The 129,325-nt window shown below is 37.6% G+C and overlaps 1 protein-coding gene across 4 annotated transcripts; it reads left to right on the top strand.

The window, feature by feature from the left end:
* Nucleotides 1-13,407: 13,407 nt before the first annotated feature.
* LGSN (lengsin, lens protein with glutamine synthetase domain) lies at nucleotides 13,408-90,526 on the top strand. 4 transcript variants are annotated; one of them, XM_039380440.1, is made up of 9 exons: nucleotides 13,408-13,543; nucleotides 31,192-31,321; nucleotides 33,994-34,107; nucleotides 67,890-67,958; nucleotides 73,714-73,773; nucleotides 74,328-74,375; nucleotides 74,757-75,753; nucleotides 85,528-85,706; nucleotides 87,887-90,526. In XM_039380440.1, exons 4-9 carry the CDS (start codon nucleotides 67,929-67,931, stop codon nucleotides 89,084-89,086), a joined length of 2,514 nt encoding a protein of 837 aa, XP_039236374.1. In that variant the 5' UTR covers nucleotides 13,408-13,543; nucleotides 31,192-31,321; nucleotides 33,994-34,107; nucleotides 67,890-67,928; the 3' UTR covers nucleotides 89,087-90,526. The 4 variants fall into 4 exon arrangements, with proteins under 4 accessions (XP_039236374.1, XP_039236373.1, XP_039236375.1 ...); XM_039380439.1 differs by lacking the exon at nucleotides 13,408-13,543 and having other exon boundaries at nucleotides 31,028-31,321; XM_039380441.1 differs by lacking the exons at nucleotides 13,408-13,543; nucleotides 74,328-74,375 and having other exon boundaries at nucleotides 31,028-31,321.
* The last annotated feature ends 38,799 nt before the right edge of the window (nucleotides 90,527-129,325 follow it).

Raw genomic sequence — 129,325 nt, 5'->3', positions numbered from 1 at the left:
TAGTGCGGCCTTTAGATGTTATTTTGCCAATCATCTCAGCTATAGTGGTGATCGTGCGGCCGAATTGATGAGGGAGGAACATCCACTCCCATAAGCAAAAGTCCTTATTATCGATTGTAAATTGGCCCAGGAGGGCCAAAGGTTGTCGTTGCTCTCTTAGAATTATTAAGGAGGATGGCAGCCCCTCCATCCTCCTACATGTCTGTCTCTGTGAAATTTTCTTTTCCACGGTGGTAAGGGATTGAAGGGCTTCTGCTGTTAAAGTTCGGGGAGAGGACAGATCGGCGTCACCCTTCAGCAGCTCGAATAGGGGATGCAAGTCCCCGGTTGTGATCCCCAACACAGGCCTGATCCAATTGATGGCTCCCAGTAGTTTCTGGAGATCGTTTAAAGTATGGACTTTTTTGTTAATCTCAATCTGCTGCGGTCTTATAGTTCTGCTTGTAATTTGAAGTCCAAGATATCTCCAGGGTGCTTCCTTCTGTATTTTCTCAGGGGATATCTCCAATCCTTTCTGTTTTAGCGCCGAAATTGTACAATTTAGTGTTTCGTCCACTGCCAATTGAGTTTTTGCACAGATCAATACATCATCCATATAATGGAAGATGATTGACTGTGGATGTTTTTGCCTGATTGGTCTCAACACTTCTGCCACGAACATTTGGCAGAGTGTTGGGGAATTTTTCATCCCCTGAGGAAGCACGCGCCACTGGAACCTGCGGTGAGGTTCACAAGCGTTGACTGCCGGGACCGAAAATGCAAATTTTGCCGAATCAGCCGGATTCAAATATATGTGAAAAAAGCAGTCCTTAATATCAACGACCACTAGAGGCCATTCAGCAGGGAGCATAGATGGTGAAGGCATTCCCTGCTGGAGGGCCCCCATTGGCTCAAGGACTTCATTTACCTTGCGCAGGTCCTGGAGAAATCTCCAGGAACCTGAGGATTTTTGGATTATGAACACTGGAGTGTTCCAGGGACTGGTGGAAGACTCCAAGTGCCCCTTTTCAAGTTCCGAATCAACCAAATCGTTAAGAATTTGCAGCTTTTTTGTGGGTAGGGGCCACTGATCGACCCAGACTGGTGTATCAGTTTTCCAGCTCAGTCTGGGGAGCTGCTGTACTTCAGTGACCCCTCCTAAAAATTTTGTTCGGGAGACAGGGTGCCCAATGTGAGCTCCCACTGCTCCATGGCGTCCCGACCCCAAAGTGTAAATGGAAGATGTAATACGTACGGTTGGATGGTGGCCGGTCTGCCCTCTGGCCCGTACACAGTTACCACCTCTTTGCTCCTGACTGGGTGCTGAACCTCCCCAACACCGCTGACCCGCACATGTGTTGTTTGTGTGGGCCACCCGTGTGGCCAGTCTTTGGTGGCGATTATGCTGACATCGGCCCCGGTGTCGAGCAGGCCCTCCACCTTGACCCGCTGCGGCTTTCTAGGCTGAGAGAAATAAAGATAGCACGTTAGGAGAGGGCGAGACATTTTAACAGTTGTGGTCCAATAGACCTCCTCCTTGGATTCTTGTCTCCGCTCCTCGTCCTCCGAAAGCACGCAGAGCAGGTCTTCGGTGGAGACCATCTTCGCCACCGGGAAACCGTCCTCAAGCTGTACGGGTGGAAGATGTACAGTTAAACATACAGCGATGCTGGAATGGGTCAAGCCCGTCAGGAGGGTGGGAATTACCACTATGCCCTTGCCGACCGCGGAAAAGTGTGACGTGATTAAATAGGTCAAGTCAGGGTCAACCGGGGCTGATGGAACGACCCGAGCTAACTGCTCATATGAGCTCAGGTGTGTCGATGGGTGAACCACCTTTAATATAACCCAGTTCAGGGGTCGACACTGTTCCCGCACTGGGACAGGGTCGGGTGGAGGTAGCTGAATTACGGGGTAGCTGGGCGCTGGGTTTGGCGCAGGATGGGATGGGGGGCTACTTGTATCGTCGCGCCCCCCCGGGCGCTCAGCTCCCCGTTTCCCGGGTGTTCACATGAGCAGTCCCTCAGGTCCGGCATGGATGAGAAGGTTACCTTTTTCCTGAGGTTTGGTGACCCTTTGGGGGGAAGGGGCTCGCCGTTAATATTGGTCTTGGACCTACAACTTGAGGTCCAGTGGCGCCCCTTCCCGCACCTACGACACAGAGTTGAAGGTAAGTCAGGTTCAGATCGAAATTTGGGACAATGCTTTTTAAAATGCCCCTTCTCACCACAACCAAAACAGTGCTGTGGACCGGACATGGCAGCAGCCATTATCCGTGCTTTATGGGCACTGGAACCAACGTTTTTACACGCTTCTATCATCTCCAGTAGAGAGGGATCCTTTAACATTTTTAAAATTCGCTGGCAGTCTTCATTTGCCTTTTCTATCACTAATTTATTAAACAGAATGTCTTGGCTTTCCTTTTGATCGACTTGCCGCGCAATAGCCTCTTTGAGCCTTGTAATGAAATCAACAAACGGCTCTTTCACTCCCTGATTAATCAGTGTGAAAGATGGCGTCTGCACGTAAGCATCTGCCACCTTCCTCACAGCCTCTAAAGCCAATTCTTTTGTGACATTTAACAATTTAGGGTCCAATCTAGTTTGATCCCCTCTACTGGTATAATTCCCCTGCCCATAAAGCATGTCCACAGCCTGTCCATGGGGTATCCCCCTTCTTTCCATTTTTTCTGACACGTATGTAACAATTCTCTTTTTCCATTCGGCCTCAAACACTGAAGCTTGTACAGTAGTGAATAACCCCCCAATCACTTTTCGGATGTCAAATGGGATTAAGGTGTAAGCGAGAAAGAAGGATTCTAGGAGACCGATGGTGAAGGGGGCCCCCAGTCCATATTCCACGATGGCTTTTTTAATGTCTTTGAGCATTGGGTACGATACAGGCCGCCATTCGGGGGGCTTCCCTTCCTCGTAGTACACCGGGAAGGCCCTTAAGATTTCTACATCTTTCTCACGGGCGGCTTCCTCCCGGAAGGTTTCCCAAATGTCTGGCACCGAGGGTTGCCTCTCCGGTGAGTGTTGTACCCATTCATAGTCTATGCCTTTACGGCGGCAGGCGGGGTAGGCCTCGGTGTTAGTCGGCTTATGGGCGCGGCCATATTTGTTATGGGAGGAAGTGGCCTTTGCCCTAGCCCCGCCCACAACTTCCTGCTTCCTCCTGACAGGTGACACATCAGGGGAGGAGACGGGAGAGGCGGAAGTGGGCGTGTCGGTGGATGAATTGGGGGAGGGACTTCTCGCGCCACGTGTGGGAGGAGAATGGGGCGGCTCGATGGGTGGTGCTACGGGAGCCCGCCTCTTCTTCTCCCGCGCTGACTTCCCGCGCTCTTCGCCCTCCCCCTCCCTTCGTGGGCGGTCCCGGGGTCCCTCCTCCTCGACGCCATTCCGTGTTCGCCGCTTTTTCCCTCTTCGCGCCTTCCCGCCATTTTGGGACGAGCTGTCAGTGTCCTTGTCCCGCCCGCCATCTTGAGTGTCCCTGTCTGTGTCTTTGCCGGTGTCTGCTGTGTCGTGTGCGGTGTCTTGTGGTTTTTCTGAGGGGAGGCTGGCGTTCTTACTCATCATTTGGTGCTGTAGCACCATCAGAATTAGCCTCCACGCTATCAAGGCTTGTTTAGCCAGCCGGACGCCTTTTTCAGAGTCGCGCCATAAATTAAAACCCAAATCCTGCCATTTTTCTAGCGTGATGTCATCTGCTATGACTAGACCTTGAAGGTCTAGCCATCTAGCTAGGGCTTTGGCGGACTTTTTGTCTAGAGGATGGCCGTGCTCGATGACAAAGTCTTTAAGGCGCCGGTATACGTATTTTTGGGAGGTGGACAGTGTGAGCCCCATGATGTTAAATGGCTTAGCACACTCCCAGATGTAATTCCCCCCTTTTTTGTTTGTAAGTATTGGGGTGGTGGAGATGGGGTGAGGTGTATGGAATGCCCTTCTGCGGCTCACCTTCAGTGGTGTGCAGTCCGCGCGATTCTCCAGAATCCGCAACTGTCAGCTGCGCAGAGGGGAGCCGGCGGAGCAGTCTTCTCTCCTGAAGACTCTTGATCCCAAGTAGTAGCACGGGAGTTCTCCTAATATAGGAGACCTCAATCGAGCCCCACGTTGGGCGCCACTTGCCACGGCTCGTTGGGATATGGGGTGAGGATCGGGCACCGCTAAATAAGGGTTCGGAGCACGGTAGAGGTGAGGGGAGCAATGCCGATTTTATTAGCATAACAGCGACTTATATAATCTTAACTCAGGGGTGGAGCTTGGGTTAGGGAGGAGCATGGGACGGACAGCTCAGGCATTCAGGAGATTGGATAGCTGGGTGCGAGGGGGAGGAGATTGGGTGTATCCAGGGGAGCGGGCCAATGGTAGCTACCTCTGCACTGCACCAAACTTCAACCAATGGCAGGCAGAGGAGCGGGAAAACAGGGAAAAGGCGGGAAAACTGTGAGGGGATGGGGAAGACAACATGGAGGACAAAATTTTAAAACAACCAAGGGTACATTTCAACTGAGGGTACATACAACCATACATTATCAAACTGGGGAAAAACTGGGGTACAACTGTCTAATCCGGGAAATGTTACATCTAATATATTTGTGTCCAGTCCTGTATAATAAAGTCAAATCCAGCATAGTAAAGTCCAAGTCGGTGTTGTTGTCTTATTTAAGGATTGTATATTTTTCTCCACGCCTCATATTTCTTCCATTCTTCCGATCTGCCTCCAACAATCACTCTAAAAAACAAGTGTGACTGATGCAAAACTGATGAGTAGCAAGCAGCAATGATGCCAACATAGTTCTGAAGAGTAATCTAGATTATTTAATAACTTGTATTCACTCAAAAATGTGTACAGGCAATTGTGAAGTCATACAGCTAGAACCAGGAATACAAGCAAGATTTATAAGTTTTCAAGAATGCTTTTGTTACTTTAAAAAGAGTTTTTAAAGTACTGTTTAAAAAGAGATTTTAACAGGCAAGTAAGACAGTAGGAACTCCCAGGCCAGTGCTGTGGTTACAGTAAAAATGATCCTTATGTGATCCTTAGATATCTAATGTGAAATTGTGAGTAGAGGGATTTTTTTTTTTTAATAGCATCAGTACTAACTATTGAATTACCACGTGCAGCTCTGTTGACCACAGACCTTCGAAGTTACCTGATTTTCTGATACATAAGGAAACCCCGTCAAGGTGTAGGGAGCCTGTATGTGGCATTTTTCACATGCCTTATTACCTACTGCTTCATCTACACTTACTGCCCTACCTCTTAGCCCTTTTTTTCTCTCTCAGACTCAGTGCCATGGTATCTCTCAGATTCTGTGATCTTCTGGTGAACAGAATAGTGGAGTGGAAAGGACTACAGGACAGCATGAATTGTTTCTGTAAAATTTATGTTTGAGAGTGGTAGGTCCACAGCTGTGTCATAGAAGAGAGAGTGATGTACTGATGGGAATGCAAAGATGCAGGAAATGTTCAAAGACTGGAAACAGTGAGACATATAAAGGACTCTTCGTATTTAACTCAAAAAGTAGATGCAGTGATATCCCACACGGTGAAAATATAGGCCTCTAAAGGTTTTTTAATTTGAAGAGTAAGGTAGGTTGGTTCATAAATACGTGACAAATTCACTTGCTCTGACAAATACAAGTTACTGGCTTCGGTACAGGAATTGCTGGGTAAAATTTCATATGCTGTGACGTGTAGGAGGTCATATACTGTAAAATACAGATTTTCATATCTTGAGAATTTAGCCGGAAAAGAAGGCTTTTAGAAGATCCTTTATTTGAATTCTTTTAGTTAGTTCAAACTCCTTATAGTATTTTTGTCTCAATGGAGCTGTAAGATTTCTTAAATTGTGTCTTCCCTGGGAATTCTGTTTTTAATATTTCTAAAGTCCATTAATATTAACAGTTTAACTGAGTGCTTCTTTTTATTTTTCCACTGATGAGAATTTCATTGTGTTTATGAAAACCCTCTAAATTACTTAGTTTTTTATTCTTGTCAGTTTTCACTATGTCAGCTTCATTTCTGCATCTTGGTCTCATTTATTCTCCCCTCTAGCATATTTTCCTCTTTATTCTTTGATGGATGTCTTCAGTCAAAATCTGTTTTCAAGCTTCTTCCTTTTCTTCAATTCTTTAAAAAGTCTCACGATTGTTAAACATCATTTCATTTCTCTCTTATGTCCTAGTCTCACTCAATAGTGCAACCAGGAAGCTGGTTCTGTTTCCACGGCCTGGGTCTGCATAGTCACAGCACACATTCCAGCCCTCAGCTGCTGGTCTGTAGAGCCTGAGGAGCAGAGATTGATGGGACAGACCTGTGCTACAGGGGCACCTTTCTGCTATGGAAATTTCTGTGCTGATGTGCTGGAGACGCATTTGATGCATTTGTGAGTTTGAGTAGAATGAAGTGGTTGAAGAGGGATACAGAATTAAGCTTATTGTAGGAAATCTACAAGTTGTGCTCTAGCACATTATCAAAACTGAAAGAGTTTGCAGTGGTTCTTCATATTTGTTTGGTTTCCTTGGCCATGCATATTTATAAAAAAATACTCTGAATTCATTATGAGGATTTAGCACAGGCCTTTTCACCCATTAATATAAACAGGCTTTTCACATACAAGGTGTGGTGTGCTAAACGTTTCTGGTATAGCATCATGACCTTGGGCTAGATCTTGTCTATATTCTTTCATGATAATGAGAGATATTTTCCATTTTCAGCTCCAAAAGCGGCTTCTGGTTTTTGAAGAGGTCATTTTAGTTTCTTTCTGGAACCCTGATAGTACCATGGACTGATTAGAGGGAGTAGAGAACTACTACTGATAATTGACAAATACAGCCATTGTGAAGCCCTTTTTCAGTTGTTTATTGGGAAAACTCAGTGCATTCTCCATGTTGCTTTTGTCTGTTCAATAAAAGAATTGTCCATATAATGGACTTTACACCCAGTTGGTGTTAAAACTTCAAAGATATGCTGAAGAAGGATTTTTCATGACTGAAGAAGTGGTGATCTTTTACAGGCACATGCTGGAATTGTCACTTGGCAGGTTTAACATTCATAATTGACCCTTAGGCAACATATAATCCAAGTTGATGGTATTTAAATATTAAAGGAGTAATTATAAAAACCAATAGCTTTAGAAAATATTTGCACAATATTGTTCACAAGTAAGTTTTCTGTTGTTTGGCTCTTTTACAACATCTGCTAATTTATTCCTATTGAAATAAGTTAAGCCTATACATTAGGGAAGCTGGACCTTTCTGATTTCATTTAAGTTGGATTTTCTCTGAACACTTTTTGGAACAGTCCAATGCTCTGACATTCTGGATGTATCACAGTGTTTATCTGAGCAAGCTGTTTGAGCTGACAGCCTGGAAGTATTTTCTCAAGATGTGCTAGAGGCCATAGGGACAACAAACAGGGTCTTTGGTGCTGATGGTGTTTTCCATATTTGCTATGATTTTTTAGGAAGTTTTTGCATAAAGATCCTATACAGCTGCTGTTAAAATACTGCAATATTTTTTTGTGTTACTGTTTTTCAACAATGCTACCCATGAAGACTGATAAACTGGTACTCTTAATAGTAATATCAGACACTTTAATGGCAATTACAAGAACATACAGCAATTGCAAGGACTCATAGCTTTTCCTTTTTGAAAAGTTTTTTTGGATGAGTGTGAATTTTTTTTTTTCTAAAATGAAAACCACAGATTTTATTGCCTTGTACTATTAGTGCTGCAGCCGAAACTAGACAGTAATCTCTTTGCTCAGTCTGTTCAGATTACTGCAGCTATCACTCACTTACTGCCTGTTCAGCATCCTCTTCACACTGCTCCTGATTTTTTTCCCTCTGTTGCTAGGCAGGAATGTTCATTGATTTTTCTGTGGTTTTTTTGTTGCTGTTGTTGTTTTGTTTTGTGCAGCAAAATAACAATTTATTGAGATAGGAAAACTTTGCATGTCCACTTGTATAACTCACTATATTTTTTTGTCAGCTGATATGCTGTACTGTCACTAGACTCAAAGTTTATCTTGTCATTTACTAGTGGAATTCCATTATCGTTAAAAATCATCGCCTTTCATCTTATTTCTGAGATTTGAATTAAAAATTGAAAAACAGACACTAAAGTTGGTAATAGAAGCTCTACCGCAGTTCTATTCCATGCTCAAATATGACCTTAAATTATATTACAAAATTATTATGCAAGAAGGAAATTTAGAACATAACATAGAAAGTATAAATTATTATATTTTCCTGGAAGGCATATACCTGTTGTCCTTTTTTCGTTTCTTTGATTAGTGAACATTTCTCTTTTGTATAGTACAGTGACCTTTATTAATATAATAAATAATAAGCCCACACAACCCAGTTGGTTGAGGGTTCAAACAACCAAATCTGTTTATTGGAAGCAAACAGCACCTTTTATATGCACTTTAAAACAACACGTGAGTCTCTTAACCAATCACCATGTGGTACCCCAATGCCCATGTGTGCAGGAGTACATTTGGGACTTTGTCTCCCAGGATGCCCCTTCCAGCATCCCTAAAACATGCCCCCTACATAGTACTGTAATTGTCAGTGTGTTAGGAAAGAGATACCTGTATTCAATTTAACAGGAAAACCAAATCACTCGGAAGCCAAAATATGTGTGATCTCACAAACACAGGGAGTTTAACTAGGATTAGTCTAAATGGAGAAAATCACATATATTTAAAAATCAAGATGGAAGCTCTAAGCTAATACAAGGAAAAGATTAGTAATTCTGTACATGTCCTAAAGAAAATGTAGTGTCTTTTCTATTTGGACTTCAACAAGAAAGCATATGAGAACTGTTGGCCTCCATGACCTGATGCTGGTATTCTTTTGGATCCCTAATTTCTTTTGTCTTTTACTTGAGTAAACTGGTCCAGCAAAACAAAAATATGCTAAGTCTTTGTTATAAAAAAGGACTTTTGTTGGTCTTACAGCATAGACTGTATCAGGCTATCAATAAACGTACTTTTTGCAATATAAATGACATTCAAATGGTATTCTAGGTCTTCAGCTATTTTGCTTTCGGTCTGCCACATGAACTCTGCACCAGCCTTTGTTATGTGTGTAATTAAGTTGCCTTTTCCCTGACTATTACTTTGGTCAGCAGTCAGAATGTTGTCCAAAATAATACGTACTAAATTAATGGTATGGCTCTGTATCCCACTGAGAATGTGACTGAATACATTACCATATGCTTGCTCAAATTTCTTTATGCAGAACAGTCTCCTTTGTACCGCTAGAGCTGTGCACCTTTTTAAATTCTTCAAATTAATATTACTGAACCTACCATCAACCCCAAAACCAGAGGGTGTAATATTCCTGCACTTCAAATACGTGTATTGCTCTCAGCACTACCAACTGTAGGCATATACATTTCAGCAATAATCTTGTTCTCTGAAACTATTACTTCAACATATTTCTGATACTGCATAGGTAACTTTTTTTAATAATGAGAGTTAGCATCTCCTCACCAAGAAGCATGGGACAGATTTGTTTCTACGTCTGTTTAGATGCAAAATTCTGGAGCCTCTGCAACTGTTGCCTCTCTGTGTCTAAATGTTCCCATTATAGAATTGCACAATTCCTGCCTGAAACACTACTGTGTACTTGGGGATAGAGTAGCAATTCCAGCAGTTTCCATGGCTGTCCAGTTTGTCGTGAAAATATTATGGTAGTAATTTCTTCGATTTTCAGCATCTTCTCACATTCCAGTATTGTCCAAAAGGCATGAAACATCACATGGGTGTCTCCATCATAACATAAACACTTAGAATTGGGGCAGCATGTTTAATGTGTCTGTGATGCAAGTGAAGTTATAGGGGCCAGAAGTACCCCAGGTGTATGTGGTAGCAAGCTAAAATAACTACTGCCCTTAGAGTCATAAAGGAAAAGTAATCTCACTGCTTTCTTCCTAGAGACACACCACTCAGAAGGGCAGTATGTAAACTGGGAAATACCACCAGAGCCACTGGAGTAAGCAAGTGCACCCGTGTATATTCAGTATGTACTTGGTTTATGGAATTGTAGATAATTGGTGATAGTTTGGTTTAAGGTTTGCCTGAGTAGATATGAAAATACTGTCTTGTGACACACCCACAGTAGATAATTGTGCATAGTGAAACTCATGTCCTTGAAGCTAAACCTTTGGAAGGGAGGGAAAAGGAGGAGAAAGATATGGAGCTAAGTACTTAGTCTTACTAAATATGTCACAACAAGTATTTCAGTCTAACAATATTTGCAATGACAGAAAAAAGTAAAGTAGCTCTCCAAGATGTCCGTAGAGCCACTATTTCCTGCACACTGTCTGTCAGATACAGAAAGATTTCAGTATAGCAAAAGAAACTTGATGCAAAGACCTCCTATTTATTAGAAGAAAATTCTTAGGATACAGACAAGATAATTGAAAAACTGATAATAATTTTTTTCTGCAGGAATTTAGGATTACTGAGGAAGCTTAGAAGCAGACTCTCATATTTTCTCTACATTAAGTATAATTTTTAAAGAAACCAGATTCCAAAATTTACTGATGTCTTTTTTGTAGCTTGTAATTTTATTAGAAATCCCAGTATTTAAATAAGCTCCATTGTAGAAAACCTAATAAAATTCTGAGGTACATTTCAAGATCTAATTTAATCATTTGCAAGCAAGTAAGAAACAGTCTGGAGACATTTTCAAATGTCTCGGCAATGAACTCTGCAGACACCGTTCCTAAGGATTAAGACTACAAACTTTAGAGACAACCTCTGGAAACAAGCACAATATGCTACTCAGTGGATGCTCTGCTGTCTTTAATGTTAGGCTCATAAGACAGCTCTGATCCATACATTTTCTGAAGCCTCTAATCTTGTTAGTGAGTTAGTAAGCCTGGACTTAAACAGAAGCTTTCATAACCAAGCATTGCTTGTACAAGATAAAGGCTACTAACCTCTCTCCAATTTGAATAAAATACATTGTAAGGTAATGCAGGAATCCTTACTTTTTTTCAAGGGTACCATTGTGAATACAACTGGCCATAAATACTTTTCCACTGCTCATATTTTGGGACTTTTTACTATACTATTTTCCAATTTTTAACTATCCTTATTTAGGGAAGAAAAAATGCTATTTTAGTCTTCTTTCAGAAAATAGCCTAAGGTCTTTAGTTAGATTTTACTCTGTTTTATTCAGGCACATTCTCACATATGAAATCAATTTCGGAAACAAATAAATATGACTTCATCTGTGATCAAAGAGCTGAACAAAAGGTAAATTTTGCCTTTGGAAGTTGCCCTCTAGTTTAAAAGATTACTTTTCAAAAGCATCTAGATTATCTCAGAGCATAAGTCAAGGCAATAGTCACTTGGGGATAACCAGCTTTAGACAGTTCCATCATGAGGGAATTCACACCCTTAATTAGATGTTACAGATTCCTGTTCAAAACATGAGAAAGACTAGGAGACTAAAAACAGAATCAGTAGGAGTCAGCACGGCTCACATAGCAGACAAAAACCGTAGAGGAATAAAACTTAAATTAACTCAGACAAGTCTTGGGGAATTAAGCTGACTTTCTTTAGTCAGGATGCAATCAAAAGGAAGGAAGAAAATACGCAAACATGGGGATTATTGAACATAACCATTACATTAATATTTTTTAAAAAGAGAAACATTGTAAAAACATGCTATGGTTTCTAAGAAAAAATCACTAAAATACTGAATAATTACAAAAAAGGAAGAGGTATCATAGCCTGCAGGTGAAGAAAATTGTTAGCCAAGTAAATAACTCCTCCAGTCAATTCATAAATACATTTCAGCATGTGCAACATCATCAGGATAATACTGCTTGAAACAAATTAATGTCTTAAATTATCTCCTTATCCATCATAGTCATGAAAAGAAAAAAGAATGTTTCTAAAGTAACGGATCTGAGTGCGGACTCTCCACTGGTTTTCCCGGAGGAGCTCGACCGCGCTGTCCCCCTTTGGCAGGAGGAGAGAGAGATCAAGCTTCCCCGGGTGTTCCGTGGCGAAAAGACCTTTAATCTTAAACTCGCGCAGTTTATATGGGTTCGGGGGGAGGGCAAGAAAGAGGGCTGTGATTGGGTTGGGGTACTGGGGGAAGGGAGTGGCTTGAGAGCCCACTGACCAATGGGAGATACAGGAGGACCGCATTCCAGTAACCGAGACAGGGATTTGGGGAGAGGTGGGCGCAACAGGAGTCCACAATCAGGGAGGGGAGACAACGTGGTTCTGAGTGGGGGGGCCGCGTGGACCGGGGGAAGTACATAACTCAGGGAAAACCTGTACAATGAAAACGCAAGTAGTTGTTTTTCTGCTTCGCTCGGTCCCGGGAAGGTGCCGCTGTAATGGGCCCGTTTCTAAAGCTGTTCTTTCCACGTCTCGTAATCCTGCCATTCACCCACACTAAAGATTCCTACTTACAATTTTCTTGTTCACACACTGCTTCACTCAAATCCATCAATTCTCCAGAAACTAAATCAGCATGCATTCTTCATTATTACAATTATGAGTCATCTTAACTGCTTTTGTGTACTGTTTTCTCTACTTGCAGCACAAGTTATTTATTTTTAAGATTTTCACTTCCCTTGTTTGACAACCCTTCCTTCTGCTTTTTCTCTGCTGGCATTATAGGGACCAAGAATATAGTTTTCTTCATCTTATTTGCCACAAGACTGCATATTTATTTTTTATTTATTCCTGTGATCTCAATCCTGCATCTTGTGCATGAAGCTACCTCAGTCTTCTTTTAGAACATTCTTTGAGGATTGCAGTTTTCAACCTCAGAAGCAAAGTTGAAAATTTATTACTCTATTTTCCCCTGCTGAATGTTCAGGAATGCAGTTTTACTTTTAGTCTTGGGGATCAGTTGGCTTTCCTCTCCCTTATACTCTATATTTCCCTTATTTTGTCTTTATCAAGTTCCCCTGACCTGAGCTGTCAGTTCCTTATGTTTTGTTTTCTGCCATGTTATTGTATGGCAAAAAATGGTGTAAAATGTTGTCTTCAAAATAACTGTCATTACTTTAAGAGACTGAATTACAAGGAAACTCATTAATCTAAAGTTGCATTATTGTTATAGGTTAGAAATCTGAGGGGGGAATTTTTCTTCCCCCTGCCCCCACTGTAGGAAAGACAGAGTTTGAATGGAAAGGGGGGGCGATTAGCTTTACAAAAGAACCTAGCTGGCCGAACCGCATTCCTAACGGATGGTCCATCAGAGGCTGGGGGGAGAGGGGAGGAGTTTTGGGGGAGGGGTTTGCTGGCTCTTCTCAGAAGGGAGAGGGCAGTTTTTTGCTGAGCTCTCGCTCTGGGATGGAGACGGGGGTCTTGCGTGCATGCTTTTGGAGAGAAGGCTGGAGGCCGGTCTTTCTGGCTTCTCGCCCTGGTCAGCCCTGACTGCTGGCCTCGACTTGCAGGCAGGCTGTCTTTGTCTCCAGCCCGGACCTGCTGCGTTTTTATCAGAGAGTTTTTGTGCTTACTGGGAGAAGAAAGGAGGAGCCTTGGGACACCGTCATCTGAGGACAACAGTGAGTTCCGTGGGGGTGGACTGTTTTCCTTTCCCCCTTCTTCCATTGGGGGAAGGGTCCCCATTCTCTTTTCAGCTTCTCCCGCGATCCGAGACCACCCCCCCAGATCCCCCTCCCCACGTGGTGACCTCCAGTGATCCAACAGCGCCCCTGCAGACCAACACCGAGCACTGCAGGCTCTGCACCTCCAGCGACCCAACAGCGCCCCCTGCCAACCGTGATTGGAACTGCGCTAAGGGACAGAGAAGTATTCAGACCTTTTTCTTTTATTTGAAGGGGACTTTTGGGTACAGGACTATTGTCTAGGGGTTTTTTTGTGTTCTGTTACTCTTTTTGCCAACATATATCTTTTAATAAAGGGTTGTTATTTCTTCTGTTTTTCCACACTTCCTCGATTAAAGCCCCTTAATTTTGAATTTACAATTGCTGACAGAGAGAAGTTTGGTCTATCTCATAACTCATCCTCTTTAGCAAACATTCCAAGCTCTTCAAACTGACACAGTTATATAAGATATAATGTAAAACAGGAAACAAAATGATAAACACAGAATGCCCCAATCAAAGGTGAATTTATGAATTGGTATTCACACAAAATCTGACTTTAACTCAAGCTAAATCAGAATCATTTCCATTCAAGTGGAAAAAGAGACACCTAACTAACATGGTTATTTAGTTCTAACATGGCTTCACACCATGTAGAAACCTACTGTAATAGGATACATCACACTTAGCTTTTGCCACCATGAGTTAGGTGTCCAATGTGAGATAGCGGTCTAGGCTTCCTTTATAATTCAGAAAGAGAGAGAGAGAGAAAGAGAGAGAAAGTCCTTCCAGAGGGTGATAAATCCAGTTTTGAAATAAGTGTTAAAGATGGGATAAATGGCTTTTCAGCCGTATTTCTTATGACTGCAGAGAAAGAATGAACAGTTAGAGTAAGCACCTGTATTTCAAACTGGTCACGTGAGGCAACATGAACCTTACCAATCTAGAGTGACACAGACTCTCCTTACCAGTGGCTCTAGTATATCACTCATCTGAAAAAATTACCCCATCAGTATCTAAAACCATGCTAGGTGTCCAGCTTAGGTCTGAACAGTATCTATTCCCGTACTCTGCCTGATGTTTTAAGTTGTCCTACATACCAAGTAGACCTTAATCCCCTGGGTTGTGAAAACCAACAGAATTGCAGCAAAATCAAATATTACTATTGATCAGTATATTCAGCCAGTTGAAATAAAGCATCTACTATTCCACAAGACATGATTTTCTACCTTTCTTCTGCAAGATTTCAATACATTCTCTTAATTCTTCACCCTGAAGTTGAACAGTGATACTGTATTTAGGATGTCAAGTTAAAATCACAGGTGAAGTACTTGCAAGCCCTAAGAACATATGTTCATATGTCAAATTATGCGGTGGAATCTAAATTTCTTGTATTTTAAATGAACTTTCAATCTTCACGTTGTGGGAGAAATTTCTGTTTTTTCTAAGGTTAAACCCAGTCTGATCCGTTCTGAAGGACAGAAAATCACAAAAAACTGATCCTAGCTAAGAAGCTCAGGAAGTCACTTAGCCCGTTTTCCTGTCCCAAAGAGTTACAAATCAGTACATGCCACTCCTCACAGTTGCTTTTCTAATCTGCCCTGTGCTCCAATATTTGGGATGCTACAATCTCTTAGAGATCTGGTGTAGTTCTTTGTTATCCTTACCTTGAGAACTCTTATAAACCATAAAGAACAGAATCCATCATAATTTCATTTTTACAGCATTAAATGTGTGTTTGAAAATAAGGGCCTCACATGGTTTTCAAATACAACCATGTCACAGTGTTGACCAAATACTGCAGGGTCAGGGCACTTGTTGGGACTGCAAGACCTTAAATTTAATTTTATTTAGAATTAAGACCTTCTGTCTTCTGGGATTTGAGTCTGCATCTCTCAAAAGATTCTCTTAATCCTCAGATTGTACCACATCTTCAGGATATAATGAGTGACTATTGCCTCTCTAATAAAATATAAAAACCTTAGCTGAAACACATGTACTGTACCTATTAAAGTGTCTACCTTCTTATTTTTTGGTCTCTGACTCATTGATTATTTGTGTTTTATATTCATAATGAAACAGTATCATTGGTGGTCCAGTGTGGTCCAGGATAGAACAGTGATTAAAGAAACAGGATTTTAAGTTAGTTCTATTTGTTTGTGGATAAGGATTTAAACAGAGGTCTCAAACATTCCAGGAAAGTGCATTAACAACTAGTAATTTATTTTGTATTGCAGGATTTGAAAGAACAAGGAGGTCTAATATATTATGCTGGATTCCATAAAATATGTTTCAAATACAAGACTGAACACTAAAAGACTGGAAATAAGATTAATGTCAATTTAGAAGGGAGAAATCCCTAGACTGTAGAGTTAATGAAGCTCTGTGCTGTGAATATACTTGACCTGAGCTATGGACATAACTTTAGTTAGTGTGATACAAAAAGAGAAATTTGGATTCTGGTGGAGGCAATCAGCTAAACCGAATCCTTCTCTTCCACTGTTTATCTAAAATGTTCAATAGCTCAGTCTTTAAACACGCCTTTAAAAATATGGTTTCAACCATACATGGTGTTGAAATAAAAGATTTCAGGTATGATTTTGAACAACAAGTTTATATTTGTCATGCCTTTTGACATTAAATACAGACCTTAGGAAACACCATTTCCCACACATTTTGATGCCTGTTATAGATTATGTTTGTTGATTAGTAATGTCTGACATCTCCCTGTAATTTGGGAGGGAAGTCCAATAAGCCAAAATAAAGTTTGCTTTATTTAAGTAAACAGTTTTGCTGCTCACTAGACAAAATATGCGGTAATTTCTATTCTCTGTATTAATCCTTTTCTAAATTTGAAATATAATTTTTAAAAAGTTTAAATTGAGGATTAATAGTTAAATAATTTCTTTTAATGACTTTTTGTCAAAGTTTTCTGCTGAAGTAACAGTGTAAGGAAGACTTTGCTAATGCTCTGCTTCCTGCTGGTAGCAGTTAGCCATCTGTTTAAAAAGAGACATACTGCATTAAGTGACTTGGTTTTCAGTAAATATTCCACTAACTTACAAAGGCTAAAACTGATCTTTTAAAATATATTTACCAATATAGTTAAATATTTTAAATATGAGTTCAATAAGTGTTTAGACAACACTCTCGGGCACATGGTGTGACTCTTGGTATTTTTTTCCCCAGTTTGCATTTAATTTTAAATGTACTACTTTTTATTCCAGGTCTGTTTTCATTTTTGCATTTACTGTTTTGAGGTCTGGGATGTCTGCTTCAGCCCTGTGTTCTCCTGTGTATTTTGTGATGACTTTGCATTGCTAATAATGGGGCTATTTATGAAAGTAAGCCAGATATTGTAGATAGGAAAAAAAAAAAACAATAGCAATAATTTTCTTTCAGTCCTAGGTATGGATGACATGGTCCCCCCAAACCAAATCTTTTTAATTTGGGTTTTCTCACTCAGAATAAGCACAGTGGAAGGAACCTAATACTTCACAGCACTTCAGACATCTTTGGGCATTTTATGGAGCAACTAATGGACCATCTGCGTAAATAATTGCTGGAGTTCTATAGGTGTATGTTTCTTCTGAAATTAAGCAAATCCAGTTGCTTCAGTCTTTTGCTCCAGAGAATGTATTTTGCCTCTTACCCTGGCTCCTTTCTTGAAGCCCAGTAGCCAATTCAAGCACCCATCCATGTCTGTAGGAGTAGAAATTCTACTTTATATTTAGCATCTGCAGTACTGTTGTTTATGCATCTCATTATGACTTATTTTTTCACCATGGTAAGACAACCACTACTTCACTTTGGCTTGTAAACCACAGTGACTGGCAGGTTCTGTTTTGAAGAAATTTTGCAAAGTCCTCTAGAAGTTGTACTTTTGGTAAACCCTAAACAGACTAATACTTTGCAATTCTCTTCTTTTTTAAATTCTTTTATTGCATTGATCTATTCTCCAGTTTGTTCTAATTCTGCCATTTAATCTTCTTGTGTACCCTCCAAAGCCTAATATTCAGTACAATTGTAATAAATTGCTCTTTTATTTGATAATCTAATTTACTGATTCACATTATTGAGTAGTACCAGGTATAAAGAAAATTTCCGTGGTTCTGTACTCAATCATCCCTCCTTTTGGACAATGAACTATTAATTTTAATTTTTTAAAAAGATACTTAATAGTTAAAATGTTTTCCCAAGTGCTTTTGCACCCATCTTCCTTTAGTTTCATCAAGATATTTTTATTTGATTGCTTGTAATAAAGTCTCATGCAAGTATCAAAAACTTTTTGTAAATTAATACATATGATCTTTTCCACTTCTTTCCACAAAGCCTATTGCCTGGTTTAGAAGGAGACGAAATTGGTTTAATGCCAGGTATTCCTTACAAAACTTTTAGGCTATCCTTTAAAGACCTTCAAATGATCTGCTTGTTTATTGCAGTACTTTTCTGAGAATTGCAGTTGGCTGACTGGTTTGTAAGTTCCTAATTCCCTCTATACCTCCTTTTAAAAGGTGTTAGAATTCTTTCTGGAACCTTATTTACCACCTACAATTAGCATGAGAATTAGAAAACAGAAAACTTGGATTTGAGACTTAAGACAAATTTTAAACCTAAGACATTCCCTCCCTTAGCAGTGTGTCAACCTCAAGACAGTTATGCAGAAACCATTTTATTGCATCTTGAAGGAAAGGAATAAATCCAGATCCAGCCTCCTCTCAAGAAAGAATTCATGACTCTGGACCACAGGGAGACGGGAATGCCTGTCTGGCATGTTGTCTGGCATGATATGTAACATTTCTGGAGAGGATGGCTTTCAGACATGTCACTATCCTAGGATTTTTTATTGCCTGGGCGGCAGGGTATCACATTTCTGTGTTGTCATTCTAAGTCACTTACATTCTGCTATGTGCTATATATGTCATATGGATGCCAAATCCTCGGTTTGGAAAGATACTTCTGGGGCCAACTGTTTGAATATTTCTGTTTGTTCTCTTGTCAGATATTCTTGGAATAGAGGATGCAATGTGATTTTAGGCTAAGGGTTTCCAGCTGAAAATACAAGAGGCAGGGAGGGCACAAGAGCAAACTATTGGAAAAACAGGTGCTATTCAGTCTTGGGAGCAGAACCGATAGACACTATGTTGAGCTTTCTGAGGGAAGAACTGTCTGACTATAGGCTTACTGGATTTTTGCAGGGTTAATAGCTTCTTTGTAAAACATAAATGTCAAGGAGTACATGTGTAGGGCAATTCCCTTGCAAGGAGAAACTTATGTCTTCAGAAGCTCCCAACACTCCCAATATACTGTTTGGCAGAAGTTCAGCAATTTTCTATTGGGATTTTTAAGATTATTGCTCCCTGTACAAATTGCTCTTTGTCCCACAGATCTTGTCCAGACAAAGTCTAGTTTGATAGTGCCTTTCCTCAGGCAGGCCAGATGACATGGGCTGTGGGCCAGCCCCTGTAGCTGGTTGGTCCTCTTTGTACTACTGCTGCCACTGGGGGCATTGGGTACCTCCTAATTGTTATAGTGACATTAGATACTCCTTTGCCCTCGTCCCACCAAACTTTCACTTCCCACCTTTGTGCCAGGCAGAATTGTTGCCTGAAGAAATATGAAGGAGTGATAGTGCAGAAAAAAAATAAGAAAAATTATTTTTAATCTCAACTGCTCTTTTGATCAACCTACCATTACTGGATGCCAATTTAATGTTGTTTTATGAATCATTTGCACAAAATCCTGAAGAAGAGGAGAAGTGCATGGTTCATTTATAAAGCACACAGGACACTGAAGTGCTTTGACTCTGGTCATTGCAGCAGTACAAACAGTAATTAGACCCCAGCAAAAAGGCAGATTGTTTCCCCCTACTGGTTCCTTTCAACTTGTTTGCAACCTGTTTTTGCACAGAGCACCACATCTATTTATAAACTGCAAGTGGGAGCTGAGAATAGGAAGAGCTTTGTGTTCATGGGATGACAGTGTCAGGAGAGCAATACTATAGCTAAATTGGGATGGCTTTTACAGAGTCCTGTTTTTATGATTGTAATACTACTGGTATTCTGGGGACTGAAATCTCACAGATATGGGCTCAGCTTCATGTAATTTATCTCTTCTTATATATAAAAATAAAAAAAGTTAAAAAGCTGCTGCTTTTTTTTTTTTTTTTGAGTAAAGCAAAGATGAGTAAAGCTTTTTGGCCTCTAATTTTAGCTATATTAAATTAATCAGGCCAGAAAATACAGTTAGGAGTGTGGGTAAGACAGGTAGATGCATTAAGGGAAAAAAACATGTCTTCCAAAAACCATGCAATGGTAGAAAATTCAGAATAGTTCTAGCAAGTCTGCCTGTACCTGCAAATGAGCATCTTGGACATTATTTTTCTGTTCCTCCTTTGTTTTGTTCTAGACTAAAAGAAGACACTGCACAAGGGAGTGGTGAACCTAAAATTTCCAGTCTGTCTTGCTCTTTTTAAAGGGAGATATCATTTCAAAACTTTGGATACACTGGGATAAAATACTGTAGAAATACCAGCTAGAAGCAGATTGACCTAGCATGAGTTTGAGCTCCTACCAAACTATTAGATCCTATTACTAGAACAGGCAACTGCAATCCAGTGCACCACCTGCATTTGCTAAATAGATGTTACAGAACCATATACTAAAAGACATACTTTTAAGTTTTCTAAAGAAATAGTTTGAATCTGTCAAAACTCTTATTCAAATTTGGCAAGATACTTGCTTCTCCTTTCAACATAGCATCAAAATAACAGTACAACATGTCTGATTCTCTTCTTAAGATTATGGAAAAGGAGTTTGCAGTTTTGATTTGCAATCTTCTTGAACTGGAATTAAAAGCAGTGCATTATGCTCAGTTCATGGTGAAAATACATTTTAAACCTACTATTCGTACTCATTCAACACAATTGTCTTCAGAGGCAATGATGAGTGAGTCAGCACCAGAGTAATTACTGGTTTTAACTCTTCATGATTATGACTAGGAAAGCGTAGCTCAGAAAAGGATAGCTTCTCAATTTCTACAAAATGCCGTTTAAGAATAATGTAACTTATACAGCACTTGTAAAATATAAATCAAGTACAGACAACTCCCAGTTAATAATTACCCATTGCCTTTTGTCACTGTCTAGTGAGTTGGAGATCTGAGATGAGAAAGGCAAAGGGAGATACTCAATTTAGCTGTCCAGATTGTCAACAAAAATAATTAGAAAAGAAATGTAGAACAAAGACAAAGGAAAAGTGAGTAAATTTCCTTTTTGATATATGTGAGGATTAAGTAAACTTGTACTCATAAAATTACAAAACAAAAATCAATGGTGTTACTATCTGATAATTGCAAGTAAGTTATACAAATTTACAAATGTTGATATTCACAGAGAGCTGGTTTTGTTCCAGTAAGTATTTAAAGAAATATTTTTATTTGTTAATATTTTTAATATTTCATTAATAGTGGAAAGTGCTAGATTAATTAGAAAGTTAGCAAAGTTTCATATCGAGATTTTTTTAAGTCAGTGTGGTTGTACGAGAAGAAACAACTGTTTGTGTGTGTAAAAATGCCTTGTTGAAACTGACTATCTTTCTTCTTTGATAAAAGGAAATTAAGCCCCTTATTTAACATTCTGAAGCTACAAATACAAAAAGTATTTTTAAAAGCTGAGCAATTTTTTTGCATGTAGCTCTTTACGTGCTTAAATGCTAATTAATGTAGGTCAGCAATCTGTAACAAAGACTTCCTAAACCTTTGTTAGTGGCTGGAAAAGCCTAGAATTTGCCTATAGCTGCTCTTTTAACGCTATGTCCATAATCAAATGCAAGTCTTACTACTGGCCTTCAGGGGCACTGAAGTGAAGTGCTGACAGCTTATGAACTTCTTGCCCAAGTTAGCTTAAGCATTGCTTTCATGTACCAGTGCTTGTACATGTGTTGTATTTCTCTTCCTTACTCCTAAGTAAGGTCTCTATGCTTCTGGACAAGGCTGAATCATTTGTATTTTGAGAGAGAAGAAAATATTGACATATTTTAAGACCAGCATAATTTTAATAAATTGTTGAGTAACTGAAAGAGTAGACTACCAATGTTATGTCTCTGAACTAATTTTGAAGACGCAAAGGAGACTTTGTGCAGTGAAGGTTTTCTCTTGTGGTCAGAGCTTACTGAGAGAGGACCTTGGTATTTCAGTTAGTAAGATGTAAATAGAAAATGATTATAAAAAAAAGAGAAGAATGGGGCAGGAACCTCTTAGGAAATCTGTTTCTGAAGTTTGCATTAGAACCAGATCCTACAAGTATTTGTTAGTCCATGACCTGAGTTGGTCCATCTTTACAATAATTTTCACTTTACCTTACTGTTAGTTCTGTCCTACATTTAGTTACCTTCTCATTAATTAAAATCATAAGATGGCAGTTATTTGGAGTTGCAAACATTATTACTTGATGGAGTCACAATCATTATCTGATTCAGATATCAAATAGAAAAACGTACAGGAGGAACGGGTTTTGGGTAATATTCTGGCAAAATGAAACAGTTTGTATCTCAGTAGGAAGGTTTGTATAGACAGATTAGAAATAAGATCAAGTCAGGTCTGCAACAGCACATCTAGCCGGTTGGTCTTTACAGGGAATTTACAGAGAATGATGCTGATGTCATGGTTCCGCTATTTTTAAATATATTTTTAGAGCTCCTTTTATCTTTTGGAAGTTCTGATGAAGCACTTAGAAGAAGACAAGATAGAACACGTTTTTTATGATGCTGGTAATGTTGGATTCAAACTCTCTTCTAACTGTAATACAGATTGGTCTCTATGTATTTTGCAGGAAAGCTTACAACACTGCCATTATTGATATTACATGGGAACCACAATGCAGCACACAGTTAAATGAATTTTAACATCTCTTAAGTTTAGGCTGTAATGTTTAAAAGGTGTTCTTTTATTGTGATGTTGTATTCTGTCTCTAGCAGCTTGCTATGTCTAATTAATGCTTACGCATGTATTTGAATGCTGTCATAACACTCATAATTTATATGACCTTCATTATGGATAAATTTGCGACAGGAAAACAAATCTGTTGAAAAAACCCCATCATTTTTGTCTTGGAAAAGTTCCAGTAAATAAAACAAGTTCAGGCTGTATCTTGTTCATACTGCATTGCTTAGAATAATTTTTTTTGTGCATGGGACTCTGTTTCTATCTGGCATTTGGAAACATTTCTAACATGCAGGATTCATCAGAAGTTTTATGTTCTCTTTATGTTTGTGATCTGTAAAGTTACTAAAATATAATGATATTCCAGGCTTAACTTTGATATATTGCACAAAAAGTTGCAGTTATTTTTTGTATCATTTTCTCCTGCATGTTTTTAGTTTGTCTCTAATTTAACGCTGAGATAAAGGACTTTTGCTTTGTAAAATTGATTTGCTATGATGAACTTCTCCTGCTGCTGTTTTAATCTTTGTTGATCTGGATTTATAGTGACCTCTCTTAGAGAAATTATTTTGTATAACCTGTTTTTGTTTTTTTTTTATTAGGATTTAAATGATTGTTTCAGCTATATCCCTGAGGGTTTTTTTCGTGCGTAGTTTTCATCCTCAGGATTATTTCTGGTTTACATTAGTTGTGTTGCTGTTTTCTTGCTGACCTACTTGGCTGTAACATTGTCCAGACAGTCTTTTTGGCTATGCTCTTTTTAATAGGCTGTTTCTAGAAATCTGCTTGCTTGAACAGCATACAAATAAAACAACAGTTCAGGTCATCTATGCAGAATTTGCCACAGCATCTGTTATTTTGGTGTCTTTCTATGTTGGCTTTAGCTATGATATTGAAGTGAATGTATGGTTTTCTTTTCTATAAACTCTAAGCTATTGAATACTACAATTTCCAGTTTATTCAAATTCTAATTAAAACATCAAGGTGTGACTTTCCTTGGACATTATTTATGTACATATGGCACTTTATTACGAAGTAAATTTATTCCTTTATTAATTGAGAGCCCCCCCGTCAAAGTAAGACATTGACAAAACAAAGTTGAAAATATATTCCTGATAAACCCATTAGTATCCTAGATTTAACCTCAAGGACATTTTTATATGGCCATTTTTAGCTGGCAACATGAAGTGATGCTAAAACAAACTGGGCAGAAAAATGTCCCTTAGAGGTGAAACAGGGCAAGAAATGATAAATTGTTGTCTGTTCTGCTGTTCATTTTTGTGATTTCGTAACCTGTAGGCAAAAATCTGGGAGTGAATCCTTTCTCCATCAGTGTATTGATAATTTATTTTCCCTTGTGGTCAGCAACTGAAAGATTAAGAGCCTTGTGCTCAGGTAGCACAACTACACAGCAGTGAGCAAGTTGCAAAACAGTGAGGGACATTGTCTCTTCAGTGATTCTTCAGCTCACTCAAGGGTTGCAAACATGCAAGGCAGGTCATACAGTGAGAAAAGACTGTAAATGCAAACTACTGTCAGTAGTGATTAATAACGATTACAAGGAGAGACGATTGTGGTAGTCAGAAATAAGTCCTTTTCAGTCTGTAGAATTTGCCATTAACTACAGACTTAAAGTACTTCTGCAGCAAATTCACTGCTTTAAAGACTGCAGACATATGCACAAACATAAAAATGTAAGGTTGAGGAACCAAGCACTAAAAAGTTTGTAAGTGCCAGAATGAACATATGACATAGAAGCACATATATAACATATGTATAATTCATTACAGCTGACAGTGCACACTATTGAAAGTCTTTTCTGAATCATTGCCTTTCTCACAGACTTTACTATGAAACATATCACTTGTATCTGGAATCACCACAAAAATTCATTGATTTATTACTCTATGCCATGTGAAACAATAGAATATTTTATCCCTATCTGATTTGTAGGAAGCTGAAGTATGGAGAGGTTAAGGTCAAAGGGATCCATTAATTTCATATATCTAACTGAGAAGACTGAGGCCTCATTTTTCAAATAAGGTAGTATTTTTAGTAAGCTGTATGTCTAGAGCAGAGATTCCTCTGACAACAGTTACAGTCTGAAAGCTTAATACTTCAGAAAACAGATTATGTGGTTGCAGTTTTCACTTTTTGTCCCAGGCAGAGCAGCTAGGACAGCCAGGAAAGGGAAAAAAGTTCCTAAACTCATCTATAAGCTCAGTCATTCACTTTATGGAAATGGTGCAGAAACAGGTTACTCATCACTATAAGTCCTGTAAAGCTTTAATGTGTTAAGTGAGTACAGAATTTCTAAGGATTTTGATTGTCTTTCATGGGCCTCTCAGGGTAGGTGTAAGTGGCACTTTAAAGCTTTAAAATGTGGCCATATAAAATGGTATTTCACAGGGACAATGGCAGGTTCATCCTTAAAACATCTATATCTTGCTCAAGTTCAAAACTGTGGCCCAAAGTAAGAAGTGGAAGACCGGGGAAGAGTGAGAGGGATATAAAATATTGCTGAAAAAAGATCTCATATTTTTTTTTAATATGTAGAAAACAACGTAGTTTTCCTTATTCTATTTTCATAAATAACCAAAGTGTTATTGCTAATGTTTTCTAAAAGTTTCCAGGCTCAGCTAGATTTCCAGTATGGAAACTGCCATCTTAAACAACTGTTGTTGGGAATATTTAAAATAATTGATCCAACTTTTACTGGAAAGAATTGGCTATGGTTATCTCAGCCACCTGCCCTTCCAGTAATTCTAAGGGCCTCATTTTGCTCTAAATTACACCAGTACAAGACCAAAATATTTTAATTTTTTTGCAAAAGAAGTAACATCAGTGTAAAAGTGATATAAAATAATAAAAATAATATCATATAAGAAAAAATTTATGTAATTTACTTAGATAAGAAACACATGGTGCCTAATATAAATGTAATGAATGCTGAACAGCTAAAAATGAGGTAATAAAGTATAGCTTTTTTTGCCTCATTAAGTATTTAACAAATATTTCTAAGTCCTGTTGCTTTTCCAGACACACTCTGGCAGTTTTTCTAGGAGAAAGCCTAGTTTGTTTTCCAACTTGTTTTCAGTTATCTGCATCCTCACAAACAGAAGTCTCAGATAAGCAATTTAATTTACATCAAGTCTTTTTTATTTTCCAAAATGAAATCAAGACCTCAGCTAAAGCACATGGAGAAGTGCCTATATATCTTCTAGAATGAAATCCTATGCCAAAGGATATATAGGTGTTCAGCCTGATTAGGCTCAAAAAGATTAGTAACACTAATAAGTTAGTTACACTGTTGCAGGACAGGACTTACTTTTCTACATAATTACAAGAACTACTTTCATTAAAATAGAAAGATGTTGAAATATCCAGGTTTGCCATGGGTGGAATATTTCTCAGATGTGTCCATTTTCATGAATCTTCAGCAGATTTTAATATTATGATGAATCTCTGGCAGGGTTCTCTAATTACTACTAGTAATCATACTTGATTTCTTGAAATTTAAAGAGTTGTTTCAACCTGCCTATCCTTCCACATGTGTGTATGTTTATGTATAGTGTACATATAACCACATGTTTTGATACATATTGTGAACTGTATAACGTTTTTTTGTGAACTACATAAACTAAGGTAGTGAAATACTGTATGATTTTTTGTCATCAATTTCTAAAAATGTATGAATGTGTTAAATTTTTAAAAAGTTCTTCCTTGTATCTTCAGAGTGCTTTATTTCTTAAATATGACTACAAAGAGTGAAGAAATAGTGTAAGTTAATTTGATCTTTTTTACAGAAGAAAAGAAAAAGCAGAGCTAAGAGATAAGGTTGTGAAGACATGACTGGGGAAAGAGGACAGGAAGAAGAAAGGGAGAGTAATGAGAAATTTTAGTCCTATAAGGCATTGAGTAAAAATAAAGATCTAGGCTAGATTACAAGAAGAAAAAAATGAGAGGAAGTTAATATCATCTGTCCTGAACTCGTGATGTCAGTCAGAGATAGGAAATACCACCTTCAGAAATGTGAGTACTGTTGATCCAATGACTTGTCAATCACAGGAGGATTTCAGTACACTGATTCCAAACCTTTATTTACACCACTATAGGAGTTACTGAGTGAAGTTTAGAGAAATAGGAGGCTTGCTTAGGAATTTCAGGAGGGAGTTAAATGAGATAAAAAATAGAATGAGCAAAATGGAAAAGATAAACTAGGTAGAGTAAAATAAGAGAACAAAAGGAAGCAAAAGAGAATCTTGCTGTAAAGTCTTTCCTATTTTAACACAGACTGTCGTGTTTGCTATTTTCCTGGAACAAATCTTTGTCCAAAGTGATCAGTTTATGCCCATCGATAACAAGTGCTGGATACTCTAATGCTTCTTTAGATAATGAAAAGTGATTGTGATACCTGGGAGTCAGGCTCTGTGAGTAGCTGTATGCGAATATTTCGTGATATGACTTGCTTGACCTACCTTACTCCTAGTTTGGAGCATTAGAGTGAGAAACAGACAAACATTTTCAAGCTTGAATGCTCACTTAACTCCTAAAACTAAAATTAAACCTGAAATAAATAATCAGGGGCAGTCCATGTTGTTGGAGCCAACACTTCTGAGCAACTTCTTTCAAACAAGGCGCTTCTTTCACTGTGTGCATGGTTTCTGAGAATTTACGCTTGAAAATATTGGCTTCATTCCTCAGAATATTTCTGTGCCATCTGTAAGTTTTCCACCCCTATTTTTCATTGTTCATCTGTTTAAACCTAGCATTTTCTCATAGGTCCTGAACACAGTGTGTTACCCTAGGAAGCTACATGAACAACTATTTATCTGTTGGTCTCAGAGCCTTGAAATTTTTCAGGCATGCATTTTCCCCAAAATCCCTGCAAGGTGGGGAGATAACAGTTCTCTCCATTATCTGAGTCACTAATGTCTAAGACCAAAAGGTGCTTAATGCAAAAGTCTTCACTCAGGTAGTGCCAACTTCTTCAACTTTGCAGAGACATAATCCTGCAATTCATGTACTGTGCGAACTTCTGCCACTGCCCTACTTCTGCCACCTTACACTGGATGTCACTGCATTTCTTGGGGACCTACACTAAAAACTAAAATCTCCCACAGGATTGCCAAACGAGACATCTTGTCAGTTGTCTTTTCTTAGGGGACCAATTTAGAAGATGCTCTCATACCATTTCCAATTAATGATATGAAGACTTTTACAATCTGTGTGGTAGTGGATATATTTGTTCTTTCCAAAAAAGCAATGTTGCCTTTTTTTTTTTTTTTTTCACTCATGGGAGGCAAAAAAACGTATATTCAGATTTTCATTCTAATATATAAGAATCTGGAGCACTCTTCCACTTTTATGTGAGAACACCTTAATCAACAAAATATGGGTTAGGGTAAGGAGAGAAAAATACTAACTGAAACAGTTTCAGTTTTATGAAGTAATTATTTATTTGTACAGAGAGAAAAGACAACATAGCGGTTTTAAACTTGGATATAAAAGAGTCAGGCTTAGGTTTCAGGTTTAGTATATCTTATATTTGAAAATATGAGTGTATCTTATAACTTTGAAAAGTAAGCCTTTGAGCTTGGCAAAATGGAGCAAGACACTAAAATCAATTTACGGAGGATAATATCTACAATTTAAAAAAAAAATCACATATTTAAAAAATCAGGGACTGGAGCATCTTCTTACGAGGACAAGCTGAAGGAGTTGAGCCTGTTCAGCTTCAAGAAAAGATGACTGAAAGGGGACCTCATCAGTGTCTATGAATATCTGAAGGGAAGGTGTCAAGAGGATGGAGCCAGGCTCTTCTCAGTGGTGCCAAGCAATAGGACAAGAGGACATGGGCAGAAACTGCTGCACAGGAAGTTCCAGCTGAATATGAGGAACAACTTCTTCTCTGTGCAGGTGACTGAGCACTGGGACAGATTGGCCAGAGAGGTTGTGGAGACTCACTGGAGATATTCAAGAGCCACCTGGACAGAACCTTGTGCGATTTGCTCTGGGATGATCCTGCTTGAGTAGGGAGGATGGACCAGATGATTCACTGTGGTCCCTTCTAACCTTATCCATTCTGTGATTCTGTGATTTTGACTTCATTCAAAAATCAACTGGTGATTAAGATGAGTAAAATAGATTTTAAAAGCAACATTTTACAAATTACAAGACTTGTTAAAATTTGTTTGCATACTGAATTCTATGACATTCTGGACTATATGATGAACACTGCACAAAGAAACACAGAAATGAAAGTTAAGGTACCGCACAAGTCTAAACAGTCAGCAAAAAATAGCTAATGAAGCCCCAAAGTCTTGATTTCTACTTGTACTCCTGCAACTGTATAGTCATAATGAGCTTACAAGCAAGAATAGCATGAAAAAAGGAGAGATTTAATCTCATTCTTTGGAAACTGAGAGTATTTAGTTCAGCAATGAAACTATCATCAGCCAAATGCAGAGAAAATTTACTTTATCATTAGATATGAATATTGCTATGTGACTAAACAAGAGATTTCAGATATCGTTGTCAGGACTTTCAAGAACAAGAGTTTACTCTCACTATAAAAAGTAAAATGCAATCTGATCTGTTTCAATGGAAATATCTAAACATTTTTCCATGCCCCATTATCTCTGAAAAATGGAAAATTTATGTGAGCTAAACAGTAAATAATTGCTCCAGGTGTACTGAATTTCACATTACATAATCTGTCCATTGTTAAACTTTCAGGAAGAATTAACCCAGAATGCATTAACTGTCTTGCACTAAGTATAAATAACACCAAACAACTAGAGCAGTTATGAATATGCCAATTTTTAGCAGTTCTACTACATGAAATGAAACATGAATTCAAGAAATATGTAATTTAAGCATGAATTAAGAATATTTAATGCTGTTATTCGAACAAAGTCAGAAAAAATACAAATTGGTCACATTAAACATGTCTATAATGAAAAATAGAGGGGCTTAAATAAAAAAAATTGCAGAAATATGATTTAGAAGCACATACAAAGAAAGACAGCATCTAGAGCAAGATGTATGAAGGACAGTGATACTGGGCTAGACATTAAAACCCTTCAATTTAGTTTTTTTTAATATGTAGATGCATACAGACATGCCTATGGCCGCATTATAGTTGATGGAAGTCTAATCAACACGGTTGGAGTCAAAAAAATTCAGTTCAGAATTTAGTTCACCTTAGAGCAGACATTAAAGCTATGATCTTATTAGCAAATATAACAGCTTCACAGCTTAGATACCTATAACACTTAAATTTAGGTGTTTAATGTCATAGTGCAGTCACATCCTTTTTCTCCTCAGCTTTGTGGGAAATTTATGGAGAAAAACTTACTGTGAGAACTTAGAGAAAATTATTTTAAAAACCCTGATTTCAGTCAACCCTAGATTTTCACTCTCTCATACCCACTTACAAGCACTGAGATGTGTTTGTCTGAGTGGTCTGACTAGGATCATCTGTGCGGTATGACAATGGAAAAGGATATGGTTGTTGATTCCTCCCTATGTCTCTTGCCTTCCTACTCACTGGTGATAATAAATGGGTTTTTGGACTGCTGTTCAATACCATTTGGAAATCAAACGTTATTTCAGAGTGATTCTTCTGTTTCAGAATTTAATTTCTCTTTTCATGAATCTTAGACAATGGGTTACCCATTGTATATATTTCCTTGTTTGAGGTACTTTTAAGATTAAAGTCTGCTTTCCTATTAGGATAAGAGGAACGGGAGTGATATATACAACATGGTGTTATCTTTATTGCCATCCTTTTGTTATCAGACCACAGGTCCTCTGATCTTGACAAAACCACATTCCTCGGTGTTTGCCAGTTTAGTTGCTGTCAGTTTTGTCTTTTGCCATCAACACAAGCCATTCTTTTAGCTCTTACTTTATTGTTTCTTATGGAATCATAGAATAGTTTGGGTTGGAAGAGACCTTTAAAGGCCATATAGTCCAACCCTCCTGCAATGAGCAGGGACACATTTAACTAGATCAGGTTTCTCAGAGCCCTGTCTAGTCTGCCCTTGGACACTTCCAGGGATGGGGAAGTGTTCAGAGGCAGACTGAATGGGGCTCTGAGCTCTGCGTTACCCACCTTTCTGAGCAATGCGGTTTGATAATCAACACACAGTTTGTTAGTCAGTGAAAAAGCTCAGAAGTTGTTGTTTTAAAATAGATATGAAAGCAAAAGCTCTTTCTCATATTATACTTTTCAGTAAGTCGTGACAAAAATTAATCTTGCATTCTATTAGCACATGACAGTCTTTATTTTCTGTCTGGTGAAATTTAAATATGAATTTATAAAACTTGCTGGTTTGAGAACATAGGGTTTGTTTGATTTTAGGCGTAGTTATGAAGTCTAATGATAAAGCAGTTATGCTATATTGTGCAGAGCCAGATTATCTGGTAGAGCAGATTAGGACCTATTCAACATGTACTTGCAAGGTCAGGTCATGAATGGTGACTACCTGCATTGGAAAAATCAATTATTATGATTTTGTGCTAGTTTACCTTGTGTACTTCATGTGATCTTTGTTGTCTTGTGTCTAGGTCTATACCAGTCAAAACCAACACATTAATCTTCCCTTTACTTTCCACAAATCTGCCATATCCAGCGCTTCTCTGTATCCTTTTTGCTTTAGAGCTCAGCTACTGCCCCAGGAGACAGCAGCACTGGAAGCTGAGTCTGCCAGATGTAGCCACTGCTTCTATTTGACTTCCCACCTGGGCTGGAGTGAGAACATAAACACTGCACTGGAAGGACTTTTGCAGGTGAGTACTGATGTGTCCCCAGCCTCTGAATCACTGCTGAGCTCAGTGGGACACTTACAGCATGGAAATTGTGCAGTCCAGACTGTCTGGTTGGGACCTGTTAACTTCCTCACCATCTCTGTTGGTTCCATCCTCATTCCACTCAATTTCTGAGTTTTTAAAGAGAAATATGGATGTTAGAAGACAGTTATGCTGTAATGACTGTGAATAGATGCAGAAGTTTAAAATGGGGACAGTGACATTTCCATGTATCACGTGCTAAGGAGAAATGAGTGACTGCTAGCAGTTCTTTACTTGAGCCTAGGTCCTGGAGAATTGGTTTTATTTCCTGCTGTGCTCTGCTGTGAGCTGAGAAGAGTCTTTCTCCTTGATATTCTGTAGTACTTAAGACCATGGTCAACCCTAGCACAGCAAGGGAGGCAAATGGTCTGTTTCAGGCAAGGATATGAAAACACCTATTTGCTTAATCCAAGAGTGGATTAATATGTCTAGTAGTGTATCAAAACATGGTTCTGCAGGGACAGACAAGCAGCCAGGCAAGAAATATTATCATGTGTGTGTCACTGGAAAAGCAAAGTTTTGCAAAATGTGCGTACCATTTGTAATATGTTTTTGTCTGCTTGATATCCTTTTGCAAGGAGGGGGTTATTTTTCCCTGGAGATTAACTGATTCTGCTTGGGGAGAGAAATTTACAGAGGTGCTTGAAAAAGCTTGGTGCCTCCACATGAAGGAAAGACTGCATTCAGTTTGTGAAATCAGTCCTTGCGTGGCTGTAATGTGAAAGGGGCATAGATATATGGGATATATATGAGCTTTGCACAAACAGGCCACAGCTTCAGAGATGAAATGGAGCCGGGGGTAGGATTCTGGTCTGGACTTCCTTGCTACAACTTCAGAACTATATTTCTAGAAACAGAATGGGATTTAAGTCCAACCTATAAGATGCCCCTCTTTGCAGAACACCCAGAGCCTGGTTGTGTGCCCATAAAATGGATAACAGTTAGGATGCAACTCCTCTTGGAGGAAGAACAACAGTACTTCCCAGCTGAGCTAGCTGTAGAGTTCCCTATGGACACTGAAGCTAATTTTCCTTGGTCCCTGCTGTAGCAAATAGCCTTACACATTAGGGGATTCTTGTGCACCCTTCAGAAAAGCCATTAACAGATCCAGAAAGGATGAAACCATCTTCACATAGTCTGAAAGATTTCATAGGGTTTTCTGCAGACCTTTAAAATGCACTTTCTTTCCTGAAGTCCCTCAGGTATCCATAGTGATCCTTCAGAGAAGGAGTGAGGCAAACAGCTAAAGTCAAACATTCGTTTAATCCTCCTCTGCACTCAGGGTATCAGACTTAAGAGCACTGGGTTACTATTCTGAATATATCTTTAATATCTCACAGGGGATGCAGATAAAAGGCATCAGCAGACGTGTAAACTTCCATTAGACCAACACTGTATCTCAGAGCTTATGCTATTCAGTTATCAGGGAACAGCTGCAATTTCCCTAATCCAGTTGTGCATCAGCTAAGAACTTGTTTAGAGGAAGGTGTTCTGAATGAGGTACCAGCATCTGAAAGACACCAACGTGCAGCTATATCTTACTGTATTTACTATCTTCTCAGAATGTATTATTACATTTGTCAGAATGCATTTATTAGCAGTTTATCAGAATGTATTGTGTAGACCTGCCTTGTCAGTGAAGTATTTCATGTCTCATAAGTTCTAACAAGATGTGTTGCCAACAGGTTGTGATTGCAAACAACTCAGTGTTAATAACCTAACAGGAAAAAAATGGGAGGAAAGGTGGTTGCCTTACTTCTTTGCTTAGGGGCTCGGAAACAAGGTTGAAAAGAGTTTGAATCAGCAATTATCACGTGGCAGAGACAATAAAGCGTAACCAAAGAATAATCAGAAATACTTCTATTGTATTTACAGGATTAAATGGTTTATTTTTGTGCCTCTGAAGGTATAGAAGACACAGCAGGATAGAAATACAAAACTGGAGAACAAGTTTGTTTCAGACCAATGGGGAAGGTTCAAGGCAGCAGCATGATGGAATGTGATGTGTTCATACCCTTAGACAGAGAATGAGAAATAGAATATAAACATATTATTTCATATTTTATAGATGTATCTGCATTGCAAAAATTTGCAGAACAGAATTGACCCTTTTTGCAGATGTGCTTCAGTTCTAAGTCACAAATAAAAGTAAAACCAGAAAAATAAGTGCATTAAGAAAATATGATCAAAATGTTTAGAGGTATGCTGGTCTTGCAATTTTGTGCAAAGTCAGCAGTTATCTCCTGAAGGGCAGAAATGGATAGCTGGAGTGAAAACCTCTTACTAGATTTCAGCTAAATCTGTTCTTTTCTGTTCGAGTACAGTATTGTTTGGTGGCATTTGAGTGAATCTACACCTCAGAAATCCATCAATGTGCAAACACTACAAATGATGAGCTTAGCACTGAAAGAGCAAATGAAAACACTATTTTCTCTCATTTATTTGTTTGTTTTTGTTGTGAGAAAACTGTAATTGAAAAAGAATTAATTTATAATCTGTCTGACTGTGTAGCAGGCATATTAAATTTAAATATCATTAGGTTAGAATTTGCCCTGCTGAATTGGTAAATACAGTAATTTATAGACAATTAGCTGTTTGCTGATATCTTTTAGATGCTGATCACCATGAAGTATAATCCCTGTGCTATGTCTGTGCAAGCAATTCCTGCCATCCTCCCACTGCTGCCTATTCTTCTCGACCTCAGATTTCATAGCCTCATTTCAGCAGTAAGTAAAGATTTGACATTGTTGGCAAATTTACAGCTGTCTGGTGCCTGTATTAAAATGATGCTGTATGGTAATCTGACTAAACCAAACTGGCAGAAAGCATAATCATATCTCAGACCATCTACAATTTTAGCAGCTATCTAAGATTGTCTCTTCCTCATATATTTAGCAACTAAAACTTATTAAACTACGAGTAAGCAGCCTTGTTTGTTCTGTTTTCATGGAACCTCGTAGTTATGGATTTGTCAGTATTCTAACCATTTAAGCTTGATCTATGTCTTTTTATGTCAGGGATCTAAAGTCCCATGCATGTCTGTATCTGGTTTATCATCCGTGGTATCTGATCCTGTAGTGATTGTTTCTGTAGAGCACAATACACCTCAGAGTCCACATGTCCTGCATTCTGCCTGGCTTCTAAGGAACACTGTTTAACACTGATGAAAACCAAGTTTATTCCACAAAATAATTATTAGTGTTTAAATTCCTCGTAGTAGTCAAGGAAGAAGAACCTGAGTCGTATTGTGTTTTCTGAACTAATTATGAGTTTTCAATAAATCCTCCTCTATGTTAAGGAGGCATTGTATAAACTGAAGCATTAGTAATAAAGATATGAAAGAATCTCTGCTTCTGTTTTTTTTTTACTTTTGCTGCCTACACCATCACTTTCCCTTGGCTATTCAACAGCACAATGCCTCCTTTTCTATTAGGAAAACACGTGTTAAATGAATAGGCAAAACTCCAGTTCAGCTTCACCACTGAAAGTAATGAAGTTGCGTAACGTGGGCTCCGTTGATACTCTCTACACTAATACCTGTCTTGTCACTTGCTATGTTCTAAATTGGAGCTCTTCCATGGATTCTGAAAGTAGAAATTTTCATTCCCTAGACTACTTAAAATTAGACAAAGGCCCTGGTCCTGAAAACTCTTAGGAGCAGGGAGTAATCTTGAATAGTATCAATAGTGTTTGGAAAATTACTCTACAATTACATTACGAAGGGTTTACAGAAGCACATCATAAGATCTTGCACACAATAATTCGTTGTCAGTGCAAGCATTGTGATGTATCCCAAACAATGTGCCTTTCTAATGAAGAGGGCTGAACTAAGGGGCTTTTCATTTGGAGTTTCATTTGTGAGTATGGTTTTAGGATGCAATCATCTAATCTCTGAGAATCAGACTGACCCCATCATACAAATCAGCCTTCAAATAACAAAAGCTTCTACTCATTGCCGCATCAAACCAGTAATTTCATCACTAGCTTGCAACCACTATTCAACTACTAATAAAAAGTCCAACCATGACTTTTGTTTTAAAATATGCTCATTTAGAATAGGAGTAAAGTTCATACTTCCAAAAAGACTCCAAAAAACCAAAACCAAAAAACAGTTGAATTCTTGTGTCAAAGTGTAAGAACAACTTGGATGGATCTGTCTAGCTCGCTGATCTGTCTCTGACACTGGCTACTAGTAGATATTTTGGGAAAGACAAGCACAGAATTATTTTTTCCCATGGTTATAACATTATAAATTTTAGCAATCTGAGGCTTTAGGACTTTCAGAATGGAGATCTTGCATTTATTCTTCCATTAATTTTGTCTAATTGCTTTTTGAGCCCATTTATACTTTTGGCATCTACAATGTCCTACAGCAGAGTGCTACAGTTTTATTATGTGTCACATGAAAAGATACTTGCTTTTGTTTGTTCTAAACCAGCTGCCTTGTAATTTCACTGTGTTGCACCTTGTCCTTGTGTTATGGGAAACAGTGTTCACCCTCTCTATGGTTTTCATAGTTTCTGTATACTTCTCTCCAATTTCCCCGTAATTTTTTTTCCATACTGAAGAATCTTAGTTTATTTAATTCCAAATCTCCAATTATACCTATTTTCTGATTTTACTGTGTCTCTTTGGGGTAGAATCACAGTACCTTATTTCCATTTCATTCTTTACTGTTTTCATAATAGTTCTTGCTAATCTATTTTCTGCTTTGATCACTTCTTAACATTGAAAATATTTTTTCAGAGAACTTTCCGTAAGACCTACCTTCCTCATGGTCATTTGAAATTTAGTATTTAAAAGTTTGTAAGTTTGGTTTGTTCTCCTTCATAATGATAGATATGAATTTGCTTTCATGAATGACAAATTTAATTTGCCCCTCTATCATTCAGATATTCTATATCATAAGACCATTCTGCAACTTGTCCTTATCATTTCCAGTGCCGACTCTTGTAATTCATCTTGTACCATTTGGAGATTTTTTCCTCACTATTTACCTCTTAATCAGATAATTTAAGAATATGTTTAGTATCATATGTCTAAATGCAGATATCTGAGGGATTCTGCTGGTGCCTTCCGTCTGTGAGAAAAATCTACCATTTGTTTCTAGTATTACTTGATTGTTCTTTGATAGTTGCTAATCCATGAGAGGAATTTCCTTCTTCCTCTCTCGACACCGAACTCTTTTAAAAGAGCCTTTGTGACAAAATCTTTTCAAAAGCTTCTTGAAAATCGAAATTCATTGAGGAGATTAAATAATAATTCCTTAAGATAATTATCATTCATGATAATAGAAATAATTTATAGTTCTAGATCAGGGAGTAGAATTCAGCTATGCTTACACTGCTGAAAAGTCCAGACTTGACACCTACCAGTCTCTAATCTATCATGAGGAAAAGCTCAAGGAAGTACCAGAAAGCTGTTTTTTGAGTAACTCCAAGCAATGTTTTCAGTTGGTCACCTTTCTGTGGTTCAGTGGGCTAAGCAAGCATGTAGGTGATTGACATAGGACGATGAAAAATGGGAGCTATGTTTTGTAAAGTCATGATTCAGATGGCTAGTGTCTAGAGATTGATAGTAACTACCAATTTAGAGGACTTGCATATCACTGTAACCAGAGATAAATCTCAGTATGAATTTCACTGCAAATCTTCAATAATATGTCTTGATTATGAAGACAGAAACAGTTTCCTAGAATTTAATAGCTTCATGGAAGATTCAATAGCCCTATAATGGTCTCAGCAAACTTATGGGAAGCTGGGCTGAATGAGATTCTGATGAATCTCTTCCCATTTTCTTGGACATCAAAATTACAGTTTTTATATTTTATATTCTTGTCTCCACAAGATGTTGTGTTTACCCAACAGAGATATTTCTTCTCCTGCAGACCTCTTTTGGTTTCTTTTATTTCTCTTTAACGTTATAGGCTAGACATACTAGTATATATTGATAACAGTGATCCATTTGGGATAACAGAGAGCAGAGATGTCACAAAATGTGAATGTATATGGTCTTAACTGCAGGAAACAGTTACCAATTTTATATTGGCTTCACTGTGTGAAGTCAAGGAAAATCTAAATTTAATCAGAGATGCAGATGCAATTTTGCCAAAACTTCCAGTATTTTTCTTTGCCATTTTACTGGCTGATAGCCATTCCTAATTGGAAATAAGACAGAATTTAATCTCTGAGCAGAAGACAAAATTTGCTATGACCCATCTTTGTTGTGGAAACTGAATTATCTTTGTCTAGGAAAAGATGCCAGAATATTGCACATGATGTCTGTCAAATATCAGCTGGTTATGAGAAGAAATTTTTATGCTTGGGTGAAAAATACCAAACTCAAGGAAGGTTTAGATGGGGAATGGGAATTGGAGATTGATCCATAAGAAATTATGTCTTAGAAGTACAAAGCAGTTTTAAGTATCCATAACTGGCATTTTCTTAAAGTCTGCTAAAATATACACAAATATATATAATATAGGTACATAAATAAAAAAGGAGAATTTCAAGGGGCTGAAATTCAATATGATTTATAGAAGATAATATGTGGTAAAGCCGTACTGCTTCTTAAGCTACCATTCAACACAAAAGAAACATTAACAAGTCTAGATATTTATTCTTCATTGACTCTATTGAACCTCTGGAGCCTCACTATGGTGGTGTTTCACCTCTTGGACTTCAGTTATTCACCTAAACTTGGACATATACGATTCAAAGGCACTACACAAGATAGAAATTCATTACAGGAATAGAGTGGAATTGTTGGCTTCAACACTGAATTTCTAGATTAGCAAAATAAAATAAATATTCATGAGGCACATTCGTTAGCTTTTTCCTCAGATAAGGACTTGCTGACAGAGTAATATCCTTGTTAAATAAGGTCTCTGACAAAATGTAGTCTGTTCCTGTTGCTAGAGTAATACTAATTTATCCAAACATATTTAACGTTCCTATATTTTGCAAATAATGCCAAAAAATAATATGTAAGCTAAACTGCTATCTTTGATGCTGCATCCAGTATTTTTCTAGGCACTGTGTTTGGCAACCAGAAAATTACCACTTGGAAATCCTACCAGTTTGTTATTCAACCAGTATTTGGAGCAATTCCCAATTTTGCCTTATTCCCTTAACAACCCTGGCCAATAAGCACAGAATCCTACTTTTTCTATCAGTATAGATGAGAATGTGTAGAGGTTGCAGTCATGAGATATTGTTTCAGCTGTCTGGTTGGAAGACATGAAGAGTATAGTGAAAGTGAAAGACTAAATTATATACTCTCAGTAAAACTTTAATCATAATTCAATCTAAAATTTATTAAACTTTCAGAATTCACAAGTTTTTTGATTTAGCAATCTGTAGTCCTTTGCATATGTGTGAAGAGCAATACAAAAAGAGGAAAAATATAGATTCCGTGTTATTAAACACTGCATGTACATCTGGCTCTTCCTGAAATGAGAGTAAAGAAAGAAGAAGAAGGAAAAAGTAAGTAAGATGATAAAGAAACACTAGGAAGTGACATGATTTGCTGAAAGCTTCCTGGTATGTCAGGCACAGATTCTTGAGCTCATATGTAGAATCCCACATTTAGAAAACCAGCTGAACCTCCTATTAGAAGCAATTATTGTTCTACCTTGCAGCTGTGCCTTGTATTATTATTTGCATGAGCATTATGAAGAAGAGCTATTTATTTGAGAAAAGCTAGACCAAGGTATAATTAACTCAGTTTCATTTCTTGACTTTAAATGCAGTTTCTGAAAGGGTTAGCTGATATAAAAGAACTCAGCCACAATTGAAATAAGCCATGTTCATTTAGGAAAGGCTTAAGTCACTAGCCATGCACCACAGCTTGTTTGCTTCTCATTTACCACAGGCTGCCTTGCACAATTTTTGGAGAGGCAGCAAATAGGTGTGTATATTGCATTCAGAACCAAATAGGGAAAAAATGTATGCTTGATTCATACCAGGAAACAACTTTGGAGACCTGTAAGTAATCACATATATTTTTCCCTCAGAAAAGCATATACAATTCCAGAAGTTTATACAGTGGAATGTTTTCTAACCCAATTACATGCTCAAACAGCTCAGCAGTTCAGTCTGCAATAATTTGAATCTAAAACTGAGTCACTTTTGTCCTTGTACTTGTTATTGGTGTTCTGGAGAATATAAACTGACTTTAGGGATACCTGGTTTCTGCAATGTCATCTGGCATCCATGATTGTGCTAGCCTGGACTCTGTAGTACTACTCCTTTGACCTACTTATATTCATTTCTGGGACTGGTATTCAGTCCCAAGATTTAAACTGTGCTTTATCTTCCTCCTTCCAAAAGTAAATATAATAGAACCTAAGGTATTAAGGGTCAAAAAAACCTTGCTTTTGCCTGGGATTTTTCCCCTGCTGTGAGAGGCAGTGCAGTAAGCTCCCTGCCCTTCAGTTGGGTACAGCTACTATGGATGGATCAGACCAACTAAACATGTGGATGATGTGGGGCATAAGGCAAACACATACGGGAGCACAAAAACATAAAGTAGAGGTCCCAACAAAAATAGTCAGAATGGCTTTATTTCAGATTTCATGGTAATAAGTGGTATTTATTATTATTACCTTTCCAGTTATTGTAGGGCTGATGCTATACTATGTCTAAAAGATGTGCAAATCGCAGAAAAGCATAATTCCTACCTGTTCTGCTGCAGCCTGCTTTCAGCCCAGTGGGGATAAGCAACAAGTCATTCTGCTCACGCTCTTTTTGGAAATAAAGCATTTGGACTTCAGCTGAGGGAAAATCTGGTGTTTTATTTTATACTTGTACAGCACCTGCAAAGTAAAGCTTAACTGACACACCTATAAGAAATAAATAGTAATGGTTTAATACATGGCAAGATAAGAAATTATGCCCAGTGTTGATCCATATATCTGGTACTAAGACTAATAGTCCTTTAGAAGATTTTCAAGATAGATAAAAGAAATATAACATCGGTTAAAACTTTCTGCTGTCAGACCTGTAAGAAATGTTTTTGATACCACTGATACTGGTATAACCCTTGGACTGAAATGTTTTTTTCATGTAGGAAAGCTATAACAAAGAAAGACTTGTAATAAATATTGCTGCTCCTTCATGGTGAGATGTGTCAGGACCGTGAGAGCACCAGCTGACCTTAATGGCTCTGACCACCCTCAGCTGGGACCCCCACCCTTTGCCCCAGGGCTTCTTGTCCTTCATTTCTCTGCTGAAGCCTGAGCTGTGGTGTTGGCGTGCCTGTGTCTTGGATGGACCTTAGACCTCTGCTGCAGGTGGCTGGTCTTCTGGGTGGATCCCTCAGATGTGTGTCTGAGCCTGTCTCCTTCACTCCCAACTGAGTACTCTGGATGGACCCTGAACCTGGTACATCTCTTGCTGTGTCTGTGTCTGTTGGGGAACCCTGCTACCAGCTCCCATGGGGCTGTGTCCTACTGATGGGATGCTACCTACATTGGGATCACCCTTGGCTCCCAGTTCACCTTTCTGTGTTGGCTGCCTCTCAATAAACCTGAGCATAAGTTTTGTCTCTGTTTGTAGTTAGAACTGGTAATTTCAAGGGCAAATATTTGCCAGAATTGCAAAATAAAACTGCAGCCTTGAAGACATGATAGTTTTCTGGTAGTTAAAAAAAGAAGCATATTTTATTCACAGAAAGCTTAAGTGCTACTTTTTATTGACTAATTGTTTACTTTGCATAACCTAATACTGTCATGTTGAAACATTAGATGAAAAAAGGAGATATTTCTATCTGAAAGGAAACAGTAATAAAATGTGTCAAGTAGTGTTTCCTGCGGAGTTCAGTATGGGCTGTCCAGGGATGTGGTTATGGCAGAAGCATTTATGAACAATTCAGTATTCAGGTCTGGACAATGAGGAAAGCTGCTCTAAAGTAGTTTCTTTGACCACTAGAACGAGTGGTGTTTCTTTAGCACATTGTTTTGCTTTTTGCAATCTGTTTCTGCATCTAATGCTGGCTGCTTTGTTCTGCCATAAATCCTGGAATGCACTGTGCATAATGTTGTCATCTATGTGTGTACAGGTGACTTAGAAAATGATACCCCAACTTTGCACCATTTAGTTCCTGGAAAGGAAGCTCATTGTATCATGTACTGTCATATGAATATGACCACGTGTGCTCCTATTTGCTTTAATAAAACAAGAAAAAATATTTAGAAAGCTTACAGGAAAGGGAGATGATTGTTTAGCAAAAAACCTGGTTTTTTTTACTGACCTCAGAAAGGTACTCAAAACACATTCCAATACAAATCTTTTGTCTGCAGAAGACAGACTCTTTGGATGAGGAACATAAACTACATTAAAGGAATCGATCAGGCTATGGGAAGACATCCCTTCTGAATCTACCTGTCTCAGCTGAAGCCATTAATGGCCTTAAACGTGACTTGGCTGCCAGAATGCTTGTGCTCTCAATTTCTAACTTATTTTCAGGCAAGATTGACAAGATAGTTACAGAGGTGAACCGGCCCAAACACCTTTGCCTGAAATCAATTGGGGATTGCTCACAGGTTTCACCAGTGGCCTCCTACAGACAGGCGACCAACCTGGGACTGCCAATATTTTCACTCATCTAACAAAAGTTTACCACTGCCTAATTTTTTTAGATTTGTAATGTTACCTTTTCATTTTTGTGTACTTTGTGACCTAAGCTACAAGATGTTTGTTTCAGTTACAGTACAAATATAGTGGAAATCAAATGTACTTTCCCTGTTTTAGCTTTTCAGTGTTAGTAGGCACTAACAAATTAGGTGGTGATGAGTAATCTCTGCTTTCAGATTCTCAGAACTGAGAACAGTTCTGAATTTACAGCTTAACAGATGTGTCAAGCAGAAAATAAGCTACATCAAAGTGGAATATTAAACAATAATTATCTTGCAATTTGATTTAAATAAATTTCAACTGCCAATTGCTCATCCTCCAGATTTCTCAATGTCACATCTGCGTTAAAATATATGAGGCTGTCTCCTAATTTAGGATGGCTAGATTGAGAGAACAGGCATTTTTTGATCTCTTTTTTCCTTATGTTTATATGAATATTTAATATGTATAAATACATATCAGATGCTTTTATGTACAAAAGTGGACTATTTGCTTGTCTCTGTGTGTCACTCATGTTTATAAAGAATAAAATGTCAGGACAGATATCAAATCTTCTATACATTTCACTGAAATACCAGTGAAAATTTAATCTGATTTATCACCTGCTGGAGGGTAGGAAGGCTCTACAGAGGGATCTGCATAGGCTGCATCGATGAACTGAGGCCAACAGTATGAGGTTCATTAAGGCCAAGTGCTGGGTCCTGCACTTTTGGTCACAACAACCCCAGGCAGTGCTACAGGCTGGGGGCAGAGTGGCCAAAAAACTGCCCAGCAGAAAAGGACCTGGGTGTGCTGGTCAGCAGCAGCTGAACACAAGCCAGCAGTGTGTGTGGGTGGCCAAGGCCAATGGCATCCTGGGCTGTATCAGAAATAGTGTGACCAGCAGGAGCAGGGAAGTGACCGTCCCTCTGTACTCAGCACTGGTGAGGCTACACCTCAAATCCTGTCTTGTTTTGGGCCCCTCACTTCAAGGAAGACATTGAGGTGCTGGGGTGTGTCCAGAGAAAGGCAATGCAGCTGGTGAAGGACTTGGAGCACAAATCTTCTGAGGAGCCTCTGAGGAAGCTGGGGTTGTTTAGCCTGGAGAAAAGAAAGCTCAGGGGAGACCTTATCACTCCCTACAACTACCTGAAAGGAGGTTGTAGCCGTTTGGGGGTCACCCTCTTCTCCCAGGCAACTAGCGACAGGACAAGAGGAAATGGCTTCAAGGTATGCCAGGAGAAGTTCAAGTAGGACATCAGGAAGAATGTCTTTGCTGAGGGTGTTTAGTCATTGGAATGAGAGGTGGGCACCATTCCTGGGTGTGTTCAAGAGATGACTGGACATGGCAATTAGGACTATGGCTTAGCTGATGTGGTGGTGTTTGATCAAAGTTTGTATTAATGATCTTGGAGGTCTTTGATTCTATGATTTTAAGATTCTATGATCTCTTAAAAATTCTTCAGTTAAGTTAGATTAACACTTTATGTTGACAGAAACTATCATACAACAATTTAGTGTGCAGTCTTACAGATATCAAAGATGGCATGTGCTACCATGAGTAGATAACATTTGTGATGATGCAGTAGTATTATTTTTAGTGACTATAGAAGTTCAAAATTAATTACACAGAGAAAAAGAATTTCAGAAAGTTAGCTAAATGCAGTGAATTCACATAAGGGTCTATTTGGACTTATTTATTGGGTTTGTTTGGTATTTCACATAGAAAGAAAAGTTCTTTTTAGAGCTAAGTAAGTCAGATGGCACATCCTACAAGATGCCATTCACATTCCTGCCAGTCAGCAACCTACACAAATTAAGCCTCAAAAAATTAGCTACAAAACTCCAATCAATTAACAAAGAAGACCAATTTTTTTCCCTATTATCTGATTTAGAATTGATTGATGTTCTAGAATATTTTGCAATGGTCAGAAAAGACCACTCTTGATTCGTTGCCACATCTTACTATTTCTAAATATCTTAGGTGGGAGGTTTTTACTTTGCCACTGTAGCAGGCCTGTCACTGAGGAGCGAAGTTCTGGCAATTTTCCATTGTGTTTGTCGTGTGAGCCAGAGATGCTTTTGACCTCTGAAGGAAAGGCAGAGGTTTCCTAAGATTCAAAAAAGTATTTTCAGGAAGGTGGACGCTGGTTGTTCATGGCTGAAACTCTGACATAGAGGGACTCAATGTAGGCAGGTACATCTCCTGGCAGTTTCCCAGCCCTGAGTTCCCTTTGAAGGAATACCTGCCTTTGTTCAACAGCCTGGGAATTAATGTACTTGCCCAAGAAATGCAAGACCTTGGCCATCACCCTTGTTCTGGGAGATGCTGAAACCGCATCTTCCTTGTTTCAGAGTCTGGGGAAGCATCAGGCTGCTCCATAATCGACAGTGCGGATGAAGCTGGGCCACTGTGCCAAAAAGACTGCAAAGTCTTGGAACCAGGAAGAGAAAAACTAATGTGAAATGAGGAAATATGTATTCCCAATACTGTTTGTACTTTTAATCCCATGTCTCTTAAATGGGTATTGCAGAGCTCAGATCAGGAACCAGGATAACACTGTCTCAAAAAGGTTGTAGACAGATGTGCCCTCTTGTTTGCCCTCTCTGGCTAGTGCACACTGTAAGGCATCAAATGTGGGTAAACTTGGTATAGATAAGGCCTAAGGGTCCTGTTCAAGTCCAGCAGCAACAAAATTGCTTTCAGGTGAGGGAATCTCAGCAGCATGAGAGGTCGCTTCTAGTCTAGTCACATTCAGCCTCCAAATCCAGACTGTAGGTAGGTGGGATCTGTTTGGCCACTATGACTCTAGTCTGCTTGAATTTGTCCATGAAATGTTGCATTTCACAAGCTATGTGTAATAGTGTTGGACTTCATTGAAGCCCATGGGGAAAATGTTGTGAAAACAGATGTTAATAGTTTATTACAGATAGGGGCCTATTAAATTGAAGGATATTAAGTGGTGAAATAAATTATTAAGAAAAACAGACAATTGCAGACATTGTCTTGGGGAGAAATCTGTTTTATGCTCAGCCACAAGCTCAGCAACGGTGAAATACGATCCATTTAATGCAGTTCGAAATGTAAAAGCACTCATACTTGTTCACATTGTATGAATAGTACGCTCCAACATTGTGTTCAAAAATAAATATTGCAGAGCTGTACAAGAAACACATACACAACCTTTTATCCTCTGGGAAAATTCACCACCCCTTTGTTTAAAGAACTGATTTTATCACCTCAGAAAATTCTTCTAAAGCTAGTCACAGTTGTATTAATGTTGTGTTTGTCCTCATTAGCAAGCTAAGAGGTGCCCCTCCTTAGCATTCAGAACCAACTCCAACACTTCAGTAAATAGATAATAATGAAGAGAAAATGGGAGATAGATAGTTTATATATGAAGAGATTAATAGCAGTCACTGGGGAATCTGAACCAAGAATCAGTCTTTAAAAACTTTCCAGGTGATAATGACATAAAGAAGTCAAAGCCAGATTTAAATAAAAATTTTGTAGATTCCTATGAGCATCTCCAGGTCCTACGGTGCAGGAACCCTCGCATTTTAAATCCAGTTCTGCATCTTTTACAGTGCAGACACAGTCTAATTTAACAACCTTCAGGTTAATGCAGTCAAACCCCTCTTGGAATCAATATTTTAAATTATTTCTTTTTGGTTTGGGCCTTTTTGTTTGTTTGTTTGTTTGTCAAACAGAAATGAGGTTTATACAACTGCATGTGCTGAGGTAATTCCGCATGTATGGTGATTTTCTGAATCCTCCCTAATAACTGGAAAGTTCTGTCTGATTTGTACTACGTTTAGCAAAATGGTAGAGATTTCAAAAATAATTAAGCTCCAAGATTTCTGCAAATAAATGAACAGTTAGATGAGAGGAAGTCTGTTAATTAAAGCCTACACTAGAAATGTATAGTCTATTAGAATGTGCATGAAAAAGAAGCCTGGAGCCTAGAATGAAAAACTTCATTTAGGCAACACAGTTTGTGAAAAGCAGTTGCATGTGTCCATGTCTGGCCAAAGTCAATCAAGTACAAGGACAGATTTATAAGGAAACTAAGCTTTATCAGCTTTAATGTTCAGAATATAATTGTTTTACTTAATAAATAATTTATTCCTTCATTTTTTTAGTCTGAGGTACTTCTGCCTTTGGCTGGGTTTGTGAGCAGAAATGTAGCAGTACTGTGAGAAAGGCCAAGGGATTTCTGAGCCAGTCTAAAGCAGAAAGTCTGGGCAGTCATGTGTAAATAAATTTGTGATGAGATTTACAGGCTAGCTACTAAATCAAATGGGTTTTGATAATATGCATCCATTATAGTGTGTCTTGTTCCAGTCTTTCATTGGGTTGTTTTCAGATGGCTGTCACTTTAGCATAAGATTTATTGATTCTAATTATCTAGTCTAAGACTTTTCTCTTTCTATGATTCATCATTTACAGTGAAAGCCCCCATGGCTGGGGCTTCAACCACTTTGTTCCTTCTTTACATCTCTGATTGAGGAAAAACCTTTTCCTGATTCCTAAATCAGAATCTCTGCTAACTGTGCAACTATGTGTGAAGGTGCAAGGACACTGTATAGATGTGCATATACGTTTAGGCTTCATGAAACAAAATCTATTAAATTATTGAGTTATTTCCAAATTCTTTAGTCCAAGGAAGTCAACATCACTGAAGCCCAGCCATAAGATTGATCAAAGTGTAGTTTATGATTGTGCCAGTATTGCAAATGTATGACTGAGTGAAACAATTTTTTTTCTCCATTCTCGGTTTTTCTGAAATGCACAGTAAATCAAATTTAATGTTTCTAGCAAGCAAATGGTATCCTCAGTAGCTACCTTTTAAGCTTAAGAATATTTGCAGTGAGATTTCCTAAAGGGCTTCGTGGAAAAAAAGGCTCCTTGTTTGAAGGCAAATTCAGCTTTTGGTTAAGACTGATCAAAATAGTTTATACAGATTTTCATAAGCGTTTTGCTCACACTGTGTATTATTTGGCTTAGCGATCACAGCTGAAAGGCATGATTTTAATAAAGAATTTGAATAAGCAGATTAAAGTAAGTCACAGGGCCTGCCTCATTCCAATGGTAAACAAAGTAAACTACTTTAATTAAGGCAAGATAGGTAATATATACAGCTTGTGTATTATCATTACTTCATTTACTTATTTCTTTATATTCATATTTAAAGTAGCCAGCATATCACAGATGATAAGAAAGATTACTTTTTAATTACCAGCTGAGCTTCTTGATATGTTTCTACAGTTTCTTCTGATGAAGTAAGTAGAGCTGTTGCTGTAAACTCTAATTCTAATCAACATCCCTCAAACACCCAAGAATCAATAATTTGTTTACAAGACCCTACAGGGAATGACTGAGCTAATCACTTTGATTATACCATTTGTGCGAGGGCAAATCCATGGTCCTGTGAATGCCTATACTAACTACAAATTGATTTTATTGACTCAACTATTTAGTGTTAGGTGAAAAAAGTGGTAGGAAAGAGACTGGTAATACCAGTATCTCAGGTGATGTGTGCAGTGAGACGTGTAAGTGTAGGGTGTAATGGGTTCCCAGGCTTGGAATTAGGAGGAAATTTTGCTCAGGGCATAGTGGCCATGGGCTGTCAATGATTTTGGAGGTTTTCTGGCTTTGTTAAAATCATGCATGTGTATTTACACAGTCACATTCCTGCAAGAGCTGAATGAAAGGTGCTGGTTACCTTGGTTTCTCTTTGACCCTCCTGCTGTAGCCTCCAGGATGCTGTTTTCTCTGAGCTGCCTTTGCTAATTGGAAATCTCCAACACATGAAAGATGACATGTGGGAGAGCAATAGTTGTGGGCATATAATTACTGGCAACTTTGGTATTAATCAGCAAGCAATTATACATACCAACTGAACACCAATGTCACCTTTCTGGGGAAGGGACAGTCAATCTCACTGGGCACTTTATATGTAAAGGAACTCTACTGCTTTTTTTTGCAGCATTTAAAACTCTGTGGTATTTCCCTAATGAAGGGCTTTAAAACATGTGACCCTTGGCCAAAGGTCTGGTTGTGTCACTAATGCTGCAGCTTGAAATATTTGAAAATGAGCAACCACACCCCATCTCTGGAAGTGCTTAAGGCCAGGTTGGATGGGTCTTTGAGTAACCTGGTCCAGTGGAAGGTTCTCATGGCAGGAGTCATGGAATTAGATGATCCTTAAGGTCTCTTCTAATCCAAAATATTCTGTGATTCTATGATTCTATCACCTAGAGTTCTCCAAGTCTTGAGGTGGAGCAAACAGGTCCCAGTAAAGTAAGGTCTATTAAATTGCATCTCGTCATTACAACAACATTTATGCAGAGACAGTGTTGTATTGTAACACATTAATTTTTATTTATTTTTTTAAAGTGTTTTTCCAGATGAATGACTAATCTCAGAAACCCAAGGGCTGCCGAGGATGCAGGTATCCATGGTTACTTTCGTTGCCTAGCGACACCTCCTTACGCTGCTGAGTGCTCCTGCTCCTGCCTGCCGATCTACGCAGTGCAGCCCCATACAGATGCCAGCTACCTTGACATAGGAGAAGTTGTTTTGCGGTTATCCTGCAGATCAGATTAGAATTAGAGTTGATGTTTTTATAAGAAAAAAAGAAAGAGGGAGGGGGCCAAACTCTGGTCTCTCGCACAGCAACATAAACCCAGTTGTGGTTTCAGGCGGGATCTGAGTCAGTGTGTTGATGTAAATCCTCAGTTGTGCTGTAAGACACAACTTTGCACAGAAGTTCATTTGGGGCAAGATTTAAGGGTGTCAATTTGTTTCTCTCTCAGACACAGACCAAGTACTAACAAACTAGGGTTTGGTTCCTTTACTGGATGAAATGAAGCATTGCTTCATTTAAGAAAAAAGTAATACTCATTTATGTCATTTCAGAAACAGAAGAGGCATTTATTTGATAAATAAGATTTAAAAATACAATTATAAATAGGCTAAGAGTCAGACTCTCCTTATTATGTCAATTTAGGCTGAGTTAATTGCAAATTAAGAACAATAAATTTTACTGAATTGGTTATGAAGGGGTTCTCAAATGCTGCTGCTTTATGCATGCCGTGACTCACCAGCATCCAGTCCTGGTATACTGAGATCTGTGGTTGATGTCACAGCCTTGGGCTCTGCTTTTCAGAGCATATTCTCAGAATGATGACTTGCAAGTACTTTTCACATGAGCACTCAGGATGGTATTTGTGGTCTAGCTAGATTGCTTACAGGAACAAGAGAACAAATTTTTTATGTAAGTCAGACACTTCTGGTGCAATCTTGTCTGTAAATAGGGATGCCCTTGTCTTCCTCCTCAGCCTTCCCCCTTGCAGCACTCAACTGCCTTGCTGTAGAAACAGACAAAAGAAGATAATTTCTGTGCTTACAGTCCTGAGTCGGCCCGTCCAAGCAGTGTTCTGCTGAGCAAGAGTTCCTTCAGGAGGTTGCTTTCTGAGGTATTGATCTGTTTCCTGCCTTGGGTACCTACAAGGATGCAGTCCTAATGTGCTTTTGCAGTAAATCCTTGAAAGCACTATTGTTCTCTGGTTAATTCTTGCTCATGACTTCCCTGTGGTTAGTGCCACAGAAGGTGTCTCTTACACTATATCTTCCAAAGCAATAAACTCAGTCATCTACAGTGCTAGATCATTAACTTTTTCCCAGGTTTAGGCTGGATAAGCTCAGACTCCTCCCAGCAGTTCTTGGACACTACTTGGGAGTTAGTACAGATGCTGTTCCTTCTAGGTGGTTTGAAAGCAATCTACCATGCTTTGGAGAGAAAGAGTGATCACTAGTGCTGACATTCTGGACATTCTGGTCAATTCTAGGACATTCTGGTCTAGCCAGTTTCAGTATCAGAGAAGTTCTGGGAATGTTTAATCTTCTGTAAAGTAGTGTAGTACTTTAACTGGTTTATTCTAGCAAGTTGTTTACTTGGCACCTCTAGAGCAGGTTCAGCCTGATCACTTTTTGCAGAGATACAGATAAGTACAGGACTCTCATTTGCTACATTTACTGAGATCCGCGCAGAAAAACAGAAACTGGCAGAAACTGCATTTAGGGTGCAGATGGTGGTGGTTAGGATGCAGGTGTTTTTCAAACAGCGTCTATCATGGCAAACAAGAAAGTTTCAGTGTGTTTTCCCATTTTTTATGGAGATTCTAGGCTAGAAAGGACCACCTAGATTCACTGAATGGTGTTCATCTGTGTTTATCTGTTAATTCTTGTGTTGTAACTGGATTGTTAGCAGTAGGGGCTCGTAAAGCAAATAGAAAATAGGGTTATGATTCAAGACTTCAAATGAGCTCTACAGTTCAGTGAGTAAGGCTATAGCAATGGCCTTAGCAAAGCAAGGGACCCTTGTTACCAAGTATGATGCTAGTGTCCTTGTAGAGTTAGAAAAGAAGGGACTTCTTGCTCACTTGGAATGTTGTCCAGAATCTTCATAATAAGTACATTTCTCCTTTCTTTCTATCCCTTTTTTCAGTGTATTGCAATTTTCATTGGTTTTCTTCTTCTCCTTATTCTCCATTGTAATTGTGTGTCAGGACTACTCTCAAATGACACCCTTCCTCTCTTTTTATCTGTATATCCTATCTCCCATGCTTAGAATTAAAGTTGTATTTTTTTCCTTACTACATGCTCTCCCTTGTAAAAGACTTCCTGGTTGAATATAATTTGTTTTTCAGTGTTAATTTAGGCTAATAGTTCCTCTTGCCTCATTTGCAGACCACATAGTGATGCAACTTCCCCTTGTTTTGTTCCAGAAAGTATTGCCACAGTACTTAAATAAAATGATGTAGGACTCTGTTTACAAAAGAGTGCTTCTGTGGTATCTTACTGCTTTCACAGGAAGCTTAACAGCTTGCAGAACAGTAAGTGGCAAATGTTTAATGCAACATTGTGCCAACTTGAGGACAAACTGTTCCTCTCAGGAATGTTTTAAGGCTTAAATGAGAGGAAAATCCCCATTGCAGAATGTGAATTCTTGGAGGCAGTGGGGAGCGACTGCCACTTCTTTGCCTTGCCAGCAGCTCCAATTCTCAAGAACCTTCCAACGCTTTTTTAGATCAGTTGAGTGTATGCTCAGCAGCAAGGAGTGATAAAGCTGTGACTGGCTTTTCCAGAGAAGCAAGAATTCCTCTTTCATGGAAGAGGCAGTAAGTCTTCCAACCTGCTTCAGACAGAAAACATTGACTTCTGCCCACAGGTGCTGGGAAGGTACTGAGGAGGGAGACATGAGGCCATGGCAAAGCTATTAATGTGAGTAAGCAAAGACTAGTAGCGTTGCTGCAAAAACTGTGAGACAGATCAATTCAGAACTTAAACAGTGATGAGTCAGACTGAAATACTTGGCACTTCAGCCATGGATATGAATCACCCATTAAGAAGGTAAGTGGATATTACTGAACTAATGATTAGTTTGACTAAAGAGTGAAAAGAGTTGCATTTCACAGAATCAATAAGGTTGAAAAGACCTCCAAGTTCATCAAGTCCAACCTTTGAACAAACATCGCCACGTCAACTACAAAATGGCACTAAGTACCACGTCCAGTCATTCCTTGAACACCTCCAAGGATGGTGACTCCACCACCTCCCTGGGCAGCCCATTCCATTGTTTAACAACCCTTTCTGTTTTTTTCTGAATTTCTGAAGAAATTCCTCCTGATGTCCAACCTGAGCCTCTCCTGGTGGAGCTTGAGACTAGGTTATTTTGTCCTGCTGCTAGTTTCCTGGAGGAAGAGGCCAATCCCCACCTGGCTACAGCCTCCTTTCAGGTAGCTGTAGAGAGTGACAAGGTCTCCCCCAAACAATCCCAGCTCCCTCAGACATACCCCATCAGACTTGTGCCCCAGACCCTTCTCCAGCTTCATTACCCTTCTCTGGACACGCTCCAGAACATCACTCTCCTTCCTGAATTGAGGGGCCCAAAACTGAACAGATGTTCACTGTTCAAGTGTGGCCTCGTCAGAGCCAAGTACAGGGGAAGAATCACTTCCCTAGTCCTGCTGGCCACATTATTGCTGATACAGGCCAGGATAGCTTTGGCCTTCTTGGCCACTTGGGCACCCTGCTGGTTCATATTCAGCCAGCTCTTGGCCAGAATCACAGGATATTCTGAGCTTGTCCAGGTCTCTCTGCAGAGCCCTCCTGCCTTCCAGTAGAGCAAGACTCCCCCACAACTTGGGGTCATCTGCAAGTTGACCTCATCCCTTCAATCCCCTCATCCAGATCATCAATAAAGATATTAAATAGAACTGGTCCCAACACTGATCCCTGGGGGACACCACCAGTGACCGGCTGCCAACTGGATGCAGCACCGTTCACCACCACTCTCTGGGCCCGGCCCTCCAGCCAGTTCTTAACCCAGCACAGGGTGCCCCTGTCCAAGCTGTGGGCTGCCAGCTTTTTCAGGAGTATGCTGTGGGAGACGGTGTTAAAGGCTTTGCTGAAGTCCAGATAGACCACATCCACAGCCTTCCCCTCATCCACCAGGCAGGTCACCTGGTCATAAAAGGAGATTAGGTTGGTCAGACAGGACCTGCCCTTCCTAAAGCCGTGCTGACTGGGTCTGATCCCTTGTCCATCCTGTAGCTGTTGTGTGATTGCACTTAGGATGATCTGCTCCATAACTTTGCCAGGCACTGAGGTCGGGCTGACGGGTCTGTAGTTTCCTGGGTCCTCCTTGCAGCCCTTTTTGTGGATGGGTGTGACATTCACCAACTTCCAATCATCTGGGACCTCCCCAGTGAGGCAGGACTGTTGGTAGATGATGGAGAGCGGCTTGGCGAACTCTTCCGCCAACTCCCTCATCCTGCTAGGATGGATCCTATCTGGTCCCATAGACTTGTAAGGATCCCAGTGGCTCAGCAGGTCGTTAACTGTTCGCCCTGGATTACAGCGGGGCTATTCAGCTTCCTGTCTCTCTCTACTCCGGAGACCAGTTGTCCTGAGGACAACCTGTCTTACTGTTGAAAACTGAGGCAAAGAAGGTGTTAAGTACCTCGGCCTTTTCCTCGTCTTTCATGACTACGTCCCCCCCCATGTCCAACAAAGAATGGAGATTTTCCTTGCCCTTCCTTTTGCTATTGATGTATTTGTAGAAGCACTTCTTGTTATCCCTGGCAGAAGTGGCTAGATTGAGTTCAAATTATGCCTTTGTCTCTCTAATTTTCTTTCTACATGACCTAACTATATTCCTAAACTCTTCATGAGTAGCCAGTCCTTTTTTCCATAGTTGGTAAGCTCTCTTTTTCCCCCCTAATTTCCTTCAAAATCTCCCTGTTTAGCCAGGCTGGATGTCTCCCCCACCAGCTCGCCTTTCCACTCACTGGGACAGCCTGCTCCTGTGCATTCAAGACATGCTTCTTGAAGCATGTCCATCCTCCTGGGCCCCTTTGTTTTGAAGGGCTGTTTCCCAATGTACCTTCTGAACCAGTCTTCTGAGTAGGCTGAAATCTACCCTGCAGAAGTCCAGGGGAGAGGTTTTATTGATGGCCCTCTTTGCATTCTTGAGTATGGAAAACTCTATTATTTCATGGTCACTGTATCCCAGATGTCCTCCGACCACCACATCTGTAAGCGGATCCAGGACTTCCCAATGGATGGTGTGCTGAAAGCTGAAGGCACAGAAAATGTGTTGTATGCTTTCTAATTTATATCCAGGCTTTAGGGTTAAGGCAGGACTTGGGTCTTTAAAGCTGACTGGGTGCTCAATTGATGCTGTGAATTCACTGTAGGAAAGGTACACGAATCTGCAACTCATGGCTCTCAGGTCCCAACAATGCCTGAAGACTTCACAAAGTCTGCATGAATTTCAGCCCTGGATGTCTCAGTCCTCCACGTCAGAAATATGGTCTAATAAGGAGAGAAAAGAGGAATAGAATTAAAAACTCATCGGATGAAATCTATGTTCTGATAAAGAACTGCCATTCTTCATTCTAGTAAAGGATGTCTCCAGTAGTCATGGGAAATGGAGTCTATCCAGGAAGCTTCGTAGGAGACAAGGGGGAATAACAGCTTCTAGATCACAAGGCTCCTGAAGACATCATTAGGGTTCATTATGAAGCAAAGAACAACTTTATGTTCACTATAAAGGCAATATCATGTTTAAGTGTTTTTCATTAAAAGATAATTTTTTCATGGAACACAGATTTTGCAGAAATTGTGTTTGCCATGAAAAGCTATTTTAACAAAATTCCTTCTTCATATGTATGCATAGGGTTCAGCTATGTCTCATAAAGGGGGTAGAAGCACTCCCTGGGAGGACCCACAGCACAAGTTGGGGTGCTGCAGGTGTCCAGAGGGACCATGTTCTGGACCAGGTGCCCAGGTTACCTTCAGGTGGAGGCTGGTGGGAGCTGAGGTATTCCCAGGTTTCAACTGGATAAAGATTTAGATAGGGTGCTTTCAGACCTGCCCACTGGAAACTATCCCACAGCTTAAACAACCAGAAAACACAATTTGGTGACTTGCCTACGACCTTCAAACTTGGTAGGCAAATTACCTTTACAAAACACCAGCAGCAGGAGACTTTCTAGAGAAGGTGCATTGATCAGAGATAGGCCAAGAAGATTTAATTTACATGACAATAAAAACATTCAGAAGCAGACACTTCAGTGCTCCAAAATTTTTACATTCCCATAGGACTAAATATGGGTTTGGATTTGGTTTTTTGGTTGTTTTTGTTTTTGTTTTTTTTTCTATGAAAAAGAACTGGTTTTCTGCAGTAATTTTATCCTCTATCTTCAGAACTGACAGGCAGAATTGTTAGGCAGGTGAATTTCAGAAGGCCAGTACAAAAAGAAGTTGTAGCTTTTTAGAAAAAGGATTTTAGTTTTTCAAGCCCATAGAAGCATTTTGGGGAAAGAAGAACTGACTGGAAGATCCTTTTGATATCTCTGAAACTAGACTTGTGGATGTGGAGTTTGGTAAGCTTTTGAGGAATTGTTTGAAAAGTCTGAAAGATATTTTAAATCATGTGGAAATTCTTCAAATGGAAATCCTACCTTAGTAAAGAAAAAGGAAAGACCATGAATGATGAAATATTTGCTTTATATGTAAGGGGATGTACTGATAAATGTAAAGAAAATATTATTTTGTAACATATGATCCATATGTCCTGTGGATTTCAAGCATCTATAATTGGGTTTTTTTTAAGGTGATTAAGTTATGCCTGTGCTGAGAGATAGTAAACATCATACTGAGGACATATGATATGGCCCTACTTCCTCTTATATCCTTAACAGCAGTTAGTCTGTATTAATAAAAAGAAAAGACTGTACTTGAAAATTAAATACTGGGTTCAAGACCTTGATTATGAGAAAATGAAGATTAAAGGGGTGGTAGCTTTGATTACAATATTATGCCTCTGTAAATTAATATTAAGTGTCTGAAGCTTCATTAGGCACAAAAATGTCAAAGATAGAGGCATTTTCATTATGTTATTTTGCTTACTAAAAACCAACAATATGATTTATTCTCATAGAAAATTAATTTCTAAAAATGCTTCTTTCTTTATGGCAGTTTTGCAATGGCTGCACTGACTTGTGCAACAAAATGAAAACAAGTTAGTAAAATATTTTTTTCCTTTGGTTTCTTCTACGAGCAGTATCCCTATTTCTGCACCCTAAATTCACTTACACAGGACATTAAACTCCAAAGCAGGACTGTAGGAAACTACAATAGTCCAAAAGCAGCAAAGGTCAGTAAGTTTTTGTGGTGTGCTGGTTTTTCCTCAGTTTTATTAGAAACAGTTGTGTGAAGTTCAACTGCTAACACTCATTTATCTCCCATATAAAATTATCATAAACATGAGTGTGACAATAGTATTTTTCATGACAGTCTACTGCAGCATCACATATATCTCTATGATGTTCATGGAGAAACAAGTCATTTGTTCTGTAGTATTATGGTAGATAGTAACTAGTTAGTAGTAAATAACAGATTGCCCTTCAAATATAAAAATCATTAAATTAATGCAAAAACCTGGCAGAATTATGAATAATTCTCAAAGAATAAAAATCCCATTTTCGTGCATATGTTTATTTTCATAAAAATAAAAATGAGAGCCATAATAAAACCAAAATAATCCTCTTAACTACACCATAAAAAAAGAATGTTTTTCTCAAGAAATTTTTCCACAAAGCAACAGAGATTGTCTGAAAGAGTCATTTCAGTGCACAGTAGCAGATTTGATTTAGATGAGCAAAACAACTATTAATTGCCATTTTTTGAACAGCTTAGTTAGAGGTGCCTCTTGTGTGCTGTGGGTTCCCTATCCCATAAACTAATACAGCACTGAGATAGTATAGATAACAAGCCACTTCTGGTAAAACTTCTGATTTTAGTGGAGCAAAAGGCATTTCAGTAGCATGAAGGGGGTTTGGAAAGGAAGTCTCCCATAGGAATCTACAGTATTGCTTTTTAAATTTTGCTGTTGCAGCTATTTATTAGCTCCAGGCACAGGATGTCTGGTGCAAGCCATAACAAAGTCTCAGAGCTGTACAGTGAAAAATCCTTTCTCCTAAATATTCATAAAAGAATTTCATAAAAAAGGCCATCAGCCAAAAGTTTATATCATAATAAAACTTTATAAGTCTAAAATATTTCCCATGTTCCATGGCAGCATCGACCATTTTGACTGATTAAAGATGTTCACAGGTTAATGACCTCTAAGAAAGCTTTGTTTTTTCATCACAATCCTCAAGTATTTTGTTTCTTTTACGTTTTTGCTTTAGGCTTAGTTATGAGACTGAAAAGAGAAGCCAAAATGAAGAACATCCTCCTGAATGCAGCCAACCACACACTGTAGACAAACCCAGAAACACAGGCTGAAGGTATGGACAGACCAGAATAGAAGTAGCCATGACAGCTGAGCTACACGGTTCAATAAAGTGCAAAACTGAGATCTGGATTGTATTAGTTATCTGTAGATTAAACCAGAATGAATTAACTTCCTCAGGACAATGCAAAAAAGCTTTCAGGTATGATCAGTGACACGTTGGAAAAGATGCTTTTGAATAGGTATTAAACATAAACAGCAAATATCAAAGTTTCTTGCATTGCCAAGAGAAAAAAGAAAGATGTGTTTTCAGTAGTTGGAGCCATTGACTGGTAGGGACAGAAACACAGTGTTCTTCAGGGAGGTCATCCTGCCTCTAAAAGTTCATTATAACTATAAAGAAAGGAGCTGATACAGGCTAAGTAAGCAAAATTAGAAACAGTTTCTTCTCTTAGAATTCATATGCAAGTTAAAGTACACTGAAAAGAGATTTTTGTTTCATTTGTTCTCTGCTGTTCTCCCATTTCCTAATACCATTTGCAAATAAAGCAGGCTACCACTTGGAAGCAGAATTAGTAGGAGGATTGATTTTCTTCCCTTGAAGAAAGTATTGGCTTTTCAGTGAAAAACTGAATGCTGCAGGTGTGACCTTGACCTCATCAATTTTCAACCTCAAACTTCTGTGTTTAAAACTCTGGGGGTTTTATGTGGAATGCTACTCTCGTGCCTTGTGGGAGCTGAAGCCGAGCTGCTCTTATCTCATTTTTTTTCATGATTTTCAGTAATAATGCAACATCCCACATAAAAAAATATCGCATGTTAGTGTTTAGTAGAAAAAAATTTCGTCTGGAAACAAATCAATCAAGCACTGAAACTTTTCACATGGCATTGCATATTGTTGTTCCAGCCTGTGATGCACAAAAAGCAGAGTGCCTCTGCCAGCCACCTGCAACGCTGTGGTAAAAGACACTCAAAATAGGAACTCAAAAAAGACACTCAAAACCAGATAACTTTGATGTTATCTCCTTATATAAAATCACATATTAAAAAAAATCTATGCCAAAAATATAGTTTAAAATGAAAGATCAGGCTGCACAGAAGTTGGGGATCACCACAAACAGTAGTTGCCTCAGACTTTAATTTAACTACCATGGCAATTAATTTTCTACATAAATGTTAGAGGCAAAAAAAAAAGGGAAGAATAGGATATGATTACATAATTAAAGACTGTACTGAAATGCAGTTGTGCAAGGAACAGAGTAAAGGTCACCAGGAAATAGTTTATCTGATATTTCCTAACTTCCAGTGTCAGACCTCAGTTCTTCAGCCTGCATTTCCTAATGGAAAGTCACATACCAGCTGCAGTCCCATAGTTGTATGTCTGAAATAGTAAATGACAGCAAAAGAATTTGCAACTTAAGTAATATTATTTTCAAACATTAGTTTTGAAGTTAGTTCTTTATCTGTTGTTTTGAAAAGGTGACTGAAACCTTTTGTTATGTAACAGCTTAGGAACCTCCATCATCAGATTTGAACCTGCATTTGTTTTTCACATCACTGATGTCAAAGCTTAATGTAGGTGACCTTTGGACAATAAGGGTCTGTTATTTTTTGTGGCAATATTAGTCCATGTGCTAGTTCTTAGATGCCCTTATGAAGGAGAAAGAATAACTAACATTGATTCCTCTATGGAATGAATTTGTGCTCTATGTGGGACTTCTTGGCTGAAGATGGGTAGCTGTGGCCTCCTTTCAAAGCAGGGGTGAAGAGATCTCGTGCATTTTAGCAGGTGTTTTTAATTTCAACTCCTCACTCAGAGCAGGGAGGTCCTTGAACCCACTGTGTGGTTGGGCTAGGAAGTGTGGGGTTGCTCAAGTGCTGAAGGCAGGCTGTTCACTGGGTGAAGTGTGACTTTCTTCTTGATCTGCAGGCATGTAAAATGCCCAGGCCTGTAGGATATGGCTCAGCTTTCTTTCACCACAATTCAGTGATGACTTCTCCATTACAATATTTGTGTATTAGTTATTTTAGTGTTGCCAAATATTGAAGATTTAGTGGAAAAATGGTGCCATAAGAACCTCTAAGATGAGATGAAATGCTGTCTTGTAAGAGTTGTGGAATCATAACTGCAGCTGCATCTCATTGTTGAAACAATCACAGAGAGGTTACTGCAATAACTAAAAAAGTTATAAGAAAAAGGATACCTTGGAAACTACAGTTATTTATCCTAAATTCTTTTAAAGATGCTCTGGTGCAGTTGTGCAAATGGCTACTCAACTCTCCATATGGACAATGAGTCATTCTAATGTCAAATGCCCAAAACCTGCAGGAAATTGCAGGTTTGTTGTTGCTGAATCATAGTGGCATGTACATCTTAGCTTCAGCTGGCATACAGGAAGGACTGATATGCATCTCTAACTCCTCAAATCTTTTCTTGTCTCTCAGGGGTTGGGAGGACTGTGTTCTACTTTGGAGATGTTCTAGGTGTCTAGAGAATAATGATAGGAATACCCTCAGATGATGTTTATTTCTTGGTTGCTTCTTGAGCTCCTAATTGAAATGGAATGCTAGGTGGAGAATAAATGTATATTGTATAGAATGAGTGATTAATGACATTTTAAACTCTTTTGCTATTTCTATTAAAAGATCATTTTCCCTGCTGCAATAATGGAATGAGAAGTTGTAGGGTAAGAACTCTGTGTGTCTGTTACATATGGTGCAAGCAGCACCATTTATTATCCACCACTGAACACACCAGGGAAAACAGCCTCTGTTCCGATTATACAATACTGATTTTAATTGTTTATACATTTTTGAAGCACCAAGTTTAAGCCAAACTGTTTTGTATCTTTCCTGTGCCCCTGGCTGAATTCCATAATATTTCAGCCAAATAATTCAGCTCCTTCAGTAAATGAACCTAGGAACAAAGTGCCACTTTGCTCACATTAATACTTTGAGGTCTATTCTGTAAAATTCCCCAGCACAAGCCTGCAGGTGTTTTAAGTTTGTTAGAGGTATAGCTCTCATGTAAAAAATAAGGCTTCCTTTATGCCTGTGAAAATTGTCCCAATTTTAATAATTATGCCAACTGCAATTCATACAGATTCAGGACAGTTGTGAGAAAGCTGTGGCTTTAGACTTTTTAGATATCTTCTACAGAAACTACAGATCATTGCAAACTTCATTGTTACTTTAAGCTGTTGCTTTACTTTTAGCTGGCCATGTGTATTATGTGTACTTTTCTCATAGAGTAAATATGCTTCTGTCACTGACTTTGGGGGAACTCAGAAAATTTTTCCATGTCCCAGAACACTTCTAACCCTATATTTGCTTTCTCTACCTAGAAGGGGAAGCAACATAGAATAGTACTTGGCTGACAAAAGAAAGAATTGCGGAGCACTTCTATCCATGCAGTTTGCCTTAGTCTTCGCTGAAAGGCGGGTCAGGTTCCTCTTTGCTCTTTTTGTAATGACTTTTGCCTTGGGCTCCTACATCTAGAGTTCTTATGCTTGACTAGATCAACGCAAAAAAACCCTTTTCTTCTGAATTACACCGAATCAGTAGCAAAGAAGTGGGGATTTGGTACCTCTTCATCTAAGCAGGTAGGGAGTCTTTCCTCATACCCTTTCTGCATTATATTTGGAAGGCTGATCAGGTACTTGTTGAAGGTGTGTCTACAAAAAGTATTCATTCATCATTAAAAATAGCTACAGGGTAGCTACTGTGAGTGGAAGTTTGGACCTCTGGACTGGATATGGGAAAGAAGAGCTTGCCTATGACACTATAACTAATCAGCTTGGGGAAGAGAGAAACATGTTAGGTGTGAACTGACCTGATAAGGCAGTGAGGAAGGTCAGTCAGAAATTAAATCTCCACAATGCCTTTATTTACCAGTCTATGTCAATGTTGTTCAGCTTATTAAAAAAAAGCTTACAGGGATTGAAAGTGTGCTAACTGATGACCTCCGGACTATGGCACAGAGCGGTGAGTCCCTCACTGCTCTTATCAGAGTTGCAGGAAATGATCTGGCAACTGAATTCTTTCAAAGGGTCATGGCAGAGATCAAAGGAGCCACACATTTGATAGCCTCCTATGTGCTTCAATCCATTGATCTGTTGTGCACATGGAAGTTTCCATACCGTTGTCAGAACATCTGTCATGGTTTAAATTATCCTCATGGATTAAAGAAATAGTAATGACAATATATAAATCTATCTGTATAGCCTTGACCCAGTGGTCTTTCAGTGGTTAGGGTAGAAACACTAATTATGTATATTAGAAGGCATCAGAGGCAGCACACTTAGCTTCACTTTGTCCAGTTCCTTTCCTCCTATAGATAATGAGTATTTAATTAAGTGGCTCAACCTCGAGGATGTTTGCTTGAAGCACTGTGACAAATGATAAATGACATTTGTGAAATCCACTGTTATTACCTGGCTCAAGTAAATGTGCAAAATTACAGCAAGAAGAAATATTCGCTATATTCTGTACTGCAATATGTGCTGCTGTACATATTAACTACTTTTAACTGATATGATTGTCTTTTTATAGCCAAGCCTTTTTTTCACAGTTGCAGATATAGTCCCAGTAACATACACTACAGAACAAGCCTCTAATTCTTTCCTTTACCTTCTAGGTATGGACAGTACTATTACCTGCATAAGTATTTAAGATATACACAAGTGTGTAGGGGTAAATCTGTTTTCCAAGACTACTATGGTTTGCTCTATTGAAAACATACCCAGACTACTTGTAACTTTTATAAATACCATGCATTAGACAGCTATGTGTTTTCATTCTCCAATTGACTGAAAATCTCAATATATCTGTTCTATAAAGGCTCTTACAGACAGTAGGAAGGAACTCAGAAAGGCACTTTGAGAGTGACCTGATAACCCTTGCTGTCTAAAAGTATTTTGAGCAAGATTTTGCTACACATCTTTGAAAACACTGTAACCAATGTAGTTTCCTTGAGAGCAATAGAAAAAGCATATTCAGTTCCTTTGCAATGTTTTCTAACTTTTGTTGCTGTTATTTGAGACAAGTTTTTAGTTTGTTTTTTGTTTTTTTTTTCCTAATAACTAGATCAGTCATCCTTAATTCAACTCTGAAGCAGCAATAAGAGCAAGAAAACAGTGTGCACGTCCTGTAATCAGTCCAGTCTTGCTTGGTACTGAAATACTATGCTGTGTTTAATACTACATGCGCAGCTATTGCATAATGTCATCCAAAAACACAGTTAGGGCTAGGTATTTAGGGCCTTCCGTACTTTAACATACTTTTTACCTAAACCACCTACCCTGAGTCATAACTTTGAATTGTCATAGATTTTTTATATTGATGTAAACAGAGTGGAAGGATATTTATCATTACTGGGTCTAATCTTAAGTTTATGAAAAGCTCTCTATCACCAACCAGCACCATTTGTAATAGGATTCAGAGGCTTTTTTTATCTGGTGTCTGAAATTGCATGTTTGGTTCAGAGAAGATTTAAAAAACCTCAACTTTTTTATCTAACTCCCATTTGAGTCACAGGCTGTTTGGGTCTCATGTCTCTGTGAGCATTGGCAAAGGGTATGAGTTCACACTGAGGTGAAATTTGGTATTGGAGGATCACCAGAAATAAGAGCTGTAAGACATCATGATGAAAATTTCAAATAGCATGTACTTGTCTTTACAAATTTGACCTAACTACACAGGCCATGACAAAGAGGATACTGAAACTGATTTAGTGAGCTCCTAGTGTTTTAAACTAGAGATGGAGCTGTGAAAAAGAAATGCACATCCTTTTTGGGGTCCTGAAATATTTAGATAGTTCCCATTCATCTATTCCTATCTGTTTGACTGTATGTAATTTTCCAAATCTAGTAAAACTAAACACTGAGCTCTCAAGATTAGCTCTTCCAAGAGTTCTCATCAAGACCAGAAGTACTAGTGTCATGAGTCTTGTAAGAATTTCTTTCTAAGGAGATTTTCAACGGTGATGGCAAATTAACCACATGGAAACAGGACTACAGCCAGCTGGAACACCATTACAAAGGACTGAAGTACATCAGAGTGAAAACATTTAGCAGAAATGTGCTTAAGATATATGAAGGGTTTTTTTTTCCCTTCAGAGACAGGGAATCTTCTTACGTATTTCCATTGGGTTTTGGGCACCACCTAGAGACACTGAACATCCATGCCTAAGTCCATACCTGACATGTAGATGATTTGAGAAGAGGCTGATCTGAATTGATGTTGGTTGCTCTCACCACTCACCTCCCACGCCCCTTCATTCTGTTTCTAAAAGTGTTAAAAAAGTTCTAACTTCATTTTAACACAAGAACCACACTGTGAAATAGTGATAAATGCTGCAAAATGGAATTGGCAACCTCAGTCTGTTTTTTTGAGAAATTCCTCCATTAATAAGAGAAGAATGAAAGGGTCATGGCAAACTATCATAACTCAGCTAAATAAACTGAATTATAAGTGGGTTTTAGCTATTATTTTTCTGGGAACAGAACTTGTTTAGAGATGGAGAGTGCATTGCAGGTTTCATAATAAGCCTATTACAGAGCAAGGTTTACTAGTAAATCCCTTGGCATTTCTACTTTCCTGCTAGCTACTCCTTGCAGTTTTCTTCAGCAATGGAGATATCTTTTACACTGAAACTGAGTATGCTCTCTTGTCTAAATAATGTAGGATATTCCTATTAGTTGCAGATCAAGCACTTACTTTTATCAAGGTATTTCATACTCGTTCTCAGAGTGAATCTTTTGCAGCTTTTTTACCTAAGCAATAAATCTGTGAGGATGGTGCCACCTAAAGTAACTAGAGAAAATGGCAACTATTTTCTGTTTGACGTTGTTAAATTACCAACTGGTACTGAAATGAAAGCTTAGGAATTTAGTACTCTTTGATCCCTTCTGTTTCCTCTGGCACTGGCTAGCTTTCAAGGTTTCCTTGAAAATATGGCAGAAATATGTATTTTGAATGAAAGCAGAGATTCTTAAGTTGTCTTTTCCAGGCACACTGGGGCTCCAAGAAAATGCAAAAGCTTTTATGACAGTTGTCATAATATTCTTGAGTGCTGTTCATAATATGTCTTTATGCTGTTCCCTATGGGAATTCAGGAAAACATGACAATTTCTTCATACTATTGATTCTCTATAATTTAATCAGAACTGTATTCTGATTCCAGTGATCCCTAGGAAAACCAAATGGATTTTTGAGGTTAATTTTGGTTAAACTCATATAATTAGGCTTACATTTTTACAGCTGTGATCAGTTTGCCTCTGTGTTCTTATGATGGGTTTACATTTCTTGCTAGTAGTTAAGAAAGCATTTGAAGACAATTTCAGTCAAAGTAAAACTGATAGGATGACTTTTTGCTTTTCCTTTACTTCTGACAGGCCAGAGCTTATGGGGACTAAAAGAGAAAGGCCCTTGATGCACCTCTTTCACATAAGTGTTTAAGATAGTGAAATGTTGGGCTTGGGATATAGTTACTAATGTCATCCCAATAATTTTGGTGAAATCCTGTAGCTGTTGTTGGGTTCCCCTGGGTGTGAAGGAGATCATGATGTAAACCCCTTGGATTGAAAGAGTATCATCCAAAGGGAAGGGACCCCACCACATCTATTCTATGCTAATAGAATCCAAAACCTAACTGGCAGAAAAACTAGATAGAAAAAAACCTCTACATAAAATATATGATTTTTATCAAGGCAGAGATTAAACCTGTTGCTCCATCTAGAAGAATCTCTCTAGTGATATAGATTTAAGCTTTTATTTCTTCTCTTTAACTGACACAATAATTTTTTAGTCAGTTTACATCAAGCAGAACAATTTTAACAAGGAAGATTAAGCAGTTTTTTCACCTATTCATTTAGCAACAGCTAAATGTTAGATTTAGAATAGAATGATTCTAAATAGAATAGATAGGATAGGATGGGATGGGATGGGATAGGATAGGATAGTTCTAGCTGGAAGGGATGTACGGTCCAACTAGTCCAACTGCCTGACCCCTTCAGGACTGACTAAGAGTTAAAGCATATTGTTAAGGGCATTGCCCACATGCCTCTCAAACGCTTTCAGGCTTGGGGCATTGGCACCTCTCTAGGAAGCCTGTCCAGTGTTTGATCCGCTCTCTGTAAAGAAACGTTTCCTACTTTTGAGTTTGAACCTCTCCTAATGCAGCTTTGAATCATTAAGGGAGTCAGTATAGAGGGCAGAATTATATATTTAAATCCATTCAGGCACAAGTAGATTTTAAACCATATATCTACTGTACCCTAGATAAGTATACTTTATTGAATGAAAGAAGAGTAAAAGAACAAGACGAATAATCTGCCAAAGGAAAAGGAATAAACACATATGAATACAAGTAAAACAGAGTGTTCTCTGCATGCAGATAACATGACGAATTTACTTTCAGAGTGGACAGATTTACTGAGGAGATAAAAATAAAGGATACTAGAGTTATGGTGCAGTAGCACAAATACATCAAAAGGTCTAGGTAATTAGGCTAATAAAGCTTGGGTCAAATTTTAATCCTCAGAAGTACTAAAGTTTAAAGTAAGCATAAACACCCAGTACAGAATTGCTTTTCAGCTGCAGAATGCTGAAAATTGTTCCAAAGATAAAGATAATATCCTCAAGACTTGTTTTTGGATTCCAGATGTTACCTGAAAAAGATACCTTTAGGTGTTAGTACAGAATTTTATAGGTTTATGATGGTGTGGGGGAGACTTAGTGAACATCTTTTTTTGGGCATGTAATTGCCAGTCTTGGAACTGGGGAACTCAAAAGTCTTTGTTCTCAAAAGCTCTTGAGATAGGTCTGGGCAAAACCCATTTTGTATATCCGTACAGTACTGTACGGTGTGGATGTTAGTTGTCACCAGCCAGCTGGCACCAGTTTGGAAATCTCCACATGTTATAAGAATACTATAAGACTTTAAAAGGCCTCTAATTTTGAAGGTTTCTGAATGTGGAAGAAACATTTTTTGATTTCACAGCTAAAGGTAACTAGTTAGGAAAAAAAAATTCCTAGTGGGTACCCTGAAGCCTGATTCTTTCCTGCTTAAAATGATGTTAATTCAGAGTATATAGAAATTTCCCCCTTGGAAGAACCAGATTGAATGGGAGGAGAGTACAAGCAGTGAAAAAACACACCCTAACACCAGTAGCTGGAATCAGAAGTAGTTCTAAGCCATGATAATGGTGAAGTTGTGTGCCTGAAGGTTGCCCTCAGCTCACCAGCCAGGCGCTTCCCTAAGCTGGCGGTTGTTTGCCACAGTAGCTGTCCTCAGACAAGCTGTCTCTGTTGTAGCTGATGAAGAACCACTAATGGGATAACGAGCAGTTTTCACTTTCTCATTACCACTTATTCATCATAGTGCATACAAAGTATCTGTAGTTTAAGAATTAAGTAATCGCTTTGTGATGTTTGTTCTGTGTGGTATTTTTGAAGTGTCTATATTTTTAGATCAGTGTTTGATAAATCGTGGTTGGAGCCCAGCATATTTAAATTAAATAATTATGCACACTCTAAAATAAGGGGATCATTTCGTGTAAATCTCTGTTTCTTCTCTGGAAAACACTGTTCTGGGCTGTTTTTCTGAGGCTCCCTTTCCTGTGATGCCACAAAGAACATATTGCTATGAAAATATTAGTCTACATGATACACACTTGAGGAACTGTGTTTACCAATAGTGATGTTAAATCCAGCTTTTTAGCCAGCATAAACTGGAAAAAACCCCATTTTTTAGCACATTTATGCTAATGTTAGGATTGAAAGGAACTGTGCAATTGTGCTAACTGTTGTATGATGACAGTCTGAGGCCAACATTTTTGGAAAAAGTATTCTGAAAGCAAAATGCTGACTTCCATCCCACCTATCTTGCAGGAGCTTGGTCTTATTGAGTGATGGGTGTTGATTTTTTTAATGTCTGGTTGGCAAAATATCAAGTCTTATGAGGTAGCCTGTTTCTTGAATGCTAATAAACTTTCAGTTGTTACCTGCTCTTCTCTGTGACAAGTGGAGCAGTTCAGAATGGGGTAGTTACAGAAATTGCACAGATAGAGTCACAAATGTCAGATTTACGGCCTTTCAGTATCTCCAGGAAAAGGAAGGATTTTCAGAATCACAGTTTGGGGCTGGAGCAATTATATTTATGCATTTGACTGTTGATACCTAAGATTTTTGTGAATTATAGTTCCTAATGCATAGTCATTATTTTTATTTTGATATTTTAACAAACTTTTTTGTTTATTTTTATTTTTAAATTTTATTGTTTTGAAATTATTAAAAAATGCCAAAACCAAGTTTTCACATAGATAAAAGCCAATCTGAATTTCATATTTACTTGAATTTATTGAATGATGGGTTGTCAAGAAGGGTTGCTGTAAGGACACACAATATGGCCATCCTGTAATGTTATGTCAGGTAAAGGAACTTGAATGAATGAAATGATAGTTAAACACAGTTGTTTGAATTCATATTAAACCTGATAAATAAAAAAACTTAAGAAAGACAAGCTTCACTATCTAATCTTTGAAATATTTTTAGAGATCTAATTCAAAAAAGACCCCTCCCCTGTTATAATACAACCAGATGCACCAATATTAATTAGCAATATGCAAGCATCTAGAATAACAGGCTGGTGCTGCATGCTGTTCTTGCAGTGTGCTGTGCCTTTCAAATCCCTGTTCATGTGCCTCAAAAACATACTGCTGTTATAATGCCCAGTATAGGTTTTACCTCTAAGGAGCCTAACAATAGCTTCTATTCCAGAACAGAAATGGCTTGTTACAGGACAAAAGCCTTTTGTGAGGAGAAGAGTTGAGCAAAACAGTTTTATACTCAGTTGTCTTTGTTTCCAGGCAGGCAGGCAGCTAATAATGTGTGTTTGTCAGTGTACTACTTTAACTCTGTTCCAGAAAGCAGTGCTCTTGATCATGACGTGTTGGGGTTGCTCTTCATAGCTCGTTATCTGCATGGCCTTCTGGGAAAAGAACTTTACAGCAATTCTGTTTGAACTAACCTTTATTGTATCTGTGCCTATAAATATGGGATGTCTTTCTACTATATTTTTACTAGGCCATTTCTAATGGTGACCTGAACTAGAATGAAGTGGACATGAACAAAAAGGAAGACCTTACTCAGCAGGTAAGAGACTGATCATGAATGATTTCCGACCAGATATACTGATATAAAATACTTCTGCCATGCATCTCAAGATTCCAAGTGAGTGCATACTTAATTGTGAATTATGCGGGAGGTTCTTCATGCATGTATGTTGAGCATGGTTTAATTCTGAAGGAAATGCAGGTCAAAGAAAGGCTTCTTGTTTAAGCTGAAAAAAACCCATTTTCTTTAGGAAGCAACTCTAACACATTTTTAGTTCCTGTTGATTTAATTTCTAACTTTATCAAGAGTAACAGAAATAGATGTCCAAAATCTGATCCTATTAATATGACTGGGAAAACAGATTGGCTTTGACTTCATTAATGTAAATGAAAGCACTACAATTTGTGGACCAGGATCTGACATGAATTAGAAAGTGACACTCCTGAGTTAGGCTACTTAAGTGGAGATTCTCAGTTTCTATGACTTTATTTTAAAACAGATTCTAGTCCTGAATTTGTACTTCTGTGGTCCCAAATCACTGTGAAGGCAGGATAAGCTTATGCATTTTAAGGCTCTGCCTTACTTGAGGGGTTTTTTTTTAAACACAGTGCAGGTGGCGTAGTCCAAGGGAAAGTAATCGCATATAATCTTGTCACAAGGACAACTCTGCTGCTTTGAGGCAGCAAGAGAATCAATGACCTTGAGAAGCTCGTCTGAAAATGGCACATGTAGTGTGAAGGCTTTGAATGGGTGTAGTGGATAAAGGCAAATGTTGGATTTGCAAATAAGTAGCACAATATTGTGAACTAATCTCACTCCATCCATTTTCACATGAAGGATGTTAATACTCTTGACTCTATTTAAAAGTTTTAAAGAAGGAAGGAGACTTTTCTTCTGCTCCTCACCTTGCCACACATCTCCCTTGACCTATGGAAAATTTGTGCTTCAGCTTCTCCAACTGCAAAAATAATCAGATGTATCTAACATTTATGCAACTTTCAGGTCCTTCACTTGGAGGTTTTCATAGCAGTAAATCACTCTCAAAGAGCCACTTCATCCAACAAGGTCACTGAGGAAGAAATTAGTCACAGCAATATCTTGACAACGTGCTGTGATCCTCATGTTTCTAGCTTACAAGCCACCAGTGTCTGTTTATCATCACATGCATTCTTTTAGCATTGTGCCCAGGAGCCAAAATCCCTCTCTGTGCCTGGAGATACTCCTTGTGTAAATATCTGTGTTGTCCTTGGTACAACTCCATGGCCAAATTCTCTCCTGGTTTAAATCTTTGTGGCTCCGGTGACTCCAGTGGAGCTGCATTAATTCTCACAAGTACATAATTTGTTTCTGCATCCTTTGCTCCTTTGCTCCGTGGTTGCTGGGGGAGCAGCTGAGCAATGCTTTCCACATGCCAGGGGAAGGGGCAGGGAAAGCACTTGGACATGGGGCTACTTGCTTTATGGGTTCTGTTGTGTGAGGTCTTAAACAGCATCTCCTGCTGACTTGGCTTCAAGTTTTTGAAATTCATTACTACATATAAAGTTTAAATAAATTTGATGTACCAACCTGGGGGAGCTGTGAAGGGTAATCCAGTAACAGCCAGAGTGGGACAGAAAAGGTTCTTCAGCATTTAGAGTTTCACAGCATTTGCAATACTTTGGAAAACTGTGACTTTTGAATTAGAACTGGAAAAAAGTTCAAACAATGTGAATAATATCATGTCAGCAGTACTTGAACAATAGTTTTAGATTTTTTTTAGACTGGAAACATTTAATTTCAGTTTTTCAACAGTGTTTTATATGATAGAAAAAATCAAACCAAAGTGAAACAGTTAACTTTTCATAAACAAAAATTTAGCCAACCAAACCTTATATATTTCGACTTTTTTTTTTTTTTTTTTTTTTTTTTTTTTTTTTTAAGTTTCCCATGCTTTCTTACTTCTCAGTTATACCAAATTTTGACATTTTGATGTTCTTTGCAAAATGTTCTTGAAAAATCTATAGCACCAGCTCAGGATGATCATCACAATTTGACCTCTTATTGATCAGTTAAAATAATGGCTAAAATCAGTTAATGATCTGAAACAAAAAACAAGAATGTGACTGAAACCCCAGTGCATTTTATTGAATGCTTGCTTCACTTCATTGGGTAGCCAGTAGCAGGAACATTGGGTTATTTTGTTGATTAGATATACTAAAGCTCCTGATAGAGTTGCACCTTGTCTCTCACCTTTTCCTGTGATAGAAATCCTCCTGCAACTATTTGTCTACAATTACTCAGAGCATCTTTTAAACTAACTCCCTTTCTCTCTTTTTTCCCCTTTCAAAAGCTTTACTGTGGGTTTCTTTTTCTCATTTCCCTGTCTCTTTTTATCAGTATGTTTTTGAGATAGGTTTGTAAACCACAATAGTGTTTGCAGTGTTGCCTGAAGTCATGACACAAACAAAAAGTAGGAAAATAGATGGTCTCATCTACAGCCTCTGAATTTGCTTCATAGAGCACCATAGATACATTTTCAGTCACCTGTAAAATCTCTTTAAGGCAAAAGTTCAAGAATTGCCCTGGATTTTCACCTCTGCTTTACACTCCAAAAATCTTAGCATTTGTTACTCCTCCCAAAGGCAACACTTTACATTTCCAATACTCTCGACTTGTGGATTGGCAGGTTTACAGACGAACTGCCTTTTGGCAGTACCGTATTTCATGGTATAGTTAATGCTCCACTCCAGAGCTGTGCAAAGCCTAAAAGTGAGCACAAACTAATTAAGAAAAATTGCTTTAGATTTTTGTTTTCTGTGTTACCACAAGGTATAAAATATCCCTCAAATGTAGAATCCTGATCACATGTCAGAAGTGGCACGTAATTAAGTAGAACAAGCAATTCCATCTGCACAGTGCAGAAATATTTGCTTGCTGCTATTGTCCTCTATTCTCTCTTCTTCCTACCTGCATGGTGCCTTAATATGTTGCTGTAATGCGTAAGTGTAGCCCTTATGCTCTGTTGATAGTCAGAGATGTCCAGACTCTTGTGTATTCAAGTGACACAGCAGGTACACAGTGAAGACTAGCAAAGCTGTTATTTGTGTGAGTTGAGATTATCCATAAAGGGAAATGTAGTCTGATCCACCACCACTTTTCCTGACTCTTGCAGGACTTGAGCCGGTCCAATCCTGCCAGGTGCAAATTCCAGTGCAGAGGGGATCGACGTGCCAACACAAGTAGAGGCACTGGGACAAGTAGTCCTAACAGAAATCAGACCTTGGGGGAGTAACAAACCCTATCAACGGCAAATAACGTCAGATAAAACTTTAGAAAGAAAAATCTAAATCTCAGATTTGTTACATAATGTGGCCCAAACTGTTTATATTTTGGACCTAATTCTTCTGGCAGGAATATTTGAGTCACTGCCCAAATGTTCACTTGCTAAGACAGAGAAGCAAATTGCAAAACTTAAGACCTCTGACTTAAGGTGCCAGTAAATATCTGAAAATAAGCACACAAAAATTGAATACTGATGAAACAAATGTGGGTAAAATAACTTTCAAGTAGCCTGGGTATCTCCTGGTACTGTTGCCAAAGAGTAACAAAAATGTAGGAACATTCAGGCAGGAAATTGAAAGTAGTCAGAACTTTTGTCATATTAAAGCCATGACTGTTTTGCTTTCCTTTCAGTTTAGCAGGACCCAGGGTTCAATGAAATTAAGTAATGATTTGTATCCAGCTCTCTTGCATTGTATCTCTCTCAAGGTGCTATTTCACTTAACCACCCCTGTCTTCTGTATAAAAAAAAACTTTTCAAGAAATAAAAAATTAAATAGATAATTCATAAGTCCTGTTCCTGGGTGGTCTCCCCTCTGTGCCCAAGTAGTAAGCCTTTTCTGATGGTAGACACCGCGTAACCTACTAGACAAGTAAGGCTGTGTCATAGCTTGTGCATATGACTGTCTTTAATATGAAGAGATGCTGTATTGATACCTTGCAACAAACTGAAAAAAACAGGCCTGTTTATTTCACTGCAGAAAACATGGAGAATGATTTCTAAATGAAAGTCCATAAATGTCTGAGTTTGTTTAGAAACAAAGAGTCATTTTCCTGCACAAAGTTACAGTGTGCCTTGTGCAGAGGACCTAAAGTAATGCATGGGTTGTTCTCTGTATAATTGCAAGAGTTTTGTTTACTTGAAGGTAAAAATCATCACTGTTTTTGTTTAAGAGCAATGGGCACAGTATATCTTTGGGTCTATAATCAAAATGAAGTACCATAGTTTGTCTCTTCATGGAAAAGAAACTCTTTGCAAACTACTACAGATACATCAGTTATTAGAGATCTGTTTTGAATGAACTAACAAACTTACCAGTGATCAGTCCTTATCCTGCTCATCTCTATTCGGAAGGAATTTATTTTGGTAAGGATTATAATGTGGGAATGCTACCTTGTGTTCACTAAATCCTTTAGAATGGCTAATTATGTGAATAGACAGGTTTCTGACATTTTGCTTTAGATACATGATCTTTTATCTAACTTCAGTACACAGGTGTGAAAAAAAAGGATGTGCTTAACTTTCCTTCAGTCATTTTACTGAGCATTTTTCAAAGATATACCATAGGGACAACAGACAAAAACTTCATCTAACTTTAACATTTTTGGTGGTTATCAGGACAGAGAGCAGAAATACATTATAAAGCAGAAATGCATATAGTGTTATGGTTATCTTATTAGTTTCAAGTTATTCAAAGAAAACAAAAGAATTCTGAAAACTTCGTAAGTTGTAAATCAATATATATTAGTGATGGCAGCCTCTACCACAAAAGATATTTAAATAAATATTTTTCATAAATTAATTGCAAGATAAAATATTTTTATGACTATAGCTTTTATAGTTGGAACTCTTATCTAAGTTATCTCAAAAAAAGTATATAACTAGAAATTTAATATGATGAGTATTTTAAGATTATTTGTGTTTTTCCATTTAGCAGAGACTGATCCTCCATTCCTACTTTTTCTTCCTGAGCTTCATTCCCTTTCTTGTATTACTAAGAGAGGTATTAAAATTCTTCATTATAATTCAGAATAATAATCAGGTTTTGTCTGGTTTGCTGTTCAGAAGAGTTCTTTTATTATATTTCTATTCCATAATGATGCAGAGCTGTAGGAATTAGATCTATTCTGCATGAGTGAATGTGTAGGGGTATCGGCAAACACCCAGAATAATTTTATGGGTTGTCATGGGGTTTGTTATGGAAATAAACAAAAGCTCTTGGATAAAGAAATGGGTTCATCAAAAACTGAGTGCTAAAACTGGGGTAAACATGGATTTCTGTTGTGAATGTGTCAATAGCTGTTTTTGATTGCAAGTGGGCATCATGAGCACATCACATGCCAAGATATGTGCATGGGAGTTACAGGCACAGAGTGGCTCATCTTCCCTACAGAGCTGGTGGCCAACTGCCTTCACAGCAATGTCCCGGCAAGCTCCCAGAGAAGGTGCACTTACAGTGTGTCATGGAAAACTGGGGCAAGGGGAGAGAGGAAGGAAATATTTCTGTGAGTTCTGTGTTAGGAGAGAAGCCTTTTTGAATAGATAATGGTGGAAAATAGCATAATGGGAAAATAGTGAAAATAGGGAGAAATAATGTAGAGAAAGGGAATTGTTAATTACCTCAGTGGGGGCCATGTAACTGTTTCCTTCCATATGCACATTAGCTGCTGCTGCCGTTTCTTCTACGTGCTTTTGTCTGCCAACAGGAATCTCTTTTGCTTTACCCAGACTGGCATTCACTTTGCTTTTGTGCAGATCCCTTCTTCTGGAAATTCAGAAATTGGAGAGAGTACAGATTATTCCTTTGTGGAAAAGGTAAAGAATAATCTCATTCAGAGGATATCCCTTGATTTCCTTACAGGTGTTAATTCCAGCCCATTCCAAGCAAACCAAGGACTGTTAATATGTCTTAAATGCATGCTTGAGTAGATGCATAGACAATGAGTCTACAGTTGAGTAGATTCATAAACAATATAACACTTTGTGATTGGCTATGGAGTGATTTATATTTTGGTTAAACTGTGTTAGGGAGTCTTCTTTTAAGATATGAGGTGGAGAATTCAATCTCTACTTTGACAGTGTGTGAAATAATTAGGCACCCACAATATTAAAATGTGTGGTATTTTTTTTAGTTCGAATGTGTCTGGGTTTGATTTTTTTGGTTTTGATTTTTTGACCCATTTTAAAATCTGCTCTCACCACTACAATAGAAACTATATCTATCTCATATATAAAGGTAAACTTCATCTTCAGGTTCTTTCCTGTTTATACATCCAAATATAAGATTTTCTTCTTGGCCACTGCTCTGCAAGTTCAGTTATTTGTCCAAATTAGATTCTGAAATTAATTTAAACGCCATTTATTTTCAGGTTTCAATCTTCACAATTATAAGGATCGCCTGTATTCTGTGTTTCAGGGTAATACATTTCCTTTATAAATACAAACACTTTTAATATGAACAGGAATATACTTAAATGTAATTACTAAAATACATTTTTTTCACATTTAAAGGTCATATGTTTGGCAAATGATGTCACACAGTGTACTATGTCTTATAACACAATCTACTAAATCTGCCTAAAAACTATATTATGAAAGCATTGTCACTGATTTTTTTCTAAAATGTAAGAAAAAGAATTCTGTGAGAACTTTTAAGAATCAAAATAAGTGCCTACAGAGACCTGCACCAGCAAGTACTAATGGAAGTGCTACAAGGTTAATGCAGCTGGTGGTAGTGCTCCATTGCCATGTTTCATTCATGCATATTATTTGGTTGTATATTTTATTGCTGGTTACAGAACACATCTGAAAGTGACAGTGATGAAGTTGATGGCAACAATATATGTGGTTTCAGAAAGAAAAAGGGAATCAAAGGTCCTACAAAGTATGTTCCTCCTTTAGAAAATGAGAAGATGGAGCTGTCTCGCACCTCAAAAATCCCAGATCCTTGTCTCCTTAAAGGAACCACTGGTTGCTCAGAACCACCATCAGACCAGTCTCTCCAAAACCCCACTACCTTTCCTCCAGTACAAAAGGACAGAGGGGGTGATGACGGTTCCAATTCTGGCAGTGCTGTGAAAGAAGACACATCTGGAGAAACACAAGAAACCCAAGAAAATGCTGACACTGGGAAAAAAATAGTGGGAAAAATGCAGGAGGAAATAGATACAGCAGCTCAGATGAAGCAGCCCATGGGCATACAGCCTGCAAGGAGTGCGGGGAAAGGTGGCTGCACAGAGGCAGTGCAGAGGGAAAAGGGCAGTGAGCAGGTGGGGGCTAAGCCAGAAGAACAGGGTGGTATGGAAGAAAAAGTTGTAAAGTTTCATGTGACAAAGATGGGCTCCCTGGGTGGTGCTGTATCCACACAAGGGAACAATATTGCTGAGTCCTTCACAGGGGCACCCGGCATTTCTAAACAAAGTCTACAAGAGTTGAAAAACCTGCTGAGTGAAGGTCCTCTGCCTTCTCATGGACCTTATTTCTGTGGCAAGGCAGGTGGCACTTTTGCTCAGAAAAATTTGAAACCCTGGGAGAAAGCAGCTGACAAGCAGGGCCAACCCTTTGAGACTTTTAGTCCCCATTTTGGAGAGGACAAGCAAAAGTATTACAGCTTCCACAAGCAGGGAGTGGGGCAGCAGAGCAAAAGTCTCCTGATCCTCAGCTCTGCCGGCTCTGATCAGCAGCAACCAGTGGGAAGCAACGTGGATCAACTTATTCTGGGACTACCGGCAGCTGCTACACCTGCAGAAAACTCAACACCTGAGATTCAGTTTGACTCCTCCACAGGCAACGCTGGTAAGGATATTTAAACATCACCTACTCTCCTGCTAAAGAAAATGCTCCTGTTGTTTTGTGGTGTTTTGTTAATCTGCAAACTTGAGTCAGAGCTAGTGCATGAGAGAACTGACACCTGTGGTTTCTGTGTGATCAGGATGGATTGGAAGTTGTGCTCTACATCTGTGATGCTTTTTTTTTTTTTTAAAGCAAAGTATTTATAAAGCCCAGCTGCCTGCCAAAAACTGCCATGCAGAAGTGGTCGTGTAGTTTTTTCATTAAAACTGAAATATTTCCTCATTTAAACTGAGTGCAGGCAGAATTTCCAAAAGTCTGCTAGACACTGCAAAACTCTGATGACATCTGGGCTTCTTAAAATTTCTTTTTTTGTTAACATTTCCAGCAGAAGAAATTGCTCCCTTATAGGGATGATGTTTTCAATTATTTGTCCTGTTAGAGAACCGGAGTGCAAAATCATCTCATATAAATTATAAGGGAAGAAAAGCAAATGAGGCAGAGAACTCCCCCTTATTTTCATGCGGTTCAATAAGTTCATTTTGGAAGTGTTTATAGAGACAATTGCTACTAATAAGCTGTGATTCTTTGAAAGTGTAAAAGCTATACTTCTGGGCTAGCTGGATCAGCAAACTGAAAGCTATTATTAGCTGTGATGATGTAATGGGCTTGAGCAGTTTGTTGTTCTGTTTCCAGGAAGCTCACAAAAACCAGTTTGCTAGTTGAATAGATATCAGATGAATACATTTCCATAAGCATCAATCTTAAGGTCATACTATCATCTTTCCAGAACGGATATCTTACCTTCTGACTTATCTCACTAATACAAGAAATACTAATCTCTTCATTGATAAAATGCTTCATCCATCATTAACTACATAATAAAAGATAATAGTAGAAATTAAATGTTTACAATGATATTAATTTATTCTGATTTTTCTCAAGTCCCCTGTCAGATGGGTAGAAACATTGCTGTACATACTCTGAAAAAAACAATTTGAACATACCAATTGTTCTTGCTACAGCAGAATTTCTCAGTAGACATTCTGTGTTACCCAGTTTGAACAAGTCTAAATAAGATACACGTGAACAATATTAGTTGTAACTCAGGTCACTGCATGAGAAATATAAAGCTTTGAAAAAATATTTCACACTTGAACCACTCTCTATTCATATCTGTTAGAATAAAGAGGTTAGAGGATTATTGTTCAGCCTACACTTGATGCTATTCCCTTTCCGCACTACATTGGTTTTCACATTGCTGAAAGGTTAGCAAAATGCATTGTCACATTTAGATTATGACTGTTTTCTCATTGTCTGCAAAACCAGCAAATATATTTCAATACATAGGAATTCTTTGTCATAGCATCATTTACAAGATACAGGGAGCTGATGAGATTAATTGTAGATTCCACTGGGAGATTTCAACCCAGCTTTAGCCACTTAACATGAAGTAGCTAATCCAGATTTATCACCTAGTCAGTAAAGTACGTCTTCAAAGATGTACTAGAAGTTGATGAGAAATATACCTCTGGAGGTGGGGGTATCTTTCCACTCAGGGAAAGAAGTCCTGTGATGATTAATTAAAATTGTTTGTCTAACTCTGAGATGCCTAAAGCTACCTGGGGTTAATCCTACTCTGTATCACTGGTGGCAGCAATGACTGTAGGGAACTACAGATGAGAACTAAATATGAAGGGAAATGGGAGAAAACTATTTTTCTCATCAAAAGCACTCTAAAAATAAAAAAGTTGTGAATTCTCATGAGGCTTGGGTTCCATTTGACTTTGACCAACAAGTTGTAGGGCTCACTGTGCCTTTTCCACTCATAAATGGAATGCACAGAAATAGTTTCTTACTTAATAAGAAATGTATGTGTTCAAAATTTAATTTTCATTGAATAGATTCAGTAACTTAATTGAAGAGAAGAAAGTTTTAGATAAAATTTTGCACTCTTTAATCAGCATAAACAGTATTTCATTGCTGCCAGTGATAATTTATTAAGATTGATAAGATCAAGTCCTAAATATTTTATTTTTATAACTAAAACATTACGTTAAATATTTCAGTTAACAAAGTGCCTGAAGTCTTGAATCTAAAGATATCTTAACACTGAGTAGATCTGAAATACAACCTCTTACAATTTTCAAGTTTTCAAATATTTGAACTTGCTCAAATCAGAACACTTAATCCAAAATGTTTGGAAAAATTACAAGAGATTGTATTTGAGATCCACTCAGTGTTGAGATATGGCCAAAACAGGAATATACTATGGTTGTAAAAGTACACAGCTAAGGACAATCTCTAGAGATCAGCAGCAGAGAGGTTGAAACCTAGCTGAGTGTCAATGATTGAGAGTACTTCAGAGAACTGATATACAGCCATGCTAGTTACAGAGTTAAAGTCTCTCTAAAATAATAAATCCTTACATTTTTCCTAAAATTCTAATCAAAAGATGTGGAAATATTGCTGCATGTGCATTTTGTTCATTTCTTGTCAGCTCTTTTGTAAAATAAGTGCATGGATGTGGGAAAAATATTAGAAAAGAGGCAGATGGGTCAGCTATTTGGGTCAGTATGAAAAGTGTTACTTGGGCAGTGTCAGAGAAATTGGAACTGAAGCTAAAGATAAAATTCTTTTAATCTAAAGCTGTTTTCCATGGAAACATAGAAGCTAACACATGTAGCTAATTAGGTGAATATACTAACGGCCCTAACATGGACTTAGGAATTTTATTTACCTAAGTGTCTATATCTGATAATGATATGCACTTCTGCAAATTGGTACATAGTAATTAATGACCAGGTGCTTCTTAAGCTGTTCTGTGTTTGCATTCTTGGGAGACAAAGAGGAAGGATTCCAAACAGTATAGAATAATATGAAATTTCATTAATATAATATTATATAACACTTCATAGTAACTACATGCACATGGACATGAATGTATGCATGTGCTATATGTATACCATATATAGCACATAAGGTAACTGTATATTGACCTCTCTGAACTCAGATCCTATTGCATGCTGCTCTGCATGCTACTAAATTAGAATATTAATACCGTGGTAGCCAGAGAGGAGGCAAAAGGAAATAACTCTATTCAAGCAATGTGAAGCATCCAAGGATCACGATACACCATACTCTTGGTGTGTCATTCCCCTCTGTCACAGTGATATATGGGTTTCCACAGCCAGGGACTGCAGATGGTTTTGGCAACCACATGCACTGGGTATGGTCAGAGTGACCTACAGAGCCTGGTGTCATCACACAGGCTGAGGAGAAAATATGACCAACATGGGATCAGAAACTGTTTGAGAGAGAGGGAAATTTCTGAAGAAAGAAGATATGTCTTAGCTATGGCTGCAGGCACCAGTACCTACCTAGTGACTGTTGAAATTTCAAGTGAACAGTAAAAGAAGGTTTGAATGCTTCAAGAATCACATGAAGTGTTATGTGGTTGCTGACACCAAACACTAAGTTTCTTTGCTAACTTGTCTTTTTAAAGAAAAGCATATCAAGAAGACACAGGCTGTATTTCATACTTAAGAGTGGATTTCATTAGTCCTACAAGCTCTTAGAGCAGCTCTTTTTCTTTAAAGCAAACTAAAACTCTTAAGTCCTTTATCTTCCATATCAACAGCTGAAATCCTCGTGTTCTCTGACTCCGTATGGTTTTCCATTTGTCCTCTTAACGCATACAAAGCAAAAATGCTCAAATAGGACTTCTATCCAAAGTTTCTGATCTATTTTGTCTCCTTTCAGGTGAGATTCAACTCATCTATCTCTGGTACCTGGAGTAAGCTCATCATCCCATGATTCTTTGTGAGAAAAGTTTATTCAGACAGTAATTCTTCCCACCCTTTGGAGATGCTTACTTTCTTTATAGTAATAGTGAAAGGTTACAAAAACAGTTAGATTAGACCTAATGTAAGTGAAATGCATTTTCTGCTTGATTTCTCTGCCAGCTGCCTCTCCTTTTACAACATATTCAAAAAGAGTTTAGTTCTTACTTTCAATACTGTGCAAAATATCTCCCCTAAATAACCTTACTCCACATTCAGCAAATTTTTCTCTTTCTTTCTGGAAGTGTTTAAAGCCAAGTGAGATGGGTCTTTGAGTATCCTGCTCTAGTGGAATGTGTTCCTGCCCATGGAAGGGAAATTGGAACTAAATGATCTTTAAGGTTCCTTTCAACCCAAACTATTCTGTGTTTCTATATTTCTCACTTGATTTGTTTAAACGAGGTCAACTATTCTTAGGCCAAAGGGGGTTTCCTAGTTTGCATTATTTTATACCTCAGTTCATGCAATTTTGCTCAATCATTCCTTCCTCAAATCCAAAATTTCTGTTTGAGTTTGAAGACAGATATGCCAGTGTAGATTAGTCATATTCAGGATTATTAGTTATGTAGTTCCATTGGGTATTACTTTAATTTTCTTTCGCCTGCACATTTTGCTTTCAACTAATCCTGCCTAAGTAAAATATTTTCTAACTTTTCTATAAAACTATGATGATTTCCTTATTCAGTAGAGAAGAGCCGTTTCTACAAAAGACCCTGGAATGTAAAAAAATGTAGGTTATTTATTTTATCTTTCATCTATTGAGAACTAAAAACTTACTTTGCATTTGATTCTTGACAATGTATCCCCTCTGAGAAGCTCATTTTGTTGTCATTCAGACTGGAAAGAATAATTCATGGATGATTGAAGCTGTATGTTGGTCTCTAAATTAGCTATAAAACTCAGGAAAACCGTAAGCTTCTCCATGGTCAAATGAGTAAAAACTCTGCTTTGCAGTTAAGTTTAAAAAAGAAAGCAGACTCATGAGACAAAGAAACAGATGGAAAAAACATTGAAAGTATCACTTAAAAGAGATCGGGAAAACATTTTTAGTGTCTCCCATGCTTTGGGAATTTCTGGTATGCTTATGTATTTATTTCCTTGTTAAGGGTCTTTTAGGGGAGTAAAATACAAGGTAGGAAACAATTTTTTATGTACTTTACTACAGAAATCAAATCAGTAAATATTTTCAGTGAAACTTTTTTTAGGTGAAAAAGAAATATAAATTGCATGTTTTCAGCTGAGAATGCTTCTGGTCACTGTTCACATCAATAGTGCATTCAAATGCAACCCAGTACTCGTGTCTACTTGCCATGTCAAAAAACAGATGGGAATAGAAAAGTAGCAGTAAGAAAGATACCTATTATAGGAAAAGCTGTCATATAAGGTTTGAGATATAGAAGTAGTTAATGTTTGAAGGCAAATGTGAGAACAGTAAGTAACATGCTGTACAAACCAAGAAAGCAGGCTATTCTTAAAAATACAAACCAGAGTTCTATAAGGAAGGGCAGATGTATTTAAATTAGTTCTGACAGGAATTTCCATAGAATTTAGAAGAGTGTAGATATGTGATTACCCTGTGGGACTCATTGCTAGTGAGTATCATGCACTATATCATGAATGAATATCATCATGTCTATTTTTATAAAGGGGTTCGATACAGATCATCAGAGCACCCTGTGTTAGATTTCTGAGAATGGAGAAGAAATTAAAACAAATTTAGGTATTAAACCTACTACTTCTAACCACAAGACCATTTTTTTAGTAAGGAACTGCAAACCTCATTTTCTTTAGACAGATTATTTTGCAAAGAATACTGTGCCTTTCCTGTTAACTGGTGCCTTTAGCTGGTGCCAAAGTCAGCTCTAGAATGATGAAACCCTGCCTTGACTGGCATAGCAATTTCAACACTTGCAAATGTTTCTGTTTCCCTGCCTCTCTGAGACAGTAACAGGTGCCACAAAGTGCCACAGAGCACAGGGAGGACACTCTGACACTGTGTAGGACTCTGGCGTGCCCAAGCTGTGTCATGGGGCAGGAGAAGGCTGAAAAGCAGCTGCGTGGCTGCAGCAGAGTTGTATCAGGAGGAAGCAGATCTGGCACAACTGGTGCTGCTAGAGAGGCAGCAAGAGGAAGAGACTGGGGGAGAACTGACAGAAACGTCTCCTTCACCAACACATGATTTGTATCTGGAGTCTACTTGCTGGTATCTGCTGTTATTGCCTTATGTTCCTTTGGTGGTCTTGTTTCTCAGTGAAGAGTTTACAGTATCACTACATTTGTTAGGACGGCCTGTGCCTGTGGTTGTCCAGTCCCCTGGCAACGTGCATCATGTTCTTTTTATTTCATTTTCAATTTGACACAGTCACCTCTTCTAGAGCTGAGAAATTGTTTGGTTTTGTTGTGGTGTGATTTAATAAGGGACCATGGGAAAGGATTCCTTTGTACAAAGAGAAAATAAGGGATTGATCTGGGATGCGCACTTTCTTCTATTGTGGCATTTTTATGTTGCTGAGAAGGGAATGCTATGTCAACTATTTGCCCTACTCTCATGTCAGCTGCTGTCAGCACTCTGAGTGATTTTAACATTAATAATATAAGAATGGCACCATTCCTCTGCTAGAAATAATAATAATAATAACTTTTATATTTTTAGATTTTTTGATAATATTTTTAGTTTTGTGTTATTAATATGTTTTAAATAAGTGAAGATATGTTGTTTGCATTTGTAGATATTTTGTACTAATTACAGTAGAAGCAGGAATAATACTAATTATTTCTCAGTGGTAACCTAAATGGAAATGCAGATAGAACCATAGACAAACAAACATCAAGTTTTTTTCTGTGTCCTGATGATTTGGTGTAGATATCTAAGGATCTGCTTAAAGAAAGATGGTCTGTCTGGATTTTTATTTGATTTTTAAAATGAAAATTTGAACAAAAATCTGAGCATCTTGTTGAATTAAATGTTTCCGTAAGTAGATTTTCTGAAATTAAAAGGAAAGTGCCATTATTTCTAGAGGATCAGAAAGCTAGGGAAACAGTTCTACTTATGAAGAAAATTCTCACTCATAACAATATAAGACTTCAAGACTGTGATTCTAAATCAACTAGGCCTGCCAAATACTTGCTTATTAGCTACCTTATCTACCAGTAACTACTGGATAATAATTATATGAACTAGATAAAGACGGAGTACTCAGTTCCCTACTATACCTTTCCAAACTTTAATAATAATTGGCTTCATGGATGTAGTTTGACAGCGATTTATTTAGTGGCTACCAAAAAATTTTGGGTCCTGTGCTGGAGAAAAGTAAATAGTCAGTAATTATTCACTAATTATTACTTAAGAAACAAATCTCCTTTCATATTTCCAAAATCAATCAGAGATATTAAGTCATGATGACATTTTTAGCTATCTTACAATTTACAGAAACTTATTATTTCAATGGGAAAGGTAATCTGCAAATAATATAAAAGATGAACTCTAAAAAGTATGTGAAACCTGCATGACTGTTTCCATTGATTCTAAAAGATTTTGGATAAAGGCTCTTGTAAATGAATAAGCATCTCTCTTTTGACTAGTGGGGGGTCTAGATTTGTGTACAGACTTATTTTAGACTAATACTAGACCAATATATACAATTTAGACTCATCATTTAAAAAGATACATCTGTAATCATAATGAGTCCAACTGAAGAAGACAAATTCTTGCTTCTTCAGTTAATAATTTTTGCTTTCTTCACATTCTTTAAAAACATTACTTTATAGGAATTTTCTGTTAATTTCTGTTAGTTCATATAATGTAATTATGTATTTATGTATTTATGTATTTAGTCAAATAACTTTATTCTGAGGAAAACATATATATATAAAATTTGGAAAATCACCTACAATTGGTAGATGTTTAAATTAAGTACATTTGTAGCTTTATTTTTTAAATAAATGTATGCATCATTAATATGAACTCACATCACATTTATGTTTTTCTTGAATACTGATTTATATAATTTATATGTCTTAGGAATATTGATTTAAATAATTAATTGGATCAAAATTTAAGTTGCTGCTTTTCATGATTTCTGTGTTTTTACTTGAAAAATATTTGTTCAGTAGATGGAAATTTAACAGGCAACATTTAAAGATATTTTAGGATATACTTCCAAAATTTACATCAAAAATTGACTGATTTCAAGTGTTGCCAGCCAAACTTTATTTTGAATAATACAAAGACATAAAAATCTCAGTGTGACAGGTGGTAGGCAGAAAATGTCTGCCATCTTTGCAGAGGAAATTAAACATATATAGAATAAGGGATTGAGCACTGCTTTTCCAAAGGCAAGAGCCTCAGATTTCTGTCTCTGAAGTTCTAGAAAACTCCTCTTGATATAAACTCTAGAAAGATTTTCAGAATCTTTAAAAATTCTGTTAATCTATTAAACAGCCACAGTTTATTAGCTGTTAAAAAACTTCGAGATAATGATCATGTTCATAAAGAGGTCAAATCTAGTAAATCTTTCCAAAGTGAAAGATGTCACAAAGAGAAATGGATGTGACAAAATTCTTTCCTTGCTTTTACCTATTCAATTTTTACTCTGTTTTCCTATTTACTTAAAAATTTGTTCTGTGCTTTCACCTACCATTTGTCAGGGAGCACTCTTCTTACTTAACCTCTTCTTACTTTACTGACCTGAAGTATCCTCCTTGCCATCTGAAGCTGGAGGATGCTCCAGTAATATTCAAAGTCTGAGAAGTCTATGACTGTGGATGAGCTTACCGCCTTCTCGGGGAATAATCTGACAGCCTTGTTTTGGGCCAGCTAGGGAGCCTTCTTACAACCTCACAGCTGTCAGTCCCACTTGCCCCAAAGGAGAGGTCAAAAAGATGTGATTGTGCCTGCTGGCCAGTGCTAAAGGAGATTTTCTCTAGTTCAGGTAATTTTCTACTGGAGAGATTAGGATTGCTCCCACCAACCTTCAGAGTGCCTCAGCATGAAGCTTTAAACTTCTGCTTGAAGGGTGGTGATGAATGACTGCTGATGGTGATCTTCCACTGTGGATTTGAAAGATCTGCAAAAATTCTTCTGATCAAATCCTCAGGAAGAATGGAGGACTTTTCTCCCAGAAATGTAGAAAGAAATATTTTTTTTACATTTTTTTATGTCTTATGTAAAATTTTACACTTGGTCTGTTTAGTTTATTGTATCGAGTGAAAATTAATACCTTATGGAGTTTAACTTGAGTAATAACAATACACAGATACTCAAAAGAGAAGCAGACTGAGAAATAGAGAGGTTGGTGAAAGGAAGTTACAGTACCCAGTTCTCTGTTCCGTTATGGAAGTTATACTCAGACTTTCATGTCAAGAAGTTTATATGGTCGTACAGCTGCTGTAATGCAGTTAAGAAGACAACTCCATACTAGAAAATTCATAAATGCATAAACTTCCCTTAAAAATTGCTGCCTGCGGTGAAGGAGACTACGGTCCTCCTCAGGAGGTCTCGAGAAGGGTTTAGTAGAAGACAGGTGCCCTTTTTACCATGCTTTTGTAACCATACAGTTTACAAAGTCATTGAAGAAACATAGCATCTGTATTCTGTCAGTTTTCAGTAGGAAATAGGTATCCAGTTGCTATTTGTGCTCCTAAAAACACTCAACAAACCAATTGAGGTATCCCTCAGAAATTCCTGGCTTTACCACATGTTCTCTTCTCAACTTGAAAAAAAATTCAAATTACAGGCGATTCCAAAAAATAAGGGATTTTATACAGGTTGTCCGGGAAAAATATATGTGTTTATTTACAAAACTGTTTCATCATCCATAGTTTTTTCTAGTTTTTGATTTTACACTCCATGCCACAGTTTCCCACTATTTTTAGGAGAACAGCCTGTATTCCAGTGTTCATTATTTTGTTTGATGTGAACATTCCTCTTCACTTATAGCATTCAACAGAGACCCTGATGTAAACGGCCTTGGAAGTTCAACTCTCCTTCACCTGTTCTCTCATATTGAATTTATTAAGCAGCAGATGGCCAGGGACAACGTGCAGTTTGTCAGATTTGAATCAATAGACCTCCACGGTGTGTCAAGATCAAAGAATGTTCCTTCTCGATTTTTTCATGTAAGTTTTTTGGTTTCTTGCTGTACATTTTTGTGTTTTCATGCCCTCATGCTTTAATTATATTTTTTCCATAGTGCAGGCAGCAGTCAAACTTAGAACAAATTATCTGTTCCCTCCACTTGCTCATGTTCCCAAAGGATCTAGACTTCTTTCATCATTACGATAATCTATTCCTCTGTTCCACCAAATAGTAATCTAATTAAATAAGGCTGGTAATTTCAGTTCTTTGGAGTTCTAATAATCTCTTCCCTCAGAATTATCGTCTCAGGTTCAATGCATTATAAAAGGTTTGGTTTACTGAACATCAGTACATTGCAAAAAGAAAGAAGTAAACACTGAAACAAAGAAAATGACTGAATGAAAATCATTCTCATGTATGAGAAATTTTATAGCTGTCATGAACATAGGAAAATAGCACTGAGTTACATGATGACTTAGCAGCAATATTTGCCATAGTAATGATTCAGGAAATAAGAATCAAATTAGGAAGCAATCCTCACCATGTGTATCCTTGATCGATCAGGCTTTTCAGTATATTGCTTCTGTGGTACTTCATGTGCATAACTGCATTGTAATTTCATTCACATATCACTATGAATATTTTAAACTTTACCGAGTGATTGTAAAAAAAATATGAACAAGAAGAGATGAAGAACACTCTTGTTTCAAGTTCCTTCTGAAGCCTAAGCTGCGTTTTCATTATTTCCCTTTTAGATATTACCAAACTGCAATTGTGTCATCTACATATCATTTGCTCTCTCTGATGCAATTTGGATTTTATCAAAATAAACTTTTTCTCAGCCATTTTAGTTCTTGTGAAGGGTTGTACATTAATTGCTGCTTCTCTTTCAGTTGCTATGTCAAAATGCAAATGTCTAGATCAGCTTGTTCAAAGACAGCTTTTGTGTTGACCTTACTTATGGTCTGAACGAATTGGAGTGTGACTATGTAAATTTTTTTACACTAAAAAAGTGTGTATGTGTACACAAATGCACACATATGCATATGTAAAGAGCAATTTTTGGGGTATCAGGGAGGTGTTTGGAGGAGGGAGAGGTGCTACTACAGAGTAATCAGCTTCAACACATTTTCACTGCCAAATGGACAACTTAGACATCTTGGAGCAGAATTCACCAGAGTGTGCAGTTTTGGTTATGGGTGTCCCACAGGGAGAATTGGTACTGTTGACTGCCACCTACTTAAGAGATGACAGACTTCATTCAATCATTCAGTAATACTAAAAGAAGCTACCGTATGCAGTTAGAACTATTTCAACAATTTTCCATCTGGATAGGCAAAATGTGATTTTTTTCATTTCTGAGCTTGCCCCTTTCTACGTTTATTCTCATCTGCTCACTCAAATGGCAATCCTTTCGCTTAGAAGAATAAAGGTAGGATGTAAACATGAGCCAAATTTCGCTTGATAGAACTTGACATAACTTTTTCATCAGATAAATATTTGAATGTAAGGTAAGTTGTAAAGGTGTGTGTTTGAAAATAGACAAACCTTTGTTGGGGTTCTATCTGCATTTCATTTGCATCAGTTGAAGCTTTCTGTTCAAATGGAGAAGAAAATATCATTATGAGTTTTTCTCACTTGGAAGTGCTTTCTTTGCATTTTATCCCAAACTTTTAAAGTCCAGAAAGTAAGATTTTGCTGTTAAATGTTGCAGCTGGAAAATGCTGAGGTACGTGTTATGGCATTTAAAGAGAAGTTATGGTGTGAATTCATATCGCTATGAATCTTGTGTAGTGACTTGGGTCTACGTGAAGAAAATGCTCAGAGGATGTAGAAGCGAAATAGACTAACTATAGATAGAAGTTTGACTTGCAAAATTTGCACCTAAGTGGTGAAGCCCATAATTACGTAAAGACTATGCAAGATAGGTGTTTAAATTTAGTTTAACTAAAACTAATGTTTTAGTACTTTATGGAAATTTTAAAAATTATCATTAGGGTAATTGATGCCAGAGTTTTCGTACCAATCTTGCAGAAACTTGTTCTGCTTTATAATGATGTAGTAACTGGCTCTTACCTTCCACTTTAGTCATCGCTGCATTTTAGTGTTCTTTTAAGAAAAATACTGTTGTTCTTGCTGAGAGTCTGAGTTTTACATATTTTACATATATAAAAATACCACTGAGCTCTTTTGGTAATATGTCATTCTGCTCTGTGTTTAGGAAAAAGCAATTCATGGTGTTGCCATGCCCAGAAGTTATCTTGAGCTGACGCTGAATCCTAAAGATAATGAATTAGATTACATAAATGCAACCAATTTTAATTGTGACATAATTCTGAATCCTGATTTATCAACGTTTCGAATACTACCCTGGACTGAGCAGACTGCAAGAGTGATATGTGATTCCTTCACTGTGCTGGGCAACCCGCTAATGACCTCACCGAGGCACATTGCCAAGAAACAGCTGAGCCAGCTTCAGGACAATGGTTTTTCTCTGCAGTCTGCGTTCACTTATGAATTTTGTATTTATGGCATTACTGAGGTTGTAAATTCAAAGACAATATCCTTTCCTGCAGCTACAATACTAAATAACCATGACCAGACTTTCATTCAGGAGCTCATTGAAGGAATGTATTATGCTGGTGCCAACATTGAAAGCTTTTCTTCTTCCAGTGGGCCTGGGCAAATGGAGATCACTTTTCATCCAGCGTTTGGCATAGATGCTGCTGACAGTGCCTTCACATTTAGAACAGGCATTAAAGAGGTGGCTAAGAAGTATAACTATGTAGCTAGCTTTTTCTCAGAATCAGGATTCTACAATTCAGGGGCTCTGTCACATAGCCTATGGGATTTGAACGGCCAGAAGAATTTGTTTTCTGCTGGTTATGGAGTTGAGGAGCTAACAGAGCTTGGAAAAAATTGGTTATCAGGTCTCTTGGCACACACAGCAGCTATCAGCTGCTTGATGGCTCCTACCACCAGTTGCCGTAAGCCTTATTCCAAGTACAGTAAAGAATCAAAAGAGACTGTAAATGCAAAATGGGCATATAATGATAACAGTTGTGCCTTTAATGTCAAATGCCATGGTGGAAAAGGCACTCACATAGAGAATAAATTAAGTTCTGCTGCAGCAAACCCATACCTGGTCCTTGCTGCTACTATTGCTGCGGGTCTAGATGGAGTAAAGAGGGGACTTAGGTATGATGATATGCTCGAAGAAGAAAATCACACTGGTGATCTGAAACATTCCTCAGTCCCTCTGAAACTAGAAGATGCTCTTGTTGCACTCGAGAAAGATTCCTGCATTAAGGAAGCATTAGGCGAAACTTTTATCCGATACTTTGTTGCCATGAAACATTATGAGTTAGAAACTGAAGAAATGGATAGTGAAAGGAATAAATGCCTGGGGTATTTTATTTAGAAGGAGCATTCTTTTGTAGTGGTGCTGTGTAAATGCATACAGTGAATGGCTAAGATTCCTGAAATTAGTAAATATATTTAAATATGGGGGGGTTAACGATTTGGTATTTTTTTCCCCCTCCTTTCTATATTACATGGTGATTACACTTTATTGTCCTTGTACATTCATGGCAGTGCAAAGCTGATATATTAATGAAGTAACATTAAAAGGCTTTTAAAAAACAGGTGGGTTTTTTTGAACAGACCTGCTGTTGGAAGAAGAAAAGAGAAGGTGAAATGGAGAATAGCAACTATACAACTGTAACACTCCATAATGTGCAGAAAAGGAGAAGTAACGGAGATAGTGAAGGAAGTGAGGTTTATAACTGAGGAAGGAGGGGAATTTCTTGTTCAGCATGGTTGTGGGATTTATCCCAGCTTGTTCAGTAGCTGATAGGTTGTTAAATCAGAAGAATCTGAGTTTCATTTAAAACATAGGCTAGAACAATGAACATAGTAGAGAGAAGGACAAAGAACTGAAACTGCAGAACCTGAGAGCCAGTAATCAGTATCTTAGTGGGCATAAATAAAAAAGGCATGAAGGATTATAAAATAATCTATACATCATGAATTCTGCTGCTGAATGAAATTAGCAAGAATTATAGTTAATAAAGATACCAAAAGAAATCAAATGGTGGCTTGAAGAGGGAATAATTCATAGAAAGGCAGCAGTGTCACGCCACTGTGCAATAAAAAATGAGCTGGCATTTTGTTTGTTTTGATAGTTAATGGGTTAATTCAGAGTTGAATGGCAAATGAGGAAAAAAAGGGCAGAGAAGGTAGAGAATTTAGAGCTTAAACTGTGCTTTATTGGAAAACTTGATTTTATCAGGCATAAAGAAGATGACTGTGAAGAATGGAACAGAAAAAGGTTAAAACCAGAAAGAAAGAGCGAAGACGCATATTCAGAGACTGACAAACTGCAGTTAAAACAGAGGAAGAGAAGACCCACCCTAAAATTAGAAATGACAGCTGGTGTAGAGAAAAATAATTTATTTGGAATGGCAAGAGGTGGGATTTAAATTTAATCTTTGTTTTTGTTACTGCTGCTGCTGTCTTCCTTTATTATTAAAGATAAACCTTGTTTCATACCCCACTTCCGCATTAACAGTGATTTCTGATGTTCTTTATCTTGTCACAGTATTTTGATCTATGTGTAGGAATTTGTGAGTAAAAAGGTTTGGTCATCAATGGAATGAAAAAAAGATTCAATCAATGCCTCTGTCAATTTGCAGAACTAGGAAAGTCTGAACAGAAATGTGCTAGTTGCCTACTGATGGATCTTCCACTTTTCCCCTACATAGTATTGTACTTGAAATGTAGCACGTGGTATGCTAAAGCTTTTTGTGAGATTCCAAAGAAGAACTCATTTTATACTCAGGTAGCAAGACGAAATAAATAATTCAAGGAAACTCGATGAATAAATTCCCTTGTCTCAGTCTGTGATTGGTGTGTGGATTTGATTCTCTCTCTTACCTGACACTTTTTCTGCATGCCCCAGATTGGGACTGTTTTTGTTTGATACATGCTGATTTGCATTGTCCAGGTCTAGTCAAACAGAACTTCCCATTCTGAAAAAAATGCTTTTCTTTTGCAGAGTTGACACTTCTTCAGGGGCTTTGGAAATCTATCTTCTTTCTTCTCATTCTGTTTATTTCCCACTTTCATTTTCACAAACTTTTGGCAGAAGACAAACATAGAAATTATTTCCTTGCTCAGACAGCTTACTTACCATATTCATTATTTAGTCCCAGCAGTCACACAGATTAATAGCTATTCCTCGTTTTGGGTTTATAAGACATTTTGTCATTTGTCATGGATTTATAATTATCTGTCAGTGTGTATAGTCACTTTTAAAGAGATAATATATAATGAACTTCTATAACTGAATTTAATTAACATGAAGTTTATTACATACACTACATGTATTATCCATATTGTTTTCTTATCACAGCATTGAAGAAATAACATCAGACCTAAACCTCTTGCTGTATACGTCCAACTACCTGATTAGATTCATAGAAAGCCATTATTTGTAAACAAAAAAAATCCAGCTCTCTAGACTGGATTTTTACATGTTATTTTAGAGCAAGATAAGGTAAATCAATAAGATAAGTCTACATGTATTTTCTGAGTAGTACTCAGTGACATAGACTCTGAAAAGACAGTGACTATACAATTAAATGGAACCATTTCATGTTTCTGGAAAAAAGATACCTTTTTTTTTTTTTAACTAGAAAGTTCACAAATGCAGCTTGAAGCTGGTGTGTCCCAAATTTTGGTCAATATGTTGTTCAATACTGTTTCCTAAATATATTCTATATAATAAAAATAAATTAACTCCAACTCTGTGGATAAACAAAAAACCATTACTTTCAATATAAGCAGTTATGAAATTTTAAAGTTGCATGCATCTCCAACCAAATTTTTATACATATTCCTTAGAAAGGCAACAAGAAAAAGATAACTATTTGATATTGCTCTACTGAAGTTAATTGCTGTTGACTGTTGTATCACTAACATTTCATCCTCAAATGTTGTCTGAAAACTCAGGTGTTGTCTGAAAATACTTTTCACTGTTCTGCAGGTCTGAGATCGGTGTCTAGAGCATTGCTAATTAGATAATGTAAACATGTGCAGTGTCATAAATTTAAAAAAAAAAAAAGACATTTCAGATCTGTACTTTTGCATAAGGTCCTGATGATTTTCCAGGATCATAGAATCACAGAACCATAGAATGGTTTGAGTTGAAAGGGATCTTAACCATCATCTAATTCCAAACTCTTGCTATGGGCAGAGGTACCTTCCACTAGACCGGATTTTCTTGGAGCCCTATCCAACCTGACCTTGAACACTTCCAGGGATGGAGCATTCACATTTCTCTGAGCAACCTATTCCAGTGCCTCACCACCCTCACAGAAAAGAATTTCTTCATAATATCTACTCTAACCTCTCTCAGTGTGATGCCATTCCACCATACCCTTGTAAAAGGTCCCTCTCCAGCCTTCTTGTAAGCCCTGTTCAGGTACTGGAAGGGGCTATAAGGTCAACCCAGAGCCTTCTCTTCTCCAGGCTGAACAGTCCCAACTCTCTCAGCCTGTCTGCATAGGAGAGGCACTCCACCCCTCTGATCATCTTCATGGCCTCTTCTGGACTTGCTCTAAGAGATCCATGCCTATGGGCAATGAAGAAATGAGGCTGCACACACCATGATTTTGTTTTCGATATTCTCCCCAGATCTCTTTCTGCATTTCCCTTTTATTCATGTTCTTTTTAAACAGCACCTAGTGGTGTCTTTTAGTTAACCAGAATTCCAAGGATCTTTCTAAACTGGTGTTTTGATCCCACACATTCACTCTTATATCATGTTGTGACTGTTTTCAGCCATGAGAAAACCATGCAGACCATGCAGACTTTTAAGCAGCGTTGGACTTGATGATCTCAGAGGTCTTTTCCAACCTAAAAGATCTTGTGATCCTGTGATATTTATATCTTTGTTGACAAACAGGTACTACTTTTGACATTGGACTACACCAGGACTGCTTTTTCTACATGTTTTTCTGTTCTATAACACAGAAGAATTACAAGGAGCATTTCTATAAACTCATAAACCATTTAACATTCTGGAAGGAACCTTTTGCAGTGCCAGCATGTTAAAGGCATTATGGAAGTTCACAATTCAATATATGCAGGTAAATAAACAGTTACTAGGCTAGTTAAGGTTTTTGATCAATACCATTAATAATCATTAAATAAACATTCCCTCAAAATAGTGAAATAACTTTTTTTCTAGAAAAGAATACTGTCCTTGAAAACACCTCACTTGAGGGGTGGTGGTGGTTGTTGTTTTCACTACTTATGTCAGAGAACAAGATACAAAGAAAAAAATGGTGTTAACAACTTTCAGAAATGTTCTGGAAAAAATATGTACTTGAACAAGAGTAAGTGCAAGATAATACACTAAGATAAGGACGTGAATTGCCTCAGTACATGCTTGTTCAGAGAGGCATCTGGGTTGAGTACATTTCACTAGCTCAGCAATTTCTAAGAAGAGGCAGATCAGTAAATGGTTTTCAGGCATGTAAAAGATGTAGCTAAGGAGCAGAATATTATCTTTTCTTCCTATCCATTGCAGTTAGAACAGAACAGCAGGTTTTTATTAAGGAAGGTGAGATAAGACAGTCTGAACTACTTCATAGTGTTAAGGAGAATGAAACCAGTACCTACATCAGGTAGATGTCTTAGGAAAGTGGCAGCATTTTGGTAGGAGACTCCAAAGTGTATTTTATGATATACCAAGACAGTACATCCTGATTGGTACCTGCATGATGTTAACAGGTATAATAGGGTGGCTAATTTTCCGTGTTTGCTGAGGTCTCATGTTTCTGTGTGATCGTGAAACAGAGTGCTAGACTTTGCTCATGAGTTTGTAGGAAAAGAGAATACTTTTTCTATTTTGGAAGATAAAAAAATAGCCAAATCACATTATTTTTAACGGGAGAAATCCATTAATAATGACTGTGTGCAGGAAGAAGACAGACCAGAAGATACAGACTAGCAAAGCCATCAGAAAAGCTGGCTTACAGCTACAGTTAGTCACATCATGTAATGAAAAAGTGAAAAGGTATTGAAACACTTTACTATCATTGCTCAGGTAAATTTGATGTTGAATGTATGCAGCGAACAGTACCTCACACTCCTTGTTCACAGCGTCTTGATCTATTTAGTGATATGGGATGATAAAAATTAAACAATATAATAGCTTATTTTCAGTTTGGAAACATCATGCTCCTAATCAGGCTTCAGGTTTTGAGAGATATGACAAGATAATTTGGTTTATTAATTAACATTTCTCCAACATGTCAAGCTGCTGAATATTCACACACAAGTGAATATTCAGATTCTCTTCTTTCAGGCTCCAGCCAGAGGGCAGCAGTGTACTGTGCAATGCTCCTCTGGGATCTCAAGCTCTCATGTTGTACTGAAAAACACCCCATTAAAATATACCCATGCATTTTACATATGTACTTACAATATTTTTTTAAAAAAGAGAGTGTGGTAGCTGAAATTTGATGCACATCTTTGTCATTTGCATAGTTAAGCTTAATTAACTGTTACATTTGCATGACCTTTTCAGGTACAGGATGCAGTATAAGACTCAAAATATTGTTTTCATTCTTGCTAACACCATCTAAATCTTAATGTAGTAAAAGGCTTGAATCTATATTAGTGTGTATGTGTATCATCTTTATGTTTTCTTAAATAACGTTTCAACAAAAGCACAAATCATTTAATGGAAGTATTCAGTTTTTGTAATTTAATGTAGGCCATTACTGAAATATTTTTCATATTTCCATCTTATTTAAGTACTTTGGGAAGTCTGCTTGCTTATAGGGATTCCTATTTCACCTATACTGCTGTGTCATTTTTTTCATATCTGCTGCAAGAAAATCATAAATACATAGTGAATAAACACACCCTAGACACACCTATTCCAACCACCTTTTTATTTCTGAGCAGAAACATAACTTTACCCAGACTTTGAATTAAAGGAATTTAGATACACCTTCTAAATATCAGTCAGCACATGGGATAGCCATTTTTCAGTGATTCTGATTACATATATCTATATGGCTTTGCCCTGCAAGCCTTCTACCACAACTCACATTTTTCTCACACTGAATTTCTTCCCAAAGTTGCAATATTCGAGTCTTAACAATCCTTGTCCTCCAACCCTTTCTTTGCAACATCCTCATGGAGGGGTTTTTGTTGTTGTTGTTGTTGTTTGTTTGTTTGTTTGTTTGTTTAACTAAAAGGCTTAAATATGTTAAAATTCTTCAAATGCCTGAAATAAAGTTGTTCATGCAAGGTTGTTAAAGAGCATTAATTTAGCTCCTCTGGAACTCTGCTGTTTTGACAGATTTTAATAACACCATCTGTGGAAAACATACAAATATGGTCTCAGGGCATGGCAGTAAATGAAGTAGAGGACAGGAACTATTTGTAAGGAATTCCACTAAACATGTGCATTAATACTGAGTAATGGTAGAAAGATGTGAAGAGGGCTGACCAAGTGAGAGCGCTTTGTGCAAGCTCTAATTCATCACCTGAGAAAAACAGACCAGGTCCTGGATGAAGAATGACTGGTTGAAAGTGAGAAATCACTTGGATGAGTTTGCAACTACAAAGCAATTTTTTTTGATTGAAGGTATACAATAACAATTGCTCAATTTAATCTGTAATTTCAGAGTGTTTTTTGATTTCTTTGCTGACACTAAGCTCTCATCATAACAACATCCACAAATAGAGCCTTATACCCTCTCACACTGGCTATGATATTCCCTCGTGGTAAATGTTATGTTCTTAGTTTTTCCCTCTTTTTTTTGTTTTGTTTTGTTTTGGGTTTTTGTTTGGCTTACAGTATACCTGAGATGTAACCTGCCACCACTTACAGAATTGCAGTTAATACATTATGCTTTTTTGTGTCTTTTCCATGCACACTCTACATGGTGTAGAGTGTGTAGATTTTTATATAAAATATTAAATTGAATTCAAAGCTATTGGGCACAGACTCACCCCACTGAATTTTAGGCATTAAGTGGCACACCCCAGTTAGGATCTTAGCTCCTACAGCACCACTGGTTGCTCAGTGGCAAGAGATAAAAGTCTCCAAAGAGCAAATAAAAGATTACATTCTTTTCTATACTGTATTGTTTAAGTTCTCGAAGTTAAGGCTAAGGACAACCTTACTGAAACCTGCTTTCTTAGACACAGTTCAACAGTTGGGATGGAGTTGATTTTCTTCACAGAAGCCCATACAGTGCTGTGTTTTGGATTTGTGAGTAAAACGGTGTTGGTAACTCACCAGTGTTTTAGCTATTGCTAAGCAGGACTTACACAGCATCAGTTTTCTCTGTTTCTCACTCTGTGTCTCCACCAAGTTGGCTGAGGTGAGCAAGAAATTGGGAGCGGACAGAGCTGCAACAGCTGGCCTAAATTGACCAAAGCAATATCACGTACTATACAATATGATGTTGTGCTCAGCAATAAATCTGGGAGGTAGTCTTTCAAAGTAGAGGTTGCTTGGAGATTGGCTGTACATGGATCTGCTTGTGGGAGTTGATGAGTGATTGTCTTTACATCACCTGGAGGTTTATTTCCTCTTTCCTTCACTTGTTAAACTGTCTTTATCTCTACTCATGAGTTTTTCTTGTGTTTGCTCTTCCAATTCTCTCCACCATCCTGATGGAAGGGGCGATGAGTGAGCGGCTGTGGGGTGCTTGGTTGCTGACCACAGTCAACCCACCACAAACTGCTATTTGAATACTTATGTTCCTGACCCAAGACAAACCTAGGTGAAAGACAGTGCATAAGCTAAAAATCTTGGAGTTTTTGGAGGGGGGACTAATGATGTGTAGTGTTGGTGATACTAGGAGTTTTGTGGAAAAGGTGGACAAGTCTGAGGGTTTTGGGAACTGGAGGATATGAGGCACACATAGCATACTGACTATGCCTGGGCATTAAATGTCTTGGAGAAAATTATCTTTTCTGTATGACACCTATAGGGTGTCATAGTGGCTGGATTAGAAGCAAATGTGCTTTAACCCAGATTCTGTGCTCTGGAAACTGTTTTTTATATTTAGATATTTCATTGGCTGAACATACTTTGGCATGTGGCAACATCAGTGGGTTGTTAAAGTCCAACCTATGCTCCAGCAAGACTCAGTGAGCACATCCTGAAAGGTTCACAGCAGAGTCGCACAGTGAGGTTGCCTGTGCCCCCCATAAATCAGAGCATTTCACACTGGAGCTACAGTCACAGCTGCACGATACTGGAAGTGAGAAAGAAAAATCTCACAATGAAGCTATGCCATAAGGTTCTGTATATTGTACAGCAGATCAATATAAATTTACAACTGAATTACATGCTAAGCTTCTCTGTAATATGTGCTAAATCATGGAGATTCATAATAGGGTTCACCTTTAAGCTCCCATGTAATATACAATAAATCACTAAGTTATAGCAAGGCCCATCAAGCACCTTGCTTTATTTGGGCTATCATTATTATTGCTGTAGTGATATGGGGGTATCTGTCATTGACTGGTAAAGTTAAGGAAAATGGTAAATCAATTTGACTTTGAGGATGTACAAGGAACATGGGCATGTTTTGCTGATTCAAATTTGTGCTTCCTTTGGGATGCTCACAATTCTTCTTGGAAACCTGGTAGCTTTGCAACACACAGGGACATATTAACAAAAGAATTTTAAACGTCAAAAGGCAGTGAGGTCGTCTCTTTAGTGTAGGTATTCTGCACATTGCTTCATCACTGCTGACCTACTGACCTTGCTTGACAGTGAGGATGAACTAATCCCGAGGCTCTGTATGTTGCCTTAGCAGCATATGCATTCATTAAGTAAATAGCTGAAAGTAACTTTCACTTCTCTTTTGGGGATACTTTCCCATTCAGTGTAGTCTTCAGTAGAAACTAAACAAAACAGCATTAAGAGGAAACTCAGCAAAACCATCCGTTTAAAACTTACTTTAGTTTTGTTTTGATGAGTAACTTCAGATCACAGTGGCATTTTCTTTTCGTAATATTTTCGCTGAAAACTGTGGCGAGTGCTCTTAAGGTTGTATGCATACAGAACTGTTTGCACTCTACATATGGTGTGCTGAGGGTTAGAAGGGGAAAAGGAACATTCATGCAGATGTACAGGCATCAATAAACCCAGAAGAACACGAAAGAAAAGCTGTTGTTCATCAGGGGAAAGCAAAAGTAAACAAAGAGATCATATGGCTGCTTCAGGCAAAGGGCTTCATCCTTCATCCAACTGAATACCTGGCACATGAACCACCATGAAGAAATGGTTATGAAGGATGTCTCTAGAGGCAGTTTCCAAGTAGAAGTTATTTTGGAGATAACTTACAAAGCTTTGGGAAGGTCAGCATGTTGATGGAGCTTCCCCACTCAGAGAATGTTTTTGGCCTTGAAGTACACATGACCAACAGTGTCAAATGATATCATTGCACTGAGACGTAGAATACTAGTTATAGAAGTCACATATAGACCAGTGGTCACTCAGTCTAATTGTTGGCTTCTCTGGAGTTACTGTAGGCTTAAATGATGAATTAACCTGTCATTTTAAAAAAGGTCTGACTCTAAGCCCTGGAAGAGTCACTGCATGCTATAGGACCAATGTATAATCTTAACTCATCAAAAAACCAAAAGAGGCTGGTCTTACAATGGCATCTGGCAGATGGCAGTTTTCCATCTGCTCAGCTGTGGCTTCAACTGAGTCCTGATGGATCTGAGAAGTCCAAAGATCCTTTCTCTGTCCCATGGGTGTTACCTTGCAGTTGAAATGCTGCTGTAATCCCCCTGCCTCTGTGCTTGACTCCAGAAAAGACAGTGTAGCCTGTCATTTGGATCAGGGCTCAGCAAAAGTCACTTGCAGCATCAATGGATCTATTAGTTGTTTAGTTTAGTTCTTTCTCATGTAGGAATAAAAGGGATTAATATATTGTTAAAATCTAGAAACCATACAGGCTGTTTCTTGGAGCCTATGGGTAGTCTTCGGTATGCCCAGAATTTTGGATGCCAGCAACATCTCTGTCATTTTTCCTGTTGTACCACTCAAACCAAACGCTCAGTGCTGATTTCAGAAGGAACTTTGTCATTCAGTGGAATGACAAAGGAAATACCAACGTCATCTGGTATCATTTTAGTTAAGTCTTGAGATGTCACAAAGTATTAGTGGGTTGCTTTTGTGGATCTGGGTTACTTGCTCAGAGGGAAGCATATGGTTGAAAGGTCTGCACTACCCACCTTGGTGCTTTAATGAAGAGAAGTGGATGTTATTACTGGCTGCTTACCCTGCTTATCCTGATAGCAGGGCAACATTGATCCTGTCAGCACCGACCATGCAGCTCATACCACTTGTATGAGATATACTATCCTTTTATGCACTGCATTGGGCACCTTCAAAAATGGCAGCACACAGAGCAAAATCTTTTTTGTGTTGTTGAAACCAGTTGATTATTCACACAATATCTGCCTTACATTTTACCTGCTCTTTGAAACTACAAATCTTTGGAAAAGATAGAGGTCAACTATTGCTCTTCTGTGATAGCAGAGCGTGCTGTGTCTCTCTGGGTGCACTGTGTGAGCTGGAAACCTGTTGCTTCATAAAATCATGACCTTATGGAAACAAAATGGAAAGAGGTATTGAAACATCAGCTTTGTCAAAGATAATCCCAAAGGCAAAGTCTTCTAACATTTTCTGTCTTTCCACACATCCTCAGTGTGGCATTTCCTGAAGCTGATCAACTACAAACACAAAATTAGTTTGTGTGAGCACCAGCATCTGTATGTTATGTCACAAAAGGTTGCCTGTACACAAAGAAACACAGAGAAGTAATAGTACATAACGGGAACCCCAAATAATACCCTGTTCTGGGTAATCCCAGGATTCATCAGTTTACCATGAGCCTATCTCCACAACCCCAGAGAAGAACAGAGCCCCTCAGCATGTGGGAACACAAATTAAGGATTCAGAGGAAGGAATGCTCTGACTGGGTCCCTCTCAGGACTGTTTCAGGAGTACCTATGCGGTGTACATGTTTGTTCTGTGTGCATGTTGGACTTATGGCATGAAGCTGTGACAGCCTCGCCTCTCTTGGGCTGCTGGATCCAGCATAGTGTAGATTCCCCATACATCATAATTTATGTTAAAAATGAGGTTGGACAGAGCCATACACAGGATAAATGCCCATAAACTCAGAGCAAAATAAATGGACGTAAAGTTCACATGGTTTGCTTCTGGCACATCACATCTTATTTACAGGGCAAAAAATATTTAGATAATCAAATTTAAATTTGACTAGGAAACTCCAAAACACACACATCCAAGTTGACAGTAAAACACGGGCATCATCTTAATTTTGTCTCATTAAGTAGATGACTATCCCACCAGTTCTGTGCAACCTGACATTGTGCTAAGATGCTCATCTACCAAATTTCAGAATACAGCATACAATTTCTGAAGCAACTGTTTCCCAAAAGCTCCCATGAAATTTATTTCTTAGTTGAGAGATCTAATAGAAAGACAATATAGTTGGGTATTTTGCTGGTTTTACTGGCCATATTTCAGAGGTTAAGGGAGAAGACTCACATATTTGATGGCATTCACATTTGTATCCAGCTTAGTTTTTCTGATGGCTATGAGTATACTTCCAAGAGTCTTGAACACAGACAAGACTTTCATTTTAAATATTCTTGGTTAATAGAAGAAATTAGTCTGAGGTTTAATTTTGCAGTGTTTCTTGCTGACTTGCAAAACTTAAAATACTACTAATATCTATGTCCTTTTTTTTTAGCAAGACCAAATTATTCAAGTGAGACTGTTTGGAACAGAACCATAAAATATTTTTTCCTACAGCAATGTTATGAGTGGAGATGGGAACATGAAGAAATGGATAATTAAACAGCATAGCACCAAGTCTAAAAAAATCATAAAATTTAATTGCCACCTCCTAAGACAGAAAAAACCTTCAAGATTATTTTTATTCTCATTAATTTCCTTCTGTTTTGCTGTATGCTTGTCTTGGAATGAAGAAAAATAAAATTAGTATTTTCTTAGTCTTCTGTCTGTGAATCACTGTGTTGTAAACATGCTTTATTTCTCCCATACAAGAATAGAACTTTTTAATATTTATGTATTCTCTCACACCAGTTAAAATCAGAGCTATTAATTACCACAATTATAATTAATTATTCTGTTATGGGTTATGTAAAATTAAAAAGTTTTGAAATATCCTTTTTTCATCACTCTTGTGTATCATTTCTTCTGCTAAGAGCTGTTCTGCCAACTAAGTGCATAATAATTGACTACATTTTTTATCTTTGTTCAGGATTTTGGATGAGTTACTACGTAGCCATTTCTCTCTACAGCATGCAGACAAAGATATCTTTTAGTTCTGTCTGACACAAATGTGGTTTTGTTAAAAAACACCACCATTTCTTTCACCTGTTATAGTGTAGACACAATCTATGTGTATTTAATTCTAAACCCAATTTGAACAGACACTAAGATTAAGAATTTAAACATGGAGAAAAGAAAAAAAATAAGATTCTTACAGAAACCAATTCTTACATTCAGTGAGATATCTGTAATCTTATTTATATTAGTGCAATGACCCCAAATAATCACAGCATTCAGTTACCAGATACCTTTTAACCTCTTTAAACTGTTACCCTGTAAGATTTTACATTTTTAAAGATAGAAGTGGAAAAAAACCCTCTCATTCTGCTTTTTCAAAATCGATACATTATTTTGCTGAGTAAATAGTAACAAAGAAAGAAACTATTAGCTTTAATAAGATTTATTTTAGCTCATCTGATGCTTTAAACATGATTCCTGACATAGTAGGCTACAATGTCAGCTTTTCCATGTTGGACCTTATACCGTGAAAATCTAAAGGCACTCCCTTTTTCAGACCCTTTCTTTTCAAAATCCTCTCCTGAATGCCTTCATTTTACATAACACTATCCTAAGGAGTGGGAAGACTCTTCAGTGTCTGGAGACTTGCCCCTTGTTGTACTTGTTTTATGTCATCTTAAATCCACCAACAAGTAGAACTGCTCTGTAAGTACAGGTGATAACAAATTTTAACCCAACAGTTCAGCCCTTAATTTGATCTTCATATGTGATCTACTTAGTTGTTCTCCTCTGCACAGTAAACAGGATACATAATCAGATGAGTCTACTAAAATTGATGGCTCTCAGGAAGGACAGACTGTGTCATACTCACCCTTTGTGGTATAGACTCTTGTCTTTTATGCTGTTCACCACTGAGGGGAAGCCAATGTCTCCAAAAATAGCATGGAACAAATACCATCTGTAATCTTTGCATTATTGACACAGTGATGCTGTGTCATCACAGAGGTGTGATGAGGAGCGATTTTTCTGCTTACTGGCAGAGTAGATTATATTTTCCTGTTAAAAGGTAAGTGAATATGAGCCACAACTCATCTATATGTTTGTGTTTACAAGAATTAAGAGGAAAATAGTCTTGCTCCATGATCATCCAGAATGGGAAAAGATTATTATGTGCTTTGGCTCATTTCTGGCAGAGAATGCCCAGGTTTCCATCTCACGGAAACTAAGACGAAGCAGGATGAGGGGAAAATGGTGTACATCAATGTAACGGTAATGGTTTAAAACTGAAGAAGGGTTGATTTAGATTAGATATAAGGAAGAAGTTTATTACAATGAGGGTGGCGAAACATTGGAACAGGTTGCCAAGAGTGGTTGTAGATGCCCCATCCCTACAGACATTCAAGATCAGGTTGGACAGGGCTCTGAGCAGCCTGATCTAGTTGCAGATGTTGCTGTTCGTTGCAGATGTTGCTGGTCATTGCAGGGGGGTTTGACTAGATGACCTTTAAAGGTCCCTTCCAACCCAAACTAATCTATGATCAGTATTCATCCCAGTAAAGGACAACACAGGGTGTGGCCTAGGTACCGATGGCTAGAAGATCTCTTGCAATTACCAGTTTAGACATATTCCTGAAGGCCATGTCTATGTCTATGGCACACTGGTAGCCGTTCCCTCACTATCACATTCATCTGCCTTAAGGAGAGGGAGGAATCAAACATACTAGTTTTTCCATATAAATTGCAACTCAAAAGTGTGCCAATACAATATATCAACTTCCATGTGTATACTGAGCCTTAAAAAGAGAGTTTCTGTCTTTCTTTTCCCTTCTTGCTTTGGAATTGTTTATTTTTGAATGCAAGGGATTCAGTCCCTACCATGCACTTGCTCCCTTCATTTAGCATATTTTAAACAGGGACCCCTTACCTGATCTCCCTTTGGCGGTCTGTTCTTGCTTATTTGTTGTTACAGCCCTCTTGGGATGACCTGGGCTCCCATCACGAATTCTATCTTTGCCGGCTGTGCTATGACTAAATGAAAGAGAAAAGGCTTATGTCTTCAGCTATGCCTCAGATATATGGCCACTGTCTAAAGTCTACATATTGCCTTCCTGGCTGCAGCACTCTTGAGCGTGTAACTGATTTCCCCTGTTTGCCTCGGCACTTTGTACTGCTCTGCATGACTCATTACTTGCATTGACGGACTCCCTGTAGCAGTAGTCTACAAATCAGGAATTACAACTGCAAGCAGAGTGATAGTAAGAGATATAAGGGAGTGTTGTATAGAAATGCAGTTGTTTTTTTACGGTATCTGCAGTTGTGTGTCTGGAGGCAAGCAAGAGAAGCTGCAGTCACAAACAATTTGGAAATGAGGCTCATGATCTCTAGTAATGACTAAATCCTAATAGGCAAGGCACAATAGAGATAGCACTTAGAGGCAGAAATATATGGTTTACAATCTATGTAGCTATTTATATAATTTAACATGGTGGGAGTGAAATGATATCCCTTCAGCAATATAAAAATAGTCACATAAAGGTCCAAGAAATAAATGCTGAAAACACTTTGTCCAAAGACTGGAAGCATTTCACTTCCCTGAGAGTTTTCCAGTCAGTATTTTCACAATGTGCAAATAAAATTTGTCTGTAAGGACACATCATATTTGAGGAGGCTGATGCACTGCAAACTGTTAGGTAGCAGTGTTTCAGTATATCAAATAAATGCCTAATCATATCTATGCATTATGCACAGCTACTTCATGTTGTCAACAAAAAGACTCAGAATTTGTAGAGGCTTTTAGACTCTTTTTTTTTTCCTAATGAAGAAGAAATAATCTGATGGGTTCATTCATCATTTTCAGTGGTGGAGCTGCAACTATGCAAGTTACGATTCAATTAAGTGGCATTCTATGCAGAATAAATTACTGTTATCTATTTATGAGTTTTCAGATTTTCTGCAGAATTTCACCAAAGGACAAAAAGTCTTGGAAATTTTGAAAATTTTCATCAAAGTAGGTTTCTAAGGTGTCCAGTTTCACAGTCCTTCCTCATTTTGTAGAGTTTTGACTGTGAAATTATTTAATTGCAAAATGCTGATAATATTCCTATTTTCATTCTGGCTTTTAAAATTAACTAGTTGCTTATATAATATCAACTGTGTAAATGGGTATATTTTTTTGATTTAGGCAACAAGCTAAATCAACAACATCTGAATACATGTACAATATTAATAGGAGAGATCAATATTAGAATTTATTAAAATATTACTGTATGTTGGAATTGATATGATTCTGATGGATCACTGTCTTGCACCAAAGAAAACAGAGATGTTCCTACCCCCAGCATAATAACATCTGCATATAGTACATTTTTTTCTAAGCATTCTCTCCCAAGACAGTACTGCGCTCTCACCAGACTTACTCTAACATTCTCTTCAGCTTCAGGCAAAACCAGTAATTAATGATAAGACTCAGGTGGTGTAGAGCTAAACACTAAACCAAACTGCCTCTTCTCATCTTTGACAGTTGTTTCATCTCTGATCTTCAGCAATTATTCAGATTGATTGTAAGTAGAATTACGTTATGAAAACTGTGATGCATATGTCTACTGTTTCAAAATAAATTAATTTAATCAAAATATGCTGTTCCATGGGACTCTTAAGATCCTCGGTCTAATCCAAGATCTGCTAAAGCTGATTAAGGATATTAAGGTAAAATTTGCTTTAGTGGAACCACTATCTCTACCAGAAGACCTTTCAAGGTGTCTATACTTTGAAAAATGCTAGGAAAAGAAAATTTAAAAGGTTCTGATTTAAGGCTAGGTCCATGCTAGAATCTTTTTGTGTTATGGTGACACTACTTGCAGGTTGTGAGAGTATGAAGCCTGGGAGGAGAAGGAGTATCTTTGTTAGAAAAACTTTTATGTTAAAAAAGATGATATATATTTTTAATACATAAAGCTTGCCTAGTTTTGTAAAGCTATGTCAGTTCACCTAAAAAATTACTATATTAACTAAAATTAACTTAGCAGTACAGTTTTCTATAATATTTGTTGTAAATATTAGTGTAAACACAATTATAATGGGGAAAAAAGATTTTCGCTGGTGCATTTTAGTTTGTTGGAGTGAAGATGGATATGTTACACAACCTAAAAATGTATGTAGCTTAGGAATGTCTCTTCTTACAGCTGTAAAATATATCCTTTTCTGATCCATTTAGAGCAATGATCTTTCATTTCCTTTCACTACTCTTTTCCTTTCCTGAGATCTTCCCAATTTATTTAGATTTGTGTAGTTATGCTTCCAAGACTTTTATAGCCCTGGTCCTTTGCTGAAATGACAATACATCAAGAAGTTGATGGCTTCTCAAACAAACCTTTTCTAGATTGGAAGAATTTCTGTGGAGAAGTTAAAGGAAGTTATTTAAAATGTTTCAGCAGATCAATGCTGTGGCAGTGGAGAAAGTTTGAACTATAGAGGGATTTACTGATCAAAAGTAAAAGCCAAACTTTGTGCAGAGTTAAACGAGAGTTCTTGGAAGACAAAGACTTATTTCTCACTTCAGTAAACAAGTTACCAGCTACATTCAACACAAGTATAGATTTCCTGTAGGCCTTAAAAAATAGGTCACGTGGCAAATATCAGTTAATTTTGGAGACCCTAAATATCCATTAGACTTGTGCAATGTGTGACAACAACAAAGAAATGGTAAAGAAACCTCAACAATACCCTTTCACATCCTTCACTCTGACAGGTATCTTAAGAAATGAGTGAGTATATTGCTCAGGGAGGTATAGAGGGACCTCACCTGAAATCTCATTGAACTCCTCTTGCTTTTATGAGGGGACATGATTTTAACCTCTTTCTTAAATTTAATGAAAAAGGTGATTTTTTCCCTTGGGGTTTGAAGGGATTCCTTACCTTTACCAAAGTCTTTCCCCCTTACCCTATGCCAGACCTTTGGCCATCTGTTGAGTGAGGGCTATGCTGTGCTGCCCAACTTTGCCATGCTCCCAACTTGGCAATCCACACGCAGTTCTTCTTCCTTGTACAGGGCTTTGCAGGAGTAGGTGGAAGCCTGGGCTGGATTTACAGAAAAGTTTCAAGAGGAAATGCTGTTATTAGTTAATAGACATCTGCAAACATTTTTCTCTCCAACTGCATTTAACTTTGTTTTAATAGGTATAATATATAAAAATTATGAAAAAGCCATATTAAGTTATCATAAGAAAATTTAAAAAATATTATTTATTATATTGGTGTTATTGTTATTATGATAGTTATGCAAGACTAAGTAAAGAGGAGGCAAACAGTATCTTTGACAACAAAAGAGTCATAACCATAACTAGTAATGCAAGGAAAAAAGAGGGGAAAAATGAAGAAAAAAATATTTTTGGGTGAAGATTTAGTTTCATCCAAAACATAAAAAATTCTTGTATAACTCCACGGAAGAACTTGTGTGACTAAAAAAAAGTCCTGTGTTTGTCCAATAATATCAGTTACTTACAAAAATACTATTTCTCTCTATACACCCATCTCACCATTATTTTTACATGGGGAGCAAAACAGAAGTATTCTAAAATAATACAACTAGTTTTGCTGTTTCCTGAATCAATTTATAGAAGGTGTAACTGCATTTAAAATGAAAAGAGAAGGTATTTATATTGCAGTCAAATATGTAAAAAAAAGTACTAAGCAGCTCTTATGTGGAAAGCAAGATGCTCCTTTCCATCCACTAGATAGAGCTAGGGGACTTTGGGTATCGGCAAAGCTCTTGGCATGACACACCTGTTATATCTGCCAGGAGACCTGGTGCTCCTCTGCACTAGTGCGAAAATGTAAACAAACACAAATTCAGACCTGGGAGGGTTATGCTGTTTGAAAGTTCATTTTGTGTCATATGTTGAATACCATGTTGGGGACAGGGAAACAAAAAGTGGTAGTTTTTTTTTATCCTTTTATTTTTTTTTTGTAGGATACAGCTTATATGTGTTAGCTTTCTTCATATAAATATGGGTATTTCCAGCTCAAATCTTATGTTTGATATACCTTCTTGCCTTACCTGACAAAACAACTAAGAAAAAAAGTAATTTAACCATTGAAAAATATACCTTTTGAAATTTGACCTCTCTCATTATTAGAGTTTATTGCTTTGGCAGTAAGCTAATATTTTACAAATATTTGAAACTAAACATTATGTTCTGAGACTCTATATTTTTGTAAAATGTGATTATGGGACCTTATAGCAATGGTTTGTCTTTTTTTTCCCTTGTCAGTGTTCTTGCTTGCCTTAAGAAAGAATAGTATAAGATTGAATTAGGATCAAACCAATAAAGCCCCATAGATAAGAATGCAAAAAGTGTAACTTCTCTAATGATGCAACTGAGCTAGGGAAATAGATTTTCATTGATTTTTTTATACCATCTTAAGAAGGTTATTTTAAAATACCATTTGCCATTACATTTTATTGAATTAAATAGAATGCTTCAAACAGCTCTATTTTAAAGTTGTAATTGTCTCTTTCCCAGAAGATACTACACTTGCAAAGGAAAAAGCTGGCACAATATAATTGTGATTAAGCAATCCATCTCTCTTAGGGAGGACTGAGGCTGCAGGAGGCAGATGGAGATGAGGCTCTACCTGGTCAGCTGGCCTGCTCTTTGGCTCCAACTTACAAAGCTTGCAACAGGACCATGAAAGCAACTAGGGACAAGGAACAAAACGTAGGCATTTGCGGGAAAATGATTAGTGGAATGCTTGGGAAAAATGGAATGTTCCTATGTAACTATGTTTCTTCCCCCCCCCCTCCTTTATTTCTTGTGTTTTACAGAACTGCCTGCTTGGGGGAGGATGGAAAGGGTAGGCATGAGAAGGTAAGGGGGCTAAACCCTTTATCTGTGGGTAAGAAGAGGGGAGAAAATAGGGACAGATGAGAAACTTTCCCCCTGAGAAACAATACTGAGTGATTAAGGAATCCAAGTTCTCTCCACAGAACAGCATCATCGTACATTTGAGGGTTTTTTCTTCCTTGTCTTTTGAACTGGTTGGCTTTGGCTATCTTGTTTGCTCTGGGGACGATGCTTCTGTAAACAAGCTTGACAGGCTTTAAAGCAAGAGTTACAGCACACAGAGTGCAAAATGTTGAGGAAGGCAAAAGCAGACTAAATTAGGATGGATTTCCACCTCTTTCCCATCTCTTCAGTGAAAAAGGGGAATGAACATTTCATGTTTCCTATGATAGGTTCTGCACATTGTACACTATTTTTGATTATCATAAAAGAAAATCTATATATGGCTGCCATGTAATAGAAATATAGTCTCTGGCTGATAAAAGAAGAGAGCTTAATTGTGTTGTTTCATGAAAAGAGCATGTTTTTAAAGTGTTTTCCTGTACAGTCTCACTGCTTGCATGTGGTTAACTGGGAGATCGAGCACGACAACAACAAATGGCTGCTAAAGTTTTTATTCTCAGGTCAGCGTCTATCATATTCAAGTTTTTGCAATAATCACACTAATGAGTGTGTCAGAAAAGTTGAATCTCATATATACTTCTGTTCCTGGTGATATCACATTATGCTTTCAATCCAGCACAACATAAAGTGCTTTATGGAACACTTTATCAATGACTTCATTCACTAAAGTACACCCACAAACCCCAGCACAGGAATGGAACTAATTAGTGTTATATAAACACTTACCCCCTCACATTCCTCCAGAGGGTTTGTCAGCAAAAATTTCCTTTACAGCTTTCTTAGCAAAATAGTTCTCTTGAAATAACCATGTGTACAAACACACACACACACACACACGCATTAACTTCTGACACATAACAGAAATTGTTTGAACCAAAAAGCATAGTATTTAACACAGTGTTAAGAATTTCAGTCACTAACCTTTAGATTAGCAAGTAGAACAGTGATGTAGGATTTCTGCCTAAGGAAATTTACATCAAATCTTCTGCTAACACATATCTTTCTCATGTGAGATTGGCAATGGTTTCCTGTGTCAATTTACTGACATAACATACCCTCCTAGGAGCCAAAGTGTATTTACCTGTATTTTGGTCCTCAATATTTCATGAATGTGCTAACTGTAAACTGGATTGCTACTGCCAAGATCAGACATTCATGCCCCTCCTCAGTGGCTGAGATAGAGATGCCCTTTTCAGTGAATGAGTTCAGTATTTATTTGTATCATTTCCATCCAGCTTTTTCACAGACTTAGCCCAGAACTTGATGCTACCTATCCTAGTAAGCCTCAGTGACTCTGCTGAACACAGGAGCTCTTTCCGCTGTCACAATTTCTCCATGTCTAGCCAGACATAAAAGACTTTGCTCATTAGATCTAAATGAGAAAAGGGGTTTCTATATCCAGTCAGGCTTACCATTATATAGACACACCGGAAATTTTACTTTCTTCTATTTTTTTTTTGTAAACGTTCCAAGATGCCTTCAGACATTTTTCCATGTTTTTCCAATTTTCTAATTCACAGATCAGTATAATCCCAGTTGATTAAACTGTGTAACTCAGATGATATTCTTGTGTATCTGTGGAAGAAAGCAACAGTGAAAAGAGTATTATGGGAATCAATAACTCCCAGAATTCAGACTGAGCTAGTTTGAGTAATTTCTTTTCTCCATTGAACTAGTTCTGTTGGGCATCAGCTTCACTGAAGCTGAGACATGTGGCTGGACTATATCAATCTTGGTCCTTCCAGTATGAAGTGGACATCAGTCATCTCATCTTAGATGTACACAGTGTGCATGTTTATCTCTAACCTAGTTGTCCTGGTTCCTAGTCCTTGATTTTCATACATCTGACCTGCTTTGAACCTTCTGATTTCAAGTTCAGCATTAAATGAATTGTACTCTAGTGCACCTATTTTCTCTCCTTTCAACATAAAGAGATCCCACAAGGTCTAGCTGACATTCAGATGTTCATACTGTAGGCATCTTCATTTGGACAGATTAATTCTGCTCATCTAATCTACCTGTATATTTTATGCAGGCATGACAAGAATAATGCCATTACAGTCAATTGCTGAAACCAATATGTAAAAACTCAGCCAGTACTATTTTAGCTCAAGAGAATTCTATTTACCACTTGTTCATTACTGAATTATCCAGTACACATGTCAGATACCACGACTTTCCTTATGAAGCCAAATATATTCAGACTGGAGACCTGATATTGTGATCAATAATGGCAATTCAAATAAAAAGTGTGTTTCTTTTTAGATTATACATGTCCTGTTAAATTATCCTCTACTGCACATTGCTGGAAAAATGTCAGACAAGACATTAACAAAACAATAAGGCTCAAAATCACCCTGTTTTCCAAATACTCAGATTTTCAACTACAAAAGGCGCTCCATGGCACTTTTCTCCTTATTCTTAATATTTATAATGATTTGCAACATCGTACAATTGATTGATCTTCAGCAAAGAGTGCTTTGTTTTGCTTATGTGTGTCTTTTCTGTGGTAGTTAATGTAGGCTTTTGCAGAAAGTGAAAAAGTTACTGTGTAGAAAAAATGTGAAAGAAGTATTTTTGTCTTCCAACACATCTTCTTTTAACTTTTGTTAATACTGTTATGATTCTACTATTAAAATTATTAGAGAAACGCCTTTGCCCAAATTAAGGTGTAAACAAGACCATGTCCTAAAGGCAATAGTACAGATTTTATTTAACAGGGGTTCAAGGAAGAAGAGACAGATAGGGGAAAGGGGGTTGGGTAGGGAGAGAAAGAGAGTGACAGAGAAACAGATTAAGCAGAAAAAAGATGTCACCACTCTAGATTCCAACGACGTTTGATTGATCCTCTTGTTCTGGTATTCTCAGTGGTTGCAGGCTGTAGCTGCCAAGTGGTGGGGGGAAAGAGTCCACAAAACTCCCATTTCATGGGGTTTTTATAGTGTGGAGGCTACATGGAAACAGCCCCTGTACCTCCCGTGGATGATGTAATACTGGATCATGGGACATTTCACGAGCCTTTGGCACCTTCTAAGATGTTTCAGCTGTCACTTAGGTCAATGTAGTTGAATCAGACAAGGCCTCTTATGGTCCATCATCCCAGATGTACAGCTCAGGCTACATGTGAATGTCTTCAGTGCTCACCAGAGAGATTTTCACAGCTAAATCATCATGGAAAGGAGGACATTGGCATGATAAGAAGGACTATCCCACCTTGCAGGATTTGCCTCTTATGAGCCTCTTCTCTTATCCTGAAGTCTGGGAAGGTCAATAAGCTATCACGATCCCAGTTTGGAGGCAGGAACTGGAATGCTTTATTGGGTTCACAACTTCATATTTAAAGGGTTCGGGGTTTACATATTTAACAGGGGACTTGCATATTCATTATATTACAATTGAGGACTTTCCAGGCATGAGGTAAAGGGGAAATCCTAAATTACAAACTTTGGGTCTTAGCACTTACATCATACGAGAAACCCTATTTTATCTTAGGGGATTTTACAGGGAGATTAGGTATTGGATATACATATGCAACAGGTTACAGAGTATACATGTGCAGAAGGGGAGAACACAATGGGTTTATGCAGAGGTCTGATAACATCAGAGCACCATCTCCCTGTTCCTTGACAGAGCATTCCAAACAAGTGACATCTGGTCTGTCCCTCAAACTGACATTTTTCCCCAGCTTCTGTGACTCGAGGTTTTCTGTTTAAACCTAGCAGTTTCTTTTCTCATATCTAAAATTTGGAATCTAACAAAAGTCCAGTTTGTAGCTGCAGTTTATGCACACCCTTCTGCACCTGTGAGGCCACTCTGTGCATCATCAGCAAAGCAGCCATCCAAGTGTGTGAGCCATCAGCACCAGTCTCTTACAGCACCTGACAGTTACTGCAGGTGGTCAAATGTTAGCAGTTCAATCTCTTACTTGGTGGATGCATCCTTCTCCTTTGAACTGGGGTAGTTGGACAATGGTACTAGCTTATCTCAAGGTCCTTTTGCAGTCCAAATTAGTAAGCATATTCAGGGAGGGGTGGGCATCAGTAGGTGAGCAGCTGTTTCTTTGCAATTTGCTACAGTGGACAAAAGTGTTTTGGTGATCTTAACAATGTTTAAGCCATTAATCATTTCAGCCTCTGGCAAATACTTCCTATACTGATAAACACAGATTTAAAGGTCTGTATTTACTTTTAAATGTCTAGAACATGAAGCAAACTGCCAAAATCTAGTGTGGAATTCAACCTTTTTTTCTTTAAAACAAAACTTGACAGAGGTATCCAAATAACCATACAATATGCAAGTTGCTCTTTTGAATTTCCTGTTAAAACTGCCACAATGTGTGCTCATCATGTTTCAGCTCTGTTTTCTTAATTGCTGGGGAAAAAAGTAATCCAGTTACCCCTGTCACTCCAGAATTCTTGAGTATGGTTTAATGAATCATTATAAATATTCAATATTTCACCCATGAAGCATGAGTATAATGTTTCTCTCACAGATATGAAAGGTGTATTACAGGTTTTGAAGGGTTTTTTTTTAAGATGACTGAAATGTACACTTCATAGAGATGACCTGTTTTATTTGTTCTCTCAGGATTCATTGCAATTTTTAAATTCAAACAAGTGAACTTTCAGAAGCTGCCATTCTGTTGTGCTTGGGTGAAGCAAGGATGAGGAAGGTAGATGGTTCAAAGGATAGGCTGAGGCCAATGCGAACTAGGATTTGTGCTTCCAAGTGTTCAAACATCATTGTCATAAAATGGACGGTAAATTAACTGTCCACATTTATTAAGACAATGAGAAAGTGCTTTGAAAATGATGTCTTGCAAAGGTGCAATGCTCTGCTTCCAAATATGGAAATACAGAGTAGCTCAGAACTATGAAACTCCTCTGTAAATCGTTCTGTGGCCTCAGAAGAAAGTACATAAAACTCATTCTTTTAAAATGCCATGAAAATATTTTCTCTTTTCACTTTCCCTGTGTTTTTTGTTCCAAGAAGCTGCAAAGTGAGACATGAGCTGTACTGTGTTTTGGGTGAGCCAACAACAGCTAGTACTATGAATAATGAATCAAAAGCCTTAGAAGAACTCACTTTAGTGGCTCGCTTGATTGCAAATAGAAGAGAGAGGTGTAGGATCCAGGAAGATTAACATCCATTTTTTCTTCTGATAAAGACTATTTCTCATTTAATGTGTACGGTTTTTACCTTCTATTCCTGAGTAATTCTGGGACATTGGTTTCCAAATATACACTTTACAGAGTAGCAGAGGTTATTGCACTATCTAGCAGCGATGCCGCTATTACACAATATTACATTAAAGTAGCATTTACTTTGTAAATAATTTCTGTTCTATTAAAATGAGATTACTAGTTATATTTTTGAAAATTTTAAGAAGTTTTTTTGGTGTATGTGTCTTTTATTGCTACAGTGATAATTCTAGTGAGGGGTGGGTTTTGTTGACTTTTGTATAGTTCAGGGTTGTTTTAAAATTTTTTCTATTTGCTGATAATTAAGGACTTTTCAGTATAACAGACAACTTGAAACATTTTGCATATGTATAGTGATGTATAGCGTACATGAATTTCGTTATTTTCCTTTTCCCTCTTTTGTAAACATATCTGTGCAAGAATTCCAAGCAGTTTAAAGGTTTCAGAGAATAAATTGTTATGTTTTATTTAAATAATTGATTATATGACTGATTAAATTACAAAATAGATCAAATTATGTAATATTATGTACTACTATTTCTGTTGATACTGAAATACAATCACTGAAAGGATAATCAAAATGATAATAAATTTTGATTAAACCATGCTTCCTGCTGACTTCAAGAAAAGGCACTTGCACAATTCTTTATTTTTCTCATATTGAAATGCATATCAGGGTCTGAGAAAGTTAAGAGAAGATGTCTTTGAAAATCTTCTAAATCTTCTAAATCTGCTTCTAAAACTATAATTTGCAAAGGCATTGTTGAACATAACCCGATGCCATATTCTTATTTGATGGGAGAGTAAAGTCAGTATGTATTACGAACATTACATACTTAATGAATTCCAGTTTGATTTTATGAAAAAACACTGAAGTTGAGATTCTGGAAGAGTTTGAATAAATTATGAGAGAAACGCAGCTTGTTCAAGAAACAGAAACACCGAATAGCTGTTTTTACCTACAGAACATGTAGGGAAGAATGAGAATGGCAGCATGAGAGATCTTACCATGATTTGGAAGAGGAAATGAGGATTCTTTTTCTGACATTTAAAAATAATACTTGAGAACTCTGTGGCGGTATTCAGTTGTTTTGTCTACTACTAGCTAGTGCTGAAATCTGGGTTAAAACTCTCCTTATAGAAGCACTGGGGACAAAAAACCTAAAAAAATTATTGAAAAATTTGAGCCTGATAAACTTTGAAAGTAATTATGTAACATAGGTGTCTGCAATGTTGAGGAACTGAATGAAATAATTAAGGAGAGCTCGTTCCATCCTATGATCCTTAAAAGTAGATACGTGTGTCAGTGACACTAGGAAAATGAAAAAAACAAAATTTCATCCTATTGCAAAGTTCCTTTCTTAACAAGGTTAGTGCTAATCTAAGTTGTATTGGAATATTTTTCATCAACTGTTTTTGAAAGCAACTCTTTTTACAACAGAAAATAAACCTCTGCCTTTCCAGACCTAATTTGATATTGTACACACTGTTCAGTTCTTATGCAGGCATGAGAGGGCATAATACATTTATTCTACTTGTCCATATTATTTATCACACTATCACAGGACTTATGTGTTATGGATGATGTGACAGTCTATATAGTTCAGAGAAGAGCTGATTTAAAAAACAGAGTTGGTTCCAGTTGGTATGTTTGGCTGGGATTTCACAATGGACTTTCCTCATCATACTCTCCATGGTGCGTTTTTGTCGTGCACTTCTGCCAGCATGACTTGCATAGCTTTCCAGCCAGCCAACTCAGACCATTAATTCTGCTAAAAACTAATGCAGAAAATAATTTTTTTAACAGGACCAGTAGGATTTAGCTGTGGGCCTGGTTGCATAAGGGCTTATACACAAGAAAAAGTCTGGGAACTCACAGCCAAGAATAAGGTGAGAATAAGTTGGCTTAAACTAGCCTAAGACTTCTGCAAAACAGCCAGCTCATCTTAAAGGGACAAATTTTTTAGACATAGTACTTCATTGTTATTCTAACACTTTATTTTCACCTTTCTTCTGCTACAATATGCTGAATTAGTTTGTAGCATTTTTAGTACTGAATATACCAGAGTGCCTGATATGCCGCAGAGGATACTGATCATAGTTCCAATAGCACTGGCAGTTACTCAGCTTTCTTTCTTTGAGTGGGAGCTATATTAAAATTCATCAGCAGTTCTTATGTGTTTAAAGAACAATAATAAATTTGGCATTGAAATGTCATTTTATTTTTTTACTTTTTTTTCCTGCTGTAATCTGAATACAAATTTCAGGTGGAGGCGTGAAACTATGAATATCTCTTATATGTATTAATGCCAGTAATTCTACAATTCTCATTCTGTAGAAAGCATTATTGTAGAATTCAGATGTCAAAGTCCAACAGAAATGGTTATTTACCTCAGCCACTAGCCATAAGTATTATAATTACATGGAGAAGCCCTCTTTACAGAAGCATTTTGTCTTGTCGTGCATTTTCCAGTTGTTTGAATTTATAAGTCAAAGCATAAATAAACACCCAGTTCTTTTCTCATCTGAATGTAACCAGAATACAAAAACTTTTTATCTTGCTCTGTTATTAATTAACTAATTATAAAATTTTAGATTGTAGGGGAGGATGGCATTTATAACTGAGATTTTCAGCACATCAGGCAATGAATAGGTCTTTTATCTAGGATTGAAGTGCAGCAGAATTAAACTGGTAAGAAAGAAAATCTTAATTACAGATATACTTTTGCCATATGACTGACTATCAAAACCAAACTGTGTCCAAAATAAAAGCAAATATTCTTATAAATTATTTAATAGAAATGTAAGGTGCTATTGCTTAAAAAAAAAATCTCAAGTTTGAATGTTTATTTTGCATTTATTAAGGATCAAATTTGTGAAATTAAATAATTTCTAGATTGAAATGCCTTATATTCTTATATTCATGTAGAATACTCTGGGTTGCAATTACTAGGAGATATACACATAAGAAACAAACCTAATGCATGGTTGGGTTTGGTCTCTCTAGGTTTAAAGTATTACCAAATAAAGACTTGTCGCTCAAACAGTCCAGCAGTGGCAAGGTTAAAAATAGTGGAATATGTGCAAGATGTGCATATGTACAATAGGTACAATATTAAGTATTAATAACCTTGCAGAGACAGTCTAAATTCTGGTTTCACTTTTTTTGTATGACAAGGGAATGACAGGAAATATTTGTTTTTCATCCAAGCATTTCTCGTAAAGCCTACTGTAGGAGACAAGATTTAATTATCTATTAACTACCAAAATTCCCTGCTAACCTTATTTAGGATCTGGGATGTCAATAGGAATCTCTTTGTTTCTGTGTTCTGAAAGAACTGGGAAATTCTGTTCACATGAAAGTTTGTTCTATTAGGGATGATTCAAGGCAGACATTTTCTGTATAGATTTCAATCCTTCTTAAGTATTTAATTTTCTATAATTTAGTTATCTTACTTGTCTTTTTGATTCTGTGGCCTAATAAATATTCTGACAATTTTTCATAAACATTCAATTTCCAAGTGAGAAGCATGGTTCAGATTTTCCTTCTAACTAATGTCTCTGTTGGGCTGACTCTCTGCCCTGTTGTAGGACTGGTTTGTCCCTAGGATATGCTGAAGATTTCACTGTAATACCCTCTCTGTGGTGGAACCTGTTTGTTCTACATGGTGGTTACCATTGCATATTCATATTGCATTGGATAATCAAACTTGCCAGTTTGAAATCACACTCAGCAACAAAGCACTGACAGTCAAAACTAGTATCTGTCTAGTCAAAACCCGTTCTGTCCTTGCAGAAGCCATAACAGTCACAAAACTTTTAGATTCTTTATAAATCAACAGCAAATATCAGCTGGAAATTGTGGTATTTCAATAAATTGAAAAATGGTAACTACTTAACATATGGAGTCTTCTTGTTTGAAAAACATACAGTATAATTTTCTCAAATTGCTCTCCCCATCAATGGTGTTACAACGAGAGGCTCTGTTTCTTAGAGCTTAATACTGTACATATTCCACTATTTTTAACCTTGCCACTGCTGGACTGTTTGAGCGACAAGTCTTTATTTGTTTATGGATGTAAACAGGGTCCTGTATCCTGCTCTGTGGGATTCAGCCTCTGAATCAGTAGACATAGATCATGTATGTCATGGGGAAAAACTGCTCAAGTCATGGTTTAAATCAAATAGGGATCAAAGTGGTCTATTGATTAATTAATGACACAGTAAACTGACAATCAGTGAACTATACATTCAGGATCAATATTGGTGACAGAACAGATAAACCACTGTCCCAGATCCTTGAAATATGTTAATATAACCCTACAGATTTCCAAACCCCCTTCTGTAGCTGCTCTTACATGCACCCTTGCACCCTCTGGCATTTCAGGCAACTTCCCTCCCCTCTGGGTGGTTGCAGGTGCCCTGCTTGGGCCCCAGGACAGGTGCCCCACATGGTCCTACGTGCATGCTGAGCAGGAGTGACCCCACACCCCCTGTGCTGTGGGTCCCTGGCAGGTGCAGGCTGCTCCTCCACCCCATGGAGACCTGCTGAGCCTGGCCCAGGAATGGGGATGCTGTGGGGTGATGGCATTGCCAGCAGGGTTTTCCAGCTCCAAGACCTCTCCCAACACATTATAGAAGTTGCCATTTCTTTTACACTGCTTTTCAGGCAATTTAAATAGTCTCTTCCTACTTTCATGGTTACTGTTCAATCTAATCAATGGTTGTCCTGGAGTTCCTCCTTAGTGTTATCAGTTTGAGGCAAAGGCTCTCCCAGGGAGGTTTGGCTGCCCCATCACACACGTGGATCCACACTCACATACTGTGTTGAGTGTAAGGGTCAAGGTGTTGGTAGCAGGGGGACTCCTTAGCGACCTCCCTGTCTTTACCTCCCCCAGGAGCTTTTTCATCTTACTTCCTCACCCTGTCCTGTCGAGGAGAGCAAGTGTTTTGGTCACATGTTTGTCCAATAACTATTAGACACATTTATTTCTGACATGCATGGCCATTTATATCTTCTCTGAGTTTCTTGGATATTTTAAAAAATTTTGGAAAAACAAATACATCTGCAGTTCACATTGTGGGGAAAATTACTGGTGTCCACTTCCCTGGACATGCTAATTGGCTCGTCATTTATAAAGACTGTAGAAATTATATATAAAGGAATCACACATGTATATCACACACACATAGAGAACATATTTTTAAACTGTTGGTTTACAAAGTTTTGTATTAAGAGGTGAGGCCTGAACATAATTCCCTTGTGCCTTTACTTTTGAATCTATAACTTGATATATATTTAATTTTCTGTGGATTTGGACTTCCTTGTGCAGTGTGTTTTGTGGATGCTGATTCTGAGAAACAGTGAATAGGCATGATTCTCCTATGAAAAGATATTAAGATGTAAGGTAAACTAAAACAAAGCATATAATTGGTCTTGAATGACCACTCAGCTGGTCTGAGAACAAGCTGAGAAATAAGTTGTTGATCTGCCTGTGTGTTTGTGGAGGCAGGTGTAAAAGAAAAAGGAAGAACAGAGGTTTTCATGTTCTGCATGTCCAGCTTTGCTGCCAGCTAGACATGAGACACTTCTTTTTCTCTGCATTTTAAACAAATTACATTTCCCTGTTATCCCCTGCTACAACTATCAAAGTTGGATGTGTTGGAGGTGAGACACATCTATGAAGCACTTGGGTAGAAATCTGAACACATGCTGCATATGTTTCTGCAAAATGGAAATTAGGTGACTCTGTGTATTCTGTTCTTTATAATTTTCAAGCAATAAAAAAATTTTTGAAAGATTTTTGCATTTGAAGAACTGGAGGAAAAGACTGGAAAGACAAAAGGCTATATAATTTCATTGAGAGTCTCCCTCCTAATTTTTTAATATATTGACAAATGAATAGTTGAAAAAGTGATCTTTGTTACTAATTCAGTTTTAGAAAAATCAGCTAAATTTAACTAATTGTTAGAATTAAATGTGTTTCATGCTAACTGTGTTAAAAAATCACATATGCAATTATTCCAATTGTTATTTTAACTCTAATTTATATTTTAGATTTTAATAGACTCTAATGAATATTTCCCAGAATTCTGTGGAAGGCTCAGATGTGATTAGAAAAGTCTTTTGACTGATAGAGTAAAATTTTCTGCTTTGGGCAAAAGACCCAGCACTAAGGAAATGCTTCTGATTACTTATTAGCTATCTAAATGGAAGGAAATTTTAGTAGGATCTCCATGAGACATTTACTTTCAGTAGTTGCACCAAATGTGAGGGTTTTCCTTGGATCAAAGGCTCATTCTCAGGTTATTCAGGGCTGACAACGTTTCTGCTAGTTATGGGATCTGCTAAGTCTTCTCAATCTTGGACAGACTTATAATTTCTCTTTGGTTTGAGCCATGACCTTACATACTTGCCAGTCTTTTTCAAAACCCTTTGAGACCTGCTGTGTCCTTTAGCATCTGGATCACTCACTGCAGAGGTCTGGGAAAGCTTGGAGTGTTACCGTGAAAATTAAAAGCTCCTTTTTCTTAGCTGATGGCAGAAGGTAGTCAAAAAGTCCTTGTAGTCTACGGAAATAAATCAAGGTGCTTCACCTGGAAACAAGAGCTTTAATTTAGCTGAAGCACTTAGAACATTTTATCATTTATTTCCGTTAACTCCTTTATAAAACATGTTCTATTTTAATTTAAAAAGGTAGGTTGTCATTACTAGCCAGAACATTTGTCATTGCAAGCTTTCCTCGAGTTCACTGAGAAAAAGCAGTTGAGTTCAAAATGCAATATTGTTTAACACATTGGAGTGTGGCATCATTTTCCAGCTGACAGTAAAAGTCATATGGTCCCATTAGCGCAAGTAAATAAACAAAGTGGTTCTATACTCCTGTAAAGACACTTTGCTGCCATAGAAGGACTCCAATGCAAACAACAAGAAGTACTTTTCCACCAGTTGAAAATGTATTAAAAGAAATAAATAGCCAGAGACATTATGTTCTAAGGTCGTAAAAGAAGGTGCAACTATCTAAGCCAACCAGCTCATTGCACAATCTGTCTTACTGTGACATTCTCAAAGCAAATATAAGAGCAAATATTGCATGGATCCACTGATATGGGAGTGGGCATGTTTAGTAATCCGTGATGTCATTTTGACTTTGCAGAGAAAGTGGCCATGACTACAGTTTTATAATTCCGGGAGGACTCCCACTGAAATCCTGTCTAATCAGATATGCAGAGTTAGGTCAATAGAAGGTCAGGCAGGGCTACACAGGAACAATTTATAGCAAGAATTTTGGAAAGTTTTTGATGAAATTGATGTGAAGTAAAGCACACAGGCAAAAGAGGAAACAGCTCTCTTGTGCTGATAATAGCATCGGACTTTGAAATTAGGCGCAGCAGGTAGAGAGATCCCACATAGATTTTAAAAGAGGATGCATGTCCTGGTACTAACACACACTTCAAGTTACCATAAGGTTGAAAAATCACTATTTTTAACATTAACTGTACCTTAACACAGACAAAGCTACCAGGCAGAACAGCTATTAATGCTGAGCTGCTATGCAGCATTTAACAAACCTAAAGCACACAATCAGTAATCCCTGCATTTTCATCTAGTTGTTGTCAATACAAAGGAACTTCCATTTTGCCGATACACATCCACCAGACCAGGCCTCTCACTTAAATTTAAAATGAGGTGTCTCATTTAAATTAACAAACTCTAATTTCTCACTTAAATTTTAAAGAAAAATGAGAAGCAAGCCCAAATAAACCCTTCTAAAGTTACAATGAAATGTTAGACCTTCCATGTTACTGGTGTTGCTTTAGCTGAAGATCCTAGCAAAAGGCTAGCAGGGAGACAGCCCATCATCATGCCTTTGATTGTCTTTAATTTTCCTTGGAAGAGTTACATCTTTCTATATGCGCAAATCCTTTTTTTAAGTAGTATGATACACTGAAATCTCTTTAGTTTTATTCAAGAAAATTTTACTGAAGCTTGCAGTTCTCTAGCAAGACAGAACAGTTTATGGAGATGGACAAGGATAATGAAAAAGAAGATCATGCACATAAATCATTGTTGTTAGGGGTTAAACAGGATGTCTAATGACCTGTGCAGGTATTACAAATGCTAGTTGATGCTGTGGGTCTCGACTTGGTTGATCCTTGCAGACAGAAATGTTCAAGTTTAGAAAAATATTAATTTTCAGTAAGATTTGAGACACAAAAATTCTAATGAAAGTTTGAAAGGTTAATCTACATAGACTAGAATTAAAGCTTAAAAATGTATTTTAAGTATTTGTCGGAAGAAAATGGAGATGTATGAACTGCAAAAAGGGCTTCTTTAAGTTTTTTTTTACCACAAGTGAAAGGAGCAGAAGGATGCCAGGAGAAACTGGATTGATATTTATTCATGATGCTTTTTTGTTGAAAGCATATGAAAGTAAGGAAATGGAAGTAGTTACAGTAAGTAGGAGGAAAGAAATGAAACCCCATATAAATGTGGAAACAAATGTAAGCATAATTTTATAACAAACTGAATAAACACAATTTTTCATACTAAAGATACAATAGGAAACTCAGCCTTTTAAATCTTCACATAAAGTTAGTTTATATAGTACCCATTCCACCATTTTCCATTTTTAAGAATTTATTTAAAAATTTGATATTCTGAATAAAAAAAAAAAAGAAAAGAGGGAGGATTCTTTTGATTTTTAGTCTAAATAACTGTATATTACCTCACCACCAACCATTAAAATTGTGCTTATTTATTCTGTTTGCATTTGAAATGCTAGAATAAATGACACTTAAGTCTTTTCTCAGTAGAATATTCGAGGAGAAGGAGCTCAGAAGTTTGAGCCTGCTGTAGTGTTGTTGCATAATTTGGGACAAACACCTCAAATGTCAAGCAGTGTTATTAGACCGAAAATAATTGAAGGAAAGACTGAGTAGTTTGGTTTCTGATGAAAAAATTTAGCAACGTGTTGAAGTTTCAGCTTACCTAGAGGACAGCAGTGCATTCAGCCTGTGGAGAAAACCTTTTTCCTAGGTGTGTTCCCAAAGTGTTATCACCATCACCTTTAACTACTTCAGTGCCTGAGATTGTTCAAGAGTCCCCTATCCAGGCCAGTGGGAAACGTACCAGGTTTCTGAAAACTCAAATTTGTTCCTGAAGTAATTTGAGAAGCTGACAGGGTGCAAACAATAGAAGCTACTTTTTTTTTTTCTTTGCAAAACAGAATTTAAGTAATGTCAGCAAAGGGCATTTGCTGAAATTAGGTCAGTTAAATGCCTTAAATATTTTTTAATCTTCTACTCATAATGCCATGTGCTGGCATGATAATACTATAAAATGTCAGTGTGGATTTTGTTAAATATATTGTAAGGAAAAAAATCTGCCACCCATTCACACCTGATCTGGAACCAACTATTCACTTTTGCTGTCTATAGGAAATGTGAATTTTGCAGCTGGTGTGTGCTTTTACATTATGTTCATTGAAATATTCTGGAATTCAAAGATGTTTGAAATCTGGGACCACTTATTCTTTTGATTTTTTTCTGGCTCTCCTTTCCGCAGATCACGTTGGCAGAATAATTTGTTTGCTTCTACAGATGAATTGTTTTCTGTATTCAAATATATCTTGGAAGGCAAGTATTCAGTTTACTTGCTAGGCTAAGAAGAAAGAGAATGTTAGAATCATGTTCTGAGAGGAAGAACTGTATTTCCATGTCTCTATACCATGCCTAACATTATGATGGTCTTAGGTTGTGGGAAGATGACTGAGGGTAAAATCATAGAAAGCTGGGCAGTTATGTTCACTTCCTAATAGAAGTTATAACAGTACAGAAATTATAGGGTGAAATGCAGTAACTACTTCCTGTAGCAGTACAGGGACAGGGTGCTTAATTGGGGTAATGGCCTGCATGTCAGATATATAGACTCCAAACTCTCAATATTTAAACATGTCAAGTTAATTTCAGCTCAGAAAAGCCTGGATCACCAGCATGAAAGTTATGTTTGACTTGACTAGTTAGTCAGCTTTATTTCTTCTTTTTCTTACCTATATGTCATCTCCTTAGGATATTCCTAAATCAGGGACTGGGTCTTCTTTTTTCCTAGATAATTGCCTACTCATTTGAGATTATGCATATACTTCACATGTGTATGGTGTTATATATATATATATATATATATATCAAAACTTTAAATTCAAGAATGATGTGGGAGATGGAAATGATCACATCTACTTTAGACAATTATATATAACCTTTTTTAAAGAAAAATATGGGTCTTGAAAGAGTTATTCATCTATTCTAGGACAGTCGATTCAGAATGAAACCTATTGTCCTCTAGGAGTGCCAGTTTCTTTCCAGTGTCTATAAAGAGTAGACTTAAGATACCTTGTGTAAGGGCAAATGTTATTTGAGTGGACAAAAAAGATGAACACTTACTTACAATAACTAATATATTAGTTTCACAGCACAAAGTGTCTTCCTTGGTCTCATGTTTGTATCATGCTAACATCTTGGTGTGCCTCTGGCCCAGGACCTGGTATGCAGCCTGACCTCACAAACTGTTTTCTGGCAAAGTAAAGGGAACAGGTGAGAATGACTGAGAGGTGGGAAGAAGTGGCAGGAGACAATGGAAGACTGAAATATTTTAAGCTAATATTTTCTCCAAATAATTTGATTCATGAAACTTTATCCCAGGGTGAAACAATTAACATGAAACAGCTTTCATTATCATCAGTCTTATCAAATGCTGCTGAGAGGTTCTTCAAGAAATACAAGCAAAAACAACAAGTTTAATTAAAAGAAAAAATTACTGAAAAATATTTATTCTCACAATATTTCTCTTTTCCATATCTGATGAAGGAATTCTGAAAACATATGTTGCTAACAATAACAGGATAATTTTATTCCTAATATTTTCAAATTTCCCTTTTCTTCCTTCTCCCCACTATAGAAAACCTGGAACACCTGTAACTAAGGAGAAAAGTAGATTTCACTTACATTTTTTCTTTCTTTTTCTGTGAAAAATTTTCAAACAATGCAAAATAAGTTTAAATAATTGTCATATTTTTTCTAACTTGTGTTCTATACTATTCCAGTAAGCATAGTACAAAAAGTGAGAAAATGTTCAAAACCAAACATTTAAAATTTCATGCTCCAAAGCAAATGAAATGTGGAATTGTCTAAATTGATTTTTCTTTTGTGTAATTGAAAGGCGAAACATTTAAAATTAAGTTAAGACTTCTAATTTTCCTCTCTGGTACTTTATCTCTCATTTTCTGACGAATTACACTATTTAGGATTTCACCATGTCAACACCACGCAGACTTGCATGTAGGGCAGACATGCACTAAGGTCACATTATGTCAGACTGTATGTATGATTCAGAAAAAAAAAAAGAATGACAAATCCCAAGAGACTGTAGCCTAAACAGTAAAAAACAGAAGGGCCATGAGAAAGTCCCTATTCCTGTATGACCTTAGGAAGGTCACTTTAATCTCTCCATAACTCAGTTCCTTACTTGCTTAATATGGAGAATTACTTCCATTTTTCACTGACACGTACATATAAGATCAGTATATTACAGTTTTGATTTTTTTTTGAGATTATAGTTATGACAGCTTAATAAGGACATTGTCTAAACAGGTAGGTCAGCAACTGAACTGTGGCTCTTGAAGCTTTCTATCCCTTGACTACTTAAATTCCTGTTAATTTATGTCTTGAACATCTTTATTAAAGGTTCCTTTTCATATGAAACTTAAAGTAGGAATTTTTCCAGGGAAAAACATTTGTTGTCTTCACACTCAGGTGGAGAATGAAATAAAAATAATGTAAATGAACCCCAGATGCCTTCCACTTTCAGGCATCTTTTACCTTTGATCTTTCAGAGGGGAGAGAGTTACAACTATATTTTCCTTGTCCTGCAGAGCTCTGCACACAGTCATCTCGTTTCTCAAATAATATTCAAATCAATTTTAAACCTTGCAATTACATTTTTTCCAGAAGTAAAGTAATGACATTTTAATCTTAATTTTACTTTCCTATCTATGAGCTTCATGCTATATCCCTCACATTAAACTTTGGGATGTGAGGAAATTATGTAAGTCCACAGTTATGATTGAGGAAATGTACTTTGCTATATCACACCGTTCAATTTAGATTAGGAGAATGAAAACAGTGTTTTGCGGAAATGAAAAGAGTAATCTAGTTTTAAGAGTTAACATACTAAATGAAAGTTGGATGAATAATTCTGAAACATCTGTAAAGATGTTTTAAATGCAATCATCAGTTTCAACACCCTCTCCTAGCATATTGAGAATGTGTTATCAGATCTTTCACTCAACTCCTGACTTGTAGCTGGACTTATAGAAAGTAGTAGTGCCAGAAGTGCCAAATTTTCAGCAAGCTCTGTTGGTTTCAGTGGGAACTTCTGAATAGTCAGTCTTCTGAAAAGCAGCTCAGTGAGACTCCACTTCTGTGTATGGACTGCATGGAAACTCTGCCTCAGTTCAGTGACTTCATGGGATTGTAGGAGTTAGGACACAAGGTCTAAGACCTTTATTCAACATGCATATATATATATATATATATATATAATCTCAGAACAAGACCTCTGTAACTCTTCTTTGAAAACCTTGACCTGTGGATTTGTTCAGCTTCTGAAGGAATAAGTCACACTGAACTCTTTTATATTCAGTCACATCTGATGTGACCTCTGGAGTTATTATTTCATGACAGATAGAATCAGTGTCGTCCTCCTGTGCCAAAATGTCAAAAGGGTAGTGTTTCACCAAGATTTTTTAAGGGTTTTTTTTTAATATTGTGCTATTTCTTTATCATATTCCTGACCATTTGCATACTGTATTTTCACAGGGTGAAAAAAATCAGTAACTAAAAATGTATCATGACATTGCAACAACAGTAAGAACTGTAGCAGAACCAATGTCAGAAACTCTGCAAAGTTCTTCTGAAAGGCTAAATCTGTAAAGCTCTTTACCTTATTTTTTTCCAGTATCTATTTTAATTGCAGTTTGATGACAATTTTATATCTAATTCTATAATAAAAAGATATGTAAACAACTATGATAGTCTCTATTTAAAAAGAAACAAAAAATACTGAATTTGGTCGTTATGGGGAAATTTGTCAAAAACAACAGATGAGATAGAAAACAACTCATTTATAGAAGTAGCACAGAAGCAGCAAAAAGAATAACATTGGCTGGTCACACTGGCATGCAAAGAGACAAGAGAAGCAATCTAATCAGCTGCCTGAAGAATCCTGTGAAGCAAAGAAATGTATATGAACGTTGACTAGAATAATATGGGACAGACAGTTAATAGTGGTGAATAACAGCTCTTCCAGCACATATTTGTTTAGAGGTTTTCAAGAAATACCACTTTGTCTCAACCAATGGCACCAAAATTTGTCCGAGGCTTAAAAGATTTAATGTAACTAACTACCCTCTCCACAATAATAGAAGTCACAATTGTTCTAATTCAATTATAAAGGTAAACTTTTCTTTCATTTTGTTAATTCGTTTCTAACATTCTCAAACTTGTAAGTGTGGCTATAATGTATCAAATACATTTGCAAGAACTCGCAATTGTAAGGTCATTCATCACCAGAAGCTGGGATGAAGGTTCCTCTCAAGCAGTCTGCTAAATATATTTGCTTCTCATGTGCTGATTTTATCCAGAAACAAACAAAAATAACTATAAGAAAAGACAGCAAATGGTGATGGGAGAGTGTGTTGCTAGGAAGCGACTTGGAAAAGCACTGGCTTAGGAACCTACTCTGTCCTAACATGTCATACCACCTTGGGTAGAGGAAGCCTGGGTGGGTCTAGGAAATGATGTTGCATTTTAGTGATCTATAAAGCAGAGTTTAAAGTGAGAAAAGAAAGTTTATTGGTAATTTGTAATTATTCAGGGCAAAGGACAGGTCGTGAAGAATTACAAAGGACTTTATGAAATATTATGACTAGGCAGTCAAATAAGAGATGGAATCTAGTTTTATGCAAAATAATGTATTTGGTCAAAATGTGTTTGAGATGGCTGTTAGCACTCAGGAGGGACATCTGAGGTACCGTCCTCTTGTTCTGGAAAATAACAAGCTCATTTATGCCGCTGGAATGAATTTATTTACTTCTCCACTCTCCTCAGGCCCATGGTGTGCAGTTTTGATCCCTTCATTCCAATGAAAGACACATTAAAAGATTCAGGGAAAGCTAATGGGAATGATCAGAAGTAGGAAACAGTTTCTATGTGAGGCAGGACTCACTCAATGAGTCTGATGTAGCCCAGACAGAGCTGATACAAAGGGGATATGAGACAGACCAGTAGAATGGTGGGAGACACAGAAAGCATGGTTAGAAGCTGTTCATTACCTCTTTCAGTAGAAGATCGAGGGCAGTGCAAAGGGTATTGCTCCCATGGAAGTCCTTTGCAAAGGATTTTGTGGAAGTTAAAAATTTATATGGATTCACAGGTTACTGAAAAAGTTCTTGGAAGAGAGGTCAGGTGAGGAGAATGAAATAAAAATCCACATCAGTTTCACTAATCCTCCTGAGCATAAAACATGCAAAGGCTGAGGGGGAGATATCAAAAATGTTTGCTTGTTCTGTTTTTGTTTTTCCCTTGACTTGTGCTCATGGCTACAGCTGGGGATAGGTCAATGAGGGGTCATTTATCTCATCCAGTATAGTCATTTGTAGGTGACCAGGATTTGATGTAATGCTGTTAATCTTATTTCTGGAAACATTATTCGTAATCACAATTTCACAAAATGGAAATGATATGTGAATGTAGTCAAGTTTTCCTTTTTCTCTAAGACTAGTAGTGTGTATATTTACATTTCACAGGCAGATGACGCTTTGGAAAAAAATCTATTCAAATATAAAAAGAAATGAATTATTTAAGGTGCTGCTCAAGCACTTGAAAAGTAAAGCATTTCAAGTGGAAATGAATTTTCCAATCTTTGAATACCAAAATCTACAGATGTTTCCAAACTGTGCATGGAAATAAATTTTTGGACCTGTAAACCATCACTCCAGACTAAATGACAATCTCATAAATGTTTTGCAAAGTGTTTTCCTTGCCTGTCTGATTTTAATTCAGCTCTGGCTATTCCAATAAACAGATATATTTGTACATCATATATTAATGCATATAAGGATATTATTACTACTTATAGTATGAGTAAACAAAAATTGAGAGCTTGCAGTTGCAAAATGTTTAATTCATTAAGTTCCTTGAATTATTTTAAACAAGCGGTGTGTTCTACTAGAGAGTGTAAAATGACTTCTATCAGTAAATTATTGAAAGTCCTACATTTAGCATCTGTGGTACTAAGTTTGGGGCATAAAAATGCAAAGAAAGATATAAAGTCAGATTCCTGAAGTAGACTTTAATTTCTTGTTGCCTGGAACATCTGTCTTTTACCATAAGCTGAGTTGTATACCCTCTGTTTCCACAGCACACCAACTAAAAGTGAGTCAGTAAAAAAAACACTACTTGGTAACTTTAAACATAACTTTGCCATATGCTGTCCAATTACAACATCTTCTTTGTTGTTCTCAACTCTGTGAATTCATTGAGCAAAAGTTTATTGGCAAGCTACCAGATCACTAGCGATTTCATTTGTTTAGAGATATTTATAATTTCAATTATTTACATGCACTACACTTTAGCTGCCAGAGGTATTTAGACTTCTAAATAGGACCCAGAAGGATCATTTTGATAACACTCAGATGATCAGCTGAACAAAGGCTGTTTTTCCTTTAATTGGTTGAAGGCACAGAGTGCAATAAAGTCCCCTTACGAGCTTGTCACTGAATTGGGTACAGATGATGTAGCAATATTACACAAATTAGCTGGAACTAAATCCCCCAGTACAGGATTTTTCTCTTTCTTTCTCTTCTTAGTAGAGTGTCTTAGTAGTATACACTACCTAGACATAAAGGCAAAGACCATTAAAAACCAAACCTCTTAGGAAGCTGGGAAAGACACAGGGTGAATCTAGTAGGTGACAGCTCTGCATTTATGTTGTTTCCTGGTTTTAGTTCACATCTATTTAATTATTTTCTTTACAT

This window comes from Pipra filicauda, unplaced genomic scaffold (genome assembly GCF_003945595.2).
Source record: "Pipra filicauda isolate LSUMZ 115617 unplaced genomic scaffold, ASM394559v2 scaffold195_size2193078_pilon, whole genome shotgun sequence".
Lineage (NCBI taxonomy): Eukaryota > Metazoa > Chordata > Aves > Passeriformes > Pipridae > Pipra > Pipra filicauda.
Note: the sequence above shows the minus strand (reverse complement) of the source record. Positions and strands in the feature narration are given on the sequence as shown.

Excerpts from the sequence above, each read along its gene's own strand:
- LGSN (XM_039380440.1), top strand. The coding sequence starts at position 67,929 with ATGAACAAAAAGGAAGACCTTACTCAGCAG. Across the intron at positions 75,754-85,527 it reads CTCCTCCACAGGCAACGCTG|CATTCAACAGAGACCCTGAT; the intron begins GTAAGGATATTT and ends CTTCACTTATAG. Across the intron at positions 85,707-87,886 it reads TTCCTTCTCGATTTTTTCAT|GAAAAAGCAATTCATGGTGT; the intron begins GTAAGTTTTTTG and ends CTCTGTGTTTAG.